The 144,179-nt window shown below is 44.9% G+C and overlaps 3 protein-coding genes and 1 pseudogene across 9 annotated transcripts in view; 1 reads left to right on the forward strand and 3 right to left on the reverse strand.

Moving 5' to 3' along the window:
- Positions 1 to 8,262: 8,262 nt before the first annotated feature.
- Positions 8,263 to 90,195, reverse strand: LOC135515072 (apoptotic protease-activating factor 1-like). 3 transcript variants are annotated; one of them, XM_064938896.1, is made up of 28 exons: positions 87,084 to 90,195; positions 85,842 to 86,067; positions 85,284 to 85,473; positions 83,928 to 84,125; positions 82,867 to 83,068; positions 82,561 to 82,673; positions 82,179 to 82,310; positions 73,751 to 73,989; positions 73,195 to 73,362; positions 72,368 to 72,499; positions 71,509 to 71,622; positions 70,876 to 71,060; positions 70,380 to 70,506; positions 70,143 to 70,268; positions 69,567 to 69,707; positions 69,247 to 69,372; positions 68,968 to 69,120; positions 66,531 to 66,659; positions 66,277 to 66,402; positions 65,871 to 65,990; positions 65,661 to 65,786; positions 57,054 to 57,179; positions 55,124 to 55,258; positions 54,817 to 54,942; positions 47,563 to 47,688; positions 46,093 to 46,239; positions 21,914 to 22,196; positions 8,263 to 10,992 (listed from the first exon to the last, which is right to left on the reverse strand). In XM_064938896.1, the coding sequence occupies exons 2-28, from the start codon at positions 85,986 to 85,988 to the stop codon at positions 10,910 to 10,912; spliced, it is 4,020 nt and encodes a 1,339-aa protein (XP_064794968.1). In that variant the 5' UTR covers positions 85,989 to 86,067; positions 87,084 to 90,195; the 3' UTR covers positions 8,263 to 10,909. The 3 variants fall into 3 exon arrangements, with proteins under 3 accessions (XP_064794968.1, XP_064794969.1, XP_064794970.1); XM_064938897.1 differs by lacking the exon at positions 21,914 to 22,196; XM_064938898.1 differs by lacking the exons at positions 8,263 to 10,992; positions 21,914 to 22,196 and adding an exon at positions 22,393 to 23,145.
- Positions 90,196 to 101,325: 11,130 nt separating this feature from the next.
- LOC135515073 (4-galactosyl-N-acetylglucosaminide 3-alpha-L-fucosyltransferase 9-like) lies at positions 101,326 to 136,393 on the reverse strand. Of its 5 annotated transcripts, XR_010451762.1 has the most exons (5): positions 135,075 to 135,291; positions 117,500 to 117,682; positions 104,394 to 104,597; positions 101,587 to 101,672; positions 101,326 to 101,404 (listed from the first exon to the last, which is right to left on the reverse strand). XR_010451762.1 is itself a non-coding variant. In XM_064938902.1 (4 exons), exons 2-4 carry the CDS (start codon positions 117,671 to 117,673, stop codon positions 101,637 to 101,639), a joined length of 414 nt encoding a protein of 137 aa, XP_064794974.1. In that variant the 5' UTR covers positions 117,674 to 117,682; positions 135,075 to 135,293; the 3' UTR covers positions 101,572 to 101,636. The 5 variants fall into 5 exon arrangements, 4 of the variants coding, with proteins under 4 accessions (XP_064794974.1, XP_064794972.1, XP_064794973.1 ...); XM_064938902.1 differs by lacking the exon at positions 101,326 to 101,404 and having other exon boundaries at positions 101,572 to 101,672; positions 135,075 to 135,293; XM_064938900.1 differs by lacking the exons at positions 101,326 to 101,404; positions 101,587 to 101,672; positions 104,394 to 104,597; positions 135,075 to 135,291 and adding exons at positions 135,918 to 135,965; positions 136,322 to 136,350 and having other exon boundaries at positions 115,592 to 117,682.
- Positions 136,394 to 141,030: 4,637 nt separating this feature from the next.
- On the reverse strand, positions 141,031 to 141,863 carry LOC135515133 (4-galactosyl-N-acetylglucosaminide 3-alpha-L-fucosyltransferase 9-like; annotated as a pseudogene).
- A 1,454-nt stretch (positions 141,864 to 143,317) lies between these two features.
- depdc4 (DEP domain containing 4) overlaps positions 143,318 to 144,179 on the forward strand; it is a 4,154-nt gene continuing 3,292 nt past the window's right edge. Inside the window, exons 1-2 of the mRNA XM_064938905.1 lie at positions 143,318 to 143,397; positions 143,891 to 144,179. The exon at positions 143,891 to 144,179 is cut by the window's right edge and continues 138 nt beyond it. Of these exons, the coding sequence (XP_064794977.1) occupies positions 143,322 to 143,397; positions 143,891 to 144,179 (365 nt within the window). The 5' untranslated portion in view covers positions 143,318 to 143,321. The remainder of the gene's footprint in view (positions 143,398 to 143,890) is intronic.

A 144,179-nucleotide genomic window follows, 5' to 3' on the forward strand; every position in this document is an offset into this window, starting at 1 on the left:
GTCAGCACATTCAACTATGTAAAGAAAAAAGTATTTAATAAGAAGATTTCATTCATTCAGATCTAGGCTGTTATTTTAGTGTTCCCTTTATTTTATTGAGCAGTGTCTGTCTGTCTGTCTGTCTGTGCTCACAAATATCCTCATGCACATTAGTGCACAACCCCCTGACTGAAAAATATACACAACCCCCTGACTGAAAAATAAACACTTAAAAATGCATGAGGGAAGATAATGAAAAGAAAGAAGATACAACAGAAAATAAAATAAAAGTATCGAGCAGAGAGACAGCAGACAGACAGCAGACAGACAGCAGACAGTAGAGAGGAGACAGTAGAGAGAAAACAGGAGACAGTAGAGAGGAGACAGCAGAGAGGAGACAGGAGACAGCAGAGAGGAGACAGTAGAGAGGAGACAGGAGACAGCAGAGAGGAGACAGTAGAGAGGAGAGAGGAGACAGCAGACAGGAGACAGTAGACAGGGACAGCAGACAGGAGACAGTAGACAGCAGAGAGGAGACAGTAGAGAAGAGAGAGCAGACAGGAGACAGTAGAGAGGCGAGAGGAGACAGCAGACAGGAGACAGTAGAGAGGAGACAGCAGGCAACAGAGAGGAGACAGTAGAGAGGAGACAGGAGACAGTAGAGAGGAGACAGCAGAGAGGACACAGTAGACAGCAGGCAACAGAGAGGAGCCAGTAGGCAACAGAGAGGAGACAGCAGACAGGAGACAATAAATAGGAGACAGCGGAGAGGAGACAGCAGGCAACAGAGAGGAGACAGGAGACAGCAGAGAGGAGACAGGAGACAGCAGAGAGGAGACAGCAGGCAGCAGAGAGGAGACAGTAGAGGAGAGAGAAGACAGGAGACTGCAGAGAGGAGACAGCAGGCAGCACAGAGGAGACAGGGAGACAGCAGAGAGGAGACAGCAGGCAGCAGAGTGGAGACAGGATACAGTAGATAGGAGACAGGAGACCGCAGAGAGGAGACAGCAGAGAGGAGACAGGAGACAGTAGATAGGAGACAGTAGAGAGGATACAGGAGACAGCAGGCAACAGAGAGGAGACAGTAGGCAGCAGAGAGGAGACAGGAGACAGCGAGAGGAGACGGGAGACAGCAGGCAACAGAGAGGAGACAACAGGCAGCAGAGAGGAGACAGGAGACAGCAGAGAGGAGACAGCAGGCAGCAGAGAGGAGACAGCCGGCAGCAGAGAGGAGACAGCCGGCAGCAGAGAGGAGACAGTAGGCAGCAGAGAGGAGAGAGTAGAGAGTAGAGAGGAGACAGGAGACAGTAGAGAGGAGACAGCAGAGAGGAGACATGAGACAGTAGAGGAGACAGGAGACTGCAGAGAGGAGACAGGAGAGAGGAGACAGTAGAGAGAAGACAGGATACAGTAGAGAGGAGACAGCAGAGAGGAGACAGCAGGCAGCAGAGAGGAGACAGGAGACAGTAGAGGAGACAGCAGGCAGCAGAGAGGAGACAGCAGAGAGGAGACAGCAGGCAGCAGAGAGGAGACAGCAGACAGTAGAGAGGAGACAGCAGACAGTAGAGAGGAGACAGCAGAGAGGAGTCAGCAGAGAGGAGACAGCAGACAGTAGAGAGGAGACAGCAGAGAGGAGACAGCAGGCAGCAGAGAGGAGACAGCAGACAGTAGAGAGGAGACAGCAGAGAGGAGTCAGCAGTTAGCAGAGAGGAGAAGGTAGGCAGCAGAGAGGAGACAGGAGACAGTAGAGGAGACAGCAGGCAGCAGAGAGGAGACAGCAGGCAGCAGAGAGGAGACAGCAGGCAGCAGAGAGGAGACAGCAGGCAGCAGAGAGGAGACAGCAGGCAGCAGAGAGGAGACAGCAGGCAGCAGAGTCAGGAGACAGCAGGCAGAAGAGAGGAGAGAGCAGAGAGGAGACAGCAGGCAGAACAGAGGAGACAGTAGAGAGGAGACAGGAGAGAGGAGACAGGATACAGTAGAGAGGAGACAGCAGAGAGGAGACAGCAGACAGGAGAGGAGACAGGAGACCGCAGAGAGGAGAGGAGACAGGAGACTGCAGAGAGGAGGCAGGAGACAGCAGAGAGGAGACAGGAGACAGCAGAGAGGAGACAGCAGACAGGAGACAGCAGGCAGCAGAGAGGAGACAGCAGGCAGCAGTGAGGAGACAGCAGGCAGCAGAGAGGAGACAGAAGACTGAAATCTTCCAGCCCAGCTCTCCCAAAGGTTTCTGGGAAAACAACTAGGGAGGTCTAAAAATGTGCCTGATGCATTAGCCAAGACCTAGATCAATCATAATTAAAGTATTGCGCAGACAGAACCCAGGAGGTTCACATGTCTTGAATGAAATCTTCCAGCCCAGCCCTGTCAAAGGCTTCTGGGAAAACAAGTCTCCAGTTGGGGCCTTCCACTTTTACACTGGAACTAGGGAGGTCTAGAAATGTGCCTGATGCATTAGCCAAGACCTAGATCCATCATTGTGAACGCTAACTAAGCTAACTAGGCCAGTAAACCAGATAAATGAATGACCTGTGTTTGAGATGGGACGAAAAGCTCTGGATCGCATTCATTATAGCACATCGTAGCAAAACGTTTTGCAACGGAAAATAAAAATGAGCGTTTATATTGAAGTTCAGATAGTCCCTCCCTGTTTCAGTATGGCTTCTTGCTTTAGTGCCTAATGAAGAAGACCTTTGTCATGTCTCTTAGCCCTTAAAGACCCAGCGTCAGTTTTCTTCTGTGAGTGAAAGCAAAGCCTTTCAGCTGGTTTTAATTAACTCAACCAGAGACAATGATTAATTACAATGAGTGCAAAGACTTTTTACTGAGGATACTGACAAAGACTGGAGAACTTCACACGGGGGGATTTTAATACAGACACAGAAGTAGGTCTAACACACACACACACACACACACACACACACACACACACACACACACACACACACACACACACACACACACACACACACACACACTCATGAGACCCTCTCCATTTGAACAATGTCCAAACAAACCAATTGAAAGTAAAGTGGGCTTTGGATGTTCAATGAAGACGAAACATGTGTTCAGTGGTTATAGGTTTCAACCATCATAATCATTCCCAGATCCACAGCCTTTACCGGTTGGGCTTTGACACACAGAGGGATACAGAGAGAGAGGAAGCATGGTGAGACAGGCAGTGTGGTATAAGGAGTCAGGCAGCGTGGTATAAGGAGACAGGCAGCGTGGTTTAAGGACACAGGCAGCGTGGTTTAAGGAGACAGGCAGCGTGGTTTAAGGAGAAAGGCAGCGTGGTATAAGGAGACAGGCAGCGTGGTATAAGGAGACAGGCAGCGTGGTATAAGGAGAGGGGCAGCGTGGTATAAGAAGATAGGCAGCGTGGTTTAAGGAGAAAGGCAGCGTGGTTTAAGGAGAAAGGCAGCGTGGTATAAGGAGACAGGCAGCGTGGTATAAGGAGAGGGGCAGCGTGGTATAAGGAGAGAGGCAGCGTGGTATAAGGAGAGAGGCAGCGTGGTATAAGTAGAGAGGCAGCGTGGTATAAGGAGAGGGGCAGCGCGGTATAAGGAGAGGGGCAGCGTGGTATAAGGAGAGGGGCAGCGTGGTATAAGGAGAGGGGCAGCGTGGTATAAGGAGACAGGCAGCGTGGTATAAGGAGAGGGGCAGCGTGGTATAAGGAGACAGGCAGCGTGGTATAAGGAGAGGGGCAGCGTGGTATAAGGAGACAGGCAGCGTGGTATAAGGAGACAGGCAGCGTGGTATAAGGAGACAGGCAGCGTGGTATAAGGAGACAGGCAGCGTGGTATAAGGAGTCAGGCAGCGTGGTATAAGGAGAGGGGCAGCGTGGTATAAGGAGACAGGCAGCGTGGTATAAGGAGAGGGGCAGCGTGGTATAAGGAGAGGAGCAGCGTGGTATAAGGAGACAGGCAGCGTGGTATAAGGAGAGGGGCATCGTGGTATATGGAGAGGGGCAGCGTGGTATAAGGAGAGGGGCAGCGTGGTATAAGGAGACAGGCAGCGTGGTATAAGGAGAGGGGCAGCGTGGTATAAGGAGACGGGCAGCATGGTATAAGGAGAGGGGCAGCGTGGTATAAGGAGAGGGGCAGCGTGGTATAAGGAGACAGGCAGCGTGGTATAAGGAGACAGGCAGCATGGTATAAGGAGAGGGGCAGCGTGGTATAAGGAGAGGGGCAGCGTGGTATAAGGAGACAGGCAGCATGGTATAAGGAGAGGGGCAGCGTGGTATAAGGAGAGGGGCAGCGTGGTATAAGGAGAGGGGCAGCGTGGTATAAGGAGAGGGGCAGCGTGGCATAAGGAGACAGGCAGCGTGGTATAAGGAGACAGGCAGCATGGTATAAGGAGAGGGGCAGCGTGGTATAAGGAGAGGGGCAGCGTGGTATAAGGAGACAGGCAGCGTGGTATAAGGAGAGGGGCAGCGTGGTATAAGGAGACAGGCAGCATGGTATAAGGAGAGGGGCAGCGTGGTATAAGGAGACAGGCAGCATGGTATAAGGAGACAGGCAGCGTGGTATAAGGAGACAGGCAGCGTGGTATAAGGAGACAGGCAGCGTGGTATAAGGAGAGGGGCAGCATGGTATAAGGAGACAGGCAGCGTGGTATAAGGAGAGGGGCAGCGTGGTATAAGGAGACAGGCAGCATGGTATAAGGAGAGGGGCAGCGTGGTATAAGGAGAGGGGCAGCGTGGTATAAGGAGAGGGGCAGCGTGGTATAAGGAGAGGGGCAGCATGGCATAAGGAGACAGGCAGCGTGGTATAAGGAGACAGGCAGCATGGTATAAGGAGAGGGGCAGCGTGGTATAAGGAGAGGGGCAGCGTGGTATAAGGAGACAGGCAGCGTGGTATAAGGAGAGGGGCAGCGTGGTATAAGGAGACAGGCAGCATGGTATAAGGAGAGGGGCAGCGTGGTATAAGGAGACAGGCAGCATGGTATAAGGAGACAGGCAGCGTGGTATAAGGAGACAGGCAGCGTGGTATAAGGAGACAGGCAGCGTGGTATAAGGAGACAGGCAGCGTGGTATAAGGAGAGGGGCAGCATGGTATAAGGAGACAGGCAGCATGGTATAAGGAGACAGGCAGCATGGTATAAGGAGACAGGCAGCGTGGTATAAGGAGACAGGCAGCGTGGTATAAGGAGACAGGCAGCGTGGTATAAGGAGACAGGCAGCGTGGTATAAGGAGACAGGCAGCGTGGTATAAGGAGACAGGCAGCGTGGTATAAGGAGACAGGCAGCGTGGTATAAGGAGACAGGCAGCGTGGTCTAAGGAGACAGGCAGCGTGGTATAAGGAGACAGGCAGCGTGGTATAAGGAGACAGGCAGCGTGGTATAAGGAGACAGGCAGCGTGGTATAAAGAGAGGGGCAGCATGGTATAAGGAGACAGGCAGCGTGGTATAAGGAGACAGGCAGCGTGGTATAAGGAGAGGGGCAGCGTGGTATAAGGAGACAGGCAGCGTGGTATAAGGAGACAGGCAGCGTGGTATAAGGAGACAGGCAGCGTGGTATAAAGAGAGCGTGGTATAAGGAGACAGGCAGCGTGGTATAAGGAGACAGGCAGCGTGGTATAAGGAGAGGGGCAGCGTGGTATAAGGAGACAGGCAGCGTGGTATAAGGAGACAGGCAGCGTGGTATAAGGAGACAGGCAGCGTGGTATAAGGAGACAGGCAGCGTGGTATAAGGAGACAGGCAGCGTGGTATAAGAGGCAGCGTGGTATAAGGAGACAGGCAGCGTGGTATAAGGAGACAGGCAGCGTGGTATAAGGAGACAGGCAGCGTGGTCTAAGGAGACAGGCAGCGTGGTATAAGAGGCAGCGTGGTATAAGGAGACAGGCAGCGTGGTATAAGGAGACAGGCAGCGTGGTATAAGAGGCAGCGTGGTATAAGGAGACAGGCAGCGTGGTATAAGGAGACAGGCAGCGTGGTATAAGGAGACAGGCAGCGTGGTATAAGGAGACAGGCAGCGTGGTATAAGAGGCAGCGTGGTATAAGGAGACAGGCAGCGTGGTATAAGGAGACAGGCAGCGTGGTATAAGGAGACAGGCAGCGTGGTATAAGAGGCAGCGTGGTATAAGGAGACAGGCAGCGTGGTATAAGGAGACAGGCAGCGTGGTATAAGGAGACAGGCAGCGTGGTATAAGAGGCAGCGTGGTATAAGGAGACAGGCAGCGTGGTATAAGGAGACAGGCAGCGTGGTATAAGGAGACAGGCAGCGTGGTATAAGGAGACAGGCAGCGTGGTATAAGAGGCAGCGTGGTATAAGGAGACAGGCAGCGTGGTATAAGGAGACAGGCAGCGTGGTATAAGAGGCAGCGTGGTATAAGGAGACAGGCAGCGTGGTATAAGGAGACAGGCAGCGTGGTATAAGGAGACAGGCAGCGTGGTATAAGAGGCAGCGTGGTATAAGGAGACAGGCAGCGTGGTATAAGGAGACAGGCAGCGTGGTATAAGGAGACAGGCAGCGTGGTATAAGGAGACAGGCAGCGTGGTATAAGAGGCAGCGTGGTATAAGGAGACAGGCAGCGTGGTATAAGGAGACAGGCAGCGTGGTATGTTGAGCTTGTCGGCCCCATCAGCGGTCTGTCAGAAGGATGTGTCAGGAGCAGACGGAGCGTGACCAACGTTGTGTCAGCAGCTCGCTAACCCAGTACTCCCTCCCTGGAGGAGAGAACACTAACAGCCATGCAGCCTCCACAGTCAGCAGCATCTCCTCTCTGTCACGCTGACACACACACACACACAGTTTATGTCTCGTCTACACATCATCGTTGTTGAACATCTTTTGCATTTTTCGTTCAAACTGCTTCAGATCTAACTTCTCTTATCCATTAAACACAAACATCAATGCAACATGCAACAATTTCAAAGATTTTACAGTTTATGTAATGAAATCAGTCCATTTAATTAGACCCTAATCTATGGATTTCACTTAACTGGGAATACAGATATGCATCTGTTGGTCACAGATACCTTTAAGAAAAACAGTAGTGGCATGGATCAGAAAACCAGTCAGTATCTGGTGTGATCACCATTTGCCTCATGCTGCGTGACACATACAGCTGATCAGGGTGTTAATTGTGGCCAGTGGAATGTTGTCCCACTCCTCTTCAATGGATGTGCAAAGTTGCTGGATACTGGCGGGAACTGGAACACGCTGTCGTACATGTTGATCCAGAGAATCCCAAACATGCATCATGTGTGACAAGTCAGGTGAGTATGGAAGAACTGGGACATTTTCAGCTTCCAGTTATTGTGTACAGATCCTTGTGGGGCCGTGCATTATCATGCTGAAACATGAGGTGATGGCGGGTGATGAATGGCACGACAATGGGCCTCAGGATCTCGTTATGGTCTCTTTGTGCAATCAAATTGTCGTCGATAAAACACAATTGTGTTCATTATCTGTAGTTTATGCCTGCCCATACCATAACCCCACCACTACCATGGGGCACTCTGTTCACAACGTTGACATCAGCAAACCGCTCAGCCACACAACGCCATACACGCTTCCATCTGCCCGGTACAGTGGAAACTGGGATTCATCCGTGAAGAGCTCACTTCTCCAGGGAGCCAGTGGCCATCGAAGGTGAGCCTTTGCCCACTGAAGTCAGTTACGACACCGAACTTCAGTCAGGTCAAGACCCTGATGAGGACGATGAGCACACAGATGAGCTTTCGAGACGGTTTCTGACAGTTTGTGCAATCCCAGTTTCATCAGCTGTCTGAGTGGCTGGTCTCAGACGATCCTGCAGGTGATGTGGAGGTCCTGGGCTGGTGTGGTTACACGTGGTCTGCGGTTGTGAGGCCGGATGGACGTACTTTCAAATTCACTAAAACAACGTTGGAGGCGGCTTATGGTAGAGAAATGAACATCCAATTCTCTGGCAACAGCTATGGTGAACATTCCTGTAGTCAGTACGCCAATTACACACTCCCTCAAAACTTGACACATTTGTGGCATTGTGTTGTGTGACAAAACTGCCCATTTTAGAATACGTAATGATACGTAATGATTATGCTGTTTAATCAGCTTCTTGATATGCCACAGCTGTCAGGTGGATGGATCATCTCGGCAAAGGAGAAATGCTCACTTAAAGAAATAAGCTGTTTGTGTGTATGGAACATTTCAGGAATGTTTTATTTCAGCTCATGAAACATGCGACCAACACTTTACATGTTGCGTTTTTTTGTTCAGTGCAGATCAAATACTACCCTATGCTCTGGACAGTGAACATCAAATGATTTAATGACAAATGAAGAGAAGTAAGCCACCTGCTGTCATAGAATGTTATTATTATTATTATTCTCTAAGGTATTATAAATTACACACCACACACAAGCACTTTACCATAACAGTATTCATGTCCTGAGATCACCTCGAGACTTCACAGATTTGATTGACAGGGAGAGACCTCCTCTGATGATTTACTTGCACACTGAGTTTAAAGCACCAATAGGTAAGAGCACATGTTCTGACATCAAAAACAAGGCCCAGAAAACACATCCTTCCCTTCAATAATCACAGATTTGAAATTACTCTGGATTGTCAGCCATGAAGTGGAAGCAATCGGTCAGCTATTCAATAGAGTCAGATCAGAGATGAAGTCAAGCAATGATGGAAGGAAGGAAGCAAGGAATGAAGGATGCATTGTCAAAGTATTGGAACAAGGCCATGTTCTTGATACAGACCACAAGAGAAAAATTATAGTGCCTTTTTACAAAGCTCACTAGAGTGTGGATCAGTAGTAATAAGAAAACTAAATGTATGAAAGCAAGATATATACAATAAAAAAGGACTTGTACAAAAAAAAACAGGCTCTATTGATATAATTAGTGTATAAAATGTCCTAAACAGTATTGAACTTGATAGTAAACATAGTCGACAGATGCTATTCTGACAAATGCCTTTGGTCAAGGTTTGAACGAGTCATTTGCTCTAGAAAGTGGGCTGAACCAATACACATTTTTTATGCATTTATGGCAGTAACATGATTTGTTGATAACATTGCAAACCAGCCAGGTCACCTGTTATTCAAGTCAGTATTCGACGTCTTTCCAAGTCTGAAGATGTTGGGAGATGACGTGGAAACCGGCCACTAGGGGTGCAACAGTGAGCGCTGTTACCTTCAATAAGGTTTCGGATTTGCTAGGGCGTTGAGGACAGGGATGGCGGATGGGGGGGGAAGCATCTCCCTCTGATTCCAAAGGTTGCAAGTTCGAATACAGCAATAGAAAGTTAAGCCTAACCCAAACCTTATCCCTTACCTTAACAATTCAGTTAATACCTAACCTTAAAAATATGGAGTTAATGCCTGGACTTAACCTTTTCCCACATTTTCCTTAGTATATGTCCCCTGAAAAACATTAAAGCTGGAATCCTTAATGGTGAAACAGCCGTTTGTCCGTTTGTGATATTACAACAACAAAGAAGTTACTGGAAACGACCAACAGTTCTCCCCCTCAGACATCCGTGCGATAGGAGAGCACAATATGTCCTGCTATTAGTTTTACCATGCTGTGTGACGCTCCTCAGCCCGGGCAACTACAAAAACAGTGGTGGGTAGGCTTCCCCAAACTCCGGACTCCACCTTTAAGGCTTTAGTTAGTCCCCATACTGCGGACTCCACCTTTCAGGCTTTAGTTAGTCCCCATACTGCGGACTCCACCTTTAAGGCTTTAGTTAGTCCCCATACTGCGGACTCCACCTTTAAGGCTTTAGTTAGTCCCCATACTGCGGACTCCACCTTTCAGGCTTTAGTTAGTCCCCATACTGCGGACTCCACCTTTCAGGCTTTAGTTAGTCCCCATACTGCGGACTCCACCTTTAAGGCTTTAGTTAGTCTCCATACTGCGGACTCCACCTTTAAGGCTTTAGTTAGTCCCCATACTGCGGACTCCACCTTTAAGGCTTTAGTTAGTCCAAATACACAGGTTTAGACCGCTACATTTTTACATTTTAGTCAACAGACGCTCTTATCCAGAGCAACTTACAAGAGCAAATTAGGGTTAAGTGCGTTGCTGAAGGGCATAGAGAGATTTTTCACCCAGTCGGCTCAGATTGAACCAGCAACCTTTAGGTTACTGGCCCAACGCTCTTAATCGATAGGCTCCCTGCCGCCCGAACTTCACAGGGAAAAATACATGTACTTTGTTTAAGACGACGGAACACAATCATGACCATTTGCAGAGTGCCACGACATTAACAAAGCCAAAGACTCATTGGGCACTTAGAAATACAAAACCAATTCACTGTGTTTGACAACATCACCGTAGAATCACAACAGATAATGCTGGTGCATTTCATTATAGCATAGATTTTCCTAGTTAAAAAGAGCATAGAAAAATCTGTCCATATTGCATACAATTTACCCCAGTGCAGTAAGAATCAAATGCTTTTTGTCTATGGTCCCCTGATACAATAAGAAAAGCACAATAGTTCATTTTGTCAGGATATCAATTTTGTTGTGATTGTTTTGACTGTTGTGGCATGCAGAAGGCAGAGCAGGAGAAATGATGTATTTTGTTGTGATTGTTCTGACTGTTGTGGCATGCAGAAGGCAGAGCAGGAGAAATGATGTATTTTGTTGTGATTGTTTGATTGTTGTGGCATGCAGAAGGCAGAGCAGGAGAAATGATTGTCCTTTAGCAGATCTCCTGTTCTTCACCTACTCTGATCTGAGAACGCAGGCTGAAGCAACATGCCAGATGACTAACAGACATTGGCTCTCACCTGTCTGGCTCTTTCAGATTAATGCAAGGAGAGGAGACGATAACTATTTCCATTATTGAGCTACGCCCCCTTTGGACTAATGAGCTATAAGGAAACCACTTTTGACTAATGAGCTATGCCTCCCTCTCATTCCACCTTCTTCAGGATGTAGAGGATTCCGATATTGTCAATGGTGACGAAGGTGGAGAAGTCAGGTGACACGTGGATCCTTTTCAGATTGGCTCCTGTCGGGTAGAAGGTCTGGAGGGCCTCTCCTTTCTCCACGTTCCACCACTATGAGGGAGAGCGAGAGAGAGAGCAGGGGCAAGAGGGAGAGAGAATGAGAGAGGGTGAGAGAGACAGACAGAGAGTTATCAGTTTAAGTGTCTCTCTAAGCTCCTAACACTGATGTACAGTACTCTGTAAGAGCCCTTCTAATAAATAGATCAGTGATGCAGTTTGGTCTTGTCAGCCACACACACAGTGTTGCTAACCAATTCTGTTTAATGCGACCTGCTAAGCTGTAATTGAAGTTCCAACTCTCAGGAATCCACTATCAAAAGGCACCAAGTCAATCATATCAAGTGTGCGCGCAGGTGTCTCAAACGAAGACATGCCAATCTTCCACATTTCCCAGAATAATATTCATATTCGCTCTTTTATCAAGCCAATGAAAACAGACAGCATCATCAAACCACTTATCTCCCTGCAGAACTTATTTCCACTTCCTCAACTCCATTGTGGGTCTGAGGAAAAACCAGGACAAGTCTGACTTTAAGACCCAGCTGTTATTGTGGGTCTGAGGAAAAACCAGGACAAGTCTGACTTTAAGACCCAGCTGTTATTGTGGGTCTGAGGAAAAACCAAGCCAGGTCTGACTGTAAGACTCAGCTGTTATTGTGGGTCTGAGGAAAAACCAAGCCACGTCTGACTGTAAGACCCAGCTGTTATTGTGGGTCTGAGGAAAAACCAAGCCAGGTCTGACTGTAAGACCCAGCTGTTATTGTGGGTCTGAGGAAAAACCAAGCCAGGTCTGACTTTAAGACCCAGCTGTTATTGTGGGTCTGAGGAAAAACCAGGACAAGTCTGTCTCCGAGAGAGTGTATGCAGCGTCAATTGTTGCAGAATTAGTAGTAGTATCCTTGTACCATCGTTCTCAAGTACACACATACATTCTCACACGCAGACACATGTACGCACGCACAAACTCACAAATATTAATGAATGCAACAAACTCCTCAAACACACAAAAGGGGTCTCATTTTCCATTCCCCTGCAAGTACAGCTTGCAAATGAGGTCCCTTTTGTGTGTTTGAGGAGTTTGTTGCATTCATTAATATTTGTGTGTGTGGTGTGTCTGACTGTCTGCCACGCTGTACCCCCCTATCTCTAGTCTATGAGTGTGAGGCCCATGCTGTGTAATGGCTCTGTCTGTACACTACAAACCTCTGCAGGGGTTTCGGCCACGGTCTGTGGAATACCAACACCACTGTGTGAGCAGCGTATGGAGCAGGCTGCAGTGAAGTGGGGTGACTGAGCTCCATAAGCTGTACATAAGCTGACTATTCTAGATCTATGAAGACTGCGGAATGGAGGGTCTCATTAAAACAAATGGGAGGAACAACAGGATGTCTGTTTTGACTTAATGCGGTATGCTTCTGTGGAGAAGAGAGGGAGAGATGGAGGGAAGGAGAGATGGAGGGCAGGAGAGATGGAGAAGGTCCGGTAGGCGATTCCCTGTCAGATCCCTGTGTGTCACTCACTCACTCACACACAGAGGTTACATAACCATGCAACACAACAAGACAAATGTCTTCAATATTTAACACCACTAAGATCTCTCTCTCTCTCCATCTCTCATTTTATTATCTCCCCTCTCCTTTCTTTCACACACCCTCCATTTCCATATAAATATTTGGAGAGAGAGGAGAGATAGACAGTGAGGCGAGTTAATAATAAATAAACCCTGTACTGTAGCTGTAAGACTGCTGATTCTAATCCCAGACTGGGCAACACAGATATGGACCCATGGATATAGATAGTGACTGCTTTCAGCAATGCTCTCAACCCGAGATAACTCTAGGTAGTGCTGTACTTGGAGTGGTGTGTGTGTGTGTGCGTGCGTGCATGTGGCCTGCCTGTTGACAACAGAGAAGAAGGCTTTTGTAGTAACAGACGGATATAAAAATAAAGTACTATTCTTCCTATTTGACAGATTTCCGTGATGGAGGAGGTGGTACCCCATACTGAGAGGAGAGAGAGGGAGGGAAGTGTGATTAAGTCTCAGAGGAAAGAAACACAGCACCCCCCACACACACTCATCGGCGCACAAAACTCCTTATCTCTCAAACTCATCAATCTCTCTTGTAAATATCCTTTGATCGAAAGACAACCAGCAAGGGATGAGTATAAAGACCGACCACCAGCAAGGGATGAGAATAAAGACCGACCACCAGCAAGGGATGAGAATAAAGACCGACCACCAGCAAGGGATGAGAATAAAGACAGACAACCAGCAAGGGATGAGAATAAAGACAGATCACCAGCAAGGGTTGAGAATAAAGACAGACCACCAGCAAGGGATGGGAATAAAGACAGACAACCAGCAAGGGATGAGAATAAAGACCGACAACCAGCAAGGGATGAGAATAAAGACCGACCACCAGCAAGGGATGAGAATAAAGACAGACCACCAGCAAGGGATGAGAATAAAGACAGACCACCAGCAAGGGATGAGAATAAAGACAGACAACCAGCAAGGGATGAGAATAAAGACAGACCACCAGCAAGGGATGAGAATAAAGACAGACCACCAGCAAGGGATGAGAATAAAGAGACCACCAGCAAGGGATGAGAATAAAGACCGACAACCAGCAAGGGATGAGAATAAAGACAGCCCACCAGCAAGGGATGAGAATAAAGAGACCACCAGCAAGGGATGAGAATAAAGACAGACAACCAGCAAGGGATGAGAATAAAGACAGACAACCAGCAAGGGGTGAGAATAAAGACAGACCACCAGCAAGGGATGAGAATAAAGACAGACAGCCAGCAAGGGATGAGAATAAAGACAGACCACCAGCAAGGGATGAGAATAAAGACAGACCACCAGCAAGGGATGAGAATAAAGACAGACAACCAGCAAGGGATGAGAATAAAGACAGACCACCAGCAAGGGATGAGAATAAAGACAGACCACCAGCAAGGGATGAGAATAAAGACAGACCACCAGCAAGGGATGAGAATAAAGAGACCACCAGCAAGGGATGAGAATAAAGAGACCACCAGCAAGGGATGAGAATAAAGACCGACAACCAGCAAGGGGTGAGAATAAAGACAGACCACCAGCAAGGGATGAGAATAAAGACAGACCACCAGCAAGGGATGAGAATAAAGACAGACCACCAGCAAGGGATGAAAATAAAGACAGACAACCAGCAAGGAATGAGAATAAAGACAGACCACCAGCAAGGGATGAGGATAAAGAGACCACCAGCAAGGGATGAGAATAAAGACCGACAACCAGCACGGGATGAGAATAAAGACAGACCACCAGCAAGGGATGAGAATAAAGAGACCACCAGCAAGGGATGAGAATAAAGACAGACCGCCAGCAAGGGATGAGAATAAAGACAGACCGCCAGCAAGGGATGAGAATAAAGAGACCACCAGCAAGGGATGAGAATAAAGACCGACAACCAGCAAGGGGTGAGAATAAAGACAGACCACCAGCAAGGGACGAGAATAAAGACAGACCACCAGCAAGGGATGAGAATAAAGACAGACCACCAGCAAGGGATGAGAATAAAGAGACCACCAGCAAGGGATGAGAATAAAGACCGACAACCAGCACGGGATGAGAATAAAGACAGACCACCAGCAAGGGATGAGAATAAAGAGACCACCAGCAAGGGATGAGAATAAAGACAGACCACCAGCAAGGGATGAGAATAAAGACAGACCACCAGCAAGGGATGAGAATAAAGACAGACCACCAGCAAGGGATGAGAATAAAGACCGACAACCAGCAAGGGATGAGAATAAAGACAGACCACCAGCAAGGGATGAGAATAAAGACAGACCACCAGCAAGGGATGATAATAAAGACAGACCACCAGCAAGGGATGAAAATAAAGACAGACAACCAGCAAGGGATGAGAATAAAGACAGACAACCAGCAAGGGATGAGAATAAAGACAGACCACCAGCAAGGGATGAGAATAAAGACAGACCACCAGCAAGGGATGAGAATAAAGAGACCACCAGCAAGGGATGAGAATAAAGACCGACAACCAGCAAGGGATGAGAATAAAGACAGCCCACCAGCAAGGGATGAGAATAAAGAGACCACCAGCAAGGGCTGAGAATAAAGACAGACAACCAGCAAGGGATGAGAATAAAGACAGACCACCAGCAAGGGATGAGAATAAAGACAGACAACCAGCAAGGGATGAGAATAAAGACAGACCACCAGCAAGGGATGAGAATAAAGACAGACCACCAGCAAGGGATGAAATTAAAGACAGACCACCAGCAAGGGATGAGAATAAAGACAGACCACCAGCAAGGGATGAGAATAAAGACAGACCACCAGCAAGGGATGAGAATAAAGAGACCACCAGCAAGATGAGAATAAAGACCGACAACCAGCAAGGGGTGAGAATAAAGACAGACCACCAGCAAGGGATGAGAATAAAGACAGACAACCAGCAAGGGATGAGAATAAAGACAGACCACCAGCAAGGGATGAGAATAAAGACAGACCACCAGCAAGGGATGAAATTAAAGACAGACAACCAGCAAGGGATGAGAATAAAGACAGACCACCAGCAAGGGATGAGAATAAAGACAGACCACCAGCAAGGGATGAGAATAAAGACAGACCACCAGCAAGGGATGAGAATAAAGACAGACCGCCAGCAAGGGATGAGAATAAAGACAGACCGCCAGCAAGGGATGAGAATAAAGACAGACCGCCAGCAAGGGATGAGAATAAAGACAGACCGCCAGCAAGGGATGAGAATAAAGAAAGACCGCCAGCAAGGGATGAGAATAAAGACAGACCGCCAGCAAGGGATGAGAATAAAGACAGACCACCAGCAAGGGATGAGAATAAAGACAGACCACCAGCAAGGGATGAGAATAAAGACAGACCACCAGCAAGGGATGAGAATAAAGAGACCACCAGCAAGGGATGAGAATAAAGAGACCACCAGCAAGGGATGAGAATAAAGAAAGACCGCCAGCAAGGGATGAGAATAAAGACAGACCGCCAGCAAGGGATGAGAATAAAGACAGACCACCAGCAAGGGATGAGAATAAAGAGACCACCAGCAAGGGATTAGAATAAAGACAGACCACCAGCAAGGGATGAGAATAAAGAGACCACCAGCAAGGGATGAGAATAAAGACCGACAACCAGCACGGGATGAGAATAAAGACAGACCACCAGCAAGGGATGAGAATAAAGAGACCACCAGCAAGGGATGAGAATAAAGACAGACCACCAGCAAGGGATGAGAATAAAGACAGACCACCAGCAAGGGATGAGAATAAAGAGACCACCAGCAAGGGATGAGAATAAAGACAGACCACCAGCAAGGGATGAAATAAAGACCGACCACCAGCAAGGGATGAGAATAAAGACAGACCACCAGCAAGGGATGAAAATAAAGACAGACAACCAGCAAGGGATGAGAATAAAGACAGACCACCAGCAAGGGATGAGAATAAAGACAGACCACCAGCAAGGGATGAGAATAAAGAGACCACCAGCAAGGGATGAGAATAAAGACCGACAACCAGCAAGGGATGAGAATAAAGACAACCCACCAGCAAGGGATGAGAATAAAGAGACCACCAGCAAGGGATGAGAATAAAGACAGACCGCCAGCAAGGGATGAGAATAAAGACAGACCGCCAGCAAGGAATGAGAATAAAGACAGACCGCCAGCAAGGGATGAGAATAAAGACAGACCACCAGCAAGGGATGAGAATAAAGAGACCACCAGCAAGGGATGAGAATAAAGACAGACCACCAGCAAGGGATGAGAATAAAGAGACCACCAGCAAGGGATGAGGATAAAGACAGACCACCAGCAAGGGATGAGGATAAAGACAGACCACCAGCAAGGGATGAGAATAAAGACAGACCACCAGCAAGGGATGAGAATAAAGAGACCACCAGCAAGGGATGAGAATAAAGACCGACAACCAGCAAGGGATGAGAATAAAGACAACCCACCAGCAAGGGATGAGAATAAAGAGACCACCAGCAAGGGATGAGAATAAAGACAGACCGCCAGCAAGGGATGAGAATAAAGACAGACCGCCAGCAAGGAATGAGAATAAAGACAGACCGCCAGCAAGGGATGAGAATAAAGACAGACCACCAGCAAGGGATGAGAATAAAGAGACCACCAGCAAGGGATGAGAATAAAGACAGACCACCAGCAAGGGATGAGAATAAAGAGACCACCAGCAAGGGATGAGGATAAAGACAGACCACCAGCAAGGGATGAGGATAAAGACAGACCACCAGCAAGGGATGAGAATAAAGACAGACCACCAGCAAGGGATGAGAATAAAGAGACCACCAGCAAGGGATGAGAATAAAGACAGACCACCAGCAAGGGATGAGAATAAAGACAGACCGCCAGCAAGGGATGAGAATAAAGAGACCACCAGCAAGGGATTAGAATAAAGAGACCACCAGCAAGGGATTAGAATAAAGAGACCACCAGCAAGGGATGAGAATAAAGAGACCACCAGCAAGGGATTAGAATAAAGACAGACAACCAGCAAGGGATTAGAAGCGACCGAATAAAGAGAACGAGAATGACACAGAGGAGAAGAGAGGACTTAACACCGCATCCTCCAAACTCTAACCCCAGAGAGAGAGAGAGGAGAGAAAATATGGTTCCTGCTAAAGGCGTCAGCATGCTTCAGTTCGTCTGATGCCTAGCCGAACACACCTAGCCGAACACGGCTAGCCGAACACACCTAGCCGAACACACCTAGTCGAACACGGCTAGCTGAACACGGCTAGCTGAACACGGCTAGCTGAACACGGCTAGCTGAACACGGCTATCTTGCTGAACCGAACGAGTGTGCTCGCATACTGCCTTGAAAGACCTATGCTTGAAAAGGGAGGAAAATGCAGAAATAGTACTGTTTGTCCATTTTGAAACGCCGTAGCCAGGATATACTTCCTCAAAATAGTCTGAATTATTCCAAAAAATCCGTCATTAATTTTGACGAAGAGATCTTAGTCATGCAATTTTACATCTAAGATGTTTGGTGCAGTATTTTTCTGTGTGTTGGGGACAGTGTGTCCATGTGGGGTACATGATGCAGGGGAAGACAGGGGCAAGGGAGGGAACGAACATAACAGGGACAGAGTCACTCTACTATAGGTACACACAGACACACACTACAAGAGGAGCCTTATTTGACAACGGTCTAATGACCACCAAGAGAATAATGCAGTATAAGTCATGATGGAATGTGTGTGTGTCCTCTATAGAACAGATGGTGCTGCTGATATGAACACCATTACTGTGCTGCCATTGATTTATGATGGTGTTAGCGAAGCAGAAAGATGCAATGTCCTGGTGTGTGTGTGTGCGTGTGTGTGTGTGTGTGTGTGTGTGTGTGTGTGTGTGTGTGTGTGTGTGTGTGTGTGTGTGTGTGTGTGTGTGTGTGTGTGTGTGTGTGTGTGTGTGTGTGTGTGTGTGTGCGCATACGTGTACTGTAAGCTGTTTTTGTTTGTGTGCGTGTGTTTGTACTTGGGTGTGTGTGTGTGTGTGCCATCTTGAGACCTCATGAGTTAGAAAACTTTCCAATCCAACAGCACAGCTTGCTGCCCCCTCCTGCCAAGTCTTCTAAAATTAACACTGATGATGATGATGACGATGATATCTGCATGGATATATTAATATAGAATAACAACCAGTCTAACACACACACACACTGACTAAATGTGTTATTATATGTACTGTGTGTGTGTCTAGTGAGTATTAGCTTATGCTAGAGTGCATACAGTACACTAGAGCCTGTGTGTGTCAGTGTGTTAATATGCAGGCTTGTATACTGAGAGTATGTGTGTGTGTGTGTGTGTCAGTATGTGTAGAAACAACCATAATCCAGTCCACTGGAATAAACTGGCTGTGACAGGTGCTTCCAGCTTTTGCAGAGCTGAGCAGGTCTGTCTTTTGAAGCTTCCCAGGGAAAAAAACTCAGACGTACATGATAGAAACACAGCCTGCCTGGCCCAGTCACAACACAACAGTGTGTGTGTGAGAGAGAGAGAGATAGTTGGATGGGAGGAGAGAGAGAAATAGGGAAGGAGGGAGAGAGATGGAGAGGCAGGTGTTTATATGTGGATGAACAATCTTGCTCTTGTTCAACTCCTACAGGCTCTGGGACAAGGTAGCAACAGGAAAGGAGATGGAGGGAGAGAGATGATCAAATAAAAGGTGAGAGAACTGTGGGTGAACTAGGTGAATACCAGTACACTGTAGGCCTATATTACAACTGTACACTGATGTACCAAATATGAACACCACCTCCCTCAATGTTGTCCTCAGAACAGCCTCAATTCATCAGGACATGGACTCTACAAGGTGTCAGAAGCGTTCCTCAGGGATGCTGAGCCTTGTTGACTCCAATGCTTCCCACACTTGTGTCTAGTTGGCTGGATGTCCTTTGGGTGGTGGACCATTCTTGACACACACGGGAAACTGTGGAGCGTGAAAAACCCAGCAGAGTTGCAGTTCTTGACTCAAACTGGTGCGTCTGGCACCTACTACCATAACCCGTTCAAAGGCACTTAAATATTCACCCTCTGAATGGCACACATACACAATCCATGTCTCAATTGTCTCAAGGCTTGAAAATCCTTCTTTAACCTGCCTCCTCCCCTTCATCTACACTGATTGAAGTGGATTTAACAGGTGACATCAATAAGCTTTTACCTGAAATCACCTGGTCAGTCTGTCATGGAAAGAGCATGTTCTTAATGTTTTGTACACTCAAGTGTGTGTGTGTGTGTGTGTGTGTGTGTGTGTGTGTGTGTGTGTGTGTGTGTGTGTGTGTGTGTGTGTGTGTCAGCACCCAGAACCAAGCGGAGAGAGAGGGAAACGCTGTCTGACACAACGGCTGCATTATTCAACAAAGGCTCCACCCAATGAAATATTGATGCAGTTAATTCTTTAATCCTCCATCTCTCTCATCCCTTCCTCCCTTTCTCTCCCTCGGAAAGGACGGCATTGTCTCAATTTCTATATGCATATGTACTCTCTGTCCTGGCAAGGCCGTGTGTGTGTCTGTTTCTCTCCTGTCTCCACCTACCTCTCCCACTCTTCCCTAACCCTCTACCTTTGTGTGTGTCTGTCTGTCTGCATGTGTGTGTGTGTGTCTGCGTGTGTGTGTGTGTGTCTGCGTGTGTGTGTGTCTGCGTGTGTGTCTGCGTGTCTCTCTCTCCACCTACCTTTCCCTCTCTTCCCTAACCCTCTACCTTTGTGTGTGTCTGCGTGTGTGTCTGCGTGTCTATCTGTCTGCGTGTCTGTCTGTCTGTGTGTGTGTGTCTGCGTGTGTGTCTCTCTCCACCTACCTTTCCCTCTCTTCCCTAACTCTCTCCCACATCTTGCCTCTCTTTTTCTCAGGTTTAATGAGAGGAGCATCGGAACAACAGGCTTTGGGGGGGATAAATATTTCACTATATCATGTTGTGTTTACGCCATGAGCCTGAGAAGAGATATACTGTAGCTAGGCCAAACTCAGGGTTGCCAACCAAAAGGCACCCTATTCCCTTTATAGTGCACTGCTTAGATAGGGCTCTGGTCAAAAGTAGTGTACTCTCAACGGAATAGGGTAGCTTTTGGGACGTAGAAAAGCTGAACAAGGCTAGATCACGGCTCTAGCTGAAGAAGAAGAAGAATACTTTATTAGTTCAACCGAGACAGAAATTAGTCTTCTGCTTTTATCAAACCGCACGGTTTCATCGCTGCTTGATGAAAGATCTGTCTCTCTGTCTGTTAGAGACCGACTGTCTGCACTCCTAAACTATCAGTCATTTTGTACCGGACAGATCATGCTTTACACATTAGAATGTATAGATGTGTGTGTGTGTGTGTGTGTGTGTGTGTGTGTGTGTGTGTGTGTGTACGTACGCGCAAACAATGAGCAGTTTGGGTGGTCCTTACTCAAGGGAACGGTGACAATAGCTGAGATGTAGCTTTTGATCTTGGAATCAGAAAAATATGAACACACAAATATAATAACTGTACTGTGTCTGATCGTAATTCTATCCGAAATACACATTTAATTTATACAAAAACACAAGCCTAAAAACAAAACCTCAAACAACAAAATCATAAAAAACACCCATCCCAAACTCACATACACACAAAGCCAACACATAGCACAGAACTGTGATTTAAAGTATGTGATGTGACAGGTAGTGTGCGTGTATTTTATGAGGCATGTCTCTGCGTGGAGTGTGGCATGGCTCTCCTGCAGCTTCTCTGTTGGGAACTATCAGTACGTGGTGTTATGGCTGGGGAGGAACAACAGATCTACACTGACAAGGTTCTCTCCTACTGACTCGCTCCACCATGTCTTATCGGATGACTTCATCCAATCTATTTACCGACAGACTGTGGTGTAAGAATGCTGTATCTACAAGCATTAGAAAATGCACCGTTGTCATGGGAAGGCAACGGAGAGCCTTTTTATTACTAAACTAGGTGTTTGTGACGTTACATCGGGAGACTTGAACGGACCAATCAGCATAATTTACATTTCTCGTCCAATATTGTTAGCCGACTGACTATTAAACATTATTAACAGGATTTCAGCAACAAGATATTTACAGATGGATTATTAAGCTTTATGGGGGACACAGATCACACAATTTACCTCCATCTCTCTCTAACTCTCACCCTCTCTATGATTCTCTCCCTCACGAATATACTCTTTCTTTTCTCCCCCTTTCCACCTCTCCAGGGGAAGGTCATATTAACCTTGACGCCTCTCACTCTCCTCATTGGCCACCTGGGTCTTGTTAGCACACATTTAACAACCATACACACACACACACACACACACACACACACACACACACACACACACACACACACACACACACAGAGACAGAGACAAAGAGAGAAAGGAGAGAGAGGAGCAGAAACCTCTCATTTTATCCAATTCTTACCCCTGTTCAGAAACTTATGATGAAGGAGAGAGATTGAGAGAGGGGTTCCAATGGGGAGATGAAAAGTGAAAAAACAGAATGAACACCTGAGAGAAAGGGAGACAGAGAGAGAGAGAGAGAGACACACACAAAGTGAGTGAGTAAAAGAGAGAGTGAGAGAAAGACAGAGCGAGAGAGGAGAGATACCATTAGTGTGAGATGGGGAACAGAGAGATGGAGAGCAACAACAGCGAGTGTGAAAAGGTGAGATAAGGTTGGATGTCTTCTCTTGGTCTTCAATCACCTAGAGAAGAGAAGAGAAGTGAGGTCTGTCAACACTACCGACAGGCAACTGCCTTCATCTAAACTCCTCACATCCATCTACAGTACTGTGTGTGTGTGTCTACGTATGTGTGTGTGTGTGTGTGTGTGTGTGTGTGTGTCTACGTGTGTGTGTGTGTGTGTGTGTGTGTGTGTGTGTGTGTGTGTGTGTGTGTGTGTGTGTGTGTGTGTGTGTCTACGTGTGTGTGTGTATGTCTTCGTATATGTGTGTGTGTGTCGACGTATGTGTGTGTGCGTGTGTCTACATATGTGTGTGCGCGTGTGTCTACGTATGTGTGTGTGTGTGTGTCTGTACACGTGTGTGTCGGTGCATGATTCATGTGAGAGTACCTAGGGAAATGAGGATGGTATGAGATCTGGGAATATATTTGATAAATGTGGGTATATTGAGAAAACAGAACAGTGTCTTCAGAAAGTAGTCATACCTGTTAACTTATTCCACATTTTGTTGTGTTACAGCCGGAATTCAAAATTGATTAAAAAATAAATAAATGATCACCCATGTACATGCAATAACCCATAATGACAAAGTGAAAACATGTTTTAAGAAATGTTAGCAAATTTATTGAAAATTAAATGCAGACATATCTATTTTACAACCCAACTTTGTAGATGCACTTTTGGCAGCAATTACAGCTGTGAGTCATTCTGGGTAAGTCTCTAAGAGCTTTCCACACCTGAATTGTGCAACATTTGCCCATTATTATTTTAATAAAATTGTTCAAGCTCTGTCAAATTGGTTGTTGATCAGTGCTAGACAACCATTTACAGGTCATGCTATAGATTTAAGTCAAAACATTAACTTGCCTTTCAGGAACATTCCCTGTCTTCTTGGGAAGCAACTCCAGTGTAGATTTAGCCTTGTGTTTTAGGTTATTGTCCTGCTGAAAGGCAAATTAATCTCCCAGAGTCTAGTGGAAAGAAGACAACCAGGTTTTCCTTTAGGATTTTGCCTGTGCTTAGCTCCATTACGTTTCTTTTTTATCCTGAAAAACTCCCAAGTCCTTTATGATTACAAGCATACCCATAACATAATGCAGCCATAACTATGCTGGAAAATATGGAGAGTGGTACTCAGTGGTAACTCGTCATTTAGGACATGTTATTTTGTCATTAATTCATGTCACATATAAGCAAACGATGTAAAACATTTTTAAAAATAATATTGAGTTAATAAAGCCGCATACAAAACATGGTCTCTTTCTTGAGTAAGGCAGCTCCAAAATGCAGGCGTTTCAGCCTAGCTCAGTACTTTCTGTGGTGGAGGGGCAGCTAGCGGAATATACAGAGCGTAGGCGTTGGTAATCTTCTTTAGTTGTGCCGTGATTGGCTCAGTGTTCTGTCACTCATCGGAACACTAAGTCACAGCAGAATCTACAGGGAAAGCTAGGCAATTTAAGGCCTTTTGGGTGCTGCCATAGATTTACATTAGAAGGGCATATTTAAGAAGGCTCAAGGTCATTGGCCACAGATAAAATGACATCAAATCACGTTATATCTACCGTTTGATTGGATCATCTTACTTCAAAATCTTAGCTAGCAAGCTAGACAAGCAGTCATCGCCATGAACCACGTCGACAATCTACTGGAAAATCCTTTTCCATCCTTGCAATATGAAGATAAATTATAGATTAAAAAAAGGTATCGGTGCTCATCGGCCATAAACATTACACAACAAGTTGGAAATCGCAAATTCAACAATGAGTGGTTTGGAAGCAATCAGTAGCTAACTGCAAGTGTTGCAAAGCAATCACCATTTTGCTTCGCCTGCCTGCTATTCGGTGGAGAGGGTGTGTGGTCCAAGTCTGGGTTTAAGGATTTAAATCATCTGTCTGAAATGGTCTCTTTTCCAAGCTTAAAAAGATAAACATTCACTCGCAACACCATGGGCCAGAAAAGGTTGAATACATTAGCCATGCTGTCCATCCAGCATGACTTCTTCCGTGTTAAAGACAACTGGGAACTCTGGGGGAAAAACTAGCTCCAACTTGGAAAAGACATTTTGAATGGTCATCCAACAGAATTCCACACCGGGAACTCGGGCCTCTTTCTAGCGCTCTGACCTGAAGATCACAGACATCATGATTCAACCTGTTTTTTTTTAAAGAGTTCCCTTTGAAAAGGGCACCTTTGATGACAAAATGTGCCCACAAGAAGGACCGCCACTCCACCTTCCTGTTCAAGTAAGCACAACAACGGTCCAAAAATGAGCTCATGTGCTTTTATTCACGAGGAGGAGATAGTATATAATGTTGTTGGGTCTGTAACCATGAGGAGGGGATACTATATAATGTTGTTGGGTCTGTAACCATGAGGAGGGGATACTATATAATGTTGTTGGGTCTGTAACCATGAGGAGGGGATACTAATATAATGTTGTTGGGTCTGTAACCATGAGGAGGGGACAGTATATAATGTTGTTGGGTCTGTAACCATGAGGAGGGGATACTATATAATGTTGTTGTGTCTGTAACCATGAGGAGGGGATACTATATAATGTTGTTGGGTCTGTAACCATGAGGAGGGGATACTATATAATGTTGTTGTGTCTGTAACCATGAGGAGGGGATAGTATATAATGTTGTTGGGTCTGTAACCATGAGGAGGGGATACTATATAATGTTGTTGGGTCTGTAACCATGAGGAGGGGATACTATATAATGTTGTTGGGTCTGTAACCATGAGGAGGGGATACTATATAATGTTGTTGGGTCTGTAACCATGAGGAGGGGATACTATATAATGTTGTTGGGTCTGTAACCATGAGGAAGGGATACTATATAATGTTGTTGGGTCTGTAACCATGAGGAGGGGATACTATATAATGTTTTTGGGTCTGTAACCATGAGGAGGGGATACTATATAATGTTGTTGGGTCTGTAACCATGAGGAGGGGATACTATATAATGTTGTTGGGTCTGTAACCATGAGGAGGGGATACTATATAATGTTGTTGGGTCTGTAACCATGAGGAGGGGATACTATATAATGTTGTTGGGTCTGTAACCATGAGGAAGGGATATTATATAATGTTGTTGGGTCTGTAACCATGAGGAGGGGATAGTATATAATGTTGTTGGGTCTGTAACCATGAGGAGGGGATACTATATAATGTTGTTGGGTCTGTAACCATGAGGAGGGGATAATATATAATGTTGTTGGGTCTGTAACCATGAGGAAGGGATACTATATAATGTTGTTGGGTCTGTAACCATGAGGAAGGGATACTATATAATGTTGTTGGGTCTGTAACCATGAGGAGGGGATACTATATAATGTTGTAGGGTCTGTAACCATGAGGAGGGGATACTATATATTGTTGTTGGGTCTGTAACCATGAGGAGGGTCTGTAACCATGAGGAGGGGATACTATATATTGTTGTTGGGTCTGTAACCATGAGGAGGGGATACTATATAATGTTGTTGGGTCTGTAACCATGAGGAAGGGATACTATATAATGTTGTTGGGTCTGTAACCATGAGGAGGGGATACTATATAATGTTGTAGGGTCTGTAACCATGAGGAAGGGATACTATATAATGTTTTTGGGTCTGTAACCATGAGGAGGGGATACTATATAATGTTGTTGGGTCTGTAACCATGAGGAGGGGATACTATATAATGTTGTTGGGTCTGTAACCATGAGGAGGGGATACTATATAATGTTGTTGGGTCTGTAACCATGAGGAGGGGATACTATATAATGTTGTTGGGTCTGTAACCATGAGGAAGGGATATTATATAATGTTGTTGGGTCTGTAACCATGAGGAGGGGATAGTATATAATGTTGTTGGGTCTGTAACCATGAGGAGGGGATACTATATAATGTTGTTGGGTCTGTAACCATGAGGAAGGGATATTATATAATGTTGTTGGGTCTGTAACCATGAGGAGGGGATAGTATATAATGTTGTTGGGTCTGTAACCATGAGGAGGGGATACTATATAATGTTGTTGGGTCTGTAACCATGAGGAGGGGATACTATATAATGTTGTTGGGTCTGTAACCATGAGGAGGGGATACTATATAATGTTGTTGGGTCTGTAACCATGAGGAAGGGATACTATATAATGTTGTTGGGTCTGTAAACATGAGGAGGGGATACTATATAATGTTGTTGTGTCTGTAACCATGAGGAGGGGATAATATATAATGTTGTTGGGTCTGTAACCATGAGGAAGGGATACTATATAATGTTGTTGGGTCTGTAAACATGAGGAGGGGATACTATATAATGTTGTTGTGTCTGTAACCATGAGGAGGGGATAATATATAATGTTGTTGGGTCTGTAACCATGAGGAAGGGATACTATATAATGTTGTTGGGTCTGTAACCATGAGGAAGGGATACTATATAATGTTGTTGGGTCTGTAACCATGAGGAGGGGATACTATATAATGTTGTAGGGTCTGTAACCATGAGGAAGGGATACTATATAATGTTGTTGGGTCTGTAACCATGAGGAGGGGATACTATATAATGTTGTTGGGTCTGTAACCATGAGGAAGGGATACTATATAATGTTGTTGGGTCTGTAACCATGAGGAAGGGATACTATATAATGTTGTTGGGTCTGTAACCATGAGGAGGGGATACTATATAATGTTGTTGGGTCTGTAACCATGAGGAGGGGATACTATATAATGTTGTTGGGTCTGTAACCATGAGGAGGGGATACTATATAATGTTGTTGGGTCTGTAACCATGAGGAGGGGATACTATATAATGTTGTAGGGTCTGTAACCATGAGGAAGGGATACTATATAATGTTGTTGGGTCTGTAACCATGAGGAGGGGATACTATATAATGTTGTTGGGTCTGTAACCATGAGGAAGGGATACTATATAATGTTGTTGGGTCTGTAACCATGAGGAGGGGATACTATATAATGTTGTAGGGTCTGTAACCATGAGGAAGGGATACTATATAATGTTGTTGGGTCTGTAACCATGAGGAGGGGATACTATATAATGTTGTTGGGTCTGTAACCATGAGGAAGGGATACTATATAATGTTGTTGGGTCTGTAACCATGAGGAAGGGATACTATATAATGTTGTTTTGGTCTGTAACCATGAGGAAGGGATATTATATAATGTTGTTGGGTCTGTAACCATGAGGAGGGGATACTATATAATGTTGTTGTGTCTGTAACCATGAGGAGGGGATACTATATAATGTTGTTGGGTCTGTAACCATGAGGAGGGAATATTATATAATGTTGTTGGGTCTGTAACCATGAGGAAGGGAAACTATATAATGTTGTTGGGTCTGTAACCATGAGGAGGGGATACTATATAATGTTGTTGGGTCTGTAACCATGAGGAGGGGATACTATATAATGTTGTTGGGTCTGTAACCATGAGGAGGGTCTGTAACCATGAGGAGGGGATACTATATAATGTTGTTGGGTCTGTAACCATGAGGAGGGGATACTATATAATGTTGTTGGGTCTGTAACCATGAGGAAGGGATACAATATAATGTTGTTGGGTCTGTAACCATGAGGAGGGGATACTATATAATGTTGTTGGGTCTGTAACCATGAGGAAGGGATACTATATAATGTTGTTGGGTCTGTAACCATGAGGAGGGGATACTATATAATGTTGTTGGGTCTGTAACCATGAGGAGGGGATACTATATAATGTTGTTGGGTCTGTAACCATGAGGAGGGGATACTATATAATGTTGTTGGGTCTGTAACCATGAGGAAGGGATACTATATAATGTTGTTGGGTCTGTAACCATGAGGAGGGGATAGTATATAATGTTGTTGGGTCTGTAACCATGAGGAGGGGATAGTATATAATGTTGTTGGGTCTGTAACCATGAGGAGGGGATACTATATAATGTTGTTAGGTCTGTAACCATGAGGAAGGGATACTATATAATGTTGTTGGGTCTGTAACCATGAGGAGGGGATACTATATAATGTTGTTGGGTCTGTAACCATGAGGAAGGGATACTATATAATGTTGTTGGGTCTGTAACCATGAGGAGGGGATACTATATAATGTTGTTGGGTCTGTAACCATGAGGAGGGGATACTATATAATGTTGTTGGGTCTGTAACCATGAGGAGGGGATACTATATAATGTTGTTTTGGTCTGTAACCATGAGGAAGGGATATTATATAATGTTGTTGGGTCTGTAACCATGAGGAAGGGATACTATATAATGTTGTTGGGTCTGTAACCATGAGGAGGGGATACTATATAATGTTGTTGTGTCTGTAACCATGAGGAGGGGATACTATATAATGTTGTTGTGTCTGTAACCATGAGGAGGGGATACTATATAATGTTGTTGGGTCTGTAACCATGAGGAGAGGATACTATATAATGTTGTTGGGTCTGTAACCATGAGGAGGGGATACTATATAATGTTGTTGGGTCTTGTCATGTCTTGTTATGTCTGTTCCTGTCCTTTCTCTTCACTCTCTCTCTCTGCTGGTCTTTTTAGGTTACCTTCTCTGTCTCTCATTCTTCAGCTGTTCTACATCTCCTCTAACTAGCTCATTCACTCTTTCACACCTGTTCTCTCTTCCCCCTCTGATTAGGTCTCTATTTCTTTCTCTGTTCCTGCTACTTTCAGTGTCTGATTCTTGTTTGTGTTTTTTGATGCCAGAAGCAAGCTGTCGTCTCGTTTGCTTCCACCTTGTCCTGTCCTGTCGAAGTCTGCCTGGCAGGTGCATCCTGCACTATACTAACGTTCTTTTTGTTCCGCTGACAACGTTGGAAGAGGATTTATGCCATTCCTGTTTTTTCATTAAAGAACTCTGTTTTCTGTTAAAACCGCTTTTGGGTCTTCACTCAAGTTCATAACAGAAGAATCAGACCAAGAATGGACCCAGCGGCTCCGGACCCTTTTCACTCCGCCGTCGAGATCCAGGGAGCGATGCTAGGCAGACACGTGGAGGAATTGTCTGCTGCTCGACATGCCGTTGAGACCCTGGCCGTCCAAGTCTCCGACCTCACAAGACAGGTTCACCAACTCCACCTCGATCCACCGCCCACTTCCAGGGTTTCCGAGTCTCCGGAGCCCAGGATCAACAACCCGCCGTGTTACTCTGGGGAGCCCACTGAGTGCCGCTCATTCCTCACTCAGTGTGATGTGGTGTTCTCTCTCCAGCCCAACACTTACTCCAGGAGCGCAGCCCGCATCGCCTACGTCATTTCTCTCCTTACCGGACGGGCGCGTGAGTGGGGCACGGCAGTCTGGGAGGCGAGGGCTGAGTGTACTAACCAGTATCAAGACTTTAAGGAGGAGATGATACGGGTTTTTGACCGTTCTGTTTTTGGGGAGGAGGCTTCCAGGGCCCTGTCTTCCCTATGTCAGGGGAATCGATCCATAACGGATTATTCTATTGAGTTTCGCACTCTCGCTGCCTCAAGTGTCTGGAACGAGCCGGCTTTGCTCGCTCGTTTTCTGGAGGGTCTCCTCGTCGAGGTTAAGGATGAGATCCTCTCCCGGGAGGTTCCTTCCAGTCTGGATTCCTTAATAGCTCTCGCTATTCGCATAGAGCGACGGTTTGATCTTCGTCGCCGAGCTCGTGGAAAGGAGCTCGCGTTCTCCGCTGCTCCCCTCTCCACATCACTGCCACCTGCCGCATCACTGCCACCCTCCTCCGCCGGCTCGGATGCTGAGCCTATGCAGCTGGGGGGTATCCGCATCTCGGCCAAGGAGAAGGAACGGAGAATCACCAATCGCCTCTGTCTCTACTGCGGCTCCGCTGGTCATTTTGTCACCTCATGTCCAGTAAAAGCCAGAGCTCATCAGTAAGAGGAGGGCTACTGGTGAGCGCAACTACTCAGGCCTCTCCTTCTGGATCACGCACTACTTTTCCGGTCCATCTCCGCTGGCCCGGTTCATCTGCTTCCTGCAGTGCCTTGATAGACTCTGGGGCGGAGGGCTGTTTTATGGACGAGACCTGGGCTCGGGAACATGACATTCCTCTCAGACAGTTAGGGGAGCCCACGGCCTTGTTCGCTTTAGATGGTAGTTCTCTCCCCAAGATTCAGCGTGAGACGCTGCCTTTAACCCTCACTGTCTCTGGTAATCATAGCGAAACCATTTCTTTTTTAATTTTTCGTTCACCTTTTACACCTGTTGTTTTGGGTCATCCCTGGCTAGTGCGCCATAACCCTTCTATTAATTGGTCTAGTAATACTATCCTATCCTGGAATGTTTCTTGTCATGTAACCTGTTTAATGTCTGCTATCCCTCCTGTTTCCTCTGTCTCTACTTCACAGGAGGAGCCTGGCGATTTGACAGGGGTGCCGGAGGAGTATCACGATCTGCGCACGGTGTTCAGTCGTTCCAAGGCCACTTCTCTCCCTCCACACCGGTCGTATGACTGTAGTATTGATCTCCTTCCGGGAACTACTCCCCCGGGGTAGATTATACTCTCTGTCGGCTCCCGAACGTAAGGCTCTCGAGGATTATTTGTCGGTTTCGCTCAACGCCGGTACCATTGTCTCCTCCTCCTCTCCCGCCGGAGCGGGGTTTTTTTTTGTTCAGAAGAAGGACGGGTCCCTGCGCCCATGCGTGGATTATCGAGGGCTGAATGACATAACAGTTAAGAATCGTTATCCGCTTCCTCTTATGTCTTCAGCCTTCGAGATCCTGCAGGGAGCCAGGTTTTTCACCAAATTGGACCTTCGTAACGCCTACCATCTCGTGCGCATCAGGGAGGGGGACGAGTGGAAGACGGCGTTTAACACTCCGTTAGGGCACTTTGAATACCGGGTTCTTCCTTTCGGCCTCGTTAACGCTCCAGCTGTCTTTCAGGCACTAGTTAACGACGTCCTGAGAGACATGCTGAACATTTTTGTTTTCGTTTACATGGACGATATCCTGATTTTTTTCTCCGTCTCTCTCGATTCATGTTCAGCACGTGCGACGCGTCCTCCAGCGCCTTTTGGAGAACTGTCTTTATGTGAAGGCTGAGAAGTGCATTTTTCATGCCGCCTCTGTCCCTTTCTCGGTTCCGTTATTTCCGCTGAGGGCATTAAGATGGATCCCGCTAAGGTCCAGGCTGTCATTGATTGGCCCGTTCCTAAGTCACGCGTCGAGCTGCAGCGCTTTCTGGGCTTCGCTAATTTCTATCGTCGTTTCATCCGTAATTTCGGTCAGGTGGCAGCTCCTCTCACAGCCCTTACTTCTGTTAAGACGTGCTTTAAGTGGTCCGTTTCCGCCCAGGGAGCTTTTGATCTTCTTAAGAATCGTTTTACATCCGCTCCTATTCTTGTTACACCTGACATCTCTAGCCAGTTTGTTGTTGAGGTTGACGCGTCAGAGGTGGGCGTGGGAGCCATTCTTTCTCAGCGCTCTCTCTCTGACGGCAAGGTCCATCCTTGCGCGTTTTTCTCTCATCGCTTATCGCCGTCAGAACGTAACTATGATGTTGGTAATCGCGAACTGCTCGCCATCCGCTTAGCCCTAGGCGAATGGCGACAGTGGTTGGAGGGGGCGACCGTTCCTTTTGTCGTTTGGACTGACCATAGGAACCTTGAATACATCCGTTCAGCCAAACGACTTAATGCGCGTCAGGCTCGTTGGGCTCTGTTTTTCGCTCGTTTCGAGTTTGTTATTTCTTATCGTCCGGGCTCAAAAACACCAAGCCTGATGCTTTATCTCGTCTCTTCAGTTCTTCTGAGGTCTCCACCGACCCCGAGGGGATTCTCCCTGACGGGCGTGTTGTCGGGTTGACTGTCTGGGGAATTGAGAGGCAGGTAAAGCAAGCACTCGCTCACACTCCGTCGCCGCGAGCTTGTCCTAGGAACCTTCTGTTCGTTCCCGTTCCTACTCGTCCGGCCGTTCTTCAGTGGGCCCACTCTGCCAAGTTAGCCGGCCACCCCGGCGTTCGGGTACGCTCGCTTCCATTCGCCAGCGTTTCTGGTGGCCCACTCGGGAACGTGACGCGCGTCGATTTGTCGCCGCTTGTTCGGTCTGCGCGCAGACTAAATCTGGGAACTCTCCTCCTGCCGGCCGTCTCAGACCGCTTCCCATTCCCTCTCGACCGTGGTCTCACATCGCTTTAGATTTTATCACCGGACTGCCTTCATCAGCGGGGAAGACAGTTATTCTTACGGTTGTCGATAGATTCTCTAAGGCGGCTCATTTCATTCCTCTCGATAAGCTCCCTTCTGCTAAGGAGACGGCTCAGATCATTATCGAGAATGTTTTCCGAATTCATGGCCTTCCGTCTGACGTCGTTTCCGACAGAGGCCCGCAGTTCACGTCTCAATTTTGGAGGGAGTTTTGCCGTTTGATTGGGGCTTCCGTCAGTCTCTCGTCCGGCTTTCATCCCCAGTCTAACGGTCAAGCCGAACGGGCCAATCAGACTGTTGGTCGCATTTTACGCAGTCTTTCTTTTCGTAACCCTGCGTCTTGGTCAGAACAGCTCCCTGGGCAGAGTACGCCCACAACTCGCTTCCCTCGTCTGCTACCGGTCTATCCCCTTTTCAGTGTAGCCTCGGGTACCAGCCTCCGCTGTTCTCATCTCAGCTCGCCGAGTCCTGCGTCCCCTCCGCTCAGGCTTTTGTCCAGCGTTGCGAGCGCACCTGGAAGGGGGTCAGGTCGGCACTTTGCCGTAATAGGGCGCAGACTGTGAGGGCCGCTAATAAGCGTAGGACCAAGAGTCCTAGATATTGTTGCGGTCAGAGAGTATGGCTCTCCACTCAGAACCTTCCCCTCAAGACAGCTTCTCGCAAGTTGGCCCCGCGGTTCATTGGTCCGTTCCGTATTTCCCAGGTCATTAATCCTGTCGCAGTGCGACTTCTTCTCCGCGCTATCTTCGTCGCGTTCACCCGGTCTTCCATGTCTCCTGTGTTAAGCCCGTTCTTCGCGCCCCCGCTCGTCCCTCCCCCCATCCTTGTCGAGGGCGCACCCATCTACAGGGTTCGTAAGATTTTGGACATGCGCCCTCGGGGCCGTGGTCATCAGTACCTAGTGGATTGGGAGGGGTACGGTCCTGAGGAGAGGAGTTGGGTTCCCTCTCGGGACGTGCTGGACCGTTCGCTGATCGATGATTTCCTCCGTTGCCGCCAGGTTTCCTCCTCGAGTGCGCCAGGAGGCGCTCGGTGAGTGGGGGGTACTGTCATGTCTTGTTATGTCTGTTCCTGTCCTTTCTCTTCACTCTCTCTCTCTGCTGGTCTTTTTAGGTTACCTTCTCTGTCTCTCATTCTTCAGCTGTTCTACATCTCCTCTAACTAGCTCATTCACTCTTTCACACCTGTTCTCTCTTCCCCTCTGATTAGGTCTCTATTTCTTTCTCTGTTCCTGCTACTTTCAGTGTCTGATTCTTGTTTGTGTTTTTTGATGCCAGAAGCAAGCTGTCGTCTCGTTTGCTTCCACCTTGTCCTGTCCTGTCGAAGTCTGCCTGGCAGGTGCATCCTGCACTATACTAACGTTCTTTTTGTTCCGCTGACAACGTTGGAAGAGGATTTATGCCATTCCTGTTTTTTCATTAAAGAACTCTGTTTTCTGTTAAAACCGCTTTTGGGTCTTCACTCAAGTTCATAACAGGTCTGTAACCATGAGGAGGGGATACTATATAATGTTGTTGGGTCTGTAACCATGAGGAGGGGATACTATATAATGTTGTTGGGTCTGTAACCATGAGGAAGGGATACTATATAATGTTGTTGGGTCTGTAACCATGAGGAGGGGATACTATATAATGTTGTTGGGTCTGTAACCATGAGGAAGGGATACTATATAATGTTGTTGGGTCTGTAACCATGAGGAGGGGATACTATATAATGTTGTTGGGTCTGTAACCATGAGGAAGGGATACTATATAATGTTGTTGGGTCTGTAACCATGAGGAGGGGATACTATATAATGTTGTTGGGTCTGTAACCATGAGGAGGGGATACTATATAATGTTGTTTTGGTCTGTAACCATGTTTGCCAGTGACTCTTCCCATTCAAATATTATTTTTCAACAAAAAAGTTCAGTAATTCTAGTTGATATTGCGAGTTCTTTTTGTTGCTGTTGTCACCGTCATGGTGCCATTAACTTGGTTGACTTGCTGAAATCACCAGTGGTGGTACTCAGTAATGTGTTGGATTTTCTCCAAACAACACTATGTATTCAGGACTAAAAGTTCATTCATTGCTTTGCCACATTTTTTACAGTATTACTTAAGTGCCTTCTTGCAAACAGGATGCACGTTTTTAAATATATTTTATTCTACACAGGCTTCCTTTTTACTCTGTCAATTATGTTAGTATTGTGGAGTAACTGCAACGTTGTTGATCCTTCCTCAGTTCTCCTATCACAACCATTAAACTCTAACGGTTTTAAAGTCACTATTGGCCTCATGGTAAAATACCTGAGTGGTTTCCTTCCTCTCCGGCAACTGAATTAGGAAGAACGCCTGTATCTTTGTAGTGACTGGGTGTACTGATACGCCATCCAAAGCATAATTAATCACTTCACCATGCTGAAAGAGATATTCAATGCCTGCCATTTTCTTTTTACCCATCTACCAATGGGTGCCCTTCAAAAATCTTCCTGGTCTTTGTGGTTGAATCTGTATTTGAAATTCACTGCTCAACCTTACAGATGTGTGGGGTACAGAGATGACGTAGTCGTTAAAATATATTTGTTAAACACTATTATTGCACACAGAGTGAGTCCATGCAACTTATTGAGCCATTTTTACTCCTGAACTTATTTAGGCTTGCCATAACAAAAGAGTTTGAATACTTTTGTCTCACTAGAGTTCAGTATTTAATATTTAATAAATCTGTAAAAATGTAAAAAACAATTCCACATTATGGGGTATTGTGTGTGTAGGCCACTGACAAAACATCTAAATTTCATCTATTTTATATTCAGGCTGTAACACAGCAAAATGTGGAAAAAGTCAAGGGGTGTGAATACTTTGTGAAGGCATGCTATATGTGGGTCTGTTGAGAGAAAGAACACGTACACAGAGTGTACAACACATGACAGAAACCTGCTCTTTCCATGACAGACTGACCAGGTGAATGCTATGATCCCTTATTGATGTCACTTGTTAAATCCACTTCAAATCAGTGTAGATGAAGGGGAGGAGACAGGTTCAAGTAGGATTTTTAAGCCTTGAGACAATTGAGACATATAATGTGTGCCATTCAGAGGGTGAATGGGCAAGACAAAAGATTTGTGCCTTTGATTGGGGTATGGTAGTCGGTGCCAGGCACACTGGTTTGTGTCAAAAACTACAACACTGCTGGGTTTATCAAGAATGGTCCACCACCCAAAGGACATCCAGCCAACTTGACACAACTGTGGGAAGCATTGGAGTCAGCATCCCTGTGGAACGCATAGAGTCCATGCCCTGACAAAATGAGGATGTTCTAAAGAAGGTGCTCCTAATGTGTTGTACACTCAGTGTATATGGGTATATTGAGAGAAGAGAACATACAGTACCCACATACATGTTCTGTTCTGCTGACATAGGTGGTTCTAACATGTATGGAATCAGGAAGCTGAATACTTATGCAAATAATATATTTTATTTATTTTTTATTAATCTTTAAAAAAATTCCACTTTGAAAGAGTATTTTTTGTTTAGATTGTTGACAAACATTTTTTTTAAATGTAATCCATTTCAATCCCACTTTGCAACACAATAAAATGTGAAGAAATCCAAGGGGTCTGAATACTTTTAAGCCAATCAGATGTATTGTGACAAGGTAGGGGTGGTATACAGAAGAAAGACCAATAGTTGAAGTCGGATGTTTACATACACACTGTAGCCAAAAAAACTGAGTTTAAAAGTTTCACAATTCCTGACATTTAATCCTAGTAGAAATTCAGTCTTAGGATCACCACTTTATTTTAAGAATGTGAAATGTCATAATAATAGTAGAGAGAATGATGTATTTCAGCTTTTATTTTTTACATCACATTCCCAGTGGGTCAGAAGTTTACATACAATCAATTAGAATTTGCTAGCATTGCCTTTAAATAGTTTAACATGGGTCAAACAAATAAGTTGGGTGAATTTTGGCCCATTCCTCCTGACAGAGCTGGTGTAACGGAGTCAGGTTTGCAGGCCTCCTTGCTCGCACATGCTTTCTCAGTTCTGCCCAAACGTTTTCTATAGGAGGTCAGGGCTTTGTGATGGCCACTCCAATACCTTGACTTTGTTGTCCTTAAGCCATTTTGCCACAACATTGAAGTATGCTTGGGGTCACTGTCCATTTGGAAGAACCGTTTGCGACCAAGCTTCAACTTCCAGACAGATGTCTTGAGATGTTTCTTCAATATATCCACATAATTGTCCTTTCTCATGATGCCATCTAGTTTGTGATGTGCACCAGTCCCTCCTGCAGCAAAGCACCCCCACAACATAATGCTGCCACCCCCGTGCTTTACGGTTGGGATGGTGTTTTTCGGCTTGCAAGCTTCCCCCTTTTTCCTCCAAATATAACGATGGTCAGTATGGCCAAACAGTTCTATTTGTGTTTCATCAGACCAGAGGACATTTCTCAAAAAAGTACGATCTTTGTCCCCATGTGCAGTTGCAAACCGTAGTCTGGCTTTTTTTAAATGACAGTTTTGGAGCAGTGGCTTCTTCCTTACTGAACGGCCTTTCAGGTTATGTCGATATAGGACTCGTTTTACTGTGGATATAGATACTAATATACAGTGGGGCAAAAACGTACTTCGTCAGCCACCAATTGTGCAAGTTCTCCCACTTAAAAAGATGAGAGAGGCCTGTAATTTTAATCATAGGTAGACTTCAACTATGACAGACAAAATTTGAAGAAAACAAATCCAGAAAATCACATAGTAAGATTTTTTATGAATCTATTTGCAAATTATGGTGGAAAATACGTATATGGTCAATAACAAAAGTTTCTCAATACTTGGTCATTGCCAACAAAGGGTATATTATAGAGGTCAAATGTTTTCTGTAAGTCTTCAGGTTTTCACACACTGTTGCTGGTATTTTGGCCCATTCCTCCATACAGATCTCCTCTAGAGCAGTGATTTTTTGGGGCTGTTGCTGGGCAACACGGACTTTCAACTCCCTCCAAAGATTTTCTATGGGGTTGAGATCTGGAGACTGGCTAGGCCACTCCAGGACCTTGAAATGCTTCTTACGAAGCCTTCGTTGCCCGGGCGGATTGTTTGGGATCATTGTCATGTTGAAAGACCCAGCCACGTTTCATCTTCAATGCCCTTGTTGATAGAAGGAGGTTCACTCAAAATCTCACGATACATGGTCCCATTCATTCTTTCCTTTACACTGATCAGTCATCCTGGTCCCTTTGCAGAACAGCCCCACAGCATGATGTTTCCACCCCCATGCTTCACAGTAGGTATGGTGTTCTTTGGACGCAACTCAGCATTCTTTGTCCTCCAGACACGACAAATTGAGTTTTTACCAAAAAGTTCTATTTTGGTTTCATCTGACCATATGACATTCTCCCAATCTTCTTCTGGATCATCCAAATGCTCTCTAGCAAACGTCAGACGGGCCTGGACATGTACTGGCTTAAGCTGGAGGACACGTCTGGCACTGCAGGATTTGAGTCCCTGGCGGCGTAGATTGTGTTACTGATGTTACCAGCTCTCTGCAGGTCATTCACTAAGTCCCCCCGTGTGGTTCTGGGATTTTTGCTCACCGTTTGAGGTTGTGGACAGGTGTCTTTTATACTGACAACAAGTTCAAACAGGTGCCATTAATACAGGTAACAAGTGGAGGACAGAGGAGCCTCTTAAAGAAGAAGTTACAGGTCTGTGAGAGCCAGAAATCTTGCTTGTTTGTAGGTCACCAAATATTTATTTTCCACCATAATCTGCAAATAAATTCATTAAAAACACTACAATGTGATTTTCTGTTTTTTTTCTAATTTTGTCTGTCATAATTGAAGTGTACCTTGAAAATTACAGGCCTCTCATCTTTTTAAGTGGGAGAACTTGCACAATTGGTGGCTGACTAAATACTTTTTTGCCCCACTGTACCGGTTTCCTCCAGCATCTTCACAAGGTCCTTTGCTGTTGTTCTGGGATTGATTTGCACTTTTCGCACCAAAGTATATTCATCTCTAGGAGACAGAACGTGTCTCCTTCCTGAGTGGTAAGACGGCTGTGTGGTCTCATGGTGTTCATACTTGCGTACATCTGTTTTTACAGATGAGCGTGGTACCTTCTGGCGTTTGGAAATTGCTCCCAAGGATGAACCAGTCTTGTAGAGGTCTACAATGTTTTATCTGAGGTCTTGGCTGATATCTTTTGATTTTCCAATGATGTCAAGCAAAGAGGCACTGAGTTTGAAGGTAGGCCTTCAAATACATCCACAGGTAAACCTCCAATTGACTCAAAGTATGTCAATTAGTCTATCAGAAGCTTCTAAAGCCATGACATAATTTTCTGGAATTTTCCAAGCTGTTTAAAAAGGCACAGTCAACTTAGTGCATGTAAACGTCTGACCCACTGGAATTGTGATACAGTGAATTATAAGTGAAATAATCTGTCTGTAAACAATTGTTGGAAAAATTACTTAGGACATCTACTTTGTGCATGACACAACAGACTTGCCAAAACTATAGTTTGTTAACAAGAAATGTGTGGAGTGGTTGAAAAACAAGTTTTATTGTATGTAAACTTCCGACTTCAACTCTATTTGGTAAAAGACCAAGTCCATATAATGACAAGAACAGATCAAATGAGCAAAGACAAAAGACAGTCCATCATTACTTTAAGATCAGTCAATGCGGAAAAATTCAAGAACTTTTAAAGTTCCCTCAAGTGGTCGCAAAAACCATCAAGCGCTATGATGAAACTGGCACCGCCACAGGAAAGGAAGACCCAGAGTACTCTGCTGCAGAGGATAAGTTCATTAGAGTTACCAGCCTTAGAAATTGCAGCCCAAATAAATGCTTCACAGAGTTCAAGTAAGAGACATCTCAACATCAACTGTTCAGAGACTGTGAATCAGGCCTTCATGGTTGAATCACTACAAAGACACCACTCCTAAAAGGACAACAATAAGAAGAGACTTGCTTGGGCCAAGAAACACAAGCGATGTACCTTAGACCGGTGGAAATCTGTCCTTTAGTCTGAGGAGTCCAAATTTGCAATATTTGGTTCCAATCGCAATGTCTTTGTGAGACGCAGAGTAGGTTAACGGATGATCTCCGCATGTGTGGTTCCCACTGTGAAGCATGGAGGAGGTGGTCTGATGGTGCTTTGCTGATGACACGGTCATTGATTTATTTTGAATTCAAGACACACTTATTAACCAGCATGGCTACCACAACATTCTGCTGCGGTACGCCATCCCATCTGGTTTGCGCTTAGTGGAACTATCATTTTTATTTCAACAGGACAATGACCTAACACACCTCCAGGCTGTGTAAGGGTTATTTGACCAAGAAGGAGAGTGATGAAGTGCTGCATCAGATGACCTGGCCTCTACAATCACCCGACCACAACCCAAATGAGATGGTTTCGAATAAGTTTGACCGCAGAGTGAAGGAAAAGCAGCCAGCAAGTGCTCAGCATACGTAGGAATTCCTTCAAGACTGTTGGAAACCATTCCAGGTGAAGCTGGTTGAGAGAATGCCAAGAGTGTGCAAAGTTATCATCAAGGCAAAGTGTGGCTATAAAATATATTTTGATTTGTTTAACACTTACTACATGATTCCATGTGTTATTTCATAGTTTTGATGTCTTCACTATTATTCTACAATGTAGAAAATAGTAAAAATAAAGAAAAACTCTAGAATGAGTAGGTGTGTTCTAACTTTTGACTGGTACTGTATATTGGTCTGTGGTTGCATACCAAATGGTGCACTTTCCCCTATACAGTGCACTACTGTTGACCAGAACGAGTTGGGCCCTGATCAAAAGTAGTGCACTAAATAGGGGAATAGTGTGCCATTTGGGATGTATACTGTGTCTCCTCAATCCTGAGGACTAGTGTTGGCTTAGCAACAGTGGAGGTGTAGGGGTGAGGATGAAGCATCTAAGATTGAGCGCTCTGTGTGAATTACTCAGGGTCTCCTGCTGTGTGTGTGTGTATATGTGTGTGTGTGTGTATATGTGTGTGTGTGTGTGTGTGTAGGTAGGTAGTTAGGTAGGTAGGTGTGTCAGGATGAGCCTCTTCACACATCCCACCTCTACTTGGATTATGGCACTATGACAGATTGTCTCACAGCAACTCATGCTGAAACTGTGAGATCCCGCTGATTCTGAGTGTACCTATGTGCGTACCTGTGTCTGCATGTATGTGTGTGTGTGTGTGTGTGTGTGTGTGTGTGTGTGTGTGTGTGTGTGTGTGTGTGTGTGTGTGTGTGTGTGTGTCTGTGTGCGTGTCTTCATGTGTGTGATGTGTGTCAGACTGTGTGATGTATAGCTGTGCGTCGGGGGCTGTCTCCCAGGTGTAAGACAGGCTGTGTGAGGTATTACCGGGCAGAGAATGATGGGGGTCAGTGTGATATTACACCCTCACTTAGAGAGCTGCCCCAAAACACCTTACCACTCCCTGAAACACACACCCACACACACAATGTCCTATCCTGGTGTCTCAGAGGCTTAAGGAAGCATTGGAACAGCTCCCAGAGGGTCACACACCATGCTGCTTTTAATTACACTACCTGATATTACCTGTCACATGGACCAGACGGAGAGAAAAAAAGAAGGTAAATAATGAGTCCATGGAAAGGGACCAGAGATGGAGAATAGAGAGAGGGAGAGAGATCGATAATCTCCTTTAAATATAGCAAGACAGAGATAGTGTGAGTGTTGTGGTGGGAAGTTACTCCAGCAAGCCATAAGGAAGAGACAGATAGGGGTTGACAGACATCAGGGAGACTAGCTTTATTGAATCAACATCACAGCACTACTGATCCCATCAGCACCACTTCTACTGAACACACACACGTCTGTAATGATAAGTTCTTCTCACTGTTGGCTGCTTCCTCAAGTTAGTTTTCATACAGCGTGATACAAAATCAACATTTGGAAAGCCATGGTCTTCTTCAGGCAGACAAAGCTACAGTACAAACTAGGCCTTAACTCAATCAAAACCCCAAAATTGTCAGAGCAGAAGGAAGCAAGTTTTGTACTTGATTCATGCGTCCTTCACAAAGACAAATTTTCACAGTGGGTGCGAGACACTATGGCTTGTAGGCCTCTCCAGGTCTCACACCCACTGTGAAATTTGGTGGAGGATCGGTGATGATTTGGGGGTGTTCAGAAAGGATGGGAATCGTGCAGATTTGCCTTTGTGAAGGACGTATGAATGAAGCCACGTACAAGGTTGTCATGAAAGAAAACTTGCTTCCTTCTGCTCTGACAATGTTCCCCATCTCTGAGGATTGGTTTTTCCAGCAGGACAATGCTCCATGCCACATAGTCAGGTCAATCAAGGTGTAGATGGAGGACCACCAGATCATGACCCTGTCATGGCCAGCCCAATCTCCAGACCTGAACCCCATTGAAAATCTGTGAGAATGTGATCAAGAGGAAGATGGATAGTCACAAGCCATCAAACAAAGCCGAGCTGCTTGAATTTTTGCGCCTTCGTCACCCAACATCAATGTGAAAGACTGGTGGAGAGCATGCCAACACGCATGAAAGCTGGGATTGAAAATCAGGGATATTAAAGCACAGATTTCTGAACTCTTCCTAATTAAACATTAGTATTGTGTTGTTTAAAAATGAATATGAACTTATTTTTTTTGCATTATTCGATGTTTGCATCTTTTTTTGTTATTTTGACCAGTTGTCATTTTCTGCAAATACAGTGGGGCAAAAAAGTATTTAGTCAGCCACCAATTGTGCAAGTTCTCCCACTTAAAAAGATGAGAGAGGCCTGTAATTTTCATCATAGGTACACTTCAACTATGACAGACAAAATGAGAAGAAAAGAAATCCAGAAAATCACATTGTAGGATTTTTAATGAATTTATTTGCAAATTATGCTAGTGAGCCAATATATTTATTTCATTTCATTTGCGATTTTCATGAATAGTTAACGTTGCGTTATGGTAATGAGCTTGAGGCTATGATAGTGTAGCTATTCCCTCTGTAAGGCAATCAAACAAGCTAAGCGTCAGTATAGAGACAAAGTAGAGTTGCAATTCAACGGCTCAGACGCGAGAGGTATGTGGCAGGGTCTTCAGTCAATCACGGATTACAAAAAGAAAACCAGTCCCATCGCGGACCAGGATGTCTTGCTCCCAGACAGACTAAATAACTTCTTTGCTCGCTTTGAGGACAATACAGTGCCACTGACACGGCCGCTACCAAAACCTGTGGACTCCTTCACTGCGGCCGACGTCAGTAAAACATTTAAACGTGTTAACCCTCGCAAGGCTGCAGGCCCAGACGGCATCCTCTGCCGCGTCCTCAGAGCATGTGCAGACCAGCTGGCTGGTGTGTTTATGGACATATTCAAGTATCCCAGTCTGCTGTTCCCAAATGCTTCAAGAGGGCCACCATTGTTCCTGTTCCCAAGAAAGCGAAGGTAACGGAGCTAAACGACTACCGCCCCGCCCCGTAGCACTCACTTCCGTCATCATGAAGTGCTTTGAGAGACGAGTCAAGGACCATATCACCTCCACCCTACCTGACAACCTAGACCCACTCCAATTTGCTTACCGTCCCAATAGGTCCACAGACGACGCAATCGCAACCACACTGCCCTAACCCATCTGGACAAGAGGAATACCAATGTGAGAATGCTGTTCATTGACTACAGCTCAGCATTTTACACCATAGTACCCTCCAAACTCGTAATCAAGCTCGAGACCCTAGGTCTCGATTCCGCTCTGTGTAACTGGGTACTGGACTTCCTGACGGGCCGCCCCCAAGTGGTGAAGGTAGGTAACAACATCTCCACCCCGCTGATCCTCAACACTGGGGCCCCACAAGGGTGCGTTCTGAGCCCTCTCCTGTACTCCCTGTTCACCCACGACTGCGTGGCCATACACGCCTCCAACTCAATCATCAAGTTTGCGGACGTGGTAGGCTTTGGTAGGCTACAGTGGTAGGCTTGATTACCAACAACGACGAGACGGCCTACAGGGAGGAGGTGAGGGCCCTCGGCGTGTGGTGTCAGGAAAGTAACCTCACACTCAACGTCAACAAAACAAAGGAGATTTTTGTGGACTTCAGGAAACAGCAGAGGGAGCACCCCCCTATCCATATCGACGGGACAGTAGTGGAGAGGGTAGTAAGTTCTAAGTTCCTCGGCGTACACATCACAGACAAACTGAATTGATCCACCCACACAGACAGCGTTGTTAACCAGAGAAACAGATCATTTTGCAGTGGTCTCTTATTTTGTTCCAGTGCTGTATATTTTGTAATCATTTCCAGCTGAAATCTGGATACAGGTTTGATTGAATAAGGCACACTGTTAATACATACAGATGCAATTAGTCCGTTTTATTTATTCTGTCCCCACGTCTCCCCAGGCTAAATTAACCATCGTTTAACTATGAATACACAGCTGCCACGGCAATTATTATGACTGACAGCTCACCTCTCATCCACGATAAATCAATCAACGCTCATTACAAGGGATTCGCCTCTTCAGCGCAGACAGGCATAATAATCAATCACTGCTCGTTACATCTACACATGCTCAGACCCATCAAGTCAAGGTGCCTCATGAGAAAGAAAGGAAGTGTGGAAAGAGGAAGTGATAGGACAGAATACCTCCATCACTCTAACACTCTGGATAAGAGGGAGTGTCATCAGGAGGTAATGATGGAATTAGTAGTTAAGTTCTCCATCAGTATCCATGGAGTTGACTCATTAACACTATGCACAACATATTGACTGATCACAATGGGCTTAATGACCTGGGGCTCATCAATAGAAACTAGAATCTTCCCAATGAAGACGACAAACAAAAAGGCTAGCTAACAACTGCGAGAGAAAGAAGTTTGAAATGAACATGCAGTCAATTTATTTTGTGTTTCTTGGATACGTGGAAAACAGTTTGATTCAAACAGACTAGAGGTCGACCGATTAACCGGAATTGCCGATTAATTAGGGCCGACTTCAAGTTTTCATAATCGGAAATCTGTATTTTTGGACGCCGATTTTTATTATTTTTATTATTATTATTTATTTATTTTTTAAATACCTTTATTTAACTTTATTTAACTAGGCAAATCAGTTAAGAACACATTCTTATTTTCAATGACGGCCTAGGAACAATGGGTTAACTGCCTGTTCAGGGGCAGAACGACAGATTTGTACCTTGTCAGCTCGGGGGATTCAATCTTGCAAACTTACAGTTAACTAGTCCAACGCAATAACGACCTGCCTCTCTCTCGTTGCACTCCACAAGGAGACTGCCTGTTACACGAATGCAGTAAGCCAAGGTAAGTTGCTAGCTAATATTAAACTTATAAAAAACAATCAATCATAATCACTAGTTAACTACACATGGTTGATGATATTACTAGATATTATCTAGCGTGTCCTGCGTTGCATATAATCTGACTGAGCATACAAGTATCTGACTGAGCGGTGGTAGGCAGAAGCAGGCACGTAAACATTCATTCAAACAGCACTTTCGTGCGTTTTGCCAGCAGCTCTTTGTTGTGCGTCAAGCATTGAGCTTTTTATAACTTCAAGCCTATCAACTCCCGAGATGAGGCTCGTGTAACCGAAGTGAAATGGCCAGCTAGTTAGCGCGCGCTAATTGTCGTTGTGTTGCTGGTTTGAGCCCAGGGAGGAGCGAGGAGAGGGACGGAAGCTGTACTGTTACACTGGCAATACTAAAGTGCCTATAAGAACATCCAATAGTCAAAGGTTAATGAAATACAAATGGTATAGAGAGAAATAGTCCTATAATTCCTATAATAACTACAACCTAAAACTTCTTACCTGGGAATATTGAAGACTCATGTTAAAAGGAACCACCAGCTTTCATATGTTCTCATGTTCTGAGCAAGGAACTTAAATGTTAGCTTTCTTACATGGCACATATTGCACTTTTACTTTCTTCTCCAACACTTATTATTTAAACCAAATTGAACATGTTTCATTATTTACTTGAGGCTAAATTGATTTTATTGATGTATTATATTAAGTTAAAATAAGTGTTAATTCAGTATTGTTGTAATTGTCATTATTACAAATAAAATAAATTAAAAGTTGGCCGATTAATCGGTATAGGGGTTTTTGGTCCTCCAATAATCGGTATCGGTATTGAAAAATCATAATCGGTCGACCTCTAAAACAGACACTTGAATATCACAGAAAATATGTGTTGAGAGACATTGGAAGAAAAACATCCATCACATTGATCCAATGTACGTTAAAATCACTGGTTTAATATGCTTAATACATATACAAGAGGCTTTTGGAATTCAGAGCGGAGGAGACAAGTGAGTTAAGGAATGCTGCTGTTGAATTTTCCTGAAATCACTCAGGCAAGAAACTCCCTCTCGCTTCTCTCACACCCACGCCCGCCCACCTACCCACGCCCATCCACGTATGCTAAATGTTATGGCCCCAAGCTTTCTTACACCACAGTAGGTTTATAGTTCTCCCAAAGCAGTAGTCACAGTGAGAGTGTGAGTGAGATTTCATATCTCATCCTACTCCCAACTTGATTGGATTGCGGAGTGTGTGTCTGTTACACCTCTGTGATTACCTCTAGTTTTACAGAAGGAGGGATCACCTGGGGGTCAGCCTCAGTCGGGCTCTGATTGGCTTTTTAACCAGGCAGTGATGATGTAATCCCCGGGGGACAAGGGCTTTGGTCGATAGTGCTTTAAACCTCAGTTTGTTCCCATTAGTGTGTGTGTGTGTGCGTGTCTTTGTCTTTACATGTCTGTGTGTGTCTCTCTCAGTGTGTGTGTGTTTCCTACCTTAATGTATCCTCCTGTAGACAGCAGCACAGTGTTGTCAGGGGAGAAGTGCAGGTCGGTTACCCAGCCTCCATGCAGAGAGTCCATGGCGTCCTTGTTGTCACGGGAACAGATCTTAAGCAGAGTACCATCCTTCACGTTCCACAGCTGAGACACGAGACACACATGAGACAAACGAATGAAAAATTAGAGAAATGAATGAGACATCGTTGTTATAAATGGTGGGATGTATGACAGCTATGTACTTATTATCAACCTGGTATCTTAGGAACCTTTTGACGAGACGGCCATAAAATATCTAACCCCAACCAGAACTACAAACTAAAATAACAAATATCTCACGTGCTGTTCGGGCTACTTTAGTACTTTCTAACATGGCCATCTAGTGACTACCAACCTTAGACATACAGTAGTCTACAGTTAGGTGTGCAATAATCCAGTCCTTGAATGTTACAGTATCTTGTGCTTTTCAACTTAACCTTTCAATCAATGACTACTTTCACTGATTAATAAAGGCCCATAGAGACGTAAAACAACCCTCCATTTTAATACGGGAGTTATGCAACTAACAACCATGAGCCATACTGTCCTGTCTATATAGGACACAGCACATGCTATATTTAACACCTTGCATGATTCACTGAGAATGACTCAAGTGTTTCCATAGAAACAAGAGGGGCATATATTCCACTCTATGTACTGTAATTCAATCTTGTGGTTTAAGTCGGTTTCCTTCTGTTTGGTGCCTAATGAACACAACCCTGGATGATTGACATGTCATGACTTTAAAGTGACAGTTCACTCCAAAATAAAAGTTTGTCAGTTGTTTTCAAACCTGGGAAGTGGCATGAGATGTGCACTCATCTCGACATTAGATCACTTTTCAGGTTCGGAAACTTGAGTGTACTCACAAACTTTGGAGTGTAGTCCAAATGTACTAGTCAGACAGTCAGTCAGGGATAGTTTGTGGAAAGCAGCTGATAGTGTGATTGTAGAGGAACAGACAGGTCCCTCTGTCATGTTCTCATTTCTTCAGTCCCTTGTCTGTCCCTCTCTCTCACTCTCCCTGTTCTCTTTAATTGTTCTTATTTTCCATCATCCCCTCTTGCACACTCATTTCTTCTCTTACCCCACTTTCCCTCTCTCCCTTCATTTCCATCATCCCTTCTCCCTCCATCTCTCCTTCTCTTTCTCTAGGATCTATGCAGATGCCAGAGCCTTCGGGATTCAATCTGACTAACTGCCTTCTACTTCCTCCCCTCCTCAGCCTGCTTTCCTTCCTCTTCATCCCCCCCTGCTGACCTGCACACCTGTTCCTCCTCTCCGTCTCCTTCCTTCACTCATGTGCTCACTCCTTCACTTACCCCTCAACTTACCCTCCTTCTAATGCTCCTTCACTCACTCCTTCCTTCCTTCCTCCCTCCCCCTTCACTCACTCACCCCCCCTTCCATCCCTCTATTCCTACCCACCCGTATCTCTCCGTTGTCGTCGCCGGTTGCTAGGCGCCGGCCGTCCCAAGAGAAGCGGCAGCTGCGGACACAGTCCTGGTGGCCGTTCAACAGGCGCACGCATTCCCACGATGCACTGCTCCACACCTGAGGGCCAATGAGAGGAGAAACAGGAGGTCAGAGGTTACAAAAGTTTGTCGAAACTAAAATAAAACATTTTCAAATATGTTCTTTTGAACATGCCATAGCAATTTTGGTTAGGCCACTTCTATATGCAGAGTGCCTTGGTTAATTCAATTGAATAAATTTCCTTTTTCCCTGAAGGCCTAACTGTCTATTGTTTCTCTATGCTGCTAGTCTGGTAGACCACTCAACTTAAAGAACGGAGCAAGCGCTCACTGATAATGAAGCCTGGCACCAATTAAAGCCTCCCGGCTGCTCTTTGATAGACGATACTGCCCATACCATAAGGCTATTTTTACATTGTATTAACCCATCCACCACTGCCCCTCTTTGGAGGACACACCACACACACACACGGGCAAAAAAGTATTTAGTCAGCCACCAATTGTGCATGTTCTCCCACTTAAAAAGATAAGAGGCCTGTAATCTTCAACTATGACAGACAAAATGAGAACATAAAATCCAGAAAATCACATTGTAGGATTTTTTTATGACTTTATTTGCAAATTATGGTGGAAAATAAGTATTTGGTCACCTACAAACAAGCAAGATTTCTGGCTCTCACAGACCTGTAACTTCTTCTTTAAGAGGCTCCTCTGTCCTCCACTCATTACCTGTGTTAATGGCACCTATTTGAACTTGTTATCAGTATAAAAGCACCTGTCCACAACCTCAAACGATCACACTCCAAACTCCACTATGGCCAAGACGAAAGAGCTGTCAAAGGACACCAGAAACAAAATTGTATACCTGCACCAGGCTGGGAAGACTGAATCTGCAATAGGTAAGCAGCTTGGTTTGAAGAAATCAACTGTGGGAGCAATTTTTAGGAAATGGAAGACATACAAGACCACTGATAATCTCCCTCGATCTGGGGCTCCACGCAAGATCTCACCCGTGGGGTCAAAATGATCAGAAAAACGGTGAGCAAAAATCCCAGAACCACACGGGGGGACTTAGTGAATGACCTGCAGAGAGCTGGGACCAAAGTAACAAAGCCTACGATCAGTAACACACTACGCCGCCAGGGACTCAAATCCTGCAGTGCCAGACATGTCCCCCAGCTTAAGCCAGTACATGTCCAGGCCCGTCTGATGTTTGCTAGAGAGCATTTGGATGATCCAGAAGAAGATTGGGAGAATGTCATATGGTCAGATGAAACCAAAATAGTCGTGTTTGGAGGACAAAGAATGCTGAGTTGCATCCAAAGAACACTATACCTACTGTGAAGCATGGGGGTGGAAACATCATGCTTTGGGGCTGTTTTTCTGCAAAGGGACCAAGACGACTGATCCGTGTAAAGAAAAGAATGAATGGGGTCATGTATCATGAGATTTTGAGTGAAAACCTCCTTCCATCAGCAAAGGAATTGAAGATGAAACGTGGCTGGGTCTTTCAGCATGACAATGATCCCAAACACACCGCCGGGCAACGAAGGAGTGGCTTCGTAAGAACCATTTCAAGGTCCTGGAGTGGCCTAGCCAGTCTCCAGATCTCAACCCCATAGAAAATCTTTGGAGGGAGTTGAAAGTCCGTGTTGCCCAGCAACGGCCCCAAAACATCACTGCTCTAGAGGAGATCTGCATGGAGGAATGAGCCAAAATTCCAGCAAGAGTGTGTGAAAACCTTGTGAAGACTTACAGAAAACGTTTGTCTGTCATAGTTGAAGTGTACCTATGATGAAAATTACAGGTCTCTCTCATATTTTTAAGTGGGAGAACTTGCACAATTAGTGGCTGACTAAATATGTTTTTGCCCCACTGTATGTATGTATGTATGTATGTATGTATGTATGTATGTATGTATGTATGTATGTATGTATGTATGTATGTATGTATATTTTTTTTTACAGCTTTTCTGCTACATATACATACACATTTTACACACATGGTACTTCTATATAAAGCAGTCACATAACAATAATACATTACCAAACAACGTATTATTACCAATCCCAACCCTCAGCCCATCCCACCTACCACCTACCACCATAGAACCTCAGCTCTTTAATCCCACCCCTCAGCCACTCTCAGCCCATCCCACCAACCACCATAGACCTCAGCTCTTTAATCCCACCCCTCAGCCACTCTCAGCCCATCCTACCCATTACCATCGACCTCAGCACTTTAATCCCACCCCTCAGCCACTCTCAGCCCATCCTACCCATTACCATAGACCTCAGCTCTTTAATCCCACCCCTCAGCCACTCTCAGCCCATCCTACCCATTACCATAGACCACCCTCACTTGGTTTCCATCTACCAGATATTTTTCAATTGTACTGTGATGTTTTACATAATTTTTTTAACCTTTCTAAATCGTAAAGTATCCACAGATTGTGAGCTAAAGAAACTTGTCCTACTAGTATTATATTATTTAATGACTATGGCTTTCCAAATTGCCCAACACTGCTATTTGCAACATTAATGTTGTGATTTTTTAACCATTCCTGAACCTGTGACCAGAAACAAGCTACATAGGTGAAATACCAGAATAAATGATCTAGTGATTCTGTCTCTTCGCAGCAAAATCTTTAGAGCTGAGATTGTTGTATGTCCCATATATATAGCATTCAGTCGGTGGCAAGAATTTAAATAACCATTCAAATTGAAAAACTTTAAGTGTTGAATCAAGTGTTGGTTTTTGTACCAGTTCATAAACCATGTGCCATGGAATGGTACGTCAAAAATCTCTTCCCATTTATTTCCTGTATGGCACAGCTGTCAACATTTTTGTCCTCAAATGAAAACGGGTATATTTTTCTATTTACGCCAATTCCTTTCAGCCAATTTGTATCTTTAATATATGGTAGGCAAACAAGTTCCCTACCTTCTCCCTTTTCCACTTGCCTCCTCCATTGTGGTAGTGCTGCAATCAGTTGGTTGTAAATTAGGATTGAGCAGATATTCCCATATGTTTTCGATAGCTGCATATGTGACATCTCTTCCATTTCTAGTCATAATATCATTCATAAATATAATACCATTAAAAAAATAATAATCCATAAAGAATTTTGTTTTTAATTATTAATCAGTATATGTGAGTTTAACCATAACATTTGTTCTATCTTTTCTGGAGGATAAAACTGAAATTGTAACCAGCTTTGTATGTCTTGTTTAAGAAAGGGCGATACTTTGAACAAAATGTACTTTTCAATTAGTCGGAAATGAGAAGTTGTACTCTGTATAAAAAGGCCAAAAGGCCATTTTTGAACAAAGGATGAGCCTTAATAATCTACTGGAGAACCATTTTGGGTTTAAGTATAACATGTGCATGAATGAAGCTTTTAGTGAGAGGTTTAAATATTTCATATTTAATAATTTTAGCCCCCCAAACTCATATTTATTATATAAATAGGCACGTTTAAATGTTGTCTAGCTTAGCATTCCAAATAAAATGAAATATTTTTTGCTCATATGATTTAAAAAATGAGTCGTTTGGAGTAGGCGGTGCCATTGTAAGTAAACTGTGATAGGACCAAAGAGTTAATCAACGTGATTTTTCCATAAATAGACAAGTATTGCAGAATCGTATCTATTTTTGCTAACTTTCTATTGAAATTGATTGTGGCAATTTAATTTATATTTTTTGAGATTTGAATACGAAGGCCATTTTATTGGTAAACTACAAGGTAGTGTAAACATATTTTAATTTAATCCCATCAGTATGTAAAGTACATCGAATTGATGGGTTCTGACATCTATACTTGAAATATGAAATATCCTTGTTCAAGGTACAGCAGGAGAGCGGCGAATGCAGAACCTGTCATTCTGACAGAACATGATATTTGCTTGACATCAGGTATCCTATGGAAAGAAGGGCCACAGTCTAGTTTCAGTTGTTGTTTAATTTTATTTGAAATACTTGCTACACCAGAAGTGAATGGTTATCTGTAGGAGGAATGTATATGCTGGGGTCAATTAAGGATCGATATGAGCTAGGGGCTTGGACTGTTACTGAGTAAGGGAAAGGCAATCACATGGTTGTGGTCACTGATAAGGGTGGAGAGCTGTGGATTAGTGAGGAATCGGGGCCCAGGTCAGGTCACATTAAGGGAGAAGGAACAGTTTATTACCCACATCACTTACCTTCCTACCTACCATTAAATATGTAATGTTTAGAGAAAGGGAGGAGACCACCCAAAGTGGGATATATATATATATATATATCCCGCGTACATACATGTGATTTTCTGGATTTTTTTCTCTCATTTTGTCTATCATAGTTAAAGTGTACTTATGATGAAAATTACAGGCCTCCCATCTTTTTTAAGTGGGAGAACTTGCACAATTGGTGGCTGACTAAATACTTTTTTGCCCCACTGTATGTATGTATGTATGGCACACACACACACACACACACACCTTTGTCTGTTCAGCTGTCTGACACATTGGGTGAATAAACTTGGTTTGAGCTTTTCCTAGCTGTCCGTTTGGTTCTAAATAAACAGAGTAAAACTAACATAATAAAGAATACTCTGTTTATTACAAGAACACAATGTTCTTAGTAAATTGTCTCCGTCTTTCTTTCTGTCCGTCTCGCTCTCCCTCTATCGCTCTCTCTGTCATGCTTGATGGAGAGAACATCACATGGTAGATGATTAAAAAGTTAATTTGGCACAACGTCTCGTAGTCATCTGAAGGTCAATAGACAGAGGGAGGAAGGGAGAGAGAAAGGAACAGAGGAGAGAGAGCGAGGGGGAGAGAGACAGATGAGTGGAACAAAAAGCTTCAGTCTTCTATTCTATCTGACAAAGACGATCAGACTCAGGGTTCGGCTTTGATCTATAATAGCAGACAGAAAAAGACTGTGGGTGTATGTGTGCACACAGTGGCTTGCAAAAGTATTCACCCCCCTTGGCATTTTTCCTATTTTGTTGCCTCACACCTTGGAAATAAAATTGATTTTTGGGGAGTTTGTATCATTTGATTTACACAACATGCCTACCACTTTGAAGATGCAAAATATTTTTTTCTTGTGACACAAACAAGACAAAAAAAAAACTTGAGCATGCATAACTATTCACAACCCCAAAGTCAATACTTTGTAGAGCCACCTTTTGCAGCAATTACAGATGCAAGTCTTTTGGGGTGTCTCTATAAACTTGGCACATCTAGCAATTGGGATTTTTGCCCATTCTTCAAGACAAAACTGCTCTAGCATCTTCAAGTTGGATGGGTTCTGCTGGTGTACAGCAATCTTTAAGTCGTACCACAGATTCTCAATTGGATTGAGTTCTGGGCTTTGACTAGGCTATTCCAAGACATTTAAATGTTTCCCCTTAAACCACTCCAGTGTTGCTTTAGCAGTATGCTTAGGGTCATTGTCCTGCTGCAAGGTGAACCTCCGTCCCAGTCTCAAATCTCTGGAAGACTGAAACAGGTTTTCCTCAAATATTTCCTGTATTTAGCGCCACCCATCATTCCTTCAATTCTGACCAGTTCCCCAGTCCTTGTCAAAGAAAAACATCCCCACAGCATGATGCAAACACCACCATGCTTTACTGTGGGGATGGTGTTCTCGGGATGATGGAGGTGTTGGGTTTGCACCAGACAGCCACTCACTAAAGCCCAGCTCTGTGGAGTGTACGGCTTAAATCTCTTCCAGATTATCTTTGGTCTCTTTGTTGCCTCTCTGATTAATGCCCTTCATAACTGGTCTGTGAGTTTTGGTGGGTGGTCTTCTCTTGGCAGGTTTGTCATGGTGCCATATTCTTTAAAAAAATGTATAATGAATTTATTGGTGCTCTGTGATATGAGAAGTTTCGGATATTTTTTTATAACCCAACCCTGATCTGTACTTCTCCACAACTTTGTCCCTGACCTGTTAGGAGAGTTTCTTGGTCTTCATAGTGCCGCTTGCTTGGTGGTGCCCCTTGCTTAGTGGTTTTGTGGACTCTGGGGCCTTTCAGAATAGGTGTAAAATTACACAGTAAGATCATGTGACACTTAAAGTCCACCTGTGTGCAATCTAACTAATTCTGTGACTTCTTGGGGTAATTGGATGCAGCAGATCTTATTTAGGGGATTCATAGCAAAGGAGTGAACACATATGCACGCATCACTTTTCCTTATTTTTTAATTAATATATATATATATATAAAAATATAAATGTTTTTTTTTTTTTTTCACCAATTTGGACTATTTTGTGAATGTCCATTACATGAAATCCAAATAAAAATCCAATTTAAATTACAGGTTGTAATGCAACAAAATAGGAAAAACGCTAAGGGGGTGAATACTTTTGCAAGGCCCTGCATGTGTGTGTGAGAGAGCGTGCGCCTGTGTGTATGTGGATGGCAGAAGCACAGCCAGCCCTTCAGACTACAATTCCACATCATTACCAGAGTGTCTAGGTCCAAAGCACTAATGAAAGCATGCTGGTCTGATGAACAGAAATAAACAGTGTGGTTAATGGGAACACCAGCTCTGAACCATTACCACACACACACACACACCCACCCACCCAATGCCAATTTGGATGCTGACCTAATAGCCATTTCCAGTGAGTGACCAACTCAACGATCCTGTGACTGACAGAAGACAGAGGGGGAAACAAGGATAGAAAATAGAAGAGAGAACAATACAAACTGATGGAGAGAACGAGGAAGGTCGATCGAGGGCAAAAACACAGTAAGTTGACAGAGTGTAAACCTAGTCAGAGGAGAGATCCTCTCCCAACCTACAGTGTCAAAGTCAACCGCAGAGCAGCAGCCTGCTCTCTCTCACAAACACGCACACACACAGGTAATGCTAGATAGGAGGAGAGGAGAGGGCAGCGGTACGGTCTGTAGGTTGCAGTCAGACTTAATGACCGCTGGAGGGGCAGGGAGGCGAGTGGGCGGATTGACCGCTGGAGGGGCAGGGAGGCGAGTGGGCGGCTTGACCGCTGGCTAAGTTAGTGACCACAGTAACCATCTGCTTTCATGTCCATCTCAAGCTACCAATGACCTTTAGTTGCCCGCATAATAAATGTACACTATACACATGTTTCTGAAGGGATCATGATATAGACAACATGTCTGTCTCACACTGATCTAAGGATTTAGGCTAGGTTCGGTCACATACTGATGACACGTGTGTATGTGTGTTACCTTGGCAGTCTTGTCAGCGGAAGTGGTGGCGAAGAGCTGTCCTTCAGACAACACGTCACAGGCTAGCACTGCCCCCTGGTGACACACTAGGTCCTGCAGCCGTTCACCACTAGACATGTCCCACACCTGGGGGGAGGGAGAGAGAGGGGGAGACGCTTTCTGTGTCACCTCCCTCTAGCAAATATCCTTTAGTTCATGTAAGTGCACGCTGATCGTAACTTGTTGCTTTTAACAGGTTTTGCATGCATGCGTGTGTGTTTCTAAGTCTTACTGTCTGTCTGGTACTGCATACGTGTGCTTGTATTACCTTGATGGTGCCGTCAAAGGACCAGCTGAGGAGATGTGTCTCTGAGGAGGGTGAGGTGGTGAGCAGAGAGAAGCATCTGACCTGCTCCTTGTGGCCCGCCAGAACCACACACTCACCTGTCCTCCACCTCCACACCTACAGGGGGGAGAGAGAAGAGAGAATCACCTTCTGGTATTGGAGTGGGTAAAAGTTGCACCTCAACCAGGGATTTAGCACAATCAGAGTTATTGAGGGTAAGCTGATCCTGGATCTGTGCCCAGAGTGGGAGTATTCAGCTGCTAGGAGGGAATGGGCACTGGGCAAAATATTGGCCTCTATGCAAATATCTCAGACAATGATTGACACATCAACTCTTACCAATGTTGGGTTTGTGAATGTACCATTCACCCCCATCACCACTCCAGAAGTCAGTGGGAGATGGTCCAGAGGGACTACACAGGAGATGGTCCATGGAACAGCTATGTTTACAGGAGATGTCCATAGAGCTACACAGGAGATGGTCACATTTCCTCAAAGTGAATCTATCCACCAAATACTCCCTTTTCAGCTAAGCTGATGGTCCATGGACAGTGAGGGACTACACAGGAGATGGTCCATGGACAGTGAGGGACTACACAGGAGATGGTCCATGGACAGTGAGGGACTATACAGGAGATGGTCCATGGACAGTAAGGGACTACACAGGAGATGGTCCATGGACACAGGAGATGGTCCATGGACAGTGAGGGACTACACAGGAGATGGTCCATGGACAGTAAGGGACTAAACAGGAGATGGTCCATGGACAGTAAGGGACTACACAGGAGATGGTCCATGGACAGTAAGGGACTACACAGGAGATGGTCCATGGACAGTACACAGGAGATGGTCCATGGACTACACAGGAGATGGTCCATGGACAGTAGATGGTCCATGGACTGAGGGACTACACAGGAGATGGTCCATGGACAGTAAGGGACTACACAGGAGATGGTCCATGGACAGTAAGGGACTACACAGGAGATGGTCCATGGACAGTAGGACTAAACAGGAGATGGGGACTACACAGGAGATGGTCCATGGACAGTAAGGGACTACACAGGGACTAAGGGACACAGGAGATGGTCCATGGACAGGAGATGGTCCATGGACAAGGGACTAAACAGGAGATGGTCCATGGATGGTCCATGGACAGAGGGACTACACAGGAGATGGTCCATGGACAGTACACAGGAGATGGTCCATGGACTAAACAGGAGATGGTCCCATGGACAGGAGATGGTCCATGAGGGACTACAGGAGATGGTCCAGGAGATGGTCCATGGACAGTAAGTGACTAAACAGGAGATGGTCCATGGACAGTAAGGGACTACACAGGAGATGGTCCATGGACAGTAAGGGACTACACAGGAGATGGTCCATGGACAGTAAGGGACTAAACAGGAGATGGTCCATGGACAGTGAGGGACTACACAGGAGATGGTCCATGGACAGGAGATGGTCCATGGACAGTGAGGGACTAAACAGGAGATGGTCCATGGACAGTGAGGGACTAAACAGGAGATGGTCCATGGACAGTAAGGGACTACACAGGAGATGGTCCATGGACAGTGAGGGACTAAACAGGAGATGGTCCATGGACAGTAATGGAATATAGAGTAAGATGAATACAAAGTGAGGCTGTGCTGTTCTGATTTGCAGCAAGATGGAGGTCTGGATAGTGTGTGTACTTCTGATAGGCAGATAGGTCTAGCAGTGGACAGGCTGTCCTAAAAACAGAGGAGAGGAGATGAGAGGATATGTTCAGTGAGGCTGGAACTGTAGAGGAGAGCTGTTAGGGGTGACAGAGCGGAACAGTCCGAAAACATCAGACACACAGGGAGGGAAATAACAAACCACAGAAGAGAAGAAGAGAAGAAAGAAGGATGAGGAAGAAAGAGAAGGGCCCCACCCGTATGGTGGTGTCCTCAGAGGAAGTGATGAGTGTGTGTCCCTCCGGGGTGAACTGGCAGTGGAGAACTGTCCTGGTGTGACCCTGAAGAGTGGCTAGAGAGGTCCCCGACGGCACCTCCAACACCTGGGGAGAGAGAGGGGAGGGAAGAGACAGATGATTCCAATTAAATCCTTTATTACTGTGTCAAAAGAGCAAAAACAATCTATTAAAATCATGAGTTGACACACATCCCAAGAAGTTGGAGACTAACCGAATAGTAAACTTAGAAAAAATAAAATAAGAGAGTCCCACACTATATTTTGCTCCCAAAAGTGTAAAAACAAGCAACCGCTCAAGTGAGATAGAAAACGGGAGACAGAAAGAGGAGGGAAGACAGAGATATTTAGAGGGGAAAGCTGGGAGGATAAAGAAATAACCTAACTGTCTATGGGTAAGCCTAGACCAAAACTAGTAAAAGAGCAAAATAAAAATATATAGAATAAAAAGGGAGACCAAAGTAATGCGTTTAGGTTGACAGTGATAAGCTCATCAAAAAGGACATGTTTTAAATATTACCGGGCTCTGCGTGCAATTGTTCAGCCCATTAGCAGAGTGGATCTGCCCTGACTGCTTTGTGTGAGGGTCTGACAGACAACACTGCCACAGCAGGATAAAAAACAGCTCTGATGCCCAAAGAACTGGCTTCAAGTTACAAAACCACTTTAATCTTATAAAAGGGAGACAACGGAAACTCGGACAACCAGACAGAGTACATTATTGAGGTCCTAGAAGTCCTAACTGTCTTACAAACTTCCTGCGCCATCTTTGATAACTTGACTGAGTAGTTGGACTAGAATTTTAAGGCTGAATTCTGTTGACATTGAACTATTGGAAATGATTGCAAACTTAAGTTATAATATTATCGCAAAATAATAAATGAACCCTCCTAGTATGATATCTGTAGTGTAAACCAAAAGGCAAAGAAACACACAAGCTCATAACTTTAAACGAAAAATGACTACACACACACACACACACACACACACACACACACACACACACACACAGAGAGAGACACTCCACACTGAGCACAAGGTGAATCGTAGATTGAGATTGTGCTAAAATATTTAAACCTCTCAAATAAAACCCTACTTCAAACAAACGCGTGAGAAGGCTGGCCGCAGGGCATGCCAACCAGAGGACGCTCTGCGATGCTACTGGGAAACGGGTTTCAAAAGGTTGCCAGCTCACCTCAAGGTTTGGGAATGAGGCAGCAGGGAGGGTGCTCAGGGCGATATGAGGGAAAGGTTGAGGAAAACATGTTAGCGTTAGGAATACTAGTTTGGCTTATGACGCTTAGGAATAAACAGATCAACGAAAGCAGCACAGATCTGATCTGAGAGCAGTGGTCATCGGAGCACCTTACGATGAGCAGGTTAACATGTACTGATCCCTGATCTGTTTTCATCCACAGGTGCAGCCTCCTTTGTGTAATACTGCATACAGAAAGATTTGCACCTTAAACTCCATTTGAACAATAGATCACTCCACAGAACTGGAGCCATCCCTCACCCTAATACTGATGACAATCCCTTTGAGGTGGTCAAGGAACACACACACATACACCTTAAAAAGATCAGCACTTGATTGAGCCTGGTGCAAATGGACAAATGGAATAGTCCCAACAGTGCACACCCTGACCATCTAGGCAGACTAAAGCAAAGTATTTATGATATTATTTGAATCCAGGTCGAAGCACACAGTGGAGGCTGCTGAGGGGAGGACGGCTCATAGTAATGGCTGGACTGTATCAATTACATAGAAACCACGTGTTCGATACAATTCCATTGACTCCATTCCAGCCATTATTATGAGCCGTCCTCCCTTCAGCAGCCTCTACTGACGCGCACACATGCCATATCACACTACCATACCTGCACACTGCCTGTTTCTAGCCCTAGCGCCAGCAACAAGCCCCTGTGAGGGGTCAGCCGCTGTACAGTCCTCCATCCAATGGTCCTCAGTACCTGCCTAACTGTCTTCCCTCCTGCCTGGGGTAGAACACACTCTCTTCAACACTCCTGTCCCTCTCTCCTTTTCCTTCTTAATTGAAAAACAGCATGTCATTCCAGAGGAGAGAACCGAGCCAATCAAAGGAGAGAACCGAGCCAATCAAAGTGGCAATTACGGCCCAGGAAGAAGACTAGAATGCGAGGCATGCGTCAAACTGAGTCAATGACAACGAGGGCATTGCTTTGTGAGTTCATTAGAGTTCTGGTCAATTTGTACCTCTCTGCTCTAATAGCACAGTGGCTCTGATGTGGAGAGAAAGAGAGAGCAGGCAGAGAGAGAGCTAGAGGGAAAGAGAGTGCGAAAGAACGCAAGAGCTAGAGGGGGAGAGAGAGAGAGAGAGAGAGAGAGAGAGAGAGCGAGCGCGAGAGAGAGAGAGAGAGAGAGAGCGAGCGAGCGTGAGAGAGCGAGCGAGCGAGAGTGCGAGCGAGAGAGTGAGCGAGAGAGTGCGAGCGAGAGAGAGTGAGTGAGAGAGAGTGAGCGAGAGAGAGAGAGAGTGCGAGCGAGAGAGGGAGTGCGAGCGAGAGAGAGTGCGAGCGAGAGAGAGAGTGCGAGCGAGAGAGAGAGTGCGAGCGAGAGAGTGCGAGCGAGAGAGAGAGTGCGAGCGAGAGAGAGAGCGAGCGCGAGAGAGAGCGAGCGAGCGCGAGAGAGTGCGAGAGAGAGAGCGAGAGAGCGAGGACTACTGCAGCAGCGGACCTGGAAGGACACAAAGCAGCAGCTCCCTCTGGTGGAATTGAGAGGAATTAGACGTAATGGAACAGGTGTAAAGACCAACACAAGTATCCTCACAGTGAAACCAACATTTCCATGGTATGCCCACTTTTCACATGTTAAGTAACTGATATTACACAACCCTGCAGTCTTTCAGCTCCACTCATTTCAACCATTATCATCCCTCTGTCCTCTTCCTCATCTCCTCATCCCCCCTCTTGACTGTCTTGACTCAGAAGAGTAGACAGACACCCAAGTATGTGTGTGTGAGTGAGAGAAGAGGCCCGAGTTATTATAATCCATTAACCCCGTGTTGGTTAGAGCCCAGGCCCCCTTCATTAATTAAAGAGGTTCCTGAGGTGTGGCCCCAACTGGAGTACAGAGTTCTACACACCTGTCTGTGTGACACTACTCACTACCACTTCCAGGGACATCCCTGAGTCTCCTGTGTGACACTACTCACTACCACTTCCAGGGACATCCCTGAGTCTCCTGTGTGACACTACTCACTACCACTTCCAGGGACATCCCTGAGTCTCCTGTGTGACACTACTCACTACCACTTCCAGGCACATCCCTGAGTCTCCTGTGTGACACTACTCACTACCACTTCCAGGGACATCCCTGAGTCTCCTGTGTGACACTACTCACTACCACTTCCAGGGACATCCCTGAGTCTCCTGTGTGACACTACTCACTACCACTTCCAGGGACATCCCTGAGTCTCCTGTGTGACACTACTCACTACCACTTCCAGGGACATCCCTGAGTCTCCTGTGTGACACTACTCACTACCACTTCCAGGGACATCCCTGAGTCTCCTGTGACACTACTCACTACCACTTCCAGGGACATCCCTGACTGACACTACCACTTCCAGGGACATCCCTGAGTCTCTGTGTGACACTACTCACTACCACTTCCAGGGACATCCCTACTGACACTACTACCACTTCCAGGGACATCCCTGAGTCTCCTGTGTGACACTACTCACTATCACTTCCAGGGACATCCCTGAGTCTCCTGTGTGACACTACTCACTACCACTTCCAGGGACATCCCTGAGTCTCCTGTGTGACACTACTCACTACCACTTCCAGGGACATCCCTGAGTCTCCTGTGTGACACTACTCACTACCACTTCCAGGGACATCCCTGAGTCTCCTGTGTGACACTACTCACTACCACTTCCAGGGACATCCCTGAGTCTCCTGTGTGACACTACTCACTACCACTTCCAGGGACATCCCTGAGTCTCCTGTGTGACACTACTCACTACCACTTCCAGGGACATCCCTGAGTCTCCTGTGTGACAATACTCACTACCACTTCCAGGGACATCCCTGAGTCTCCTGTGTGACACTACTCACTACCACTTCCAGGGACATCCCTGAGTCTCCTGTGTGACACTACTCACTACCACTTCCAGGGACATCCCTGAGTCTCCTGTGTGACACTACTCACTACCACTTCCAGGGACATCCCTGAGTCTCCTGTGTGACACTACTCACTACCACTTCCAGGGACATCCCTGAGTCTCCTGTGTGACACTACTTACTACCACTTCCAGGGACATCCCCGTGTCTCCACACACACTTCCAAAAGGGACCAGATTTTCCTGGGCTGACAGTAAACAACCATTTATCATAGAGACAGGGAGCGATGGAGCAAGTAGAGCAGAGAGTGGGAATAAATGGTCAGAACTAGGAAAAATCTAATTTATGACAACTAGAAAAGAGAAGCAGAAAGAGAGACAGAGAGTACAAAATAGGTAGAGAGAGAGAGAGACATTTGACACATTGGAAATAATTAACAAAAAAACAGAGCAAACTAGAATGCCATTTGGCCCTAAACAGAGAGTACACAGCGGCAGAATACCTAACCACTGTGACTAACCCAAAAATAAGGAAAGCTTTGACTATGTACAGGCTCAGTGAGCATAGCCTTGCTATTGAGAAAGGCCGCCGTAGGTAGATCTGACTCTCAAGAGAAGACAGGCTATGTGCACACTGCCCACAAAATGAGGTGGAAACTGAGCTGCACTTCATAACCTCCTGCCCAATGTATGACCATATTAGAGAGATATATTTCCCTCAGATTACACAGACCCACAAAGAATTCGAAAACAAATCCAATTTGATAGACTCTGGGTATCTACTGGGTGAAATTCCACAGTGTGCCATCACAGCAGCAAGATTTGTGACCTGTTGCCATGAGAAAAAGGGCAACCAGTGAAGAACAAAACACCATTATATATACAACCCATATTTATGCTTATTTATTTTATCTTGTGTACTTCAACCATTTGTACATTGTTAAAACACACACACACACACACACACACACACACACACACACACACACACACACACACACACACACACACACATACATACATACACACACAGAAAGGGAACACTTAAACAACACAATGTAACTCCAAGTCAACCACACTTCTGTGAAATCAAACTGTCCACTTAGGAAGCAACACCAATTGACAATAAATTTCACATGCTGTTGTGCAAATGGAATAGACAACAGGTAGAAATTATAGGCAATTAGCAAGACACCCCCAATAAAGTAGTGGTTCTGCAGGTGGTGACCACAGAACACTTCTCAGTTCCTATGCTTCCTGGCTGATGTTTTGGTCACTTTTGAATGCTGGCAGTGCTTTCACTCTAGTGGTAGCATGAGACGGAGTCTACAACCCACACAAGTAGCTTAGGTAGTGCAGCTCATCCAGGATGGCACATCAATGTGAGCTGTGGCAAGAAGGTTTGCTGTGTCTGTCAGCGTAGTGTCCAGAGCATGGAGGCGCTACCAGGAGACAGGCCAGTACATCAGGAGACGTGGAGGAGGCCGTAGGAGGGAAACAACCCAGCAGCAGGACCGGTACCTCCGCCTTTGTGCAAGGAGGAGCAGGAGGAGCACTGCCAGAGCCCTGCAAAATGACCTCCAGCAGGCCACAAATGTGCATGTGTCTGCTCAAACGGTCAGAAACGGACTCCATGAGGGTGGTATGAGGGCCCAACGTCCACAGGTGGGGGGGTTGTGCTTACAGCCCAACACCGTGCAGGACGTTTGGCATTTGCCAGAGAACACCAAGATTGGCAAATTCGCCACTGGCGCCCTGTGCTCTTCACAGATGAAAGCAGGTTCACACTGAGCACATGTGACAGACGTGACAGAGTCTGGAGACGCCGTGGAGAACGTTCTGCTGCCTGCAACATCCTCCAGCAGACCGGTTTAGCGGTGGGTCAGTCATGGTGTGGGGTGGCATTTCTTTGGGGGGGCCGCACAGCCCTCCATGTGCTTGCCAGAGGTAGCCTGACTGCCATTAGGTACCGAGATGAGATCCTCAGACCCCTTGTGAGACCATATGCTGGTGCGGTTGGCCCTGGGTTCCTCCTAATGCAAGACAATGATAGACCTCATGTGACTGGAGTGTGTCAGCAGTTCCTGCAAGAGGAAGGCATTGATGCTATGGACTGGCCCGCCTGCTCCCCAGACCTGAATCCAATTGAGCACGTCATGTCTCGCTCCATCCACCAACGACACGTTGCATCACAGACTGTCCAGGAGTTGGCGGATGCTTTAGTCCAGGTCTGGGAGGAGATCCCTCAGGAGACGGGGCGGCAGGGTAGCCTAGTGGTTAGAGTGTGGGACTAGTAACCGGAAGGTTGCAAGTTCAAAACCCGAGCTGACAAGGTAGACGTAACCCACTGTTCCTAGGCCGTCATTGAGAATTTGAATTAACTGACTTGCCTGGTTAAATAAAGGTAAAATAAAAAAAAGACCATCTGCCACCACATCAGGAGCATGCCCAGGCGTTGTAGGGAGGTCATACAGGCACGTGGAGGCCACACACACTACTGAGCCTCATTTTGACTTGTTTTAAGGACATTACATCAAAGTTGGAACAGCCTGTAATGCGGTTTTCCACTTTAATTTTGAGTGTGACTCCAAATCCAGACCTCCATGGGTTGATAAATTTGATTTTATTGTGTGTGATTTTGTTGTCAGCACATTCAACTATGTAAAGAAAAAAGTATTTAATAAGAATATTTCATTCATTCAGATCAAGGATGTATTATTTTAGTGTTCCCTACATTTTTATGAGCAGTGCATATATAATATGACATTTGTAATGTCTTTATTGTTTTGAAACGTCTGTATGTGTAATGTTTACTGTTCATTTTTATTGTTTATTTCACTTTTGTATATTATCTACCTCACTTGCTTTGACAATGTTAACACATGTTTCCTATGTCAATAAAGCACATTGAATTTGAATTGAGAGAGAGAGAGAGAGAGAGATAGCTGGGTATGGTACAGTACAGTAGGACTGAGACAGGGTTGACAGACCAGACAGAGAGCTGGGTATGGTACAGTACAGTAGGACTGAGACAGGGTTGACAGACCAGACAGAGAGCTGGGTATGGTACAGTACAGTAGGACAGACAGGGTTGACAGACCAGACAGAGAGCTGGGTATGGTGCAGTACAGTAGGACTGAGACAGGGTTGACAGACCAGACAGAGAGCTGGGTATGGTACAGTACAGTAGGACTGAGACAGGGTTGACAGACCAGACAGAGAGCTGGGTATGGTGCAGTACAGTAGGACTGAGACAGGGTTGACAGACCAGACAGAGAGCTGGGTATGGTACAGTACAGTAGGACTGAGACAGGGTTGACAGACCAGACAGAGAGCTGGGTATGGTACAGTACAGTAGGACTGAGACAGGGTTGACAGACCAGACAGAGAGCTGGGTATGGTGCAGTACAGTAGGACTGAGACAGGGTTGACAGACCAGACAGAGGGCTGGGTATGGTGCAGTACAGTAGGACTGAGACAGGGTTGACAGACCAGACAGAGAGCTGGGTATGGTACAGTACAGTAGGACTGAGACAGGGTTGACAGACCAGACAGAGAGCTGGGTATGGTACAGTAGGACTGAGACAGGGTTGACAGACCAGACAGAGAGCTGGGTATGGTACAGTAGGACTGAGACAGGGTTGACAGACCAGACAGAGAGCTGGGTATGGTGCAGTACAGTAGGACTGAGACAGGGTTGACAGACCAGACAGAGGGCTGGGTATGGTGCAGTACAGTAGGACTGAGACAGGGTTGACAGACCAGACAGAGAGCTGGGTATGGTACAGTACAGTAGGACTGAGACAGGGTTGACAGACCAGACAGAGAGCTGGGTATGGTACAGTACAGTAGGACTGAGACAGGGTTGTCAGACAGAAAGAGAGAGAGAAAGCTGGGTACAGTACAGTAGGACTGAGACAGGGTTGACAGGCCAGACGGAGAGAGAGCTGGGTATGGTACAACTGAGACAGGGTTGACAGGCCAGACAGAGAGAGAGCTGGGTACGGTACAACTGAGACAGGCCAGACAGAGAGAGAGCTGGGTACGGTATGACTGAGACAGGATAGGCAGGCAGGCAGGCAGAGAGTACAGTACAGCGTACAGTACAGTAGTACTGAGACAGGGTTGACAGGCCAGACAGAGGTTTCCAGCACAATGTCACCAGCCATTAGTGGACGTGAGAAACACCTCCTCCAGCAAGGTGAACATTGTGTCCAGCTTTACCTGAAATAATGTCTCTTCCTGCCTTTCCTACAGCTCAGTTGGTCTTTATCAAGTTTGGCAGTGACACAATCTTCTCCAGCCAAAAAGCCTTTTACATTTCTGGCACTTTTCCCTCATAGCCCCTGCACTTTTGTCAAGTTAAGCATAAATTATACGTAAGCATTTTCCTACTTTTGTGTCCTTGAAGATTTTTGCTTTCGGGTATGTGTGTGAGGGTAAAAGTGTGTACCTATGTGTGTGTTTACCTGTATCGTCCCATCCTCTCGTCCCAGCCCCACGGCTGAGGTCTGTGAGCAGATCGCAGTGCAGCGGATACGAGACTCCTGGTTCTCTGACTGGAACATCACCGCTCCGGTCCTCCCATTCCTCACCTGACACACACACGCACAGGGTTAACACCTGTCACATCTGTAAAACGTCATTGTGTGTGTGTGTGTCCAGCCCAGCCCTCTCACCTGCAGTCTGTTGCGGTTGTCGGCCGCGACCACGGTAATGTCACTGTTGTTAAAGAGCACGTCAGAGTCCCTCTTCAAACAGACAGCTGATGAGGTGTGGACTTTTTTAGTCTCCCACACCTGACACACACACATCACGGCATTACATTTTTTATGCCATTAAAAATGTTAAATGGTTATTTATGTACAATATGTCACGGGAAGGGTTAACTGATGAAGACAGATTGGACAAATTATTGACAGACAGACGGCAGACGCACACACACACACACACACACACACACACACACACACACACACACACACACACACACACACACACACACACACACACACACACACACACACACACACACACACACACACACACACACACACACACACACACACACACACACACACTTACCCTGACAGTCTGGTCGTCAGAACAGGAGAGCAGTAGAGATCCGTCAGGGGAGAACTGGACTCCATGGACCCAGCTCAGATGACCACTACAGTCAGCCATCTTCTTACTGGTCTCTATGTCCCACAGCTGGAGGGAAGAGACCTATGAGGTCATATCCTGCCGTATGATGGTGTAGTAGTTTGATAGGGCTATAGCCACCACGTGTGTACCTACATGGCACAATGTAATAGTCAACAGCCTGTGTGTGTGTGTACCTCCACAGCATAGTGTGACAGTGCGATGGCCACCAGGTTGCTGCTGGGGCAGGCGTGACAGTACTGCACCGTGCTCAGACGACTGGTCCGGATCTCCAACAACATGGCCGCCGTCTCTACATCAAACACCTGGGAACAGCAGGGGGGGATCTGTCACTACACCATTGTTAAAGCTGGTGATCGATCTCTAGTGCAACTGCCAATATGTGGGGCACAAAATGGCTTCCATGCATAAACTAGTGATAACTTTCTAGACACTTCTTGATGGCCCCTTGGAGGGCTCATAGGTTGTTAGGTCAGACCATGTAGAGATCTAATTGTAAGTTGCTCTGGAGTCTTTGCTAAATGACTCAAATGTAATGTGAACTGTAAAGGACATGACAGGATGGGATTAGATGGAAGCAACATGGTAATAGCCTGATAAGCTGCGAAGTGAAGAGTCTCAACTGCAGGTTTTGTTTTCATTCATTTTTATGACTTTGCAGCTGTCCCATCTAGCGGAAACGGCTCAGTTTTGCCTCCAGGGCAAGACTCATGACAATACATGTCAACCTGTATCTTAACCATGGATGATGATGATGATTTCCATATCTTCCAACTTGGCAAAGTGTGTGATTGTGAAGGGAAAGCAGACTGAAGAAAAGAAAGGGAAAGAGACAGAGAGAAAACAGAGATTCAGGTGGAAAACAAAAGAGTTCCAACTGCTGTTTCTATGTGCCATAATTGTTTTTCAAGTCCATCAAGCTATCTATTCTTCTGTCAATACTAGCCTACAAACTGACAACTCTGACATTCAACGCCACTCTGACATTCAACGCCACTCTGATTCCTGGAGTGGAGAGAACAGACACGGACACAGAGACCTTTACATTTCCCAGGAGTGGGACGGCTTCATTCTCAGTCAGAACACACGCTTCTACCCTCTGATGGACAGACAGGCCCAAATACCAAAACATGAAAGACAAGTTGTCCAGGGCATTCTCATTGTTTCAAGGACAGATTGCTCTAGGAGCAGTTTACTAAACAAGAACATACCGCTAAAACACAAATATAGACAGAATTTGACAGATTGTCGATGCACTGCGTCAACACAGCACACAAAACATTATGAACACCTGCTCTTTCCATGACAGACCGACCAGGTGAAACCTGGTAAAAAAAAAAACGTATTGATGCCACTTGTTAAATCCACTTCAATCAGTGTAAATTAAGGAGAGGAGGCAGGTTAAAGAAGGATTTTTAAGCCTTGAGACAATTGAGACCTATATTGTGTGCCATTCAGAGGGTGAATGGGCAAGACAAAAGATTTGTGCCTTTGATCGGGGTATGGTAGTAGGTGCCAGGCACACTGGTTTGTGTCAAAAACTACAACGCTGCTGGGTTTATCACAGTTTTAGCAAGAATGGCCCAGCACCCAAAGGACACCCAGCCAACTTAACACAACTGTGGGAAGCATTGGAGTCAGCATGGGCCAGCATCCCTGTGGAACGCTTTGTAGAGTCGATGCCCCGACGAAATGAGGCTGTTCTGAGGGCAAGGGGGGTGAAATGTTCGTACACAATTGATGTCATGTAGTTAATGCCACAGATGTCTCAAGTTGAGGGAGTGTGCAATTGCCATGCTGACTGCAGGAATGTCCACAAGAGCTGTTGCCAGAGAATTTAATGTTAATTTCTCTACCATAAGCCACCTCCAAAATAATTTGGCAGTACGTCCAACCGGCCTCACAACCGCAGACCACGTGTAAACACGCCAGCCCAGGACCTTCACATCCGGCTTCTTCATCTGAGACCAGCCATCCGGACAGCTGATGAAACTGTGGGTTTGCACAATCGAAGAATTTCTGCACAAACTGTCAGAAACCGTCTCAGGGAAGCTCATCTGCATGCTAGTCGTCCACAACCACAACATTCCACAGGCCACAATCAACAGCCTGATCAACTCTATGTGAAGGAGATGTGTCACGCTGCATGAAGCCAATGGTGGTCACACCAGATACTGACTGGTTTTCTAATCCACGCCCCTACTTCTTTTTAAGGTATCTGTGACCAACATATCTGCATATTCCCAGTCATGTGAAATCCATAGATTAGGAACGAATACATTTATTTCAATTGACCGATTTCCTTTTATGAACTGTAACTCAGTAAAATCTTTGAAATTGTTGCGTGTTGAGTTTCTATTTTTGTTCAGTGTAGTATTAGCCATAGCATGAGCATTAGCTCATGTCCCCCAGTTACCGAAGTCCATTCAACATTCTGCCAGCTCCTCCTCTGATGAATCGCAACATGCTAAACAAATCTGGTCCGAGTCATGGAGCTCCGCCAGGGGACCACCCCTCAGTCCCTGTGCCCACGCCACGGCCACATGCCAGCCTGACGGAGCAGAGCAGAGGCTTACTCACTCAGCAGGGGAGGGCTGGCTCTTCAACACTCACAAAGACTGCGTTCCTGGCAGCACAGATGATGGTCCTGCCGCCTGCTGACCAGGTGCTGCACTTCACCATGACCTCCGTCTGCTCGCTCTGCTCCGGGAACATGTCCGCCACGTCTATGGACTTCCACTCATTAGCCGAGGACACCTCCCACAGCTGAAACACACACACACACACACAATTAATGTTGTTAAATACATAATAGTAGTTTACACATAAATGAAAACCCTTTATCTATATTTGCTAATATAAAAACATAGGTGGTGACTATGCCCCACCCACCTTCAGGGTTCCGTCGCTGGAAGAGGTGGAGAGGTAGGCGTCATCAGGGGAGAAACAGCAGTGATTGACAGGCTCCAAATGACCAAACATGGTGTTCTGGGAAGAGGGTTTATTGATGTTCCACAGCTAGAGAGAGAGTAGGATATAGATATATATAGTGTGGGGGATATATATCTATCTTATAGCCAGAGTGCAAAAAATGTGGCCTACTTCATGGTTTAAAAAAAAAAAAAAATGTAAAATTTTTTTTTTTTAAATCACACAGAACAGAAACAGGCACACACACACACACACACACACACACACACACACAGGCTCACCTTGGTGTTCATGAACTTGTCGTTGGAACAGGTGGCCAGTAGGAGGCGTCGGCGTGTGTTGGTGAACTGACAGTGGTTGACCTGCTCCTCGTGTTCGTCCTCAAACACCCTCATCAGAGTCCCACGCTCCACATTCCAAACCTGGCACACAACACAGATACTGTAGTTACATAGATATACAACTCCTTTATTTGCTTTCCAAACCTGGCACACAACACAGATACTGTAGTTACATAGATATACAACTCCTTTATTTGCTTTCCAAACCTGGCACACAACACAGATACTGTAGTTACATAGATATACAACTCCTTTATTTGCTTTCCAAACCTGGCACACAACACAGATACTGTAGTTACATAGATATACAACTCCTTTATTTGCTTTCCAAACCTGGCACACAACACAGATACTGTAGTTACATAGATATACAACTCCTTTATTTGCTTTCCAAAACTGGCACACAACACAGATTAGAGACAAACCACTTCAGTCTGTCGAAGTCAGGTTGTCAGGCAAGTCTGTCTGAAATCTGTCCAAAGTTTGAATGGCAGAGGGGAGGCTTCCACACCATACCTTGACCTTCCTATCACTGGAGCAGGTTGCTAGGAGACGGTCATCCGGGGAGAAGGCGCAGCAGAGCACCTCATCGTCGTGGGCCTGGATCTCCAGCAGCTTCTCCCCAGACGTGCTCTTAAACACCTGGAGACAGACACAGGGCAGAGTTTATAGAGGACACCCACTCACACAAACAGAGATGTGTGGGAGATACAGTGGGTGAAGATTTCTTTCAAAAGAATGTGTGCGTCTTACTCGCAGTGTCTTGCTGGAGCCACAGGAGGCGATCTTGGTGCCGTCGTGGGAGAAGCAGGCAGAGTAGATGGATCCCTGGTGGGGCTGGACCACCAGACGAGACAGGCTCTTCAGACTACTTTTGTTCCTGGAACAAACCACAAACATGAATGACTTAGAGAACGTGAGCATGAGGGGATGTTAGAGGAAGTAGAACATCAGGCAATGAGACTACAACATAGAGTTATGGTCATAGAGTTGGATAGAGGGTACGTCTTTACATTTACAATGGCTTCTGTTTTAGCATGGGCAGTGCCACTGACACTACGCTAAAACAGGCTTTGTGGTAATTGCTACACAAACCCAACTCTATGGTTAGGGTATGGTTGACTGGGGAATGGAATGCATAAGGGCTAGGGAGTAAGAGGTGGGGGCCAGGGGTCAATACTGTACACCTCGATTAAGTAGTGAGTACGCTTATAAGCACGTGAGTAGTGTGTACGGGCCTACTACTGACACCCAGTCAAGGTAGAGTCCTCCTCTGGTGGCCCTCTCCTGCGCCTGCAGCAGGGCCTGGCGGTACACCTCAGAGGAGTCTGGCTGGGACAGGGCCAGCTGCACTACGTCAGGGAACGGACGCTGCTCCAACTGGTGGCCGTTCAGAGACAGGAACTCCTGGAAGTGACCTCGCACCTCGCTGTTCTGGGGGGACCATAAAGAGACACTCACAGCGAGGATGTGACAAACAGGGTGTTTCAAAACCATGAGGGGAATTGAACAGGTACACACAGTGGGAGAAAGGAGAGATTGGAACACAACAATTGTATTCACAGGCATGAAACGAGTAACTGTTTCTTGCATTGACATTTCTACATTGTAGTCATTTAGCAGACGCTCTTATGCAGAGAGACTTACAGGAGCAATTAGGGTTAAGTGCCTTGCTCAAGGGCACAATAACACATTTTTCACCTCGTCGGCCCAGGAATTCAAACCAGCGACGTTTTGGTTACTGGCCCTATGCTCTTAACCACTAGGCCACCATTGACTTTTGAGGAATTGATACCAACCGCAAGATCTGAAAACCATATCAAATGAGGATAAAACAGGGTACACTAATTTCCTCATTGAACTTGGTGTCCTAAATCCTAACCTCTTTGTCCAGGAAGGCTCTGTACTCCACATAGTCATTGATGAGATGAGCCGGTCCCATAATCTGAGCTTTAGTTCTGACCCAGTCCAGAGAGAACATCAGAGAGCACAACTCCTAAAGGGAGAGAAATATACAAGGAGAGAGAAAGAGATGGAGATAGATAGAAATAGAGAGATAGAAAAAGACATTAGTGACTTGTGCTTGTCTGGCGAAGGCCTCCATCATACGGAGTGGTGCTTTTATCTCCATCAGACTGTTGAACAGCCATCACACCATCTCCTGTAGCAAGACGCTAAGAGACTCGCTCACAAAACACACACACACACACCAGCTCACACACTCACACCATCTCCTGTAGCAAGACACTAAGAGACTCGCTCACAAAACACACACACACACCAGCTCACACACTCACACCATCTCCTGTCGCAAGACGCTAAGAGACTCGCTCACAAAACACACACACACACACACACACACACACACACCAGCTCACACACTCACACCAGCTCTCTCTCACACACCAGCTCTCTCTCACACATCAGCTCTCTCTCACACATCAGCTCTCTCTCACACACCAGCTCTCTCTCACACACCAGCTCTCTCTCACACACCAGCTCTCTCTCACACACCAGCTCTCTCTCACACATCCTCAAACAAGCGCAAACAAGCTTAAACACAAGCTCTGAAAGTGTTTTTTGGGTTGTTAATTGGATTTAGTTTTTGATTATTTATGTCCCTGCTAGGAGCTAGTAACACAAGCATTTCCCAGCACCCGCTATAACATCTGCTAAACTGTGTACGGGACCCAAAAATGTTGATTTAGATGTGTGGGTTGTGTGTGTGCGCACGTGCGTACCTGTGTGAGGTTGGCCTTGGCCATGTGGTAGGTGAGGAATCTGAACCAGTAGAGGCACTCTTCATCTCCTGAGGTGGGGGGACCCTTGCTGTAGCGCTGCTGGTACTGACGCACCACCTTGGTGTGGAGGCTCTGGAACACACACACACCACATTATAAACTGGGTAGTTTTAACGCCCTGAATGCTGATTGGCTGACAGCCGTGGTATAACAGACCATATAGCAGATATGACAAAACATTTATTTTAACTGCTTTAATTACATTGGTAACCAGTTTATAATCACAATAAGGGGTTTGTGATATATGGCCAATATACCACGGAGAAGGGAGGTTCTTAAGCACGACGCAACACGGAGTGCCTGGACACAGCCCTTAGCCGTGGTATATTGGCCATATATCAAACCCCTCGGACCTTATTGCTTAATTATAGTAGATTGATGTCCCAATAATGCAGGGCATAGAAGACATGAGTCTAGCTGATTCATTCTGTAAGCGATGGTCTAGTTTTCCAAGTTCTATGTATATTGATTCTCTAGAATTTTTTCCTTATATTGGATTTCAGAAAATATGAATTAATTGCAACACAGTTATCATACATCAAAATTTAGATACATTTCAAAATGGCCACCAGCATACAGAACAACCCTATGTAAATGAAGATAGAGGTGTGTATGTTGGAGTCAGTGGAGGCTGCTGAGGGGAGGACGGCTCATAATAATGGCAGGGAATGGAGTGTTTGATACCATTCCATTCACTCTATACCGGACATTATTATGAGTCGTCCTCCTCTCAGCAGCCTCCACTGGTTGGAGTGTATGAGACCCACTTCTAGACCAGAGCGGTTCATCTCAGCCAGGAAGTCCAGCTGGAGGTCGTGGAGGTAGTAGAGGTAGGGCCGGTGGTGACAGTCACGGAACAGTAGGGACTTGTTCACAAAGTCCTGGAGAACGTCCTCCACCTCCTCTGGTTCTAGATCCCACAGAACCGACAGAACCTGCAGGCAGAGGAACATTGAGGACACAGGAGATTGGTGGCACCTTAATTGGGGAGGACTGGCTCATAGTAATGGCTGGAACGCTATTCAAGACATTATTATGAGCCGTCCTCCCCTCCGCAGCCTCCTTTGATGGAAGAACAGGCTTCGATTAAGAGACAATGACCTGCTCTTTGTCTTTTATTATCTTATTCCCTCCTTCTTTCCATAAGGACAGCTCACAATGTCTCCATGGGTTGTGAATACTTTCTGGCTGAAGGTGCGGGATAGCCTTTACCCTAACCTACTGTAGACTAGCTTAGTTTAGCCTAACCTGACCTAACCAAGCCTAGCCGAATCTAACCTTACCTACCCAAGCCTAACCATAATCCCCCCCGGCCAGTCTGACCTTGGCAGGTACTTTGACGTCCTTCTCCAGCACGGTGAGGTCAATGTACCGCTCCCTGTGTTCCTCAGACAGGACCTGGATGCTGGCAGCCATGGCCTGGTCAAGGGCATCGTAGTCATACGAAGACGACTTACGGATACGCTTGAACTTCTTCTGCATGAGCGTGTGCAGGTAGTAGGCCCAGCGGTCCGGGAACTCCCGCAGCAGGGCCCCGATTAGGGACACCACCAAGGGAGAGCCTGGGGAAGAGAGGAGGGTAGAGGAGGGGTTTAGGTAGTCTGGTTGATTGTGCCAAGAGTTTTATAGTTTTTTTTTTTTTTTTAAAGAGTTGAGATGTAACAGAAATGGAATTTGTATTTATTTCATGATTTAGAATGGAATTCTACAAGTCGTTGAAGGTTAACAGAATTTTCAGTGGGCATTAAGGGCTCCTTTTCTCCAAAGTCTATGCTCAGACTAATTTGACTGAGTTTTTTGACAGAAAAACAAAAACAGGTTAACAGCCTCCTACTCATTTGACTGATGTCCTGCTGGTAAGAGAGAACTGAACATAACCACTATACAAAGCAAGCTAGAAAAATACATGAATAGGTGTACAGTGTATCGTTCTGAAATAGCGCCTGCCCTTCAGAGAAAGGTGCAGCTGAATGCAGAGGATCCACAGTACACCAGGTCAAGACAGCTAGATCAAAATATTGGTTTCTTTTTTTATGAATCTTTTGTCATGGAGAAGAAAGTGCTGATTGTGTTTTTCTCAGGTCAGTGTCTTTGTTAAAATATATATATTTTAAATATCATATTACAATGTATTTACGATTGCATATCTGCAGCCAGCACATGTGTTCCAACCCAACACCATCAAAGAATCAATGAACCATCAAGCCCTTGAGAAGTTGAATCTGCTAAAGTGCAAAACTTTTAGATAGAGTTAAAATGTGAACATTAGTAGTTTAAGAAATGGTAATACTATTTTTTTCTGCTCTGAACTTTTAGATGATCAAATTGATATTGCAGCCTCTGGGTAGAAGGGTCTATATTATTGATGTTGCAGTCTCTGGGTAGAAGGGTAGATAGTAATGATGTTGCAGCCTCTGGGTAGAAGGGTCTATATTATTGATGTTTCAGCCTCTGGGTAGAAGGGTCTATATTATTGATGTTGCAGCCTCTAGGTAGAAGGGTCTATATTAATGATGTTGCAGCCTCTGGGTAGAAGGGTCTATATTAATGATGTTGCAGTCTCTGGGTAGAAGGGTCTATATTAATGATGTTGCAGCCTCTAGGTAGAAGGGTCTATATTAATGATGTTGCAGCCTCTGGGTAGAAGGGTCTATATTAATGATGTTGCAGTCTCTGGGTAGAAGGGTCTATATTAATGATGTTGCAGCCTCTGGGTAGAAGGGTCTATATTAATGATGTTGCAGTCTCTGGGTAGAAGGGTCTATATTATTGATGTTGCAGCCTCTAGGTAGAAGGGTCTATATTAATGATGTTGCAGCCTCTGGGTAGAAGGGTCTATATTAATGAGGTTGCAGCCTCTGGGTAGAAGGGTCTATATTAATGAGGTTGCAGCCTCTGGGTAGAAGGGTAGATATTAATGATGTTGCAGCCTCTGGGTAGAAGGGTCTATATTAATGAGGTTGCAGCCTCTGGGTAGAAGGGTCTATATTATTGATGTTGCAGCCTCTAGGTAGAAGGGTCTATATTAATGATGTTGCAGCCTCTGGGTAGAAGGGTCTATATTAATGAGGTTGCAGCCTCTGGGTAGAAGGGTCTATATTAATGAGGTTGCAGCCTCTGGGTGGAAGGGTAGATAGTAATGATGTTGCAGCCTCTGGGTAGAAGGGTCTATATTAATGATGTTGCAGCCTCTGGGTAGAAGGGTCTATATTATTGATGTTGCAGCCTCTAGGTAGAAGGGTCTATATTAATGATGTTGCAGCCTCTGGGTAGAAGGGTCTATATTAATGAGGTTGCAGCCTCTGGGTAGAAGGGTCTATATTAATGAGGTTGCAGCCTCTGGGTAGAAGGGTAGATATTAATGATGTTGCAGCCTCTGGGTAGAAGGGTCTATATTAATGAGGTTGCAGCCTCTGGGTAGAAGGGTCTATATTGATGATGTTGCAGTCTCTAGGTAGAAGGGTAGATAGTAATGATGTTGCAGTCTCTGGGTAGAAGGGTCTATATTAATGATGTTGCAGTCTCTGGGTAGAAGGGTCTATATTAATGAGGTTGCAGCATCTGGGTAGAAGGGTAGATATTAATGATGTTGCAGCCTCTGGGTAGAAGGGTAGATAGTAATGATGTTGCAGCCTCTGGGTAGAAGGGTAGATAGTAATGATGTTGCAGCCTCTGGGTAGAAGGGTAGATAGTAATGATGTTGCAGCCTCTGGGTAGAAGGGTAGATAGTAATGATGTTGCAGCCTCTGGGTAGAAGGGTAGATAGTAATGATGTTGCAGCCTCTGGGTAGAAGGGTCTATATTATTGATGTTGCAGCCTCTAGGTAGAAGGGTCTATATTAATGATGTTGCAGTCTCTGGGTAGAAGGGTCTATATTAATGATGTTGCAGTCTCTGGGTAGAAGGGTCTATATTAATGAGGTTGCAGCCTCTGGGTAGAAGGGTAGATAGTAATGATGTTGCATGAGGGTAGATAGTAATGATGTTGCAGCCTCTGGGTAGAAGGGTAGATAGTAATGATGTTGCAGCCTCTGGGTAGAAGGGTCTATATTATTGATGTTGCAGCCTCTAGGTAGAAGGGTCTATATTAATGATGTTGCAGTCTCTGGGTAGAAGGGTCTATATTAATGATGTTGCAGTCTCTGGGTAGAAGGGTCTATATTAATGATGTTGCAGTCTCTGGGTAGAAGGGTCTATATTAATGATGTTGCAGCCTCTGGGTAGAAGGGTAGATAGTAATGATGTTGCAGCCTCTGGGTAGAAGGGTAGATAGTAATGATGTTGCAGCCTCTGGGTAGAAGGGTCTATATTAATGTGGTTGCAGCCTCTGGGTAGAAGGGTAGATATTAATGATGTTGCAGCCTCTGGGTAGAAGGGTAGATAGTAATGATGTTGCAGCCTCTGGGTAGAAGGGTCTATATTATTGATGTTGCAGTCTCTGGGTAGAAGGGTCTATATTATTGATGTTGCAGCCTCTGGGTAGAAGGGTCTATATTGATGATGTTGCAGCCTCTGGGTAGAAGGGTCTATATTGATGATGTTGCAGCCTCTGGGTAGAAGGGTCTATATTAATGATGTTGCAGCCTGTGTAGAAGGGTCTATATTGATGATGTTGCAGCCTCTGGGTAGAAGGGTATACATTATTGATGTAACTGCCTCAAGGGCTGCAACTTGAGATGACAATGCACCTCTTCACAGGGCTCTTCACACTATCCTCCTGTCAGTATCACTATGTAAGGGACCCTAAAAACTGGACTGAAGCACAGAGGTAATGCAGAGAGAAGTACACGGACCTGGCCACCGTAAGCAACATGGAGGATATGAACAGACTGAACCACTTGACTATAGACAGCGGTTATGATGGCACAGTGTGGATAGGACTGAGGAAGGGTCAGTATTTCAGGTGGCAGTGGTCTCTGGCAGACAGACTACTATAGTGAGAGACTGAGTTTAGTACGTTTTGGGACACATGCCAGTCAGGTCATTTGAATGAAGATTGTGGTGTCGTGCATGATTCTGGAAAATGGCACAACTATCCCTGCACTACTCGACTACCTCCAGTGTGCTACGACGGTGAGTGACATACTACATGTATTCTAGTTAAAACACACTAACCTGGTAACACCAGAGGACACTAACATCACATACACACAAGTTCACCAAGTAACAGATTACTTTGGGGTTATCAAGGTCGCAATATTTGTCTTTCAAATTTCTTGTAAATTCCAAGCTTATGATTTCCAAAGGTTTATGAATTGACAACAAATCAAATGGCACTGATCCAAACTCTGATCCAAACTCTTGACGGTTGCATTTGTCCCCATAGGGACTAAGTCTCCAGCTGGTCGTTTCCTAATGGTTCAACAGCTAAAGACCTGGAGGGAGCTGCAGGAAGCATCACACAGACCTGGCCAGTGTGAGGAACCAGACTGAGAACAAAGAGATCTGTAACGTGGCCGGGAGTAACAACGTTTGGATCGGCCTGTTCAAAGACACCCGGACCAGAGTAACTCCTCGTTCAGATACTGGGTCGACAGAGAACTGAACGAGTCCTGCGCTGCTTGGAATCGCAGTACCTCAGGCCAATGGATAGACAGAGAATGTCTGAATGAATGTCCCTTTGTTTGCTACAGTAGTAAGTTAAAATCCCTTATTGTGCCACCGAACTCATCTCCTTAAATGCATCGTGAAGACAGCATCGTGAAGAAGGCGCAGCAGCGCCTCTTCAACCTCAGGAGGCTGAAGAAATTCGGCTTGTCACCAAAAGCACTCACAAACTTCTACAGATGCACAATCGAGAGCATCCTGGCGGGCTGTATCACCGCCTGGTATGGCAACTGCTCCGCCCTCAACCGTAAGGCTCTCCAGAGGGTAGTGAGGTCTGCACAACGCATCACCGGGGGCAAACTACCTGCCCTCCAGGACACCTACACCACCCGATGTTACAGGAAGGCCATAAAGATCATCAAGGACATCAACCACCCGAGCCACTGCCTGTTCACCCCGCTATCATCCAGAAGGCGAGGTCAGTACAGGTGCATCAAAGCTGGGACCGAGAGACTGAAAAACAGCTTCTATCTCAAGGCCATCAGACTGTTAAACAGCCACCACTAACATTGAGTGGCTGCTGCCAACACACTGACACTGACTCAACTCCAGCCACTTTAATAATGGGAATTGATGGGAAATGATGTAAATATATCACTAGCCACTTTAAACAATGCTACCTTATATAATGTTACTTACCCTACATTATTCATCTCATATGCATACGTATATACTGTACTCTATATCATCGACTGCATCCTTATGTAATACATGTATCACTAGCCACTTTAACTATGCCACTTTGTTTACATACTCATATTTATATACTGTACTCGATACCATCTACTGTATCTTGCCTATGCTGCTCTGTACCATCACTCATTCATATATCCTTATGTACATATTCTTTATCCCCTTACACTGTGTATAAGACAGTAGTTTAGGAATTGTTAGTTAGATTACTTGTTGGTTATTACTGCATTGTCGGAACTAGAAGCACAAGCATTTCGCTACACTCGCATTAACATCTGCTAACCATGTGTATGTGACAAATAAAATTTGATTTATTTGATTTGATTTGAAATGGGCTGTTGATTTGGAATAACTGTCCACAAAGATTTAAATATGTAACATAATTGTATGTAATGGTGACTGTTCATCTTAACTGTGTATATAACCAACTACCCTGCGTCTTGGGTTTTGAATTTTGTGGATAATTTGACTACCTTGACAATGTGTCTTTCGACATGCAGGTCCCCAAAGCTAAATTACCATGAAAAGGCTACATTATGAATAATTTCAATTGGTGGTTTGAATTTCCAATTCATTCCCTGCTGAGAAGGGTTATATCTGTGCTAGACCCAAGAGCCCCAACAGTCAAGAAGATACAGGTAGTGAGAGTGATGATGACCCCAGACCCAAACATGGACCTGAATGATGCTACGGTGAGGGAGGCCATTTTACAGCAGGTGAGTCTCACCCTCTTCATTTCTAGACTTTTACCTTCATTTAACCATGTATGCTAGTTAACCCTTTACACTATCTTTTTTTTTTTTTGTTAAGAACAAATTTATATTTACAATGACGGCCTAGGAACAGTGGGTTAACTGCCTTGTTCCGGGGCAGAACGATTCGATCGTTTACGGGTTCAAAATGGCAGATTTTATGCCCATCTGACCCAGATTGCGATTTATAAATGGTCCGTAAACAGTAATTGTGTGAAAGTGAGATGCAGGGTTGTGTTCCAAACAAAACTACACATTTGCTTGATCTAGTTCCTCAACAGCACCACTAGGAGAGCTAAAAAAGCACTTTATATTTGAACACTCTTCTTTGAGTCATAAAAGTGCATTGGAATGACTTTGGAGAGGTGTGTGGCCACTTAGTCCTCTCACTCAAACCCTTGTAATTGTTTTGTCTTGTGTTGCACGTATCCCACATTTTCCAGGAATATTCTTATCATGCAACTGGATGGATCCGGAGTATTTCCAGATTTCGCTAATAGAAATGATGTGAAAGGTACAGTAAATGTAAAATGCACATAAAAACAACAGTGTAATGTTTGGATTCAGTCTTGTTTCAGGTGTATCAGGTGAACTGTTGTGTCCTCAACTTTGATCAAATCATTTCTCCATAATCTCCATTCTTATTCATAGTGACTAGCTCGCTGTGAACAAGTACAGTCCACTGCTCCTTACGTTAAGAGAGTTCGCCAAGTAATGATAAACCCTTCAAACCGTAAGAGTGCAGGTACCTACATATGAAAGCATATAGCTGCCATAATTAAATGTGTAATGCAAATTGGTTAATCCTACAATGTATTAATAAATAAATATTCATTAAGATTAGGTGTTCAGGGCATAAATACTGGTTCTGTTCCTCAGATAATGGAGAAAATGAAGGCCAATGGGATAACTTCAAACTGAGATAGAAAGAGCAGCCAGATGGAAAGGTCTTCCACAAGGAAGAGAAGAAAGAATGACATCTCACATTGTACTCATTTATCATGATCCATTATTAAATATCATAATTAAGTGATAATGCCCGAGAAGCCGGTGTTTGTAGGATATATTGGCATGGGTGTTGTTAGGCCTGAAACGAAGTCAAGAGCCGGCAAACCGTGCCATTAAATCCTCCAAACACTGGCTTCGAGGGCATTAACGGGTTACCAACATATTCAAATAACGATTTACATATTTTAATTCAAAACTTGATTTTGATTACCTTATTCATGCTATTTCATCCTTCCAGGGTTGCTACCCAAGCCGGCTGGTCGTTCGTTCTATCGGTTCGGTTGCCAGAGACCCGACCCAGTCGTTCGTTCTGAATGTTCCAGAGCCATACTGGCTGGCAACGTTCTTATCCCTTGCTTGCTAGCTAGCTAACTACGGCTAAATTACAGTCACGTCAAACAGTGCAACCAGAATAACAACAGTAGCTGCATTTGTGTTTGTTTAAGCTGTTTTCTAGTGACATTTACTTGGATACATCCATAACAATGAGCTAATGATGCCCGATTTCTACTGGCATAGAAATTTCTCTCTCTTGTCAGGACAGAGGAGCCAACAACACAATCACTAAAAACTGAAGCTGGAAAGCCTGCAAACTAGCCCCATTTCGTTTGACCTTTTTTCAATTTACATTTCTTTGTATATATCCATAAGTGATGCCAGCTGATTATCTTCACTGACATTTTCAAACCCTCCCTAACAGTCTATAATACCTACATGTTTCAAGCAGACCACCATAGTCCCTGTGCCCAAGGAAGCAAAAGTAACCTGCCCAAATGATTACTGCCCCGAAGCACTCACGTCTGTAGCCATGAAGTGCTTTGAAAGGCTAGTCATGGCTCACATCAACAGCATCATCCTGGATACCCTAGACCCACTCCAATTCGCATACCGCCCCAACAGGTCCACAGATAATGCAATCTCTATTGCACTCCACACAGCCCTTTCGCACCTAGACAAAAGGAACCCCTATGTGAGAATGCTATTCACTCACAGGTCAGCGTTCAACACCATAGCACCCACAAAGCTCATCACTAAGCTAAGGACTCTGGGACAAAACACCTCCCTCTGCAACTGGATCCTGGACTTCCTGACGGGCCACCCCCAGGTGGTATGGGTAGGCAAGAACATGTCTGCCATGCTGATCCTCAACATTGGGGCCCCTCAGGGGTGCGTGCTTCGTCCCCTCCTGTACTCCCTGTTCACCCACGACTGCGTGGCCAAACACGACTCCAACACCATCATTAAGTTTGCTGACGACAGCAGTGGTAGGCCTGATTACCAACAACAATGAGACAGCCTATAAGGAGGTCAGAGACCTGGCAGTATGGTGCCAGGACAACAACCTCTCCCTCAATGTGGGCAAGACAAAGAAGCTGATCATGGACTACAGGAAAAGGCAGGCCGAACAGGCCCCCATTAACATCAACGGGCTGAAGTGGAGCGAGTCGAGAGTTTCAAGTTACTTGGTGTCCACATCACCAACGAGCTATCATGGTCCAAACACAATTTCTGTTGACACTATAGTTCCATATGAAAATGTAATATGGTGTGTGACATTTCATTGTAAACCTGAAAGGAATTTTCATTTCATTCAATACAATTTCTGTTGACACTATAGTTCCATATGGTGTGTGTGTGTGTGTGTGTGTGTGTGTGTGTGTGTGTGTGTGTGTGTGTGTGTGTGTGTGTACCTTTGCACTCTCTGACAATGCTGCGGGCCTGTTCTGGGAGTCTCTGGGGTTTCTCGTTGACATACAGGGCGAGGATCTCCAAGGCCTGATCCTCCTCGAGACCACTCTCCACTGCCACCTCAGACTTAGAACCTGGACACACACACACGCATGAGTGCGCACAAACACATATGCAGGTGCACATATGCAGGTGCACATATGCAGGTGCACATATGCAGGTGCACATATGCAGGTGCACATATACAGGTGCACATATACAGGTGCACATATACAGGTGCACATTGAGTGTAATGTTTGAGAAGTGTTCTATAAATTAAGTCATCCTTTTCAGTAGTACTGTAGTAATGTTAGCATTAATATCAGTGCTATTACTCAAACACACCGCTGACACAGTCGGCTAGGCTTCTGTCTCGGGTGGTGAGCAGTACTCGACACTGTATGTCAAAGGCCTTGAGCACCGAGCTGTCCCAGATGTCATCCAGTATCAGCAACGACCTGCACACACACACACATCTAATTCAATTGACAGGAATTGGAATGGAATTAATGGCATACAATAATTCACTCCAGAGCTGAAACTTCTGAAGTCCAACTGAACATTCTACTCCTCATTAACAACCACAATTTAGAAGAAATAGACCAAGTTGAAAAGTTTGCTACCAGTCCACATCAACCCCGGGGGACTGACCTGGGGTAACGACGGAGCATGAGGAAGCGTAGTCGCTCCTTGGCCTCCTCCAGAGAGCCAGGAGGCCGGTGGAGGGAGGACGAGGGGTCTTTCTCCTGGCTCTGCTGCTCCAGGCGGAAACACAGTGACTGGATCCTAACCAGCAGGTCAGACCGGTCCAGCTGGCCTATGGACAGCCAGTGGACTCCTCCCGGAAAACACTCTGGGGGGGGGGGGGGGTCAGGAGGACCAGTGTGAGTGAGTGAGTGTAGTGTGTGTGCGTGTGTGTCAGGTCAGAGAGAGAGAGAAAGACAGGGAGAGAGATACACAGATGGAGAGAGAGTACAGTCAGGAGACCAATGTGATAAACAGAGAAAAAGATGGTCAGAGAGAGAGAAAGATGGTGAGACACAGAGACACAGACAGACAGACAGACAGACAGACAGACCAATGTGATAAACAGAGAAAAAGATGGTCAGAGAGAGAGAAAGATGGTGAGACACACACAGACAGACAGACAGACAGACAGACAGACAGACAGACAGACAGACAGGACAGACAGGACAGACAGGACAGACCAATGTGATAAACAGAGAAAAAGATGGTCAGAGAGAGAGAAAGAGGGTGAGACACAGAGACACAGACAGACAAACAGACAGAGACAGACAGACAGACAGACAGACAGGCAGACAGACAGACAGAGACAGACCAATGTGATAAACAGAGAAAAAGATGGTCAGAGAGAGAGAAAGAGGGTGAGACACATACAGACAGACACAGAGACACAGACAGACAGACACAGACAGACAGACAGGACAGACAGGACAGACAGGACAGACAGGACAGACAGGACAGACAGGACAGACAGACCAATGTGAAAAAGAGAGAAAACAGAAGGTGAATGCAGACAAAGAGAAAACAGAGAGAAAGTGAATGCAGACAGAGAAAAAGAAACTCCTCTACATGTGTTAACCCCTCTCCTGAAATGCATCTTTTACCCATTATTGGGCTTGGTTAAGATTGGGGGAGGAAGCTGATCCTAGATCTGTACCTAGGGAAAACTTCACCCCGGAGCCACCTACCTGTGATGAGTGCGTGGTCTCGGACTGCCTCCGCAGCCAAAACAGACTTGCCGGAGCCGGCCATGCCGAACACAGTGACCCAGCCGGGCTCCTTCTGCAAGCGGTAGAGCTTCTCCCTGACCCGGTTCATCAGGGCTGGCCGGCTCACAAACACCACGGGTCTCTGGGGCACGCCGCCCTCACTCAGCACCGCCTGGACTGGAACAGGGTAATACAGCAAAGACGGCATTATATATAAATGCAGTATGTTGCCAATGGAATAAACAGAGGGGTCAAACAAGGCAGAGACAGAGGTGAGCCAACAGAAGCACACATAGGTGAGCCAACAGAAGCACACATACACACATACAGTTGAAGACGGAAGATTATATACACTCAGGTTGGAGTCATTAAATCTCATTTTTCAACCACTCCACAAATTTCTTGTTAACAAACTATAGTTTTGGCAAGTCGGTTAGGACATCTACTTTGTGCATGACACAAGTAATTGTTCCAACAATTGTTTACACTTATAATTCACTGTATCACAATTCCAGTGTGTCAGAAGTTTACATACAGTAAGTTGACTGTGCCTTTAAACAGCTTGGAAAATTCCAGAAAATGATGTCATGGCTTTAGAAGCTTCTGATAGGCTAATTAGCCTCAATTGGAGGTGTACCTGTGGATGGATTTCAAGGCTTACCTTCAAACTCAGTGCCTCTTTGCTTGACATCATGAGAAAATATATATCGACATAACCTGAAAGGTCGCTCAGCAAGGAAGAAGCCACTGCTCCAAAACAGCCAGACTACGGTTTGCAACTGCACATTGGGACAAAGATCGTACTTTTTGGAGAAATGTCCTCTGATCTGATGAAACAAAAATCTAACTTTTTGGCCAAAATGACCATCGTTATGTTTGGAGGAAAAATGTAGTGTATGTAAACTTTGACCCACTGGGAATGTGATGGAAGAAATAAAAGCTGAAATAAATCACTCTCTACTCTTATTCTGACATTTCACATTCTTAAAATAAAGTGGTGATCCTAACTGACCTAAGACAGGGTATTTTTACTATGATTAAATGTCAGGAGTTGTGAAAAACTGAGTTTAAATGTAGTTGGCTAAGGTGTATGTAAACCTCCGACTTCAACTGTACATATACATAGAGCTCCCCTGTACAGTGGGGAGAACAAGTATTTGATACAATGCATGTAGAGGTCTACATGTAAGTTGGAAAACCTGCAAAAATCGGCAGTGTATCAAGTACTTTTTCTCCCCACTGTATATTATTTCCCTGTATCAGAAAAGGAGGGCACATCTCAGACTGCCCTAGTCTCCTGGTATTCTCCATCCTCCACCCTTTGGGGCAGCTCACCATAGCGGGTGCCACCATCTGAGAAGCTCTTCTCAGCCTCAGGGGAGACCAGGGGCAGGCTGTTGTGGAGCAGGCTGGCCAGGTCTCCGTAGCTCTCGCGGACCAGGGCATTGTAGAAGGAGATGTAGGCCTGGTTATCCTTCCTCAGGAGCAGCTCCAGCAGGGCCGCCGCCTGCTCTCTCCTGGTGGGCTGATCAATGGAGGGAGACCATGTGAATTTTGAATCCACTTTATTGCATTTCTTACACCGATGCAGTTCTTTCAGATGTCCGTAGTGTTAAGTGTTTAAAAGGCCCTGCAATCTCTCTGACTTTACCTCTTTCTCCCCCCTTCCTCCTCTCTCTCTCTTTTGAGGGTGTTTGTTTAGAATCAGGCACCCAACCACATAATTTTTCCCAGCACAGTGCCCTCGGTTGGCTCAGTAGTGTGAAAGTTTGTTGTGGGCCAGATTCCAAACAAACACTTTTATACACTTAATCATCACTACACACTTACCAGTATGGACATAGGAAAGTGTATGAAAAGGGTGCTACTGTACTTCCCACCTCCTCACCCCACCTTGCTCCTGATCCTGTCCTCCTCGTCCCCCGTCAGCACACCGTCACTGATCATGTGATCCATCAGGTAGGAAGCCCTGATGTCCTGCTCCAGGCTGGAGCGTGACTGAAGCAGGCAGCTCCGCGCCCCTTCCTCCATCATCGCCATGCCAACGGGCCAGACCTGGTCCGACCACACGGGTGGGGTGGCTGGGCTGATATTGTGATTGATTGGCAGGTGATGGAAACTGCGGGGAAAGGTAGTTGCATGGATAGATGTGGTGGGCAGCACAAGATCTGGTCCAGTGTGCTGTGTGGCTTGAGCTTTCTTGAACAATAATACTTTGAAGGAGGCTCAAGCTGCACGTAACACCCTGGACCAGAGCTAGGACAGTACTACTACTACTACAGTACTACTACTAGCACTGCTGCCTCTTAGTGGGACTCCTGTGCCCCACCTAAAATAAAACTGGACACTGATAAGAGCTCTGATAGGTAGATATACAGTATGATGAAGATCCTTGTAATACTACAGTGCCATGAAATACTTGAAAATGCTGCCCTTACAACAACAACAACAACAAAATGCAGTTTTGAAATTGCAATAAAAGTGCAGTAACTGCAGTCGACTGTGGTATTTGAGGCAGTATTTGCAGCATACTGCAGTTATACAACACTTTGACTGCAATATATTTCGTAAGGACAGGTGACTTTCTTCTCCATGAATGTGGTTGAGAATTGAATAAAAGTCTGACTGACTTGACCATCTTATTTGTAGCAGGAAACAACAATTGAGACTACTTCCGTTATCCATCTATCCATTCAGTCTGCGTGCACTGACTTGCCAGATATTGCGATGATTCAACTTCGGGAAGTTACCAAATTTCCAAATCAGCAAATTTCCTCTTTAGAGTGAACATTGATTGTAGGCTTTTGTCAGTCCGTATATGTAGCTGACTGGCGTATAGCTAGCTAACGGTGCACTTGGTAGTTAACTATCAACGTTACTGTCTAATTTAACAGCTTTTCAACACAGCAGTGTAGCGAGCCGACATTCCCAAAACTACACAGCAGCGGTCTGTAGTAGGCTATATAGTATGCATAACAACTGCTATTTATCCATTTATTATTTCCACAAGCAGACAAACATTTTATAATGTTTATAAAAACAGATAGGAACAACACTTTTTAACTGAAGGTGGCACATACTTCACTGGTAATAAGACTTACCCAAGTTGTAAGGAAATGAAATACAACTACTCACGTGTATCTATCTGCTCGACACAGGAGCTCGCTATCCACACTCGATAGTGCTCAGGATTATAATAATTTCCTTTGAAAATAATGTAATTCTGACAAAAATCCCCAACTATTTTTTTAAATGAGTCGGGTTCTTCCTGAATTATAACAAAAACAACATCCCCGGTCTGAAATGACCAATGCGGTGGCGTTTCGCGCACACGTGAGAGGGTGAGATAATGCATGCTTGACTGTAACTAGGCAGATGGGAGCAGGCTGTCTTGGTGATACGTGACAGCTTGTTGTTCATTGTAAACTTGTAGGCCTGCAGTGCTTGCTCAGTATCTTTGGTATTGCACTTGGCAATACTGATAAGACACTTAAAAGTGGCCCGAAATAGACTCATAGTGCAAACAGCGTTCCTTTTGTCATGGCACTTCGAGTTGCATGTTTCTGCCACACTCAGAACAAAATAATGTAAATGATTAATGACAAAATATTCACCATATCAAATGTTGACAATGTCAGATGAACCTAGGAGTAGTGCATATATACTATCCAATCACGTTCATAGATTTACTTGACAAGTGATAATGATAATGGATTATACATAATATGAATACATACAAATGATCAAATATAATATTTCCTTCTCAGCAGTGTATACAAACAATTATCCAAGCATTTTATTCATTTGCACACAAAGTTCAAACTTATACCGGATACACTGAGCTCGGCTGGGTTGGGTTGGAGTGGCTGTGTGTGTGAGGGTGGGGTCTCTGGCTGTGGGTCGGGAGGTGGGGTGGGTGCCCGGGTACAGCTGAAGGTTGGTTTTTTAAATTGTATTCACCTTTATTTAACCAGGTAGGCAAGTTGAGAACAAGTTCTCATTTACAAGTGCGACCTGGCCAAGATAAAGCAAAGCAGTTTGACACATACAACGACACAGAGTTACACATGGAGTAAAACAAACATACAGTCAATAATACAGTATAAACAAGTCTATATACGATGTGAGCAAATGAGGTAAGATAATGGAGGTAAAGGCAAAAAAAGGCTGTGGTGGCAAAGTAAATACAATATAGCAAGTAAAACACTGGAATGGTAGATTTGCAGTGGAAGAAATGTGCAAAGTAGAAATACAAATAATGGAGTGCAAAGGAGCAAAATAAATAAATAAAATAAAATAAATACAGTAGGGAAAGAGGTAGTTGTTTGGGCTAAATTATAGGTGGGCTATGTACAGGTGCAGTAATCTGTGAGCTGCTCTTACAGCTGGTGCTTAAAGCTAGTGAGGGAGATAAGTGTTTCCAGCTTCAGAGATTTTTGTAGTTCGTTCCAGGCATTGGCAGCAGAGAACTGGAAGGAGAGGCGGCCAAAGAAAGAATTGGTTTTGGGGGTGACCAGAAGAGATATACCTGCTGGAGCGCGTGCTACAGGTGGGTAATGCTATGGTGACCAGCGAGCTGAGATAAGGGGGGACTTTACCTAGCAGGGTCTTGTAGATGACATGGAGCCAGTGGGTTTGGCGACGAGTATGAAGCGAGGGCCAGCCAACAAGAGCGTACAGGTCGCAATGGTGGGTAGTATATGGGGCTTTGGTGACAAAACGGATGGCACTGTGATAGACTGCATCCAATTTGTTGAGTAGGGTATTGGAGGCTATTTTGTAAATGACATCGCCAAAGTCGAGGATTGGTAGGATGGTCTGTTTTACAAGGGTACGTTTGGCAGCATGAGTGAAGGATGCTTTGTTGCGAAATAGGAAGCCAATTCTAGATTTAACTTTGGATTTGAGATGTTTTATGTGGGTCTGGTAGGAGAGTTTACAGTCTAACCAGACACCTAGGTATTTGTAGTTGTCCATGTATTCTAAGTCAGAGCCGTCCAGAGTAGTGATGTTGGACAGGCGGGCAGATGCAGGCAGCAATCAGTTGAAGAGCATGCATTAAGTTTAACTTGTATTTAAGAGCAATTGGAGGCCACGGAAGGAGAGTTGTATGGCATTGAAGCATGCCTGGAGAGTTGTTAACACAGTGTCCAAAGAAGGGCCAGAAGTATACAGAATGGTGTCGTCTGCGTAGAGGTGGATCAGAGACTCAACAGCAGCAAGAGCGACATCATTGATGTAAACAGAGAAGAGAGTCGGTCCAAGAATTGAACCCTGTGGCACCCCCATAGAGACTGCCAGAGGTCCGGACAACAGACCCTCCGATTTGACACACTGAACTCTATCAGAGAAGTAGTTGGTGAACCATGCGAGGCAATCATTTGAGAAACCAAGGCTGTCGAGTCTGCCGATGAGGATGTGGTGATTGACAGAGTCGAAAGCCTTGGCCAGATCAATGAATACGGCTGCACAGTAATGTTTCTGATTGATGGTGGTTAAGATATCGTTTAGGGCCTTGAGCGTGGCTGAGGTGCACCCATGACCAGCTCTGAAACCAGATTGCATAGCAGAGAGGATATGGTGAGATTCGAAATGGTCGGTAATCTGTTTGTTGACTTGGCTTTCGAAGACCTTAGAAAGGCAGGGAAGGATAGATATAGCTCTGTAGCAGTTTGGGTCAAGAGTGTGTGTCCCTTTGAAGAGGGGGATGACCGCAGCTGCTTTCCAATCTTTGGGAATCTCAGACGACACGAAAGAGAGGTTGAACAGGCTAGTAATAGGGGTGGCAACAATTTCAGCAGATAATTTTAGAAAGAAAGGGTCCAGATTGTCTAGCCCGGCTGATTTGAAGGGGTCGAGCAGCTCTTTCAGAACATCAGCTGACTGGATTTGGGAGAAAGAGAAATGGGGAAGGCTTGGGCGAGTTGCTGTGGGGGGTGCAGTGCTGTTGACCGGGGTAGGGGTAGCCAAGTGGAAAGCATGGCCAGCCGTAGAAAAATGCTTATTGAAATTCTCAATTATAGTGGATTTATCAGTGGTGACAGTGTTTCCTGTCTTCAGTGCAGTGGGCAGCTGGGAGGAGGTGTTCTAATTCTCCATGGACTTTACAGTGTCCCAGAACTTTTTTGAGTTAGTAATGCAGGAGGCAAATGTCTGCTTGAAAAAGCTAGCCTTGGCTTTTCTAACTGCCTGTGTATAATGGTTTCTAGCTTCCCTGAAAAGCTGCATATCACGGGGGCTGTTCGATGCTAATGCAGAACGCCATAAGATGTTTTGTGTTGGTTAAGGGCAGTCAGGTCTGGGGAGAACCAAGGGCTATATCGGTTCCTGGTTCTATATTTCTTGAATGGGGCATGCTTATTTAAGATGGTTAGGAAGGCATTTAAAACAAATAACCAGGCATCCTCTACTGACGGGATGAGATCAATATCCTTCCAGGATACCCCGGCCAGGTCGATTAGAAAGGCGGGGGGGTGGGGGGGCAGTCTGGTGGGGAGAGAGCCCCTCCCCTCCACCACCCTCTCCAGAGCCTGGACCCGGTGCCCCTGCTGCAGCCAGTAGAGCATCTCGATGCGGTCCCAGCGCATCTCCTCCCTGTACGGCCTCCCCTGGAGAGAGTGAGAGAGTGACCGTTGAAAACACAGCTGTGAGGAAACTGCTTAGTTATGTCTGGCTACACCAGAGTTTTGGGGCTTGCCCAATACTACTACACCTGATTAAACCAATGAAGGACTTGATGATGAGTTGACAAGTTCTGGTTATTGGGGATAATCAGATAAGTGGGATGGCACAGAGCTATCCATAGCGTTTTCTCAGTATGTATGAGCGTAGTATGTCAATATTTGTAGCTTACTGCATACATTTTTTGTAACTGGTATGTTCTAGATAGAATATATGACTATTACACATTATGCAGTTTTAGTAAGTAGTAGGCAAGACAGGACCAATTTTGGACACGGCCAGAGGACGAAACAGAGCAAGTGAGCAAGGCTCTTTCAATGAGGGTAAATCACCAATCTAAAAACTCTGCTTTCGCTCTGTCTCTCTCTATCCCCCATAGCATACTGCATGTGCTGTATGTCAGAGAGCACAGTGACACTAGTGGGTCATATTCACTAGGAAGTCAACGGAAGCAAACAAGCAAAAACGAGGAGGGACTTTGCTCAATTTGTCTAATAAGAAACACAGGTTTTCGTTTTCCGTTGCAAAACAATTTGCTACGCTGTACACTAATTAATAGACCCCTGATTTATGGCCCATTGGCCTGACTCACCTTGTAGGTGACAGTGTCGTGGAAGCTGTCTGTAATGGGGTGGAGAATCTTAGACAACACCTTCTCCAGAGAACAGATCTGGGAGTTGAGTTTGCTCCGGTGCTTGGACTCATCCAACCTGGCTAGAGAGGTGCCCTGGTGGCCTGAGAATGAAAAAAATGAATGAGAGAGAGAGCAAGAAAGAGAGAGAGGGGCAGGAAAGAATTAATAGAAAGAAAATAAAGAAAGAGGAAGGAAAGAAAGAAAGATAGAGCGAAAGACATTCACTTTGTAAAGTACATGAAGATTTGTACCTTCACTTACGACCATACTAGCCTCTCAGAAGCTATGCAGGGTTGGGCCTAGTTAGTACTTGGCTGGGAGACTGCCTGGAATACCAGGAGCTTACATATTTTTGTCCAGTAGGGTGTACTGTGGCATTAGATATTTCATCAACTGCCTTTTATTTATAACAATAATAATATGATGATATATTTAGCAATTGACAATATATCATCCAATACAATACGCTGGAAAAGCAATACCTTATAATAACGTAAGGAGCACAGGAGGTTGGTGTCACCTTAATTGGGGAGGACGGGCTCGTGGGAATATATCTGCGCCAAGAGGAAACTTCACCCCAGAGCAGATATATATTATGCAGTACCTTGCAGGAAGAAGCGGTTGTGGTCAGAAGCGTCCCTCTCAAACAGCTCCAGACGAGCCAGCAGAGACTCCCTCTGCTGGATGAGACGGGCAGTGCGTTCCCATGCTGCTGTGGCCTGGGAGGAAACGCATGCACACACATACGGATGTATACAAATGCACACACACGGACACATACACATAAACGGATGTATACACACAAACACACACACACACACACACACAATTCTGTTCAAGGTATGGAAGACATTTTGGTAGTATATGGTGAGCTTTGTGTCTATGTTGATATGATGAGCTCTGTATCTATGGTGATATGGTGAGCTCTGTCTCTATGGTGATATGATGAGCTCTGTCTCTATGGCGATATGGTGAGCTCTGTGTCTATGGTGATATAGTGAGCTCTGTCTCTATGGTGATATGGTGAGCTCTGCGTCTATAGTGATATGGTGAGCTCTGTGTCTATAGTGATATGGTGAGCTCTGTGTCTATAGTGATATGGTGAGCTCTGCGTCTATGGTGATATGGTGAGCTCTGTGTCTATAGTGATATGGTGAGCTCTGTGTCTATGGTGATATGGTGAGCTCTGTCTCTATGGTGATATGATGAGCTCTGTCTCTATGGTGATATGGTGAGCTCTGTGTCTATGGTGATCTATGGTGATATGGTGAGCTCTGTGTCTATGGTGATATGGTGAGCTCTGTCTCTCATATGTGTGTGTCCGTGCATGTGTGTATTTGAATGAGAGTGTGTGTATATGCATGTGTACAAACACCTGCACGGCGTCAGCTTCAGGCAAACCGGCATTAGCTGTAAAAACACTGCCCCTCAGTGTCATTCAAATGTACTTTTTATTAAGTTTTATTTTGACTTTATTTTTTATGCATCATTCTATCTCCTGCCCAGCAACTCCACTCCCACTTGTCTCCAATTCCACATCCCAACCCTCAGCTTCCCTCAGCCCATCCCACCTATCTCTGTTGGCCACCCTCTTTGGATTTCTACACAACATGTATCTTTCAACTAAGCTGTGATGCTTAATGTACAATTTCAATCTATCTAATCGAATAGAATCCACAGATTGCGAGTTGAAGATAAATACTTTTACTAAGAGTATTAGTATATTAGTAATTGACTGACCCGGTCTCTCCAGAACTCCTAACAGTACTATTTCTAGGGTCGTTTAGATCGATGCTGTGCATTTTCAGCCATTCCTGAACCTGAGACCAGAAACAGGCTACCTGAGGGCAATACCTAAATAAATGCTCTATTGATTCTGTATTCTCACAACAAAATCTGCAGAGCTTCGATGATTTTATGCCCCAAATTTTCAACATTTTGTTGGTTGCAAGAATTCTATATAATAATTCAAGCTGAAAAGCACAAAGTCTTGAATCTGGCGTCGTTTTTTTATCAACTCATACACCCTGTACCATGGAATCGGTACATAAAAAATCTATTTTTTGCAATCTATTTTGCAATCTGTACTGAACATTTATAGTATCCATTTACAGTACATTTATAGTATCATCTGTACACTAAGACACGCATACACACACACCTGTTTAGGGCTGGTTATTTGTTCATCTGGGCTCTCTTCCTCCTCTGTAAAAAACCCAACAGACAATAGGTTACCTACGAGTCTATAAACAGTAGTCTTGTCAGGATTTGGCCAGGGTTGTTCCGGGTTTTTGTCAGTAGATGTCCCCATTGTGCTTTTTGTCCCTGTGTTTTTCCCTTGATCCCCATTATTGTTTGCACCTGTGTCTCGTTTTCCCCTGATTGTATTTAAACCCTTTGTTTCCCTCAGTTCTGTGCTCTGTGTTTGTATGTTAGCACCCTGCCCTAGTGTTCTGTGTGCTCTTGTCGATTCCGGGTGACGTTCTTGTGGTATTCTGTTTTTTGTTTTTGTTTATTTTTGGTGAGTTTCTTTTGAGTTCTTTTGTGTTTACCTACCACCTTTTGGATTTGCCATTTTTGTATTTTAGGATTTTTTCTTTATTAAATACACCGTCTTAAGTACTGCTGTGTCTGCCTCATCTTCTGGGTTCTGCTGTCTATATTGCGGCAAACCGGGCCATTTCCGTTCCACGTGTCCCGGGCTCCAGGGAAACGCTCTGTCCCGTACAGACCGGGGGGAACTGTAACGGGAAACATAACCTCCTCCCATCCGTCCAACTCCCGTCTGCTCATTCCAGTCACCCTCTCCTGGGACAACCACAAGCTTCACCTTCAAGCCTTGGTAGACTCTGGAGCCGCAGGTAACTTCATGGATGGTGTCTGGGCGAAGGAGAATGGCGTTCCCTCTGAACTTCTAAGTGACCCCATGAGGGTTACTACATTGGATGGAAGCCCTTTGGGATCTGGACTTGTCACTCATGTCACTACCTCCTTGAGACTTTCAGTTTCACAACACCAGGAATTGATGAACTTTCATTTGATCTCCTGTTCCGAGTTCCCTCTCGTCCTTGGATACCCCTGGCTTCACAGCCATAACCCTCACATCGACTGGTCTGTGGGCACTATCAAGCAGTGGGGTCCTACGTGCCAAGCTACTTGTATTTTCCAGAATTCCCGAGTTCTACTCCCGAGTCTTTAGAATCCATCGACCTGACCCGAGTTCCCGAGTGTTACCATGACCTCAAACTGGTGTTTAGCAAACAGAGGGCCACCATGCTACCACCCCATAGATCTTACGATTGCCCAATCGACCTGTTTCCGGGCACTTGCCCCCCCAGGGGTCGGATCTTTTCCCTATCTCCACCCGAACGAGCTGCTATGGATACCTACATCAAGGACTCTCTGGAAGCAGGCCTCATGCGTCCATCAACCTCCCCGGCGGGAGCAGGGTTTTTCTTTGTGGCCAAGAAAGATGGTGGGTTACGTCCTTGCATCGACTACCGGGGACTCAATGACATAACCGTCCGTAACCGTTACCCGCTACCCCTTATGGCCACAGCCTTGAGCTGCTCCAGGAAGCAGTTGTTTTCACTAAGCTTGACCTGCGGAACGCATACCATCTTGTGCGGATCAGACCTGGTGACGAGTGGAAGACCGCTTTCAACACGCCTACTGGTCACTATGAATACTTGGTGATGCCCTTCGGCCTGACCAACGCCCCAGCGGTGTTCCAAGCGCTCATAAACGATGTGCTTAGGGATATGCTTAACATATTTGTGTTCGTTTACTTGGATGACATCCTCATCTTTTCGAGCTCCCTTCAAGAACACACTAAGCATGTCAGACAAGTACTCAAACGCCTCCTGGACAGCCATCTGTACGTTAAGCCGGAAAAATGTGAATTCCATTCATCCCGAGTACAATTCCTGGGATTTGTAGTGGAACCCGGTCGAATCCAAATGGACCCTAGGAAGGTAGGGGCGGTAGCGGATTGGCCCACCCCCAAATCCGTTAAGGATGTTCAGCGTTTCCTGGGCTTCACAAACTTTTACCGCAAGTTCATCAAGAACTTCAGTTTGGTGGCAGCTCCTCTCTCAGCTTTAACCAAAGGTGGCAATGCAAGGTTTTTTGGGAAGAGAAGCTGAGACGGCCTTCCAAGGACTCAAGCAGCGCATCCTCTCTGCTCCCATCCTGATACTACCGACTACGGATGAACCATTTGTGGTGGAGGTAGACGCATCAGAGGTTGGTGTTGGAGCTGTCCTGTCTCAGAGGGGTGAAGACAAGAAGCTTCATCTGTGCGCTTTCTTCTCACACCGGCTTACCCCGACTGAGAGGAACTACGATGTGGGGGATCGTGAACTCCTAGCGGTTAAGATGGCATTGAAGGAATGGAGACACTGGCTCGAGGGGGCTTCTCACCCGTTTCAAGTGCTTACGGACCACAAAAATCTGGAGTATATCCAGCAGGCGAAGCGATTGAACTCTAGACAAGCTAGATGGTCTCTTTTCTTCAATCGATTCCAGTTTATCCTCACCTATCGGCCCGGGTCGAAGAATCTCAAACCGGATGCCCTGTCCCGAGTCTACGCTCCTGCCATTCGAGATGACACGGACATGCCTGTCCTTCCTGCTGCTAAGATTGTGGCTCCGATCTCGTGGCAAGTTGAGGATACCGTGAGACGTGCTCAAGCTAGCGAACCGGACCCTAAAGGAGGCCCTGCCAATCGGTTGTTTGTCCCCAAGGCAGTGAGGACTCAGGTCCTTCTGTGGGGGCACTCCTCTCGCCTCACCTGTCATCCGGGCGTAGGTCGCACCTTGGAGTTCATCCAGCGTAAGTTCTGGTGGCCTACCATAAGAGAAGACGTTGCCACTTTCGTCAATGCCTGCCCCGTGTGCTGCCAGGGCAAATCTTCTCACCTCCGCCCTCAAGGACTCCTTCATCCTTTACCTGTTCCCCACAGACCCTGGTCCCATATCTCATTGGACTTTATTACTGGACTTCCTCCATCCCATGGCAATACTACTATCCTAGTCATAATCGACAGGTTTTCAAAGGCGGCCAGGTTCGTCCCTCTGACTAAGTTACCTTCTGCCAAGGAAACGGCTGAGTTGGTAATTAATCATGTGTTCCGAGTCTTCGGCATTCCTCAAGATGTGGTTTCTGACAGAGGTCCCCAGTTCGCCTCAAGGTTTTGGAAGGCCTTCTGCCAACTCATGGGGGCTTCTGCCAGTCTATCTTCAGGGTATCATCCGGAGTCCAACGGCCAAACAGAGAGGATGAATCAAGAGCTGGAAACCACCCTCCGATGTATGACTCGTGACAACCCGTCCACATGGTCATCCTTTATTGTTTGGGCCGAATACGCGCACAACACCTTGCGCTCCTCCTCCACTGGTATGTCCCCGCACGAGTGTCAGTTTGGCTATGCTCCTCCATTGTTCCCGGACCAGGAGGCAGAAGTCAGAGTGCCTTCAGCCTTGAGGTTCATCAGACGCTGTCGGCTTATGTGGAGGAAGACCCGTCTTAATCTGATACGTTCCTCACAGAGGTATCAACAACAAGCCAACAGACGTCGCCGTCCCGGGCCTACCCTGCGCCCCGGCCAGAGAGTCTGGCTTTCCACAAGAGACTTACCTCTACGGGTGGAGTCTCGCAAGCTGTCCCAAAAATACATCGGTCCCTTCAAGGTTGCCAGGAGAGTTAACCCAGTTTCTTATCGCCTACACTTAGCCAGATCCCTTAAGATTAATCCCACATTTCATGTGTCATTGTTAAAACCTGTTGTTTTCTCCCCTTGTCCCGGCAGACAGACCTCCCCTCCGCCTCGTGTCATTGGAGGCCAGCCGGCTTATACCGTCCACCGGATACTGGATTCCCGCCGGGTGCAGCGGTCCTGGCAGTATCTGGTGGACTGGGAAGGCTACGGTCCTGAGGAGCGCTCCTGGGTTCCTGCCAAAGACATCCTGGACCCTGACCTCATTCGTCAGTTCAGGGTCCTCCACCCTGAGAGAGCTGGTAGGAACGTCAGGAGCCGTTCCTAGGGGGATTCTGTCAGGATTTGGCCAGGGTTGTTCCGGGTTTTTGTCAGTAGATGTCCCCATTGTGCTTTTTGTCCCTGTGTTTTTCCCTTGATCCCCATTATCATTTGCACCTGTGTCTCGTTTCCCCTGATTGTATTTAAACCCTTTGTTTCCCTCAGTTCTGTGCTCTGTGTTTGTATGTTAGCACCCTGCCCTAGTGTTCTGTGTGCTCTTGTCGATTCCGGGTGACGTTCTTGTGGTATTCTGTTTTTTGTTTTTGTTTATTTTTGGTGAGTTTCTTTTGAGTTCTTTTGTGTTTACCTACCACCTTTTGGATTTGCCATTTTTGTATTTTAGGATTTTTTCTTTATTAAATACACCGTCTTAAGTACTGCTGTGTCTGCCTCATCTTCTGGGTTCTGCTGTCTATTCGTGGCTCAGTTGGTTAAGTGACTGTTTCTCACTCCGGAGACCCAGGTTCGAAACCGGGTCCTGACAAGTCTATGAAACAGGTTTAATACTAATGAGCCAGAAATCCAATGAGTCATGACATTACCTACTAAACCAGAACTGTTTGACTTCCTTTTATTTCAATCCTTGACTGGAACATCCTGCTTTTGAATGACTCACTAAATTACTATGGTCAAATGGTGTGTTTGTTACCCTCCAGATCGGGTTCCTTCCACACCCCTGTCACATACTCCTGCTTCTGCCTCCGCCTCCTGTCCACACACACTGGTTTGTTAGCTGCTCGCAGCCCTCCTAATGTAAGAAACATGATTACAACAAAAAAGAATGGAGAAAAAAGAATGAAAATAGTGGGGCAGACAGACAAACAGTAAAATAGACAGACCTACAGACAGACAGTAAGATAGACAGATAGTAAGACTGACAGACAGACAGATAGTAAGACTGACAGACAGACAGACAGACAGACAGACAGACAGACAGACAGACAGACAGACAGACTTCTTCCTCTCATCTCGTCGTAGCTGGAGCAGTCTCCTTCTCTCGTCCTCCTCATCGTCACTATCGCCACTATCGTACAGGTGGAACGACAGGTAGTCAGAGTCCTTCACAGAGACAGAGACAAAGAGAGTCCTAGTCAATCACTCTCTGAAACCACAACAATAACTGGACATGGAAATAATTGGACATGTATCCAGTTCTTGAATTGGGCCTGGAAAAACACTGGTACTCTGATATTACACAGGTACTTAAAGAGTGGGAGAAGGGGTTTGCTAGTTTATTCTCAGGTAATGAAAATGTGGCATATTTTGAGGAAGAATTTTATAAAGACATATATATGTTCCCTGAAAACTAAACTGGAAAATACAATGTTAGAACCCTCTGATATATGTAACTCATATTTAAATGAGGAGCTCTCCGTGGCAGAAGTTAAGAAGGTGATGGACCCTGCACAAAATGGGAAAGCGTTTGGCATTGATGAACTGCACAATGAGGTTTTAAAATCCCCTAAATGAATTGACGTCCTATATGATTTGCTCCCAATGTGTTTTGAGTACAGTATACTGCCGTCCACTTGGTATAAGTCTAGAGTGAATCACATTACCACATCTTCACAACATTACCCAAGAGTGCCACAACTATAGAGGCATAAGTCAATTAACTACAGTTTATAAATGACATTTTCATCCATCCTCAACGATAGGCTAATTCGATTTTTGGAGGATCAAAACATTCTGGTGGAAGAACAAAATGGTTTTGGTAAATCCACAGCTTGTACAGATCAAATCTTCTCGGTCTGTACAATAATCAGAAATAGATTACACAAAGAGAAGCCTACTTATGCATGTTTCATTGATTTCCAGAAAGCTTATGATTTTGTAAATAGGGATATTTTAACCTATAGTTTGTTAAAGACAAGGGTTGAAGGGAAATTTGATTACGCAATCCAGTCTCTTTACAAAGTATCAATTGCTTGTGTGCAGGTTCATGAGTATGGTACAGACTGGTTTCCCGGGTGTAAATCAAGGAGACGCCTTATCACCGACTTTGTTTGCTTTATTTATAAATGACTTTCCAAAAGATATCCCACAGTTAAATATTGGAGTAAGATATGATGATGAAATGCTAAGAATCATTTTATATGCTGATGATACTATTTAGATGGAAGAAACTGAACAAGACCTGCAGAACATGTTATTATGTGCAGTCAATTGGTGTAAAATATGGAGACTCATGATCAACCAGACAAAAACACAGATAATGACTTTTAGAAAACCAGCTACTAAGATAAGTGCTTTTCAGTTTTGTTTTGGTGAAGGCATTCTTGAGTTTACTAGCAATTATACATATTTGGGTCTTCTGATTGATGAACATATGACCTTTCTATACGGAACATCAGCCCTGGCCGACTCAGGAAGTAGAGTTCTTGGAGGAGTTATGGGAAGAACAAAAACACTCAAAGATATTGGTTATTCTACGTACTCCAAACTCTATCAGACATGCATGTGTCCTGTTCTGGACTATTCAGCAGGAGTGTGGGGTGCTAAGAGTTATTTTAAAAACCAACATGCCCATTACAGAGCAGTATGTTACTTTTTAGGTGTCCACAAGTTTGCACCTTTCCTTGCAATAACTGGGGATATGGGCTGGGAACCCTGTGAGGTGAGATGGAAGGCCTGTATGGCAATAACTGGGGATATGGGCTGGGAACCCTGTGAGGTGAGATGGAAGGCCTGTATGGCAATAACTGGGGATATGGGCTGGGAACCCTGTGAGGTGAGATGGAAGGCCTGTATGGCAATAACTGGGGATATGGGCTGGGAACCCTGTGAGGTGAGATGGAAGGCCTGTATGGCAATAACTGGGGATATGGGCTGGGAACCCTGTGAGGTGAGATGGAAGGCCTGTATGGCAATAACTGGGGATATGGGCTGGGAACCCTGTGAGGTGAGATGGAAGGCCTGTATGGCAATAACTGGGGATATGGGCTGGGAACCCTGTGAGGTGAGATGGAAGGCCTGTATGGCAATAACTGGGGATATGGGCTGGGAACCCTGTGAGGTGAGATGGAAGGCCTGTATGGCAATAACTGGGGATATGGGCTGGGAACCCTGTGAGGTGAGATGGAAGGCCTGTATGGCAATAACTGGGGATATGGGCTGGGAACCCTGTGAGGTGAGATGGAAGGCCTGTATGGCAATAACTGGGGATATGGGCTGGGAACCCTGTGAGGTGAGATGGAAGGCCTGTATGGCAATAACTGGGGATATGGGCTGGGAACCCTGTGAGGTGAGATGGAAGGCCTGTATGGCAATAACTGGGGATATGGGCTGGGAACCCTGTGAGGTGAGATGGAAGGCCTGTATGGCAATAACTGGGGATATGGGCTGGGAACCCTGTGAGGTGAGATGGAAGGCCTGTATGGCAATAACTGGGGATATGGGCTGGGAACCCTGTTTTTTTATTTATTTTTTATTTTACCTTTATTTTACTAGGCAAGTCAGTTAAGAACAAATTCTTATTTTCAATGACGGCCTAGGAACAGTGGGTTAACTGCCTGTTCAGGGGCAGAACGACAGATTTTGTACCTTGTCAGCTCAGGTATTTGAACTTGCAACCTTTCGGTTACTAGTCCAGTGCTCTAACCACTAGGCTACACTGCCGCCCCTGTGAGGTGAGATGGAAGGCATGTATGGCAATAACTGGGGATATGGTCCTCCATACCTCCCTGGAAAAATGTCTTCCACCTCTGCAGCCAGGCCGTGTAGGCCTCGATCCTTTTCCTGGACACACACACACGCACACACACACACACACACACACACACACACACACACACACACACACACACACACACACACACACACACACACACACACACACACACACACACACGAACACGAACACACCCACTTTGAGTTACATTGGGAGAGCTGCACAGCTCTCTGTGAGAAAATGTATTGTATTATGAGAGAGAGTGGGTTAAAGTGGTGTTCAGGTATTGAGTCAAGTGGGATACAGGGTACAGTACCTGTGGGACATGACGTTGGTGTAATGTCTCTTCAGCTGGGGGTTGATGAACCTCTTGAGGGTTCTTCTTCTTCAGACTCCATCTGATGTTGGTCAGGGCTGGCTCTATCATGGGGTCCTATAGGGGAAAGGAACAGATCATTTGGGAGTCAATTCTATTGATATTCAAGAGATTAAGTGAAATTCTGGATCAACAATTGCCAATTCAATAATGGATTTTTCCTGAATTAAATAAATTTAACAGGCAATGTAAAAGAGTATATCTCACCTCATCGAAGTTGAGATACTGTGGAGATTTACTTTTTAATAACTCCTTATAGACTTCCTTTATTTCTTCCCTGGCAAACAGGTTACGACCCAGCCAATTGCACTGAGGAGAGGTCAAGCTGTTTGGAGAAAAAGAGAGAGAACAGGAGAGAGAGAGAGAGAGAGAGAGAGAGAGAGGAGAGAGAGGGGGAGAGAGAGAGAGAGAGAGAGAGGGGTCAGACCAACATGATGAGGTCATAATGATATTAACAGTATAACAGTACCATCATCACACACTAAGTAGTAATAATAACATGTCTATCCATTTACATTACATTTAAGTCATTTGGCAGACGCTCTTATCCAGAGCGACTTACAAATTGGTGAATTCACCTTATGACATCCAGTGGAACAGCCACTTTACAATAGTGCATCTAAATCATTTAAGGGGGGGTGAGAAGGATTACTTTATCCTATCCTAGGTATTCCTTAAAGAGGTGGGGTTTCAGGTGTCTCCGGAAGGTGGTGATTGACTCCGCTGTCCTGGCGTCGTGAGGGAGTTTGTTCCACCATTGGGGGGCCAGAGCAGCGAACAGTTTTGACTGGGCTGAGCGGGAACTGTACTTCCTCAGTGGTAGGGAGGCGAGCAGGCCAGAGGTGGATGAACGCAGTGCCCTTGTTTGGGTGTAGGGCCTGATCAGAGCCTGGAGGTACTGCGGTGCCGTTCCCCTCACAGCTCCGTAGGCAAGCACCATGGTCTTGTAGCGGATGCGAGCTTCAACTGGAAGCCAGTGGAGAGAGCGGAGGAGCGGGGTGACGTGAGAGAACTTGGGAAGGTTGAACACCAGACGGGCTGCGGCGTTCTGGATGAGTTGTAGGGGTTTAATGGCACAGGCAGGGAGCCCAGCCAACAGCGAGTTGCAGTAATCCAGACGGGAGATGACAAGTGCCTGGATTAGGACCTGCGCCGCTTCCTGTGTGAGGCAGGGTCGTACTCTGCGGATGTTGTAGAGCATGAACCTACAGGAACGGGCCACCGCCTTGATGTTAGTTGAGAACGACAGGGTGTTGTCCAGGATCACGCCAAGGTTCTTAGCGCTCTGGGAGGAGGACACAATGGAGTTGTCAACCGTGATGGCGAGATCATGGAACGGGCAGTCCTTCCCCGGGAGGAAGAGCAGCTCCGTCTTGCCGAGGTTCAGCTTGAGGTGGTGATCCGTCATCCACACTGATATGTCTGCCAGACATGCAGAGATGCGATTCGCCACCTGGTCATCAGAAGGGGGAAAGGAGAAGATTAATTGTGTGTCGTCTGCATAGCAATGATAGGAGAGACCATGTGAGGTTATGACAGAGCCAAGTGACTTGGTGTATAGCGAGAATAGGAGAGGGCCTAGAACAGAGCCCTGGGGGACACCAGTGGTGAGAGCGCGTGGCGAGGAGACAGATTCTCGCCACGCCACCTGGTAGGAGCGACCTGTCAGGTAGGACGCAATCCAAGCGTGGGCCGCGCCGGAGATGCCCAACTCGGAGAGGGTGGAGAGGAGGATCTGATGGTTCACAGTATCGAAGGCAGCCGATAGGTCTAGAAGGATGAGAGCAGAGGAGAGAGAGTTAGCTTTAGCAGTGCGGAGCGCCTCAGTGATACAGAGAAGAGCAGTCTCAGTTGAATGACTAGTCTTGAAACCTGACTGATTTGGATCAAGAAGGTCATTCTGAGAGAGATAGCGGGAGAGCTGGCCAAGGACGGCACGTTCAAGAGTTTTGGAGAGAAAAGAAAGAAGGGATACTGGTCTGTAGTTGTTGACATCGGAGGGATCGAGTGTAGGTTTTTTCAGAAGGGGTGCAACTCTCGCTCTCTTGAAGACGGAAGGGACGTAGCCAGCGGTCAGGGATGAGTTGATGAGCGAGGTGAGGTAAGGGAGAAGGTCTCCGGAAATGGTCTGGAGAAGAGAGGAGGGGATAGGGTCAAGCGGGCAGGTTGTTGGGCGGCCGGCCGTCACAAGAAGCGAGATTTCATCTGGAGAGAGAGGGGAGAAAGAGGTCAGAGCACAGGGTAGGGCAGTGTGAGCAGAACCAGCGGTGTCGTTTGACTTAGCAAACGAGGATCGGATGTCGTCGACCTTCTTTTCAAAATGGTTGACGAAGTCATCTGCAGAGAGGGAGGAGGGGGAGGGGGAGGAGGATTCAGGAGGGAGGAGAAGGTGGCAAAGAGCTTCCTAGGGTTAGAGGCAGATGCTTGGAATTTAGAGTGGTAGAAAGTGGCTTTAGCAGCAGAGACAGAGGAGGAAAATGTAGAGAGGAGGGAGTGAAAGGATGCCAGGTCCGCAGGGAGGCGAGTTTTCCTCCATTTCCGCTCGGCTGCCCGGAGCCCTGTTCTGTGAGCTCGCAATGAGTCGTCGAGCCACGGAGCGGGAGGGGAGGACCGAGCCGGCCTGGAGGATAGGGGACATAGAGAGTCAAAGGATGCAGAAAGGGAAGAGAGGAGGGTTGAGGAGGCAGAATCAGGAGATAGGTTGGAGAAGGTATGAGCAGAGGGAAGAGATGATAGGATGGAAGAGGAGAGAGTAGCGGGGGAGAGAGAGCGAAGGTTGGGACGGCGCGATACCATCCGAGTAGGGGAAGTGTGGGAAGTGTTGGATGAGAGCGAGAGGGAAAAGGATACAAGGTAGTGGTCGGAGACTTGGAGGGGAGTTGCAATGAGGTTAGTGGAAGAACAGCATCTAGTAAAGATGAGGTCGAGCGTATTGCCTGCCTTGTGAGTAGGGGGGGAAGGTGAGAGGGTGAGGTCAAAAGAGGAGAGGAGTGGAAAGAAGGAGGCAGAGAGGAATGAGTCAAAGGTAGACTCCTCTGTGACCCACCTCTTTGGTGAGGTAGTTGTAGACGGGTGGGTACGTGTGGATGGTGATGGTGTCACGGAGAACCCTGTCTGAGACGCGGGCGGCGGCTGTGCTGGCCAGAGAGACGTGGGACAGGGCCACGTTCACCACAGCTCCCTGGGGGTGCTCCGGTTCCTCCACTGGCACCCTGTACCTCTCCCTCTTCTCCCCCTCCTCTTCCTGTTTCTAGGATTGGACAAGAATAGATGGGGGGTATATAGGAAGTATACTATGGTGAGAGAATGTGTGTGCATTTGGGTGAAGTTTCCTCTTGGCACAGATATATTCCCACGAGCCCGTCCTCCCCAATTAAGGTGACACCAACCTCCTGTGCTCCTTACGATATTATAACATATTGCTTTTGCAGCGTATTGTATTGGATGATATATTGTAAATTGCTAAATATATCATCATATTATTATTGTTATAAATAAAAAGCAGTTGACAAAATATCTACTGCCAGAGTACACCCTACTGGACAAAAATATGTAAGCTCCTGGTATTCCCAGGCAGTCTCCCAGCCAGTGTATGTGTGTGTGTGTGTGTGTTCCCTGCCTGCAGAGTGAGTTCCCTACCTGCAGAGTGTGTTCCTGCCTGCAGAGTGTGTTCCCTGCCTGCAGAGTGTGTTCCCTACCTGCAGAGTGTGTTCCCTACCTGCATAGTGTGTTCCCTACCTGCATAGTGTGTTCCCTGCCTACAGAGTGTGTTCCCTACCTACAGAGTGTGTTCCCTGCCTGCAGAGTGTGTTCCCTACCTGCAGAGTGTGTTCCCTACCTGCATAGTGTGTTCCCTGCCTACAGAGTGTGTTCCCTGCCTGCAGAGTGTGTTCCCTGCCTGCAGAGTGTGTGTAGTGTTCCCTGCCTGCAGAGTGTGTTCCCTACCTGCAGAGTGTGTGTAAACAATTGAAATTGTTTACTTACGTTTGTGTTATTCTGTTTCATTTGTTCCCAGGGGGGAAGGGGAAGGCACCTAGGGAGTGCTTAGGTAAGAGGCCTGCGGGCATACGTAACCCGTAGTCTTTACTGTCTATACACACTAGGTAAGACCTGGGTGGACCACCCCCTGTATTTTGGTTAGCGCACCAGGTGGTGCTAAAAGGTTAGGTAAGTAGTGGGTAGGCAGGTAAGGTAGGAGAGGAGGCTTTGTTTGACATTTACTTGCTTTGGTTCTGTTCAGCCCTTTTTCCCAAAATCTACTGTATGAAGGAATAAATAAATTCCCAGTAAATGGTCAATTCTCTGCCTTTGTCATCTGTACTTTCATTTATATGAGATGTAGCAGGGTGTTGCTTTCCCTCTTCCTGGAGGTCTACGTAACAAGTGTTCACATCCCTGAGTCAATACTTAGTAGAAGCACCTTTGGCAGCGACTACAGTTGTGATTTTCTAGGTAGGTCTCTAAGCTGTGTTCACATTGAAGTTTGAAGTGACCCAAATCCTATTTGCATTTCTGATTTGAATCTTATTTTGCCTGCAGTCTGAACATCCTTCATAGGTGGTTTGAAGTCATGCAAATTGGATTCCTGGCCGTATGACTTGTGATTAAAATGGTTTTTAGACTTTTATTCCACATCTTGTTGCTTGTTAGCTACTCAGGTGACAAGTTGTCTCTTATCCTTTGAGTCTTTCAGTGTTCTTCCACTAAGATTTTAAACATTCAAATCAACTGAAACGTCCATGGCAGGCATTGTCACTTTAGCTTGCTACCTAACTTCTGAGTGAAAGGAAGCACCACCACCCACTCAGCCTACACTTCTCTCTCACACGCGCACCTGTCATTACTATGACAACTAGCATAGCCTTATCAGGAAATGACTGCTGTCTGAACACACACCTGATTTAGTCACTTGTAACTTGCTGTTTGGACAGTGAGTATTCCAAAACAGATTAAAGCATTAAGACCTGTGTTTAGAACAAAGCTTAAGAGCTTTCCACACCTGGATTGTGCAACTTTTGCTTTTTATTTTTTTAATTCTTCAAGCTCTGTCAAATTGGTTGTTGACCATTGCTAGACGACCATATTCAGGGCTTGCCATAGATGTTCACGTAGATTTTAATTAAGTCAAACCTTGAACATTCACTGTCTTCTTGGTAAGCAACTCCAATGGATATAGATTTGGCCTTGTGTTTTAAGTCTGTGATTCCCGACCCTGGTCCTCCAGTACCCCCAACAGTACACATTTTTATAGTAACCCTGGACAAACACCTGATTCAACTAATCATCAATCCCTCAATGAGGAATGTTTGTCCAGGGCTCCAAAGAAAATGTGTACTGCTGGGGGTACTGGAGTACCAGGGTTGGGAAACACCTGCTGGTTCTACATTTCTTGAATGGGGCATGCTTATTTAAGATGGTGAGGAAGGCATTTAAAAAAAAATAACCATGCATCCTCTACTGACGGGATGAGGTCAATATCCTTCCAGAATACCCTGGCCAGGTCGATTAGAAAGGCCTGCTCGCTGAAGTGTTTCAGGGAGTGTTTGATAGTGATGAGTGGAGGTTGTTTGACCGCTGAGCCATTACTGATGTGATAGCTGAGATCTTGGTTGAAAACAGCAAAGGTGTATTTAGAGGGCAAGTTGGTTAGGATTATATCTATGAGGGTGCCTGTGTTTACGGCTTTGGGGTGGTACCTGGTAGGTTCATTGATAATTTGTGTGAGTTTGAGGGCATCAAGTTTTGATTGTAGGATGGCTGGGGTGTTAAGCATGTTCCAGTTTAGATCACCTAGCAGCACAAGCTCTGAAGATAGATGGTGGGCAATCAGTTCACATATGGTGTCCAGAGCACAGCTGGGGGAAGAGGGTGGTCTTTTGCAGGTGGCAAAAAAAATAAAAATAAAAGTCCTGACAGAGAACAGAACTGCCAATGGCCACCACTATAGTACAACAAAATACATTCTTATGAGAAATAACTCAAGCATATCATGAAAATAAAACATCCAATAATTTTGTAGATTATTTTAATAGTGCTTAAAAACTTCATCTTTATCAAATTATCCATTTAGGATACCAACTCAAAACCTACGTACGTCTACGAATGGGTGGTTTAAATTTTATCTAATCATTCTCAGCATTACTTTATCAAATCTCTAGTAATTGATTATACACACATACAATTTATCATAATTTCAAATAATTCACAGAATCCATATAAAACTTAAGAAATCTTAGGTACTCACATAGAACTTTCAGGATCATCCACACAGGATTGGTCAAATGTCCACACAGAACATCAGAAAAACGGTTTGCCCACACAGAGTCAACCCTACCCCGCTCACACAGAACGGTCCGACAACTATTACCTAGTGATGCCATAACAAAATACTCACACAGAGTAACCCAGGGTATACCTGACTAGCACATTTAAAATAATTGGAATTCACCACATCTGAGGGTCACTTAGACAAATCACACAGACGCACAGAATGAGGTCCTTCTTCCAATAGGGCTTCACCAAATGCCGTGTTTCACCTAGAACACACAGTCCCTTTGGCCCCTCACCCCAACAGACCTCACCAAATCCCCACTGTGATCAATTCAGTGCAGAGTATCTTTTGAGTCCACAAAACCCCAGATTACTCTCCTCTGACTCGGCCCTGCTTACGCCGCCAAGGTGCCTTCCTTACAAAGGAATTCACGCTCAGAGTATACGTAACAGGCATAATTAAAAAACTTGACTTCAAATCTGTGTGTGGTTCGCTCACATTTTTCTTTAAAAAAAACTCAAAGTTCGAGATGTGGTATCCATTCGGCTCGCTTCCTCTTAGATCAAAGGTTGGTCCATCTGCTTCGTTCCGGAAGTGTGGTTTCCCTGAGATCCCAAGTTTAGGGGATCCCTCGTGCACGATTTATTTACCCAGATCGTAGGAACGGTCACCGAGTGAATATTCACATCCCCTCCTCGTCGCCAAATGTCGTGGAAATTTCCTCTATTAACCAAATGATGAGGGAGCAAACCACACACACAAGTCAGAGTTAGTTATCAAAGTCCATCTTTAATTATATGAGCTCTATCACAAACCCTGTGACTCTCAGATCAATTCAGTGTCTATCATTGAATTCTCTGAGAGTCCCTTCTACATTGAAACTGAGATCCTCTAATAGCAAAAATCCACCCCCTAGACAACATGACAAACCACAGGTCCCAGGAACTTACACAAAGAAAGACTTTACTTCAGAGAGGAGTATCCCCTAGCCAGACAGAGTTGGCTATAAATTATCGTTCAGTTTGGTCTCCTAAACAAAGCTCTTATTTCGTCCTTGGTACAAAATGGTACCAAGACATTACCCCCACCCTATGATATATATCAAATTGTCATTTAGATACAACCAATTCTAAATACAACCAATCCTGGACAAGCTCACGGAGAGGAGAGTGAGGCTATAGGTTAAGAGAGAGGCAACAGAGAGGGAGCATAGAATGATTCCAGACACTGCCATCCTCCTCTCCCCGATGGGAAAAGTAGGGAGTGACTGGCACACAGACACAGTGGAGCAAAAGATACGTTTACACATGATGACACCTTGACCTCTCCCCTCTCTGAGGCCCAAGCAACTTAGTCCTGACAGAGAACAGATAACTGCCAATGGCCACCACTATAGTACAACAAAATACATTCTTATGAGAAATAACTCATAAGCATATCATGAAAATAAAACATCCTATCTATGTTACCCAACTAATTCTGATTATTCCCCAACACTAGGCACTGCAAGGCCTGGATTCACCCCTCCATCACAAGAGTTGGATAAGGGTACGGCTAAAAGCTATGGGAATTGGTTGTATAGAACTTCCGGTACAGAGAGTAAAAGGAGGTTTCTGGGGGTGATAAAATAGCTTCAAGGTATACTGTACAGACAAAGGTATGGTAGGATGTGAATACATTGGAGGTTAACCTAGGAATTGAGTGATGATGAGAGAGTGTCTCTAGAAACATAATTAAAAACAGGTGATGTCATCGCATGTGTGGGTGGTGGAACTGAAAGGTTGAAAAAGGTATAATGAGCAGGGCTAGAGGCTCTACAGTGAAATAAGCCAATAAACACTAACCAGAACAGCAATGGACAAGGTATATTGACATTAAGGAGAGGCATGCTTAGTTGCGTGATCATAAGGGTCTAGTGAGTTGTGAGGTTGGTTGGGGTCACGGCGATTCAGACAGCTAGCCGGGCCATAGGTAGCAAGCTAGCATAGGATGGAGGTCTGTTTTTAGCCACCTCGTGCGTTTCCGTCGGTAGTGTGGTTCCGTGTGGTAGAGAGGATCAATCCAATTGGCAAAATAGTTATAGTGACCCAAGAAAAATTGTTCAATAGATCTATTCAGATAGCAGCCGATAAGACAGCTAACGATTAGCGGGCCGCAGATGGGCGTTCAGGTAACGTCGCGATGGATGGGCCAGTTGAATAACTCCCTCGGGCAGATAACGTCGGTAGTCCAGTCCTGAAGGCCCGGTGGGGCTCCGCATCGGCAGTAAAACGGGTCCGGATAGGTGATTGTAGCCCAGGAGTGGCTGATTGAACTCTTCAGCTGGCTTGCTCCGGAATAATTGATGTTTGCTCCGGGAACGACGTAAGCCAATTGTTACATGGATAGCAGCTAGCTAGCTGCGAGATCCAGGTGTAAATGTCCAGAGCTTGCGGTTGAAATCCGGGGATATGGAGAGAAAAATAGGTCTGGTATGTTCTGGTCTGAGTCGCGTTGTACAAAATTGGAGATAGATTTTTGAGCTAAAGGATAGCTGATGACCACAAACCATAGTTAGCTGAATACTAACGTTAGCCAGTAAACTGGCTTGCTTCTGGTTAGCTGCTATTGTGGATTTCAGATTTGATGTAAATAATACTTTTTTTTAAATTGGTAAGGCGGGTTGCAGGAGAGTGTTTTGAAGTTGAGTTTTTGGGAAATAAATATATAAAAGATATGCGAAGAAAGGTGTAAATATATATATTGGGACAAACCTATTGTCAACCCTATTGAATACACAGTGGGATATTGGTTATGTTGCAATTCCCAAGGCTTCCACTAGATGTCAACCATCTTTAGAAACTTGTTTGAAGATACTACTATGAAGTGGGAGAGAATGAGAGCTGTTTGACTAAGGGGTCTGCCAGCAGTCACGCGCTGGTCATGTGCATTTCACATGAGAGGTAGCTCGCGCTCCTTTGCTTTTCTGAAGACAAAGAAATTCTCCAGTTGGAATATTATTGAAGTTTTATGTGGAAAAACATCCTAAAGATTGATTCCGTACATCGTTTGACATGTTTCTACGGACAGTAACGGAACTTTTTGACATTTCATCTGCTCCTAGTGAACGTGCTTTGTGACTTTGGATTTGTTTACCAAATGCACTAACAAAAGTAGCAATTTGGACATAAATTATGGACATTATCGAACAAATCAAACATTTAATGTGTAACTGGGATTCCTGGGAGTGCATTCTGATGAAGATCATCAAAGGTAAGTGAATATTTGTTATTTCTGTTGACTCCAACATGGCGCATATATCTATTTGTTTTCTGAGCGCCGTTCTCAGATTATTGCATGGTTTGCTTTTTCCGTAAAGCTTTTTTGAAGTCTGACACAGCGGTTGCTTGCATTAAGGAGAAGTATATCTATATTTCCATGTCTAATACTTGTATTTTCATCAAAATGTTATGAGTGTTTCTGTGAACTGATGTGGCTCTCTGCAATATCACCGGATGTTTTTGGAATGAGTGAACAACGCGTCAATGTATACTGAGATTTCTTGATATAAATATGCACTTTATCGAACAAAACATACATGTATTGTGTAACATTTAGTCCTATGAGTGTCATCCGATGAAGATCATCAAAGATTATTGATTAATTTTATCTATATTTGTGCTTTTTGTGACTCCTCTCTTTGGCTGGAAAAATGGCTGAATTTTTCTGTGACTTGGTGGTGACCTAACATAATCGTTTGTGGTGCTTTCGCTGTAAAGCCTATTTGAAATTGGACACTTTGGTGGAATTAACAACAAGATTACCTTTAAAATGGTATAAGATACATGTATGTTTGAGGAATTTTAATTATGAGATTTCTGTTTGAATTTGGCGCTTTGCACTTTCACTGGCTGTTGTCATATCAATCCAGTTAACGGGATATCAGCCCTACGAAGTTAAGTCATAAGGCTTCCATCTGGCCACTCTACCATAATGGCCTGATTGGTGGAGTGCTGCAGAGATGGTTGTCCTTCTGGAAGGTTCTCCCATTTCCACAGAGGAACTATAGAGCTCTGTCAGAGTGACCTTCAGGTTATTGGTCACCTCCCTGACCAAGGCCCTTCTCCCCCGATTGTTCAGTTTGGCCCGGCGGCCAGCTCCGGGAAAAGTCTTGGTGGTTCCAAACATTTTCAATTTAAGAATGATGATGGAGGCCACTGTGTTCTTGGGGACCTTCAATGCTGCAGAAATGTTTTGGTTCCCTTCCCCAGATCTGTGTCTCGATACAATCCTGTCTCGGAGCTCTACGGACAATTCCTTCAACCTCATGGCTTGGTATTTTGCTCTGACATGCACTGTAAACTGTGGAACCTTATATAGACAGAGGTGTACCTTTCCAAATCATGTCCAATCAATTGAATTTACCACAGGTGAACTCCAATGAAGTTGTGGTGTAATGTGTATGCTGGGAGTCAGGAAGCAACTACAGGGAGTGCAAATTTAATAATAAATAGAACATAACAAGAAACACGAATAGCGTACAGGCATGAAGCAGATTCAATAACTCCTGAGGAAAGAACCAAAGGGAGTGACCGATATAGGGGAGGTAATCAGGAAGGTGATGGAGTCCAGGTGCGTGTATCGATGGTGACAGGTGTGCCTAATTATGAGTAAACTGGAGTTAACGAGCGCCACAGAAGAGGAGGAGCAGGAGTAGACGTGACAGTACCCCCCCCCCCTCCTGTCCAGAGGGACGATCCTGAGGACCAATCTAAAAGCTCATGGGGGCGAGGCTCATAGCCAGATTTAGATATTCTTTAGCCCATAGCTGTGGTCTGACCGTGGCAATGATCTACAGTGCATTCGGAAAGTATTCAGACCCCTTGACTTTTCCCACATTTTTTTAACGTTACCGCCTTATTCTAAAAATGATTAAATTGTTTGTTTACAAAAATATAAATGCAACATGTAAAGTGTTGGTCACATGTTTCATGAGCTGAAATAAAAGATCCCAAAAAGTTTGCTGATGTCAACGTTGTGAACAGAGTGTCCCATGGTGGTGGTGAGGTTATGTTGTGGGCAGGCATAAGCTACAGTTACATTTTATCAATGGCAATTTGAATGCACAGAGATACTGGGACGAGATCCTGAGGCCCATTGTCTTGCCATTCATCCGCCCCCATCAGCTCATGTTTGCAAGTATCTGCACACAATTCCTGGAAGCTGAAAATGTCTCAGTTCTTCCATGGCCTGGATCAACGTGTTCCAGTTCTCGCCAATATCCAGCAACTTCGCGAAGCCATTGAAGGAGTGGGACAACATTCCACAGGCCACAATCAACAGCCTGATCAACTCTATGCGAAGTAGATGTGTCGTGCTGCATGAGGCAAATGGTGGTCACACCAGATACTGACTGGTTTTCTGATCCATGCCCCTACTTCTTTTCTTTTTTTACAGTATCTGTATTCCCAGTCATATGAAATCCATAGAATAGGGCCTTTTTTTTCAAATTGACTGATTTCCTTATATGTACTGTAACTCAGTTAATGTACATGTTTTTACAAATATTCTACAATACTCAATGCACATTCATTCCAGACCTTGGTTTTTAATAATCAGACAGTATTCAGTACATGACATAATTTGAAGGTCTTACAACTCTTTTCATTGTGTCAAGGGAGTCCGTGTGGATACTTCCTCATAACTGTACTTTCCCCCTCCCCTTTCAAAGCATACTCAAAGGCACAGTAAGGACACAACTCATTTATCTTTCTGTCTGTGCAGTAAGGTTGTATGGTTTCCTTTGTTTTGTGCTGGTAGGTAAACAATGCAAAAACAAATATATGCAAAGAGATTGCTCTGTTTGGGCCATTGTAGTTTTTCTGCTGGTCAAATCTCTGATATGGGCAGTGGAGTAAAGGAGTGCATATTCTGAACTGATCAAGCAGGTGGAAGTGGTGTGGCTGCTGTGAGGTGGTCAACATTAATACAAATGTAAATATCCACAAAAAACAATATTCAAAATTAATTGCATTCTCACATCAATTTCAAATCTCTAAAAGCAAGACAAAATCCGGTATGATTCATGCACAGCATTTGTACATTACATGATCTTAATATGGGTAATATTTTACATTACATGATGTTAACGTGGGTAACATTTTACATTGGGGCGGCAAGTAGCCTAGTGGTTAGAGCGTTGGGCCAGTAAACGAAAGATTGCTGGATTGAATCCCTGAGCTGACAAGGTAAAAGATTTGTCGCTCTGCCCCTGAACAAGGCAGTTAACCTGCTGTCACCTGGTAGGCTGTTATTGTAAATAAGAATTTGTTCTTAACTGACTTGACTAGTTAAATAAAGGTTACATTATAAAAAAAATAACATGATGTTAATGTGGGCAACATTTTACATTACATGATGTTAATGTGGGCAACATTTTACATTACATGATGTTAATGTGGGCAACATTTTGTTATGATGTTAATGTGGGCAACATTTTACATTACATGATGTTAATGTGGGCAACATTTTACATTACATGGTGTTAATGTGGGCAACATTTTACATTACATGATGTTAATGTGGGCAACACTTTACATGATGTTAATGTGGGCAACATTTTACATTACACGATGTTAATGTGGGCAACATTTTACATTACATGATGTTAATGTGGGCAACATTTTACATTACATGATGTTAATGTTGGCAACATTTTACATTACATGATGTTAATGTGGGCAACATTTTACATTACATGATGTTAATGTGGGCAACATTTTACATTACATGATGTTAATGTGGGCCACATTTTACATTACATGATGTTTTACATTTTACATTACATGATGTTAATGTGGGCAACATTTTACATTACATGATGTTAATGTGGGCACATTTTACATTACATGATGTTAATGTGGGCAACATTTTACATTACATGATGTTAATGTGGGCAACATTTTACATTACATGATGTTAATGTGGGCAACATTTTACATTACATGATGTTAATGTTAATGATGTTAATGGGCAACATTTTACATTACATGATGTTAATGTGGGCAACATTTTACATTACATGATGTTAATGTGGGCAACATTTTACATTACATGATGTTAATGTGGGCAACATTTTACATTACATGATGTTAATGTGGGCAACATTTTACATTACATGATGTTAATGTGGGCAACATTTTACATTACATGATGTTAATGTGGGCAACATTTTACATTACATGATGTTAATGTGGGCAACATTTTACATTACATGATGTTAATGTGGCCACATTTTACATTTGATGTTACATTTTTACATGATGTTAATGGGCAACATTTTACATTACATGATGTTAATGTGGGCAACATTTTACATTACATGATGTTAATGTGGGCAACATTTTACATTACATGATTTTACATTACATGATGTTAATGTGGGCAACATTTTACATTACATGATGTTAATGTGGGCAACATTTTACATTACATGATGTTAATGTGGGCAACATTTTACATTACATGGTGTTAATGTGGGCAACATTTTACATTACATGATGTTAATGTGGGCAACATTTTACATTACATGATGTTAATGTGGGCATTACATGATTTTACATTACATGATGTTAATGTGGGCAATATTTTACATTACATGATGTTAATGTGGGCAACATTTTACATTACATGGTGTTAATGTGGGCAACATTTTACATTACATGATGTTAATGTGGCCAACATTTTACATTACATGGTGTTAATGTGGGCAACATTTTACATTACATGATGTTAATGTGGGCAACATTTTACATTACATGATGTTAATGTGGGCAACATTTTACATTACATGATGTTAATGTGGGCAACATTTTACATTACATGATGTTAATGTGGACAACATTTTACATTACATGATGTTAATGTGGGCAACATTTTACATTACATGATGTTAATGTGGGCAACATTTTACATTACATGATGTTAATGTGGGCAACATTTTACATTACATAATGTTAATGTGGGCAACATTTTACATTACATGATGTTAATGTGGGCAACATTTTACATTACATGATGTTAATGTGGGCAACATTTTACATTACATTATGTTAATGTGGGCAACATTTTACATTATTAGGTAACAAGTCATTTTACCCGTTCCCCTCCTCTTTTCTCTGTGTATTGTATGGTTTGTGTGCACCCCAGAAAGAGTGGCTGTTGCATGTGCAACAGCTACTAGAGCTCCTAATATTCTAAAGGGTTGTTTTGTTTCAAGAAAGAGTGTCTTGTCCATCCCTTCAATATTTTAAGTAGAAATTGTGCACCAGTATTGGATTTTAAAACCCTGTTATATTAAATGAGGTGCCCTTTAATATAGACCACATGGAGAATTCTATAACAGTTTTTTTATACGGATAAAGACTTAAAGAGTGAAAATGTAGCGTTTTGACATGTCCCTCCATGCACTCTGATTTCTAGGAAGATTTGAACCCGCTTAACCCCAACATTTCTCCAAGTTTTCCCCATCATTTTAAAGCCTTAGTTATTTTGTTGCATTGAATATGAAGAGTTACATTTGTGATTAGTGATTAATTTATCCCTAATTTTAAGCTCTACCTTGTTACGTGAACTGAACTTTGGTTTTAATATGGGGAAAAACTATTCCTGATTAAATATTTTTCTTAAAAGAAGCTTTGAACATTTAATAGTCAAATCATAGTGTAAAAGCATGTGAACTGGTTCTACTCTTCTTGGAAATGTTCTAGTGTTTTGTGGTGAAGAAAAAAAACCTGCTCAGTTTTTAACCGTTACACTTCTCAAAAGGTACCAAACTGGTGGAACGACCCTAAACTATTCCACACCTGGTTGTCCAGCATACAATACTCTTCACACAGCCACATTGTTGACCACTACAAATGGGTCACTTAGCCCCAAAACCATTTATTTAGATTATGAAAAGTTTTGTATCCTTTATTTCTTTGAATGTAATCACATGAGCGACAGGCGTGCTCAAGTCCAAACCACCATTGTTGAACTTTAAAGTTATTTCGCCAGGTGAAGTACCTCATGTATTCTTCTTTTTTCTGGTCGAGAAAGAGAAGATTCTTCGCCAGCTCCTCTGTAGAGGAGAAGTCATCCACATGGATGAAAGAGTCCCTTGGGATAAATTGCTCGTAGTTGTCCCTGGATGGACCTAGAACAACGGGCACGGCTCCCAACTTCATAGCAGTGAACAGCTTCTCTGTAGCATAGTCTTTGTAGATGGAGTTTTCAAATGCCAGGTAGAATTTACAGCTGGACAGCGTCTTTGAGTAGTCTTCGTTTTCAAGGTATCTACTAAAATGCCTCCCATAGGCCTCTATTTTGACATGCCTACTGAGCTCGTTGAACACCTGTGCCCTCTTGTAGTTTGGGTTCCAGTTGCTCACTACCCAGCAGACTAATTTGTCCTTCTTGGGCAGCTCAAAGATTTTATCCTCACTGGTTACCTCGACAAGCGACCCATATGGAACCTTGATATCAGAATCCAGTCGATAACTGGCAGTCAAATTGAACAAGTGGTCAACACCAGGGATCCTGTTTGTGTTAGCCGGTGATTCTGCATTCCACCACACCCATTTCTGGAACCATGGACGTTGCTCTTGGGGCATGTTCTTCAGGTCTCCATGGATGTCTCTATGGTGGAATATGACACCGTGCGCCTTGCTGTAAAGGTTTTTATCCACTGTTAGGTGACAGCCTTTGATGTTAAAGTAGGCACAAGAGTCTATGTCAAAGGCCTGACCAAATGGCCACATCCAGATCAAAATGATAGTGTCTGTGTCTCCGTCATCATCGGCCTGAATGGCTGTCTGTGCATGGTGTGTTTTTTGCCCTGTGTGGTTCCCTGCCATACTTACTTGAGGGCAGGGAGAACAACCAGCCTTCCCCTTGTGGGATGCCTGGTCAGTAGGGCATGAAAGGAACTTGATCGGGGGTTTGTAGTAAATTAAGAATATTCCCACGAAGCCCGCCATAAAAAAACAGACAATCAGAACAGGCCGTAGAACCCCCTTGGAAGCCGGAGTGGACATACCTTGACCCTTTGAAAGAGAAAAGAGACCAATCAAAACCACTATAGAATATCAACTAGAAAAGTATTTATGGACGTGAAATACTCTATAATAATGGCAGTGACTGGTTATAGCTGAAAAATAAGTTAGATAGAAAATTTGATTGAATGTATTATATAGAATTTATATTAGAATCTTAATGTGACAAATCATTTGTTATAAGCAGTTTTAAGAGGACGTCATTCCCCCCGCCCCCCTGCCCCTCAATCACTGCAGGTCATTCCCTTTCAGTCTAAACTGTCACGCTTGCCCCTGCTCCCCCTCTCTGACGCACAAGGGCACCAGGCGGCCCATCATTACGCAAACCTGTTACGCGCATCAGCGCTTCATGGGACTCACCTGGACTCTATTACCTTATTGATTGCCTCCCCTATATCTGTCACTTCCTCAGTTTATTCCCTGTGTCTGCATTAATGTTGTTTTGTTCCTTGTCCAGACGCTGTTCTTGGTTTTTTTCTTGTCCGTTTATCCATTAAATCTTCACTCCCTGTGCTTGCTTCTCGTCTCCCAGCGTCTGTCCTCACACTAAACTATGTACAGTGCCTTGCGAAAGTATTCGGCCCCCTTGAACTTTGCGACCTTTTGCCACATTTCAGGCTTCAAACATAAAGATATAAAACTGTATTTTTTGGTGAAGAATCAACAACAAGTGGGACACAATCATGAAGTGGAACGACATTTATTGGATATTTAAAACTTTTTTAACAAATCAAAAACTGAAAAATTGGCCGTGCAAAATTATTCAGCCCCCTTAAGTTAATACTTTCTAGCGCCACCTTTTGCTGCGATTACAGCTGTAAGTCGCTTGGGGTATGTCTCTAACAGTTTTGCACATCGAGAGACTGAATTTTTTCCCATTCCTCCTTTCAAAACAGCTCGAGCTCAGTGAGGTTGGATAGAGAGCATTTGTGAACAGCAGTTTTCAGTTCTTTCCACAGATTCTCGATTGGATTCAGGTCTGGACTTTGACTTGGCCATTCTAACACCTGGATATGTTTATTTTTGAACCATTCCATTGTAGATTTTGCTTTATGTTTTGGATCATTGTCTTGTTGGAAGACAAATCTCCGTCCCAGTCTCAGGTCTTTTGCAGACTCCATAAGGTTTTCTTCCAGAATGGTCCTGTATTTGGCTCCATCCATCTTCCCATCAATTTTAACCATCTTCCCTGTCCCTGCTGAAGAAAAGCAGGCCCAAACCATGATGCTGCCACCACCATGTTTGACAGTGGGGATGGTGTGTTCAGTGTGATGAGCTGTGTTGCTTTTACGCCAAACATAACGTTTTGCATTGTTGCCAAAAAGTTCAATTTTGGTTTCATCTGACCAGAGCACCTTCTTCCACATGTTTGGTGTGTCTCCCAGGTGGCTTGTGGCAAACATTAAACAACACTTTATATGGATATCTTTAAGAAATGGCTTTCTTCTTGCCACTCTTCCATAAAGGCCAGATTTGTGCAATATACGACTGATTGTTGTCCTATGGACAGAGTCTCCCACCTCAGCTGTAGATCTCTGCAGTTCATCCAGAGTGATCATGGGCCTCTTGGCTGCATCTCTGATCAGTCTTCTCCTTGTATGAGCTGAAGGTTTGAGGGATGGCCAGGTCTTGGTAGATTTGCAGTGGTCTGATACTCCTTCCAATTCAATATTATCGCTTGCACAGTGCTCCTTGTGATGTTTAAAGCTTGGGAAATCCTTTTGTATCCAAATCCGGCTTTAAACTTCTTCACAACAGTATCTCGGACCTGCCTGGTGTGTTCCTTGTTCTTCATGATGCTCTCTGCGCTTTTAACGGACCTCTGAGACTATCACAGTGCAGGTGCATTTATACGGAGACTTGATTACACACAGGTGGATTGTATTTATCATCATTAGTCATTTAGGTCAACATTGGATCATTCAGAGATCCTCACTGAACTTCTGGAGAGAGTTTGCTGCACTGAAAGTAAAGGGGCTGAATAATTTTGCACGCCCACTTTTTCAGTTTTTGATTTGTTAAAAAAGTTTGAAATATCCAATAAATGTCATTCCACTTCATGATTGTGTCCCACTTGTTGTTGATTCTTCACAAAAAAATACAGTTTTATATCTTTATGTTTGAAGCCTGAAATGTGGCAAAAGGTCGCAAAGTTCAAGGGGGCCGAATACTTTCGCAAGGCACTGTATATCAAAACTAATTTCCCAGGTTCATGGTCACCTCCCTGGCCAAGGCCCTTCTCCCCCGATCGTTCAGTTTGGCCGGGTGACCAGCTCCAGGAACAGTCTTGGTGGTTCCAAACATTTTCAATTTAAGAATGATGGAGGCTACTGTGTTATTGGGGACCTTCAATGCTGCAGAAATGTTTTGGTTCCCTTCCCCAGATCTGTGTCTCGACACAATCCTGTCTCAGAGCTCTACGGACAATTGCTTCAACCTCATGGCTTGGTTTTTGCTCTGACATGCACTGTCAACTGTGGGACCTTTATATAGACAGAGGTGTACCTTTCCAAATCATGTCCAATCAATTGAATTTACCCCAGGTGAACTCCAATGAAGTTGTGGTGTCAAGAGCCTAGTACAGGGAGTGCAAAGGTAATAATAAATAGACCATAGTACAAAACAAGAAACCTGAAAAGCGTACAAACATGAAACAGTCAATAACGCCTGAGGAAAGCACCAAAGGGAGTGACCGATATAGGGGAGGTAATCAGGAAGGTGATGGAGTCCAGGTGAGTCTCATGCCTTATGATTCATGATATGTGGTGTGATCATAACAACATACAGGAACTCAAGTCCTTTTGTTTACCTGACCTAGAATTCCTTACAATCAAATGCCGACCGCATTATCTACCAAGAGAAATCTCTTCGATTATAATCACAGTTGTGTATATCCCCCCCAAGCAGACACGTCGACGGCCCTGAAAGAACTTCATTGGACTCTATGTAAACTGGAAACCATATATCCTGAGGCTGCATTTATTGTAGCTGGGTATTTTAACATGAAAACAACGCTCCTTAAATTTTATCAGCATATCGAATGCGCAACCCGGGCTGGCAGCATTCTGGATCATTGTTGTTCTAACTTCCGCGACGCATACAAAGCCCTCCCCCCGCCCTCCTTTTGGGTAATCTGACCACGACTCCATTTTGTTGCTCCCAACCTATAGACAGAATCTAAAACAGGAAACGCCTGTGCTCAGGTCTGTTCAATGCTGGTTCGACCAATCGGATTCCACGCTTCAAGATTGCGTCGATCACGTGGACTGGGATATGTTCCGAATAGCATCGCACAATAACATTGATGAATACGCTCATTCGGTGAGTGAGTATATTAGCAAGTGCATCGGTGATCTGTACCCACAGCAACTATTAAACCTTCCCCAATCAGAAACCGTGGCTTGATGGCAGCATTTGTGCAAAACTGAAAGCGCGAACCACTGCTTTCAATCAGGGCAAGGTGACCAGAAACATGACCGAATACAAACAGTGTTGTTATTCCCTCCCCAAGGCAATCAAACAAGCTAAGCGTCAGTATAGAGACAAAGTAGAGTTGCAATTCAACGGCTCAGACACGAGAGGTATGTGGCAGGGTCTAAAGTCAATCACGGACTTCAAAAAGAAAACCAGCCCCCTCGTGGACCACAATGTCTTGCTCACCGACAAACTAAACAACTTTTTTGCTCGCTTTGAGGACAATACAATGCCACAGACACAGCCCGCTACCAAAACCTGCGGGCTCTCCTTGACTGCAGCCAACGTAAGTAAAACATTTAAACGTGTTAACCCTCGCAAGGCTGCCGGCCCAGACAGCATCCCCAGCCGCGTCCTCAGAGCATGTGCAGACCAGCTGGCTGGTAGGTTTATGGACATATTCTATCAATTCTTATCCCAGTCTGTTGTTCCCACGTGCTTCAAGAGGGCCACCATTGTTCCTGTTCCCAAGAAAGCTAAGGTAACTGAGCTAAATGACTATCGCCCCGTCACACTCACTTCCGCCATCATGAAGTGCTTTTTTTATTTTTATACTTTGTTTTTATTGTAGGAACACAAAGAACGTACAAATAAAGTAAACTAAAAGAACAACAAAAAAGATATGTCAGTTACAGTGCACGTCATACCTTCACCATCATATCATCATATTAGTTACATTGACATCTTTGAATTAGACCTTTTCCAAGTACGAAACCCATTTTTCCCAGTATTATTGACCTCTCTCCTGTTGAGTTCTTTAAGCAAAGGTCATACGCTCCATGTGGGGTATTTCTTCTACAACGTCTATCCATTGTGTCACTGTGGGGGGGTCTTTTTGTAGCCATTTCCTAGTGATAGCCTTTTTACAGCTGCCAGTAGGTACTTTTCCTCTATTGTGTAAGTTATCAGGTATTTCACCCAAGTACAAAGAAATGAATGTTTGTTCTATGTCAAATCCTATTATTTCTCGCCAGTAAGTTTCGATTGCGGGGCAAGTCCAAAAGATATGAGAGTGGTCCACCCTCAATAGACCACATTCTCTCCAACAAGGGTGTAGTCAGCCACTCTGTTTTGATTTCAGTTTAGGTGTTATGAAGAAACGTATAACATTCTTCCAACAGAATTCTCTCCATTACCTTGAGTTGGTGGATCTTTGTTGAGTCTCTAATATGTTCAACCATGTTTCATCAGTTATTTCAATGTTAAGTTCCCCCTCCCATTTCTTTTTAATGTAGTTTGTAGAATGTTTCTTTGAGGATTGACTACCCAAGTAGAGATTTGAAATTGTTTTTTGTTACTCCCCAAGTTGTATGCATTAGTGAAAACTTGGATTAACTTTGGAGGTGCTCGAGGGTCAGTCACTTTTATCTCCCTTAAGAAACAGTGTCAAACTTGTAGGTATCTATACAAATCTTGTATATCCAAGCCATGTTTTTGACTTAGGTCCTGGAAGTTATCTAGGTCCCCATCCCTTATAATTGTACTGAATGATGTGATGCCTTTCTGCATCCACTGTGTAAATCTGCTGTCCTGAGTTGCAGGGATGAAGCTGGGGTCGTATGCGGGCCAACTCAGCAGTTTGATCTCTCTGTCTAATTTATTTTGCTTAACTACCCTAAACCATGTCTTCAGAGAGAAATTAGTCCACTGATTTTGTCTATTGTGTATTTCCTTTACCATGTCTTTATTTCCCAAAACTGTCTGTATGGGTATCTCTGTCAAAGTAGTCTCCATGTCTTTATTTCCCAAAACTGACTGTATGGATATCTCTGTCAAAGTAGTCTCCATGTCATTATTTCCCTAAACTGTCTGTATGGGTCAGTATCTCTGTCAAAGTAGTCTCCATGTCTTTATTTCCCTAAACTGTCTGTATGGGTCAGTATCTCTGTCAAAGTTGTCTCCATGTCTTTATTTCCCTAAACTGTCTGTATGGGTCAGTATCTCTGTCAAAGTAGTCTCCATGTCTTTATTTCCCTAAACTGTCTGTATGGGTCAGTATCTCTGTCAAAGTAGTCTCCATGTCTTTATTTCCCTAAACTGTCTGTATGGGTCAGTATCTCTGTCAAAGTAGTCTCCATGTCTTTCCATTTGGATTCATATTCTGGATTGCACCAACACACCAGAGGTCTCAATGGGCTGACACATAATACTATTTTAGGTTTGGTAAGGCCATACCCCCACAGTTTTTTGGTAATTGTAATGTTGTATATCTAATTCTTGGTCTCTTACTGTTCCAGATAAACCTTGATATCCGTTTATCCCTAAACTGTTAAGGTGGGATTTCTATGGGCAGTGATTGGAACAAATACAGTAACCTTGGCAGGATGTTCATTTTGATTGTATCAATTCTACTACGAAGATCTAAGGGAAGTGAATTCCACCTGTCTAGGTCATTATATATTTTCTTGTTGATGTGATCGTAATTCTTGCAATAAAGTTTGGGTGTATCTTTTAGTAGATATACTCCAAGATATTTAATGGATGAAGAGGTCCAGTGTAAGTTATACCTGCTCTTCAGCTCTTCCTGTGGGGTATAATTATATAGTAGGTCTTGTGTATGTTAAAGCACACAGCCTGAATATGTTCCAAATGTTTGTAAAACATCCAATCAGTCTAGGTCCACTTGAGCCTGGGTCTTTAAGGAATAACATAACGTCATCAGCATACATGCATATCTTATGTTCACTGCCTCTTATTGTTATTCCCTCTCAGGTTGGGTCCTGTCTTATTGCCTGTGCTAATGGTTCGAGGTACAAGGAGAAGAGCGTGGGTGAAAGATTACAGCCTTGTCTTGCCCCTCACTCTAATTTTATCGTTCCTGTCAAATGTCCATTTATCTTTATTTTAGCGGTCGGACATGACAGTGTTTTGATGCACTGTATCACTTCTTTGTTGAAACCAAATCTTTCCATAACTTGGAATAGGTAATCCCATCCCACTGAATCAAATTATTTTTCTGCATCTAGACTGATTAATATTGCACTTGTCTTATTCTGAGTAATGTGGTCCATGACATGTAATGTTCTCCTTATATTGTCCTGTGTCTGCCTATTTTGTATGAAACCAGTTTGATCTCCGTCAATCAATTCTGGGATTATGTTCTCCATTCTTTTGGCTATTAAGTCTCCATATAGTATTTCTTGGTGTGCTATTAAGGTATAGAGTTAGGTAAACTCTATTATGATCTGACAAGTCGCTCTGCCCGATCCTACAATCCTTTAGCCTGTGTCTATCTGCACTGTACATGAAAAAGTAGTCTAACCTGGAGTATTCAGTGTGGCGGGCTGAGCAAAAAGTATATTCCTTATCGGTCTTGTGGGTGTCACGCCATACATCGAGCAGTCCTAGATCCTGCAGTATCCCATTGATATTTTTAGCAACTAGACTCATTTTCCTATTTTTGATTTGTGCTGAGTTTAGAATTGTGTTAAAATCCCCTCCACAGATAAGAGAGCCAGTGGTTTCTGTGGCAATTAAATCAAACACCTTCCCTTAGAAGACCATGTCACTCCCTGGGGGTGCGTATACATTCAATAATTTAACTTTCTTGTTATCCAGTTTACATTTAACAAGTATAAATCTACCCTCCTGTCTTTTATTTCTGACATAAACTCAAAATTAACTGAATTTGGGAGCAAGATTGCAACTCCCCTTCTACCCATTTTGTAAGAAAAAACAAAAGTGTTCCTAAATCCCATTTTCTTGAGTTTCTCGTGTTCAGGTGTGGATAAGTGAGTTTCCTGCCAGAATAGTTGTCAACTTCTCTCCCGTTTCATCCTTGCGCTGACCTTACTTCTCTTGATGTCACTCCCCAGTCCGTTTACATTGAGACTGATGACCTTACTTCTCTTGATGTCACTCCCCAGTCCGTTTACATTGAGACTGATGACCTTACTTCTCTTGATGTCACTCCCCAGTCTGTTTACATTGAGACTGATGACCTTACTTCTCTTGATGTCACTCCCCAGTCCGTTCACAGTGAGACTTATGACCTTACTTCTCTTGATGTCACTCCCAGGTTCGTTTACATTGAGACTGATGACCTTACTTCTCTTGATGTCACTCCCCAGTCCATTTACATTGAGACTGATGACCTTACTTCTCTTGATGTCACTCCCCAGTCTGTTTACATAGAGACTGATGACCTTACTTCTCTTGATGTAACTCCCCAGTCTGTTCACATTGAGACTTATGACCTTACTTCTCTTGATGTCACTCCCCAGTCCGTTCACATTGAGACATGACCTTACTTCTCTTGATGTCACTCCCCAGTCTGTTTACATAGAGACTGATGACCTTACTTCTCTTGATGTCACTTCCCAGTCCGTTCACATTGAGACTTATGACCTTACTTCTCTTGATGTCACTCCCCAGTCTGTTCACATTGAGACTTATGACCTTACTTCTCTTGATGTCACTCCCCAGTCTGTTTACATAGAGACTGATGACCTTACTTCTCTTGATGTCACTCCCCAGTCTGTTCACATTGAGACTTATGACCTTACTTCTCTTGATGTCACTCCCCAGTCCGTTTACATTGAGACTGATGACCTTAAATTCCCGATGATGCATCGATATAAATAAAAAACCCTGTGCAACATATCTGCCTGCTTATCATGAACCTAAAAATGAACGAAAAATCAAGAATGATAATAAAGTAAACCAAAGTGGGAAAATACTTTGGTATTTGGACTCCCATGTCAGAGGACTGTCTCTTGCCTCTGGGGTTTGAGGGGATGAGCCTGTCCGCAGGATGGGCCCCTCACTCAGATATGAAAATGCGTGACGTAGTCACAAACAAGACCTGGTGGAACCAAAAATAATAAGGCCGCCTATTCCGTCGCTTATCCACATCGGTTAATTACAAGTGAAAACTATATTGGTCATGCTTGGATATCATGAATCCTCCCCTTGATACGCCCTTCTGTCGCCCCGTTGTCAATGTGTTATTAATCCTCAGCTAATATAAATGTTATTAACGTGACGCTACTTAGTGTGTTCATAAAGAACACATGCTTTCAGCTACTCACTCTTGTTCAGCATTGGGGGAAAATAGGGTATATATTTGACCTATTGTAATGTCAACCGTAACAACCCAAAGTCTTAACAGCTCGCGGTAACTATTAATTCTGTTAAATCTGATTCAGTGTCTTACATCTTCCCGTCGACAACGATCCATGGGAGAGCCTGCTCCAGTCGATTCCCAGGTCACTGTCGTCTTCAAGTATGTCCTTGAATAGACCCTCCACGAAGTTGGGCATGGAGTCTTTTTCTGCGCCCTCTACTACGTTTCTAAAGTCTAATGTTGTTTCGACGTGAGAAACCTTCGAGTTCTGTCACTTTTGCCTGTAGTGCGTGTTGGCTTTTCAGTGACTGTTCAAGTATTTCCTTGACTGTGGAGGTCCATGTGTCTGTTTCCCCAATGCGCTGTTCTGCCTCCCCCATTCTTGTAGATATGCTGTGAAGTTCTAATTTGTTTTCTTCCAGTTTCTGGTTAATGTCCTTCTTGAACTCATTTAGTTATTTTCTTACATTTTCTCGTAGTTCCTCTCGTAAGCCTGTGGGCGCCTCGCACAATTCTTCCATTACCTCACGTAATGAGGGTCCATTTGCTGCTGCTCTCTTTTTTGCACTAGCATTAGTCATTTCGGGTTCATCCACGATTCTATCTTCTGCTGTCTTGTTATGGGCTGTTGTTGTAGCTCCGCGACCTTTTCCTATTTTCCCCTTTTCCATTTTCCATTTTGCGTAAGTTATTATAATGCTCAGAGTAAATACTTGAATTTAGGGGGAGAATTCCCCACCTGATGTGCAGTATGGAAAACTAGGCAGTCATTTCCTAAGTTGCGCCACCGGAAGCCCCCATCATGAAGTGCTTTGAGAGACTAATCAAGGACCATATCACCTCCACCCTACCTGACACCCAAGACCCACTCCAATTTGCTTACCACTCCAATAGGTCCACAGACGAAATCACACTGCACACTGCCCTAACCCATCTGGACAAGAGGAATGTCTATGTAAGAAAGCTGTTCATCGACTACAGCCTGGGTCTCGACTCTACCCTGTGCAATTGGGTACTGGACTTCCTGACGGGCCGCCCCCAGGTGGTGAGGGTAAGAAACAACATCTCCACCCCGCTGATCCTCGACACCGGGGCCTCACAAGGGTGCGTTCTCAGCCCTCTCCTGTACTCCCTGTTCACCCATGACTGCGTGGACATGCACGCCTCCAACTCAATCATCAAGATTGCAGACGACACTATAGTGGTAGGCTTGATTACCAACAGCGACGAGACGGCCTACGGGGAGGAGGTGGGGGCCCTTGGAGTGTGGTGTCAGGAAAATAACCTCTCACTTAACGTCAACAAAACAAAAGAGATGATCGTGGACTTCAGGAAACAGCAGAGGGAGCAGCCACCTATCCACATCTACGGGACAGTAGTGGAGAAGGTGGAAAGTTTTAAGTTCCTCGGCGTACACATCACGGACAAACTGAAATGTTCCACCCACACAGACAGTGTGGTGAAGCAGGCGCAGAAGGGGGATGAAGAAATTTGGCTTGTCACCAAAAACACACAAACTTTTATAGATGCACAATCGAGTGCATTCTGTCGGGCTGTATCACCGCCTGGTACGGCAACTGCTCCGCCCACAACCGTGAGGCTCTCCAGAGGGTAGTGAGGTCTGCACAACACATCACCAGGGACAAACTACCCACCCTCCAGGACACCTACAGCACCCGATGTCACAGGAAGGCCGAAGATAAATCAAGGACAACAACCACCCGAGCCACTGCCTGTTCACCTCGCTATCATCCAGAAGGTGAGGTCAGTACAGGTGCATCAAAGCGGGGACCAAGAGACTGAAAAACAGCTTCTATCTCAAGGCCATCAGACTGTTAAACAGCCACCACTAACATTGAGTGACTGCTGCCAACATACTGACTCATCTCTAGCCACATTATTCCACTGCTCAAAAAAATAAAGGGAACACTAAAATAACACATCCTAGATCTGAATGAATGAAATATTCTTATTAAATACTTTTTTCTTTGCATAGTTGAATGTGCTGACAACAAAATCACACAAATTATCAATGGAAATCAAATGTATCAACCCATGGATTTGGAGTGACACACAAAATTAAAGTGGAAAACCACACTACAGGCTGATCCAACTTTGATGTAATGTCCTTAAAACAAGTCAAAATGAGGCTCAGTAGTGTGTGTGTGGCCTCCACGTGCCTGTATGACCTCCCTACAACACCTGGGCATGCTCCTGATGAGGTGGCGGATGGTCTCCTGAGGGATCTCCTCCCAGACCTGGACGAAAGCATCCGCCAACTCCTGGACAGTCTGTGGTGCAACTTGGCGTTGGTGGATGGAGCGAGACATGATGTCCCAGATGTGCTCAATTGGATTCAGGTCTGGGGAACGGGCGGGCCAGTCCATAGCATCAATGCCTTCCTCTTGCAGGAACTGCTGACACTCCAGCCACATGAGGTCGAGCATTGTCTTGCATTAGGAGGAACCCAGGGCCAACCGCACCAGCATATGGTCTCACAAGGGGTCTGAGGATCTCATCTCGGTACCTAATGGCAGTCAGGCTATCTCTGGCGAGTACATGGAGGGCTGTGCGGCCCCCCTAAAGAAACCACACCATGACTGACCCACTGCCAAACCGGTCATGCTGGAGGATGTTGCAGGCAGCAGAACGTTCTCCACGGCGTCTCCAGACTGTCACGTCTGTCACATATGCTCAGTGTGAACCTGCTTTGATCAACGTTCTCCACGGCGTCTCCAGACTGTCACGTCTGTCACATATGCTCAGTGTGAACCTGCTTTGATCTGTGAAGAGCACAGGGCGCCAGTGGCGAATTTGCCAATCTTGGTGTTCTCTGGCAAATGAAAAACGTCCTGCACGGTGTTGGGCTGTAAGCACAACCCCCACCTGTGGACGTTGGGCCCTCATACCACCCTCATGGAGTCTGTTTCTGACCGTTTGAGCAGACACATGCACATTTGTGGCCTGCTGGAGGTCATTTTGCAGGGCTCTGGCAGTGCTCCTCCTGCTCCTCCTTGCACAAAGGCGGAGGTAGCGGTCCTGCTGCTGGGTTGGTGCCCTCCTACGGCCTCCTCCACTTCTCCTGATATACTGGCCTGTCTCCTGGTAGCGCCTCCATGCTCTGGACACTACGCTGACAGACACAGCAAACCGTCTTGCCACAGCTCGCATTGATGTGCCATCCTGGATGAGCTGCACTACCTGAGCCACTTATGTGGGTTGTAGAGTCCGTCTCATGCTACCACTAGAGTGAAAGCACTGCCATCATTCAAAAGTGACCAAAACAACAGCCAGGAAGCATAGGAACTGAGAAGTGGTCTATGGTCCCCACCTGCAGAACCACTCCTTTATTGGGGGTGTCTTGCTAATTGCCTATAATTTCCACCTGTTGTCTATTCCATTTGCACGACAGCATGTGAAATTTATTGTCAATCAGTGTTGCTTCCTAAGTGGACAGTTTGATTTCACAGAAGTGTGATTGACTTGGAGTTACATTGTGTTGTTTAAGTGTTCCCTTTATATTTTTGAGCAGTGTAATTAAAAATTGGATGTAATAAATGTATCACTAGCCACTTTAAACAATGCCACTTTATAAAATGTTTACATGCCATACATTACTCATCTCATACAGTGGGGAGAACAAGTATTTGATACACTGCCGATTTTTGCAGGTTTTCCTACTTACAAAGCATGTAGAGGTCTGTCATTTTTATCATAGGTACACTTCAACTGTGAGAGACGGAATCTAAAACAAAAAATCCAGAAAATCATATTTTTAAGTAATTCATTTTATTGCATGACGTAAGTATTTGATACATCAGAAAAGCAGACCTTAATATTTGGTACAGAAACCTTTGTTTGCAATTACAGAGATCATAAGTTTCCTGTAGTTCTTGACCAGGTTTGCACACACTGCAGCAGGGATTTTGGCCCACTCCATACAGACCTTCTCCAGATCCTTCAGGTTTCGCGGCTGTCGCTGGGCGATACGGACTTTCAGCTCCCTCCAAAGATTTTCTATTGGGTTCAGGTCTGGAGACTTGCTAGGCCACTCCAGGACCTTGAGATGCTTCTTACAGAGCCACTCCTTAGTTGCTCTGGCTGTGTGTTTCGGGTGGTTGTCATGCTGGAAGACCCAGCCACGACCCATCTTCAATGCTCTTACTGAGGGAAGGAGGTTGTTGGCCAAGATCTTGCGATACATGGCCCCATCCATCCTCCCCTCAATACGCTGCAGTCGTCCTGTCCCCTTTGCAGAAAAGCATCCCCAAAGAATGATGTTTCCACCTCCATGCTTCACGGTTGGGATGGTGTTCTTGGGATTGTACTCATCCTTCGGCTTCCTCCAAACACGGCGAGTGGAGTTTAGACCCAAAAGCTCTGTTTTTGTCTCATCAGACCACATGACCTACTCCCATTCCTCCTCCGGATCATCCAGATGGTCATTGGCAAACTTCAGACGGGCCTGGACATGCGCTGGCTTGAGCAGGGGGACCTTACGTGCGCTGCAGGATTTTAATCCATGACGGCATAGTGTGTTACTGATGGTTTTCTTTGAGACTGTGGTCCCAGCTCTCTTCAGGTCATTGACCAGGTCCTTCCGTGTAGTTCTGGGCTGATCCCTCACCTTCCTCATGATCATTGATGTCCCACGAGGTGAGATCTTGCATGGAGCCCAAGACTGAGGTGATTGACCGTCATCTTGAACTACTTCCTTTTTCTAATAATTGTGCCAACAGTTGTTGCCTTCTCACCAAGCTGCTTGTCTATTTTCCTGTAGCTCATCCCAGCCTTGTGTAGGGATACAATTTTATCCCTGATGTCCTTACACAGCTCTCTAGTCTTGGCCATTGTGGAGAGGTTGGAGTCTGTTTGAGTGTGTGGACAGGTGTCTTTTATACAGGTAAAAAGTTCAAACAGGTGCAGTTAATACAGGTAATGAGTGGAGAACAGGAGAGCTTCTTAAAGAAAAACTAACAGGTCTGTGAGAGCCGGAAATCTTACTGGTTGGTAGGTGATCAAATACTTATGTCATGCAATAAAATAAAAATTAATTACTTGAAAATCATACAATGTGATTTTCTTAGATTCCGTCTCTCACAGTTGAAGTGTACCTATGATAAAAATTACAGACCTCTACATGCTTTGTATGTAGGAAACACTGCCGATTCTGCAGGTTATCAAATACTTGTTCTCTCCACTGTATGAGATGAGTAATGTATGGCATGTAAACATTATATAAAGTGGCTTTGTTTTAAAGTGGCTAGTGATACATTTATTACATCCAATTTTTTATTATTAATGTGGCTAGAGATGAGTCAGTATGTTGGCAGCAGTCACTCAATGTTAGTGATTGCTGTTTAACAGTCTGATGGCCTTGAGATAGAAGCTGTTTTTCAGTCTCTTGGTCCCCGCTTTGATGCACCTGTACTGACATTGCCTTCTGGATGATAGCGGGGTGAACAGGCAGTGGCTCGGGTGGTTGTTGTCCTTGATGATCTTTTTGGCCTTCCTGTGACATCGGGTGCTGTAGGTATCCTGGAGGGTGGGTAGTTTTCCCCGGTGATGTGTTGTGTAGACCTCACTACCCTCTGGAGAGCCTTACGGTTGTGGGCGGAGCAATTGCCGTACCAGGCGGTGATACAGCCCGACAGAATGCGCTCGATTATGCATCTATAAAAGTTTGCGTTTTTGGTGACAAGCCAAATTTCTTCATCCTCCTGATTTTGAAGAGGCGCTTCTGCGCCTGCTTCACCACGCTGTCTGTGTGGGTGGACCATTTCAGTTTGTCCGTGATGTGTACGCCGAGGAACTTAAAACTTTCCACCATCTCCACTACTGTCCCGTCGATGTGGATAGGGGGGGTGCTCCCTCTGCTGTTTCCTGAAGTCCACGATCATCTCCTTGTTTGTGTATAAGGTAGTTGTTGTGAAGTTGTTAGATTACTTGTTAGATATTACTGCATGGTCGGAACTAGAAGCACAAGCATTTCACTACACTCGCATTTACAGTGGGGCAAAAAAGTATTTAGTCAGCCACCAATTGTGCAAGTTCTCCCACTTAAAAAGATGAGAGAGGCCTGTAATTTTCATCATAGGTACACTTCAACTATGACAGACAAAATGAGAAGAAAAAAAATCCAGAAAATCCCATTGTAGGATTTTTCATGAATTTATTTGCAAATTATGGTGGAAAATAAGTGCACCACGCATCAGGCCTACAGTGCGCCCCGCCTCTCCTGCGCTGCCGGAGTCTCCCGCCTGTTCAGCGCTACCAGAGCCTTCCTCCTCTCCTGCGCTGCCGGAGTCTCCCGCCTGTTTAGCGCTGCCAGAGCCTTCCTCCTCTACAGCGCTGCTGGAGTCTCCTGCCTGTTCAGCGCAGCCAGAGCTGCCAGTCTGCATGGAGCAGCCAGAGCTGCCAGTCTGCATGGAGCAGCCAGAGCTGTCAGTCTGCATGGAACAGCCAGAGCTTCCAGTCTGCAAGAAGCTGCCAGTCTGCAAGGAGCTGCCAGTCTGCAAGGAGCTGCCAGAGCTGCCAGTCTGCATGGAGCAGCCAGAGCTGCCAGTCTGCATGGAGCAGCCAGAGCTGCCAGTCTGCAAGAAGCCGCCAGAGCTGCCAGTCTGCATGGAGCAGCCAGAGCCGCCAGTCAGCATGGAGCAGTCAGAGCCGCCAGTCGGCATGGAGCAGCCAGAGCCGCCAGTCGGCATGGAGCAGCCAGAGCCGCCAGTCGGCATGGAGCAGCCAGAGCCGCCAGTCGGCATGGAGCAGTCAGAGCCGCCAGTCGGCATGGAGCAGCCAGAGCCGCCAGTCGGCATGGAGCAGCCAGAGCCGCCAGTCGGCATGGAGCAGCCAGAGCCGCCAGTCGGCATGGAGCAGCCAGAGCCGCCAGTCGGCATGGAGCATCCAGAGCCGCCAGTCAGCATGGAGCAGCCAGAGCCGCCAGTCAGCATGGAGCAGCCAGAGCCGTCAGTCTTCCAGGATCCGCCAGTCAGCCAGACTCTTCCAGATCCGCCAGTCAGCCAGACTCTTCCAGATCCGCCAGTCAGCCAGACTCTTCCAGATCCGCCAGTCAGCCAGACTCTTCCAGATCCGCCAGTCAGCCAGACTCTTCCAGATCCGCCAGTCAGCCAGACTCTTCCAGATCCGCCAGTCAGCCAGACTCTTCCAGATCCGCCAGTCAACCAGACTCTTCCAGGATCTGCCAGAACCACCAGCCAGCCAGGATCTGCCAGAGCCTCCCGCCTGTCCGGCGCTGCTGCCGGAGTCTCCCGCCTGTCCGGCGCTGCTGCCGGAGTCTCCCGCCTGTCCGGCGCTGCTGCCGGAGTCTCCCGCCTGTCCGGCGCTGCTGCCGGAGTCTCCCGCCTGTCCGGCGCTGCTGCCGGAGTCTCCCGCCTGTCCGGCGCTGCTGCCGGAGTCTCCCGCCTGTCCGGCGCTGCTGCCGGAGTCTCCCGCCTGTCCGGCGCTGCTGCCGGAGTCTCCCGCCTGTCCGGCGCTGCTACCGGAGTTTGAAGAGCTCCTCTGTCCCGAGCTGCCCCTCTGTCCAGAGCTGCCCCTCTGTCCAGAGCTGCCCCTCTGTCCAGAGTTATTTAGTAGGGTTGCCGTGGCTAGGAGGCCACGGAAGCGGACAAGGTGGGGGACTAAGACTACAGTGAAGTGGGGGCCACGTCCGGCACCAGAGCCGCCACCGCGGACAGATCCCCACCCAGACTCTCCCCGATAGGTACAGGTTTTGCGGCCGGAGTCCGCACCTTGGGGGGGGGTACTGTCACACCCTGCTGACCATAGTTTACTTTGCATGTTTCATTGTTTTGGTTGGTCAGGGTGTGATCTGAGTGGGCATTCTATGTTGGATGTCTTGTTTGTCTATTTCTATGTCTGGCCTGATATGGTTTTCAATCAGAGGTAGGTGTTAGTCATTGTCTCTGATTGGGAACCATATTTAGGTAGCCTGGGTTTCACTGTGTGTTTGTGGGTGATTGTTCCTGTCTCTGTGTTTGTTGTCACCAGATAGGCTGTATAGGTTTTCACGTTCCGTTTGTTGTTTTGTATTGTTAGTTATTTCATGTCGAGTTCCTTTTCATTAAAGAACATTAATAACCACCACGCTGCATTTTGGTCCGCTTCTCCTTCGACAGACGAGAACCGTTACAACTGTACATCTGCTAACCATGTGTATGTGACAAATAAAATGTGATTTGAGGCGCAGGTGTGTGTAACGATGGTGACAGGTGTGTGTAATAATGTGTAAACTGGCGACAACGAGCGCCAGAGATTAGGAGCAGGAGTAGACGTGACACTACCCCCTCCCTAACGCGCGGCTCTTGCTGGAGTGTTCTAGAAGTGTATTTTCCATTTTTTCCCCACAAATATTTTATAACATCACCCATCTTTTTGAACAAAGTACACTTGTGCTACCCTGTGAATACGTCAAGTGCACGTTCAGCAATATGTCTCAAACAATTACCAACAGCGCCTTGGACAAGACCAAACCATACAGCCATGTTAGAACTCATATCAAAGTCAAATTGCACCAATCATTAACTAGGACTCATGCCTATTCCTTAGTCTTATCACAAAAATATCTCTGGTCACTTATTAAACTATATCATAATATGGCAAAGTTGTCTTTAATCAACAATTACAAAAATAATAAATAAAAATAATAATTATTACAAATTAACATAAGAAATAGTTTATCAATGTGAAGTACAAGATTCAGTATGATTTTTATGATTACTCACAATGCTCTTATTTAGAGTAACAGTTATACATAACCAGTCAAACATTGTCACTACTTTTATTATAATGAATAGTTCCTCCTCCGAGCCAAGTTCTCAAACTTACCTTGGTATCCACAATGCCAGGAGAAGATGAAGTATTGTATCACAATGTCTACGTATACCATCCAGGTGTATAGATCCGTAAGTGACTGAGTGACGCAGCAAAACGTCGTGCCGAGCTACTCTCAGAGACTGCAGGTTAGGTAAAGGTGTGGCTGCTATTTATGTTTCCTTTTCACCTGGTTGTCTGATGCAGGCAGGAAGTTTATCAAAGTATGAGTCTACTTTTATCATAGTTATTTAGACCTAACTCCACATTCAGAATGTGAACTTGGAGCATAGTTTATTCTCTAATGATTTCTAATCATTTTTTGTCATCGTTGAAAGCTGTCAGAGACTATGTATATAATACAAGAGGGAGCAGTTAAATGGTTGGTCCACACTCCCTCAACAATGAGTAGCCTACAGTACGGAGTGTTTGCATCAACACCATCAACAGGTGATTTTACCTGACAAATAGAGCCCTCAACAGTTTTGTGCCAGCATCAATAACAAATAGAGCCCTCAACAGTTTTGTGCCAGCATCATTACAACTTTAACTTTTTTGGTCCGAAACAGTATCTTTCATGTAGTGTGTCTTATTCTGCTGTTATTTGTTGTACTGTAAGTTATTACCCCTGTTGTATTCCAAGTTTATCATTTTGAGTTGTATATCATTTCTATGCCAATTGTATGGACATATCAAAGTAACTTTCTAGTTCACTTTCCATTTGAAAAACAACCTATGCTAATTTTACATTGGATTGTGAACCTGCCTGAAGCTAGACACACCATCAACGCCATGGTCATAACCGTATGATTAGAACTGGTTTGATGAGATCTTATCCTGATATAACAGTGACCTTACCTGTTTCAATTTGTCTGACTCATCCTTTGTTATGCCCACTAAGAGAACCTGATTTTAGAAGATCAAAAATACAAAGCAATACATGATAAGAATAAACTATTTTAAATAACTTTGGATTTAAAAAATATATATTTTGAGATTGTGTAACAAAAGAGCATTCCCACTGAGCAAACTGGTTAAATCAACATTGTTTCCATGTCATTTCAATGAATAGATTGAAATAGATTGAAATAAAATTGAAATATTTGCCCAGTGGGTTAGTCTTTTATTCTCTAAACTACTACAAGTATGTTAAAAAAACAACACTGAAACTGAACATAACAACATCACATATTCTGTAATTTGAAAACCAATATAGAATATAATTTGTCTATCACCATAATGAAATGAATAATTTTCTCTACCTTAATAAAAAAAAGCTTGAGTTCTTCAAGTGACAATGACAATGAGTGAGTGTTGAGGGAATGCGTGTTGGATGGTTGTTTGATAAAGCAGTAGGTCACAAAATGTCTCTTCCACTTTTTGGTAAAATTCTGCTTCTGGTTTATTCTAGTAGGAACCATGTAAGTTTGTGGGCTAGACTAGTCTAGCAATGCTGCTACAGGAACTACATAGATGTGGTCAAGTGAATCATGCCTCATCACTGAAAGCAAAATGACTTGTGGACCTGTATTCAATTGCATTTCAAATGAATGAACAGGTACACTTTACTTTTCAACTAAAGCTTTTCAAAATAAAACATACAATATCAAAGAATAATTATTTAATTAATCTGCCAGCCTTTTATATAACACATGCCAAGCCTATAGGAAGCCTGTTTTCATTGCATTGTGGTTGTGGCCCTGCTTCCTGTCAGAATGTATCTGTCTGCGTTCAGTATCTGTCTGTGGTCTGATGTGTTGCAATTTTTCCTCACAGAATCTAAAAGCTCATGGGGGCGAGGCTCATAGCCAGATTGAGATTTTCTTTAGCCTATAGCTGTAGTCTGACATTGACAATGATCTACAGTGCATTCGGAAAGTATTCAGACCCCTTGACCTTTTCCCCAAAATATTACGTTACAGACTTTTTCTAAAATGTTTTTTTTTTATCCTCATCAATCTACACACACTACCCCATAATGATAAAGCAAAAACAGGTTTTAGACAATCCTGCAAATATTGTTTTACTGAAAAATCATATTTACATAAGTATTCAGACCCTTTACTTAGGACTTTGTTGAAGCATCTTTGGCAGCGATTACAGCCTTGAGTATTCTTGGGTATGATGTTTCAAGCTTGGCACACCTGTATTTGGGGAGTTTTTCCCATTCCTCTCGGCAGATCCTCTCAAGCTGTTTCAGATTAAATAGAGAGCGTTGCTACACAGCTGTTTTTAGGTTTCTCCAGAGATGTTCGATTGGATTCAAGACCGGGCTCTGGCTGGGCTACTCAAGGACATTCCTGTGTTCTCTGGCTGTGTGCTTAGGTTTGTTGTCCTGTTGGAAGGTGAACCTTCGCCCCAATCTGAGGTCCTGAGTTCTCTTGAGCAGGTTTTCATTGCCTTTGCCTCATCCTGACTAGTCTCCCAGTCCCTGCTGCTGAAAATCATCCCCACAGCATGATGCTGCCACCACCATGCTTCACCGTAGGGATAGTGCCAGGTTTCCTCTTGATGCGAAGCTTGGCATTTAGGCCAAAGAGTTCAATCTTCGTTTCTTCAGACCAGAGAATGTTGTTTCTCATGTTCTGAGAATCATTAGGAGCCTTTTGGCAACCTCCAAGCGGAATGTGTTGAAAAAGTCAAGGGTTCTGAATACTTTCCGAAGGCACTGTATACATAAATATGAATGAAACATGTAAAGTGTTGGTTCCATGAGCTGAAATAAAAGATGTAAAACAGAACTGAAAACGCTGCACACTGCTGCTCATGCTCCCAGGTGAGATTTATTTACCACGTTTCGACCCTTAGGTCTTCATCAGGTAATAAAAGATCCCAAAAAGTTTGCTGTTCACAATGTTGACATCAGAGTGCCCCACGGTGGCGGTGAGGTTATGTTGTGGGCAGGCATAAGCTACAGCCAACAAACACAGTTGAATTTTATCAATGGCAATTTGAACAGAGATACCGGGACGAGGTCCTGAGACCCATTGTCGTGCCATTCATCCACCTTTATCACCTCATGTTTCAGCATGACAATTCAAGGCCCCATGTCGCAATGATCTGTACACAATTCCTGGAAACTGAACCAAGTTTAATTATATCCCAAAGGTTCTGTACAGCTGTAATCAGACAACCCAACATTTGTCCCATCCAGATATTTACATTTCCTCTCTCCAATCCTTACAGGTTATGCCCCAACAGGAAGAAGGTAACCAGATAGTACCCTGATTACTCCCTTAACTTCTTTGGGGTAGGGGGCAGTATTTTCACGTCAGGATGAAAAGCATGCCCAGAGTAAATGGCCTGCAACAAAGCCGTGAAAGTGCAGTGCGCCAAATTCAAACAACAGAAATCTCATAATTAAAATTCCTCAAATATACAAGTATTTTACACTATTTTAAAGAAAAACTTGTTGTTAATCCCACCACAGTGTCCGATTTCAAAAAGGCTTTATGACAAAAGCACACCATCTGATTATGTTCGGTCAGTACCTAGTCACAGAAAAACACAACCATTTTTCCAGCCAAAGAGAGGAGTCACAAAAAACAGAAATAGAGATAAAATTAATCACTAACCTTTGATGATCTCTTCAGATAACACTCATAGGACTTCATGTTACACAATACATGTATGTTTTGTTTGATAAAGTTCATATTTATACTCAATCTTAGTTTACATTGGCGCGTTATGTTCAGTAATGTTTTGCCTCCAAAACATCCTGTGATTTTGCAGAGAGCCACATGAATTTACAGAAATAGTCATCATAAATGTTGATGAAAATACAAGTGTTATGCATGGAACTTTAGATAAACCTCTCCTTAATGCAACCGCTATGTCAGATTTCTAAAACACTTTACGGAAAAAGCACACCATGCTATAATCTGAGTACGGCGTTCAGACACAAAAACAAGCCATACAGGTACCCGCCATGTTGTGAAGTCAACAAAGTCAGAAATAGCATTATAAATATTCACTTACCTTTGATGATCTTCATCAGAATGCACTCCCAGGAATCCCAGTTCCACAATAAATGTTTGTTTTGTTCGATAAAGTCCATAATTTATGTCCAAATACCTCCTTTTTGTTTGGGCGTTTAGTTTAAAAAAAAATCCAAATTCACGACGCGCAGGCACACTTAGTTCAGACGAAAAGTTAAAAAAATTCCATTAAAGTTCATAGAAACATGTCAAACGATGTATATAATCAATCTTTAGGATGTTTTTAACATGAATCTTCAATAATGTTTCAACCGGAGAATTCCTTTGTCTGTAGAAATGCAATGGAACGCAGCTAACTCTCACGGGGGTGCGCCTGAATGAGCTCGTGGCACTCTGCCAGACCCATGACTCAATTAGCTCTTATTCCCTCATCCTTCCCAGTAGAAGCATCAAACAAGGTTCTAAAGACTGTTGACATCTAGTGGAAGCCTTAGGAAGTGCAATATGACCCCATAGACACTGTATATGATATAGGCAAACCTACAAACCTCAGATTTTCCACTTCCTGGTTGGATTTTTTCTCCGGTTTTTGCCTGCCATATGAGTTCTGTTATACTCACAGACATCATTCAAACAGTTTCAGAAACTTCAGAGTGTTTTCTATCAAAATCTAGTAATAATATGCATATCTTAGCTTCTGGGCCTGAGTAGCAGGCAGTTTACTCTGGGCACCTTATTCATCCAAGCTACTCAATACTGCCCCCAGCCATATTAAGCAAACAAACAAATAAACAAACAATCACCGCAAGGTGTACAAATTCAGAGACTTATGGCCTCGGAACTATGATCACACAACAAAATGCCATTCCAGCTGAATCTGCCGTCTTGTTCAATGGCAGATGGAGCAGCGTTTGTTTCTCCACTTCCCCCTTCTCGTTCCTAAGAGTGTAATAGCACAAGACTTGGAAAGCAACAAAAAGACACACACACACACATAACAGCATTAATATTATGATAAGCTATGCATATTTATTTATGCTAATTCCCTCCACCCTTTCGTCCATTCTAGAATCCCATTCCAGAACAAGACAACATCAAATGTAAATGTATTTAAAAAATAAAACCACAAACCCTAAGGCCTTCTGCATTTGCAATGATTGTTCGGTCAAATAAGTTAACTGTGTTACCTTTAACCATATCTACATGTACATACTGCCTTAATCAGCCTGACTAACCAGTGTCTGTATGTAGCCTTGCTACTTTTATAGCCTCGCTACTTTTATAGCCTCGCTACTGTATATAGCTTGTCTTTTAACTGTTGTTTTATTTCTTTACCTACCTATTGTTCACCTAATACCTTTTTTGCACTATTGGTTAGACCCTGTAAGAGAGCATTTCACTGTTGTATTCTGCGCACGTGACAAATAAACTTTGATTTGATTTAGATTCCATTCCCCTGGCATTTCACCTAAAATCTTCAACCCAAAATATGTTTTCCTGTGGCAAATTTAGCCAATGTCTCATCGTAAGGAATCCGCAATAGATACATGTGGTTCCATAACACATTCTCTCACCAAGGTAGCCACCTATGGCAATTTTATCTGTACGACTAGTATGAGCTTCACATTTTACCACTGCTAATTTACTGGTTAACTGACATTATTCTAATAATACATCTACCTCCAGACCATTTTTATTGGTGTTCCTGTCACTGTTAACATGCCCCGTGGTGACCACACTGTACTCAAATGATGAATATCTCCAAATGCTTACCACACACAGCGCACTCCTTTACTCTATTCCCTTCTGTGTTCACGTAACTAGAGCCATCTGGATACAATACTTTTCCTGATTCCAATGCTGTCTCTTGCAAATCAGGCCTAGGTTTCGGAGTAATCTGATCTGGGTCACATGTATGCGACTCACCATCATAACAACGCAGGATTAAAAGCACAAATCTTATGACATTGTAGATTTTCCCCATTTAACGTTAACTCCCAGTTTGTCCATCTTGCACTAGTAACATGTTGTTCTTAGTCATACATGACATGCCTACTGAGCTCGTTGAACACCTGTACCATCTTGTAGTTTGGGTTCCAGTTGCTCACTACCCAGCAGACTAATTAGTCCTTCTTGGGCAGCTCAAAGATTTTATCCTCACTGGTTACCTCGACAAGCGACCCATAAGGAACCTTGATGTCAGAATCCAGTCGATAACTGGCAGTCAAATTGAACAAGTGGTCAACACCAGGGATCCTGTTTGTGTTAGCCGGTGATTCTGCATTCCACCACACCCATTTCTGGAACCATGGACGTTGCTCTTGGGGCATGTTCTTCAGGTCTCCATGGATGTCTCTATGGTGGAATATGACACCGTGCGCCGTTCTGTACAGGTTTTTATCCACTGTTAGGTGACAGCCTTTGATGTTAAAGTAGGCACAATAGTCTATGTCAAAGGTGTGATCAAGTGGCCAGATCAAAAGGATAGTCATCCTGAATGGTTGTCTGTGCAGGGTGTGTTTGGTTCACCATCTGGTTCCTTACCCTACGTACTTGAGGGAAAGGAGGACAACAAGCCTTTCCCAAGTGGGATGCCTGGTCGATAGGGCATGAGAGGAACTTGATCTGGGGTTTGTAGTACATGAAGGATAAGCGCAGTAAGAATGTCATCATCAGAACAGGCCGTAGACCACCCTAGGAAGCCGGAGTGGACATACCTTGACCCTTTGAAAGAGAATAGAGTCCAATCAAATCCACTCTAGAATATCAACAATAGCCATCTTATAAAATGACAATACACCATGGAATCCAGGGAAGAAAATACACAAGGAATGCAAAACGCACCACTAGTGAAACATACCAACATTCAGTGCTGTTGATTAATTCAGCATTCATGTTGACCGAAGGTCGAGTGTCTGTAGGTTTTTGCTCCTCCCTTGTTCTTCAATGATTAATTAAGGTCACTAATTAGTAAGGAATTCCCCTCACCTGGTTGTCTAGGTCTTAATTGAAAGGATAAACCAAAAACCCGCAGACACTCGGCCCTCCGTGGAATGAGTTTGACACCCCTGATATGGACTCTCTTGTTGTCCTATACGATGACGTACACTACAACCCTCAAACGCAACTCTGGACCTCGAAATCAGTTCCACTGCATTCTTTCATTGTTCCCTTCTATTCAGGGACTGATTTAGACCTGGGACACCAAGTGGATGCAATTACTTATCAAGTAGAACAGAAAACCAGCAGGCTCTGGACTTCGCAGTGTACGCGTTGAATACCCATGCACAGCAAACCATGTGCACAATACGTAGAGCTATGTTACAGTACTTTTGTGCATTTGTAGATTGGCCTGAGGGCATTGTTGGGAGTTACTGTGTGTGGTGATAAGTCTGGATTGTTGCAGTTTCTGTTTTTAAAAATAAATACTTATAACATTGTCCTCTGTGTATATAAGTGCTTTCAAGAAAAGGGCACCATTGAAAGGAGTGACTACTGGGGTAGCGGTAAATGTGAAAGTGGACCAGCTGAAGGGAAAGATTCCCAGAGTTTGTGATGCTTGTCGTTTGGTGCGATGCAAACATTGTGGTGTGAATGTAAAAATAGAAGTCATGGTCTGTTCTTTTGAGTTTTGATGTTAAGTATTTGCCCGACAAAGTGATGTTAGGAAATTTCAGTTATCTCGTGCGAGCCTTTGTGCAGAATCCATTACGTTGTTACAGGTGTAAAGCTTATGAGCTGCTGGCAGCAGTGTGTAGGTGTGAGGTTCCTAGGTGTGAGAAGTATGCAGAAGGACATAAAACAAAGGAATGAGTTGTATTGGGGAAAGAAGTGGTATGTGTTAATTGTATGGGTGCCTATGGGGCTGGGGATCAGAAGTGTCTGGTGAGAGGCAGGTTGAGGTTACCAGGGTTAGAGTAGTGTAGAGGAAGATCCTGAGATCCTGAGAGGATTTGCTTTTTAGCGCTCATCAATGGACCGCAGGGATGGAACTTAAGTCACAGAAAATAGGTGGCAATGTGGTGGCAGCTGCAGAGAAGTATTTAGGTGTACGATATTTGACGTCAGAGTTAGGGTGTGTTGAGTGGTGGTGTCCAAACCTCCCAGGCCATTGGCCTGAGGTTGGACCAGATAGGTTTGAATAGGGTGGTGGGTTTTTAATGTGTAGGGTTAGATGGCAGGGCATTTTTTTAAATGTATTTTCCACTCAGAGTATAAGGGATTTATACCCTAGTCTAGTTGGTGGCGGTAATGCAACATTTATTGGATGCCAGCCGCCGTTAAACCTCAACAAAGAAGAAGCGACGTCACATCCTTTTTCACCATGGCGGCTGATTTAACTCCGAGGTTTAGAAGACTGAACAGTCAAACACGGAGCCTTCGTGAAAATGTTCCACCAGGTGAGAAATTGACATGAACATCCTTAGGTTATAAACCGTAACATGCTTTCAACTTTTTGTTTTCATATCCAAAAATACAGCCAGCGTACAAAGCTGTGTTAGCTCATCTTGCTAGCCTAGCTAGTTAACGTCGTTAGTTAAACTGCTAACTAGGCCATTATAAACACATTACATTCTAATTTAGCTAGCTACATGTCATGTTTTTATGGCCACAACCCTTATCTTTTACACAACTCTGAGTAAACTTAAGTTAAACGACCATACTAGAGGTGTGTTATTAATATTGAAGTGAAGGGTAGCTAACGTTAACTAACTAGATTCAGCAATGTGACGAGATCCCACAAAAATCAACAACCCCCACAAAAAAATCTAAACTGACAATCTGCTGTCTTGGCGGATTAGAACTCTGTCGTGGTGTTTTTATTTTGCATGCAGCCGCCATACTGTTGATGAAATATGACTGAGTCTACTACCTGAATGTGTCATCACATAGGATTCTCTGGGCCCTTCCACGCTACACAGCTGTGGCACAACATCATCCAGGCGCTGCAGACACAGGTGGAGGTGCGACGGCGGCGGCGCCACCTGTGTCTGCACCCTGACTGCTTCACAGGCTCGGACGCAGTAGACGCTGTGCTCAGCTACTTGATGCAGAACGTCTTCTTCTGTGCCAGCGAGGTGTCACGTCTCAAGGCCGCCAGGCTCTGCCAGGCGCTCATGGAGGCCAAGGTGTTTGAGGCGGTGGGGACCAAGCTGTTCCGCCGGGACAAGGAGGCCACTTT

The sequence above is a fragment of the Oncorhynchus masou genome, chromosome 26, assembly GCF_036934945.1.
Source record: "Oncorhynchus masou masou isolate Uvic2021 chromosome 26, UVic_Omas_1.1, whole genome shotgun sequence".
NCBI classification, from domain to species: domain Eukaryota; kingdom Metazoa; phylum Chordata; class Actinopteri; order Salmoniformes; family Salmonidae; genus Oncorhynchus; species Oncorhynchus masou.

Coding starts and splice junctions, on each gene's coding strand:
- LOC135515072 (XM_064938896.1), bottom strand. CDS start 85,988: ATGGCGATGATGGAGGAAGGGGCGCGGAGCTGCCTGCTTCAGTCACGC. Junction 66,660..68,967: donor CTGCCAGGAACGCAGTCTTT/GTGAGTGTTGAA, acceptor TGCTGTTCCCAG/GTGTTTGATGTAGAGACGGC. Junction 54,943..55,123: donor CCTTTGACGGCACCATCAAG/GTAATACAAGCA, acceptor CCCTCCCCCCAG/GTGTGGGACATGTCTAGTGG.
- LOC135515073 (XM_064938901.1), bottom strand. CDS start 117,673: ATGTCCACTCCGGCTTCCAAGGGGGTTCTACGGCCTGTTCTGATTGTC.